General features: G+C 38.3%; 3 protein-coding genes and 1 long non-coding RNA gene across 5 annotated transcripts; 2 read left to right on the plus strand and 2 right to left on the minus strand.

The window, feature by feature from the left end:
- Positions 1-10,640: 10,640 nt before the first annotated feature.
- Positions 10,641-41,976, minus strand: jak1 (Janus kinase 1). The gene is given in 26 exon segments (XM_054602151.1): positions 10,641-12,786; positions 13,575-13,685; positions 14,243-14,301; positions 14,304-14,359; positions 15,816-15,988; positions 16,182-16,306; positions 18,179-18,371; positions 18,770-18,858; positions 19,699-19,849; positions 20,009-20,160; positions 22,036-22,174; positions 22,349-22,476; positions 22,566-22,653; positions 22,827-22,979; positions 23,137-23,246; positions 25,186-25,384; positions 26,220-26,334; positions 27,786-27,943; positions 29,182-29,364; positions 29,855-29,970; positions 30,787-31,055; positions 31,303-31,466; positions 32,145-32,298; positions 34,792-34,915; positions 35,463-35,674; positions 41,691-41,976. Coding segments are annotated over 25 exon segments (3,534 nt in total). The 5' UTR covers positions 35,668-35,674; positions 41,691-41,976; the 3' UTR covers positions 10,641-12,666.
- Positions 41,977-46,656: 4,680 nt separating this feature from the next.
- Positions 46,657-47,608, minus strand: LOC129094626 (uncharacterized). Its single transcript, XR_008531366.1, has 2 exons — positions 47,524-47,608; positions 46,657-46,918 (listed from the first exon to the last, which is right to left on the minus strand). It is a non-coding gene; the product is annotated as an uncharacterized LOC129094626 (long non-coding RNA).
- A 58-nt stretch (positions 47,609-47,666) lies between these two features.
- ak4 (adenylate kinase 4) lies at positions 47,667-58,195 on the plus strand. Of its 2 annotated transcripts, none has more exons than XM_054602877.1 (6): positions 47,667-47,728; positions 49,267-49,410; positions 50,167-50,286; positions 53,581-53,753; positions 55,012-55,130; positions 56,094-58,195. In XM_054602877.1, the coding sequence occupies exons 2-6, from the start codon at positions 49,269-49,271 to the stop codon at positions 56,218-56,220; spliced, it is 681 nt and encodes a 226-aa protein (XP_054458852.1). In that variant the 5' UTR covers positions 47,667-47,728; positions 49,267-49,268; the 3' UTR covers positions 56,221-58,195. The 2 variants fall into 2 exon arrangements, with proteins under 2 accessions (XP_054458852.1, XP_054458851.1); XM_054602876.1 differs by lacking the exon at positions 47,667-47,728 and adding an exon at positions 48,908-49,186.
- Positions 58,196-64,166: 5,971 nt separating this feature from the next.
- Positions 64,167-90,828, plus strand: dnajc6 (DnaJ (Hsp40) homolog, subfamily C, member 6). Its single transcript, XM_054603243.1, has 19 exons — positions 64,167-64,281; positions 64,317-64,412; positions 71,069-71,204; positions 77,122-77,171; positions 78,088-78,236; positions 79,688-79,810; positions 80,926-81,059; positions 81,790-81,984; positions 82,227-82,344; positions 83,201-83,280; positions 83,380-83,573; positions 85,322-85,693; positions 86,324-86,467; positions 87,347-87,448; positions 87,706-87,837; positions 87,923-88,258; positions 88,575-88,723; positions 89,138-89,314; positions 90,409-90,828. Exons 1-19 carry the CDS (start codon positions 64,167-64,169, stop codon positions 90,508-90,510), a joined length of 2,904 nt encoding a protein of 967 aa, XP_054459218.1. The 3' UTR covers positions 90,511-90,828.
- Positions 90,829-102,142: the final 11,314 nt, after the last annotated feature.

Below are 102,142 nucleotides of genomic sequence, written 5' to 3' on the forward strand. Positions count from 1 at the left end.
CCTATTCATACTTACAGCAGTCTTACAGCAGAAGCTTTCTTTTGGTTTCTAGTTTTGGTTGAACATGGTGAAGTTACTCTGTGGTGTTTTCAGTGCAGTTTGTTTCAAGTTCCTCTGCTCTGAACTATAGTGAGAATTTGTTGTTGTCCTCGGTCACTTTTCAACACAGTTCATTTGTTGCCTTACCAACCTAATTGTTGCTGAGTGTGTGATCATTTTGTTTGCATTTCTCCTAGTTGCCTTGATTTTATTCAAATCCAATAGTAAAGCCCATACAAACCCCTGCTGTCTGGTTTGTGTGCTGATGAACTGTACTGTAGGTGTGTGTTTCTGTGGGTGCAGCTCTTTAAAAATGTGCTCCTGGCAGGTAATGGGGGTAAGGAGAGACAGGTTGAAAAAAAAGGAATGGAAAAACAACTCCAGCTGCCTTTAGCCTGTAGGGACTGCTGCCTTCCCCTCAATGTGTTGGTTATGTCTGCCAGACTCCTGCATGTTGCAAGTACCTGTAGAGTTGTCACAGACATTCACCCAAACACACACTCCAACACACAGGACACGTCTCCTCTCTGCTCTGGTATTTGTATGAGCTGGACTCTCACGCAGCCTAGTGTGATCCAAATCTAAATTAATACATTATTGTCCTGATGTTTTTGTGCATATTATCGTCTTTTTTGTGGAGTAAATTGTAGAGTGTCTTCAGTATCAACAGACAATCAAGACAAATGACAACCATCTTTCCCCCTCTCTCTAGTGAACAGATATCTAATTATAGATGCTTATATAAGGGAAAAGTTGGCATCAAGCTTCCAAACCTGTCAATCACATTATTATGTGGCGGTTTTGTGCAGATTAATCCCATTAAATCTGCACAAATCACAGTTAAATGATAAGGCTAATGATGTTTAGTTTTTTGTGGCTGTCGACAAATCCCATAAAAATAGGGCCAAACCCAACAATGTGTTCTCAAAATCTCTTTCTGACTTCTGTTCCTGTTTTCAGCCCAAAGCCCATTTGCTCCTACTGAAGACATTTATCTTTAAAATCTGGTCATTAATATATAGTTGTTGTGTTTTTTTAACTTATATATATAAGAAATTGATCTAGTGATCAGTTTTTTGCACCACATGGACTGGATCAAAAAAAGAAGCCAGTGCAGGATGTAAATAATAAAGGTCAGGAATAAATTCCACTGTTTGTTTCTTGTTAGAAGCCTGGACATGTTCTCTACACAGAGAGTGACTCGTAGATAAAGGTTAGATATATTTGAGCTTCAGTGTTCACTGTTTCGGATTTAGAGTTCCTCCTCTGTCTTCCTCCAGCCGTCCACTGTCGATATTGTGAGCGGAATTTGTCTTTATTCTGCTGTTCCTTCAGCCTCTCATCTTTGCAGTTTCACCAGGCGCTACATGTGATGTTGTTCACCAGTGCAGGCATGCTCTCTCTAGGAGTGTATGTGCCAGCAGATATGTTAAGGAGTTCATACAGATATCTAATCTAGATATATTTTCATGAATCTTGCACATGCTTGGCATTGCATCAAAGTGAAGTTGAGACCTGGCTTTAACACCGGGATTCATTTTTTTAATTCTGAAGTTATTATGTTTGCATGAGCTGCCTAAAGCTAAACCACTATTCATTTTGGTCAGTTAGATTTCAGTCTTAAATACCTTCATAGGTTACCTCCCTCAAGATAGGCAGCCGTGAGTTGGGACACAGCTAATGCCGTGAGAAGAAAATATTGCAGCTTTTTCTGGTTTTATTACATAACGTACACTTTTAAATATTTCTCATTAATAATTTGCATTACATGCAATCAGTTTTAAAAAAAATACAAGCCTTTAGTTTGGTTTCACAGGCCATTCTGTTTCTGTGCTGCAAGTCCCAAATGATCAGCTTTTCTCGGTGCACATTTGCATGTCTGGCTTCAAGTCTTTGAATAGAGTCTCAAGTCTCCATTGTATGTTTTTCAACAACTTCTTTGTATATATCAAGTGATAGATATATCGTTTATTTAACTGATGTTGCAAAATTGCAAAAAAAACTGCCTCCAACATTTTCAGTGTGATAGTATAAAATAACTCGGGAAGCAATCGTGTTTTATATCTGTTACTTATGTATAGTATCAGCCCTTTTCTTTATTGCGGGAATGTTAAGTGTTGGGACTGATGGAGAAAGTGGTTGTATCTCTATTATTTTTCTGTGCCTCTCTGTACCACCAACTAAACGCAACGTTGTTGTGATGATTGTACTCAAAGGGGTCTGGTTCCCCGAAATTAACAAAGCACAAACAGAGGATGTTCTTAAATCTGTTGTAACGCTGGTAATCTAAACATTAACATCAGACAAGAAAATCTTCATTTTAGTCTTGTGTAGTTGTGATTTTTTAATTTCTTTTTTTATAGCTGAAGCATTTCAGATTAAAATCCATTTTTTTCTGTTCGTGTGTTAACAGAGCTGCTTATAAGCTTCAGTGCGTTGCCATTGTACCAGTATGTATTCTGCATATTACACAGGGTCAGTGGTGAGGCTGAACTTTGTAATTGTGTGTGTGTGTGTGTGTGTGTGTGTGTGTGTGTGTGTGTGTGTGTGTGTGTGTGTGTGTGTGTGTGTGTGTGTGTGTGTGTGTGTTAATCACAAAGCTTTGCAATAAGTATCTCTGATTTTCTGACACATTTAAATGGCTGTAGATAAATCTAGATTTGCCATGCTTCTTCCTTTTTAAACAGTTTTTTGCTTTTTAGATGTGTGTTTTTTTTCTGACCTGAAATATACTGTAGATTTTGCAATTTTTTTATACACAATGATATTGCTATTGTTTTACTGTGAATAAGGTATTTCTAGAACAATTTTAGCATGCATACTTACATCTGTAATATATATAACTGTTTTCAGTAGTTTATAATATAATATACATTTGGACTGACACAGACAAAACATTTTTTTTTTTTTTCATTGTGTATTTATGGATACTTTTACTTTCCATAAAATAAGTCTTATTTAAAAATATATATATAAATATTTAATTTTCTTGTTTTGAGCAGAAGGAATTGTCTTTTACATTCCTTAATAAAACGTGGACTGCAGTGCAACTTTGTCTTCTTTACAGTCCTTCTTTCTACTGCCTTTCCGCCAACATTCACAGTCAAAGCCATCCAGATATGTGAAGCACAATTGACCATTTCTTCAAATCATAATAATCTGATTGAGGGAAATTTTACAGATTTAAGCCAGAAAAAAAACAGTGCTCAAACCATTTCACACATTTTAAAGGATTATTAAAAAATCATTACAAATAAAATTCACACACATAATCATAAATGCTGCTACAGGAAAAAATATATTTGTAACTAAATGACTAATGAACATAAAATATCATGTGCATAATGAATTATTATTCTTCTTTACTTCAAACTCTTTGTACCATCTCTAATCCTTCCCAATACAATTAGCAACATGGCAATCGTCTCTCTTTTTGTACAATTCTGTAAAGTATATAGACATTTCATATCTAAATTTCCCCCTCCTCAACTAACAAGTGACCACAGGCTATACATTTGATGTAGAATACTAATCGGATGCATACAGTTCTCAGTTAAAGATTCTTTATATTCAAGGAACAAACTTGTTTTGATATTCAAAGTGACCTACCACAAACAATCAATTCAATTTTATTTGTAAAGCCTGATATCACAAATCAAAAATGTTATCGCAGAGTGTTTTACAATCTGTACAACAAATAACATTCTGAGGTGAATATAATTGGTCCAAGCACAGAACATTATGGAACTCCATGTCTAACTTTTGTGTGCCTGGATGATTCATCATTTGCATTTACAAACTGGGATCAATTTGATAAATAGGCCTTTAATCAGCTTAGTGCTGCTCCTTTAAAGCCAATCAGTCTCTGTAATAGGATGTACTGGTCAATGGTGTCAATTGCAGAACTAAGATCTTACAAGATAAATTGCAGACAAGTCGTTTGTCTGATGCACTTAGAGGTCACTAATCCTTTTTCACCAGCGCTGTCTCTGTGCTATGATGCACTCTAAATCCTGACTGAAAATCTTAAAATAAGATAAAGTTAGAAAAATGTTAGAAATAGGTCTTTAGTTAGCCAAAACCTCTGGATCAAAAATGGGCTTTTAAAGTGTAGGTTTAATTACAGCTCATTTGATAACTCTGTACTGGTTAAGGGCAGCACAAGCTTAATTTTGTCTCTAATAGTTCAAATCTTATTATTAAAGACATTCAAAATTGCTCCTATCGAGTGCTATAGGAGGACATTGCTCAATAGAGCTGTGACTCTCTGCTAGCCAAGCTACAATGCTGAAGAGAAACATGGGGTAGTTGTTCTTTTTCTTTATTAATGATGAGTACTAGGCTGCTCTGGCTTCACGGAGGGCCTTCGTATATGTTTAAAGACTATCATGCCAGACTAACTGAAATTTTTACAAATTGGTGGAACGCCATTTATTTGCAAGTTTATGTGATGTTTGCCCAGAGAATGTCTAATATGAGGAGAACTGGCACTCGCGGGTTAGTTCCGGGTTTCCGGACTGGTTGCAGTAATAATCTTTGACCATGCGGGGCGCTCGTAGGCGAGTCCAGAATGAATGGGAGCCAACGGGGTTTTATCCTCAGAATCCACTTTTCTCACGATGTAATTTTTTGTCAAGTAATTTGAAAGTTGCTATCAAAGGGTGGGGCTAAAATAATAAACTCAGCTGAATATTGCATTTTTTAAGGTCACGTATCTGTTCTAAAAAGGTGTTCAAAAAATGCGATGACGTCACACTGTCAGAGGTACTGCTTTACGGCAGTTTCTGAATCACTTCGGCACTTCCTTTTCCCCGCAACGTGGAGGTAAGGCTTTTTTTTTTTGCTTAATGCACTAGTTAAGAGTTTTAGTGAGTTAATGTCAAAACAAGAAATGGGCGAATGTTTCACATATGTATGTTACTTACAGAGTGTTTTTTTTTTTCTATCTAGTGCTAGCTGATATCAGCTGGCTGGATGCTGGCTGTCGGCTGATTATCTGCTATGTAGCCTAGCCAATTTATGGTGGCTATTGAAAAGTAAAAGAACGGTATATGTATTAACATCATTTGATTTACGGATTAATTAATATATTAATTAATATATCAATATAATGATGTTATCGTACTTTTGGTATTATATGTAACCCATTTTCTGAAGCCAGGCGTGATACTTAATAATACATTTTGATGACCCTGGTGTGTGCTACATAGCAGCCCAGGTGTGAAATAAAATGCATATTTTTTTCATTTAAACTTAATATAAAGTTATTTCGAGCCATTTTGTAAAATTAGGGGTTAGCTGAGCCAGCTAAATATCAGTACGCAAAAATAACTTCGACGGAAAGTCCTCCTTAAGATAATGTTTTCCGATGCGCTTCAGCTTCAGATGCCGTCAAGAGGGGTCTCTGGTCGTAATCAGTCGCAAGTCCGTCCCTGACCAATCAGCATTCATTAGCAGAATGCTAGCGTATACGGCCAACAACGGCCCAAACTGTAAGAAATCGAAAGGACATAAGTACTCACTCATTTGACTTTTGAACCATAATCTATATTGAACTTGCGGAATCTACAATAAAATTTGCGATATTTCAACGACAAGCAGGTGAAAGAGGCATAATTAGCCGTTTAGCCCCATAGACTCCCATTCAATCTGGACTCGCCCGCGATCACCCCCAGTGGATGTCTCATGGAACTACAACCAAAATCGGTACAATGGGGCGTATAGGGAGTGCCCAGGCTCTTCGTAGACGGGCTCTGGTTTGCCTAAGTTTGTGGGTTTGAGGAGTATACCATGGAGCTTACTTCCTTTTTTTTTTTTTTTTTTTGCAGTGAGCCTGTAGCACTTTCTTTTAATTGTGCTTGTGCTGCATGATTTATAATTACTGATATATTGTTTTCGGCTTCCTCAAAAACAGCATTAAGTTTTGTTGCCCATGGAAAATTGTGATTTATTTATTGTGCACTTCAAAGATTATCATTATTTTAAGACAGACTTGAAGACTTTTTCACACAGTATCTTTAGATGTCCCTACTGAAATCACTGATGGTGGTAATCGACATACTATTCTAGTATGTCGGAAAAAAGTCAAAGAATAGTATGTTGAAAAAACTCACAGTATAGTATGATGAGAAAAAAATCATAAAAAAGTGATAGTATAGCATGTCAAAAAGGTAATTAAAAGTTAAAGAAATGTATATTCAAAAAAGTATAGACCCTTTTACAGCCAACGTCATCAAATAGTTGCGTGCGCAGGCCGGCAACAGAAGTGGTGTTGTTTCCCAGTCGTTCTGACTCACACACGAGGTAGCAACTGGCTAGCAAGAGTTTAAAAGTGGATAAAAAACAGTTTCCAGCATTCAAAATGTCTGGTTGTTGCGTATATGGTTGTCAGAATCGATATTCCACCGGCGGACTAAAGTTTTATAGGATTCCGACAGGATCACAACCATTTAAGAGCAACCGGCGGCGTCTGTGGCTGCAGGCGATTAAACGTGTTGACTGGAATGAGGACATAATAAAAAATGCTCGGGTCTGTAGCGCCCACTTTATATCAGGTAAGGTTATCTATCTACTCTTTGATTTTACAGAAAAGCTTGGTTTACATTAGTGATTGTATTTACAATGTAGAATAATAATCAAATGCAGCTAAAGTTTGATAAGCTGGCGTTAGATTTGCTGTTTGCATGTCCCTTGCTGTAAACTCGTGGTCATTGTAAGTGAGGGAAACTACAATGCCCTACTAGTGTAAATAAAGTTTTGAAACTAGATTAAAAGGTGTTTTATTTGCAGGTGAGGCGTCATTGGACTCTAGTAGCCCCGATTTTGTGCCTTCTGTGTTTGTGTACACAAAACAAAGCCAGAACCCCGATGCAAAGATGGACAGGTACGATTTGAGTTGCCCTCCTCTTAGTCGTTTTTTAGTTTATTTTCCTCTTGCATAAGCTTTGGTGCATACAGCTGCTGTTTGGAGATATGGATCAGTCTAACTATAATTTTTATACTGTAGGTACCATAGGAAAAGGAGGAGAGAGAGACCTAACAGACCTAACACTGCAGCAAATCCTCCGGTTCCATCTGAAACTCCAGAACAAGAATCTATGTCATGGTATTTGACGTTCTGTACATGACCACAGACAACGTATTCATAAGCATCCAGTGACTTATAGGCTCGTAATTTCTCTCTGGTGTACACGCTCGGTTTCTCTATTAAGTACGTATATATATCTGGCCACTGTATATTCGGCCACTTGTTGACGTCTTCAACCCACTCAGTAATAGTACACGGATCTGGAAGTCGGACACCATTTGTCAAAGTCAACTTGTTAAAGTAAAATTCGCAATCTTTTGTTGATAATTCCCTTGCATAGCTTGACAAGCTGTTGATCTCTGCCATACTTCTGTTGCCAGACTGCGCGCGCATGCGTTCTACGTCATCATTGTATACAAACAGTAAAAGGGTCTATAGTAGTATGTCGTAAAAAGTAAAAAAAAAAGTAAATAAAGTACGTCGAAAAAAAGTTATAAAAAGTCAAAGAATAGTATGTTGAAAAAACTCAGTATATTATGATGAAAAAAAATCATTAAAGAGTTATAGTCTAGTATGTCAAAAAGGTCATTAAAAGTCAAAGAAAAATGTATATTCAAAAAACTTCATTGTACAGTTTGTTGAAAAAAAGTCAAAAAGTCATAGTATGGTAGGTCAAAAAACGTCATAGTACAGTATGCACAAAAAAGTCAGTAAAAATAGTATAATATGTTAGATTCTTCAAAGTAGTTGAATGAGAAGGTGCGTCCCAACTTTTGACTGGTACTGTATGTAAATAAAGTTAATTTAAAAGTCATGCAATAGTAAGTCGAAAAAAGGTCATAAAAATACCATGGTATATATATTATGTCGATAAAACATCATAGAACAGTATGTTGTAAAAAGTAAAAAAAAAAAGTCATAGTATACTATGTTGAAAAAAGTCATAGTTTAGTATGTTAATAAAGCTAATTTAAAAGTCATGCAATAGTATGTTGAAAAAAGTCCTAAAAAGTTAGTTTGGTATGTCAAAAAAGTCATAGTATATTATGTCGAAAAACCTCATGGAATAGTATGTTGTAAAAAGTTAAAAAAAAGTCATAATATAGTACGTCGAAAAAGTAACAGTAACAAAACAGTATGTTGAAAAATGTCATAATATAGTATGTTGAAAAAAGTCATCAAAAAGTAAAAGTATAATATGTTGAAAAACATCATAGTATAGTTTGTTGAAAAAAGTCATAAAAAAGTTAAAGAATAGTATGTTGAAAAAAGTCTTAGTACAGTATGATTAAAAAGTAATTAAAACGTTTAAGTATAGAATGCTGAAAAAAGTCTTGGTATAAGGTTAAAAAAAGTAATTCAGAAGTCATGGTATAGTATGTTAATAAAGGTCATGAAAAGACATACAATAGTATGTCAAAAAGGCATAAAAAGGTGTTGTAATGTATGTAAAAAAGTAATAGCAAACTATTGTGAAGAACGCCAAAAGAGCCATAGGCCATATGTCGAAAAAAAGTCATAAACATTTTTTCAAAAAAAATAACCTGATGAAGGTCTACATACCGAAACGTTGTTACTAAAATATATTTATATGCAAGTGAAGAAGACAGTGTGCGGGGGCTTTTTGTTCTATCGTATAGTATGTTGAAAAATATTCATATGTGGACTAAAACACATTCATATTTTTGTATACTGACAAATTGGTGAATCCAAATGAAAGTAACTCAGAATGTCTCTTAGCTCACCTGCTAGAGCTGATACATCACACAGCAGCCTCTATTTATGACTTCTTTAGACTGATTTTTAGGTTCAAATCCCTCCCTGTCTTTGCAGAATGTAACTGCCTCAATCTAAGTGTTTCCCGACATACACATTTACTATCTTATGAAGGTAAAACAGTAAGTGATTACTATATATAGTCTGTCGAAAAAAGTTAAAACAAAGGTCATGTTATAATATATAAAAAAAAACAAAGTCATGGTATAGTATGTCAAAAAAGTCATACAAAAGTCATAGTATAGTATGTCGAAAATGTCATAAAACAGTCCAAGAATACTATGTTAAAAAAAAGTAATAAAAAGTGATAGTATTCTATGTCAAAAACGGTCATAGTATAGTATGTTGCAAAAAGTCAATAAAAAGACATAATATGGTATGTCAGAACAAGTATTGTAAGTCATAAAAAGAAAAAAACTAATAGTAAAGGATGAAAGAAAAAGTAATAAAAAAGTCATAGTATAAATAATATATCTATACATATATGTTGAAAAATAACAAGAAAACTCAAAGTATGAAATGTCGAAATAAGCCATTTCTATAGTATGTCCAAAAAAGTAATGAAAAGTCATAGTATGGCATATTGAAATTAAAGTGAATAAAAATGAAAGGTTCCAGCTCACCGCAGAGCTCATGAATCATACAGCATATTCAAAGTAGAACTTCATTCTGCTGATGCTGAGATTCAAATCCGACCTATTTTCTTTGCGGAATGTAACGCCCTCTAACTCCCGCCATAAGTATACTATTTAGAAAAAAAGTTGTTGAAAAATTATACTGTAGTATGTCAAAAATGTCATAGTATGTCACAGTAGTATAGTAAGTCAAAAAAAAAGTCATAAGAATTTTTATAGTCATGAGTCATAAAAACAGTCATAGCAAAATGTGTTAAAAAGGTCACTGTATGTCAAAAGACAGTATATATTATTGGAGAACTACCTTGCTCTCCACTACGCCACAGCCGCCCCCTCATGGTATAGTATGTTAATAAAGATCATAAAAAAGTCATACAACAGTATGTCGAAAACACCTCATAAAAGGTCATAATATGGGGTGTCAAAATATGTGGCTGCGGCTGAGGCGCAGTGGAGAGCAGGGTAGTTCTCCAATCAGAGGATCGGTGGGTCGATACCCGGCTTCGGCAGTCCATGTCGATGTGTCCTCGGGCAAAACACTTAACCCCAAGTTGCTCCCGAAGGCTTTGCCATCGGTGTGGACTGAATGTTGTATGAATGTTGTGAATGGATGAATGATATGTAATATAAGCTTTGAACTACTGATTGTAAGTCGCTTTGGATAAAAGCGTCTGCTAAATGACTGTAATGTAATGTCGTGAAAAAGCCATAGAATATTATGTTAAAAAGTAATATAACAGTATGTCATAAAAAGTCATGGTATGGTATGGCAAAAAAAAGTCATAGCATAGTATGTCGCAAAAAGTAAACAAAAAATTCATAGCATAGTTTTTTGAAAAAAGTCATGAAAAACTCATAGCAAGAGTATTTAAAAAAAAAAAAGTCAAAGTATTGCATGTCAAATAAGTCATAGCAGAGTCGGCGTATAGTCGAAAAGAGGCATTAAATATTGACAGAACACAGTATGTGGAAAAGGTTCATAAAAAGCGATAGTATATTATGTTGAATAAAGTTAAAAAGAGTCAAATTAAATGATATATATTATGAAAAAAGTCAAAGTACAGTATTTCATAAACATGTTATAAAAAGGTCATAGTATAGTCAAGTTAAAAAAAAGGAGGAAGTCACTATATTGCATTTGGACTGACAGATGGAACACAACGTACATTGATTTTATTTATTTTTTCATTGTGTATTCATGGATACTTTAACTTCCCATGAGTCATAGTTTCAACAGATTTTTTGAAAAATATATATATTTCTTTTCTCTTATTTTGAGCAGAAGGAATTGTCGTTTACATCACCCTAGTAGAATGGGGACTGAAGCACAACTTCGTTTTTTTTGTTTCCTTCACAGTAAAAGCCATACAGGTAAATCAAGAACAACTGACCACTTCTTGAAATCATGATAATCTACGACTGAGTGGGATTTTGCGGCTCACATCTACTGATGGATTTTAAAACGGATAAAACCCTCTGCTCAAACCATTTCACAGACAAAATACACTTTGATAAATCTTCTGGCATATTGGAGGATTAAAAAGAAAACTTTACAAATAAAATGCACATACATAATCATGACCGTCACTGGAAGAATTGATATAGATGTAACTGAAATAACAAATGAAAATAAAATGCCATGTGCATAATCAATTATTCTTTCTCACTTCAAACCGTGTGCCATCTTTAGTTATCCATTCACAATCGGCAACAATAGCAATTGGCTCTTTTTTTGCACTACTCTGTATAGCATATAGACATTTCATAAAGCATTAGAGAGAAGAAAAGTGAAGGGATACTGCCCTCAAGTGTATCTCACAGGTACTTATCTTAATTTCTCCTTCCGCAACCAACAAGTTAATAAGTGCTGTATATTTGATTTAGTTGACTATTCAGATGCATAATAGATCTTAATTGAAGATTTGTTACATTTGAAAGAACCTAACTTGATTATAGATTATTAACTGAACCACCTCAAACAATCAGAGGACATTAACACAGTCCAAAGATGATTCCTGGTGATTTGAAAAGGATGAAAACACATGGATGATGATTAGAGAGGCAAAACTGTACCAGAAAATATTGTAGATTTTCTGTTCCTGTGCAGATGAAACTCAAACAGTTCCTTCACAGAGAAAGTATCCTCATTTGAGTCTGGTCACTTTGGAGGCTCCGGTTCAAAGTAATTAATCTCTGGAATATTTTCTCAGTTAATTGGTTTATAAAATGCCTGAAAATGGTGAAACGTGCCCGTCACAGCTACCAGAAATCTAAAACACGATGACTTAAACTAAGATTTTAGCTAGACCTACACAGCGAAAAGGAACATTGCTTTCTGGTTGCTGGCTGTAATTAAAAGCTGGTTCTCAGTGACTGCATCTGCACATCATGAACAGAAAATCTATCACAGACTTTGCCATGGCTAAAAGAAATAAAAATCAGGGGATATTCCCCCAAACAGGATTCCAGGAGACAAACAGCTGTGGCACAAAAGGTTGAAAAACCACATCTTCAGCATCTGTATTAATGCCTGGATCCATCCATCCAATAAATTCTCAACATGATTCATCAATAATCCACTCTGTCACACTGTCTTTGTGTCAGTCACACAACCATTTAACTGTTGGTAAGTAGGCTTTTAACAGTTCTTTCTCTGCTCTTCATCTTTCAAGCGTCCATCAGTGAGAGCATTATTACCCTCACACGATCATAAAGGCCTTCGGCACAAATTATAACAGTGACCAGTCCGCCCAAGTTTGACATTTCTGGCACTGCAGAGAGTAAAATCCTTTAGATACACTTGGAAGTCCTTTGTAGATTAAAAGGTCACATTTAGCATGGGCTAAGGCTACAAGATTTGACAGGATTTACTTGTTACAACAAAAAAAAAAAAAACTCTTGCTCACATGAAACATCAGAATAGTTTAACAAACATGAAAAATTAAAAAAGTTAAAATAATGGCAGACTAACATATCAGGCCTCAAAGTGTTTTCATAATTGTGGAAGGTGTAAATATGCAGGTATGAAGGAGCAATGCTTTGTGTGAAGCTCTGATCCTTCAGGACTTTCTCTCAGTACAATGATGCTCCACAAGCAGATACTGATCTGGAGTCAGTTTTGCCGTTCACATCTGGTCCCGAGTCTGCACGCAAAAGTCATTCCCAAAGCCCCGAACAGTTTGAGGAAGTTTAAAGGTTGTTTTGTTTTTGGAACTGTTGCTGCATTTTGGTCAGCTCCTCCACCAGCTGTTTAAATGTGATCCTCAGGTCGGGTGTGGTCTCCCAGCATCTGCGCATCAGCTCGTACACCTGTTAACCATAAATTGTGTTAGACAACAGTAGGAAGTATGTAAAAAAAAGAACACGTATTGCCTGCAGTGTACTCTTTTGACCCAAAATGTCCCTACTTTTCCTTAATTTAAAGTATACTTTAAGTCTTCATGACAAGTGTACTCATAGACTGAAAGAGAGATAGATGTTGTATCCAAGTTTTCTGACTATGAACTTTGTTAAATGTCAGTTATAGCAACCATCACCCACTTTACAAAAAAGATTGGTCAGGTAAACCAACCCGTTCACACCAAGTTTACTGCCATGGCAGAGTTTACTTCTTCTGCCAGAGAACAAGAGGCAGCTTAAGTTTAAGTTGGGACATCAGGCTTACTTTGGACAGTTTTCAACAGGACTAATTATTTTGTAGAAAACTCTTGCCTCTGAGGATTACCCAGAGTAACAAGGATACTGATTCTTGTAAGTGAGTTTCTAAAAGAAATACACATCAAAGCTTCTCCATGTTAAACCCAAGCTATTTTCATGTCTAGATATCACTAGAGGTAAATGAGAACATGTTTTTTTATTTAGGTTCTCTGACAGGAAGTTGATTTTAACATGGAGACCTGCTGAACAAAAGAAGCTGTTACTCTTTCTTTAATCTGTTGCTTCGAACCGACGGCAAAAATGTGAACTAATTTTGATATTCCTCCATATATTATTTTTTTTGCATTTGTTTTTATAAAGAAATACTTCCAAAAAAAAACCATCTAAAAAAGCCAGTGTCCATGTTATTACTGTGTTGTGTTGTTAATTAGAAGACTTACAGCCTCAGGACAGCCCTCAGGACGTGGCAGCCTTCTTCCTTCTGCCAACGCCTTTACCAATCTGATGATAGTCATTTGACCTTGAGTTTTACCAATGATACCAAGGAAGAGCTGTGTGGGGGAAGACAAAGAAGGGTTACAAAATAAACAACATACATGAAATGTCAATACTGGCTCTATTATTCAGGCAGTAAACATGAAAATAAAATCCAGAAAAAATGGACTAGAGACAGATACAAAGTCATTCAGTCCCTGTGGTCCAAATTGAGTAGCTTTTACTTTTAAGCTTCCGTCACATCAGGCCTTTTTAACATTAAATTGACCTGTGCTTGACTTTGTTACTAATAAGTCACATTAGTCAGGATAACCGTTTTCATTCTAAAACTAAGCTCTTAGCGTAGGCACAGGCAGCCCATAATGGAGTCTGTCAGCTGCCATTTTTGGCAAAGACCAACAGCATCTGCTTCATACAAATAACTGTTTGTGTGAGTGTCTAATGCTGTGATGAATTCATTTCTTTATCTCTGCAAGACCAGTACAATATATGTGTTATGTATTTAATGTGGAATAATCATCCAAGCTTCCAAAAATAGCTAAACAAGCCTTAGAAGCATTTCTTGAACGCCTGTGCTAGAGTGAATATAAAAACGAGGGCGCTGCATACTGACCGTCATTGGGCTCTTGGAGGAGTCGCAGTAGGTGATGAGTTCATACATCGTCACCCCAAGGACCAAACATCTGAGGCAAGGTAGAACTTGCAGTGAGTCAGACACTCTGGCGCATACCTTAAAAAATATATAAAAAAGGAAATTAAATATATATTATATAAGTATATCATACCTTCAAATTTAAGAGAAGCCTTACAAATTGAATTTTAAAAGGGAACCATATAGTAAAAAGAGGTCATAGTAATGTCTGTCATGATGTTATGAAAAGTCATAAAAAATGCAAACTATTAAATATCATAAAGAACATAGTATAAATTGTTAATACTATTGTATGTCATAAAAAGTGAGAGTATTATGTCTTAAAAAGTCATAGTATAGTATTTAAAAAATAAATAAATAGTATAGTATGGGATTAAAGACCAAGAGTATGTCATAAAAAAGGTATAGTATTTCATGAAAAGACATAGTAAAGTGTGTCATAAAACAGTGTAGTATAGTATATCTTAGAAAAACTCATAGAACAGTAAATCATAAAAACTGAAGTATAGTATGTCATTAAAGTTGTAGTTCAATAATGTGTTAGTAAGTATAGTGTCACAAAAAACTCCCAAGTCATAGTATAGTAACTCATGCAAAGATGAAGATCAGTATGCCTCATTCGTCCTAAAAGAGTCATAAAAGAGTAAGTCATAAAACGTCATAGTATATTAAGTCATGGTATATTAAGTCATGGTATATTAAGTCATAGTATAGCACAAAAATGTCATGATAAAGTCATAGTACAGTATTTTATACAAAAAATCATAAAGTATATTAAAGCATAAACAATCATAGTATAATATATGTAAAGTATTAAAGTGTGTCATGAAATGTCAGAGTAGGGTTTGTCATAAAAATTGTAAAGAATGTCTTAAAAAAGTCATACCACAGCATTTCATAAAAAAATATATAAAGATATTATAAAAATGTTAAGAAGTCACAGGATAGAATTTCATAAAAAGTCATAACTAGGTACGCCATAAAAATAACATGAAGTCATAGTAAAGCGTGTCAAAAAAGTCATAACATATTATGTATGCCATTACAAGTGTATATAGAATGGCATAAAAATGTCAAACCAAAGTCATAGTATAGTGTCTTGAAAAGTCAGAAAATAGGATGTCATAAATATGTTGTGAATGAGGTCAAAGTGCTACAGACCCAGTGCCTGGTAATTGAACCACCTGCTTCAAACTACTCCACTATTTTCCAGGCTAAGTTCTTTAGCTATACAGTGAAAACTCATCTGACAGCAGAGTCAACATGCTGGATGAAAAGGACTTTTGAATTAAATCCCTTCACCCTTAACCTGATGGTTTTTCCTCCATATTTCTCCTACACAGTATCTGCTTCCTCTATTCACATAATATACATTTGCTTCATCTGGTTCTTTCTATTTCATTTCATTTCGTCTTCCCTCCCCTTTCTATTCTCTCCTTCCTTAGTCAAAGTATCTCTTAACAATGACATCTAGCTAGTAAAGTCTGAGAGAGAAAGAAAGAGCGTTTCTAACTTCCATCCCCTATTGACTCACCAGAAAACCGGGCTGTCGTTTTCATCTTTGACCGTGTAATATCCCTCGTTGTCCTTGATACTCTTGGTGAGGCCAAAATCTCCGATCTTCACCGTCCTCTCGTTTTCCACCAGAACATTTCGGGCAGCCAGGTCTCGGTGAATGTAATGTCGAGATCCCAGATATTCCATTCCCTGAAAATAACAAGAAACATGATAAACAATAAACCACAGTTTTGAAAAGGCAGTCCACAATCATTATCTAAACAGGAAGGGTTGAAACATTTCAAAACATTCGGTGTGCTAGGTTAACCATCTTATTTAACTATATAGTGGTCAGGTGCCTGTTGGTCTGAGGAAACTGCTTTGTGGAAAGAAACTGTGGTACCTTGCATATCTGGACAGTGTAGCTGAGCAAGGTGCTGAGGCTGGTCTTGCTTTTGTTTCTGGGTAGATACTCCTTCAAACTGCCCAGTGGAAGGTACTCCATGATCAGCTTAATGGCCTGACCACCTACAAACAATGTATCAAATAAATGCAATCAGAGGCAGACAGAAATTCATCAGCAGAAATAGTGCTTTAATATATCAATTCAATTCAGTTTATTTTGTATAGCCCAAAATCACAAATTACAAATTTGCCTCAGAGGGCTGTACAATCTGTACACATGCGACATCCTCTCTCCCAGAACCCTCACATCAGGAAAAACTCCCCTAAAAAAAACCTTTAACAGGGAGAAAAAATGAAGAAACCTGTGGGAGAGCGACAAAGGAGGGATCCTTCTCCCAGGATGGACAGAAGGATCTATCTGGTGTAATGCATCCAAGCGCTGGACATTAAGAGTTTAAAATACCTTAAAAAGGTATAGACCGAACTAACTCCTATCAAGATGTATAAAAACGTATTTTGCCCACTACCGCAGCAGCAACAATCCATAAATTCTTTGGTTTATTTGACATAGTTTGGCATGCCAAGATGCCACCAAAACGTCTGAAAGTATGACTATACTACACGTCTGTGGTGCCTGCTAAAAATGCAAAGGTGTTGGCATTTTACGCAACTGAATTCTTCCATTCACATGATAGGTATTGAATAGACAAAACAGATTATCAAATGAAGCACTCTATTGGTATCTGTATCACTTTAAGGGTACTGGTATTGTAATTTGAGTAACGGTACCAAGCCCTAATTGCCATGACATTTAAGTTACAGAGCAAGTGTCTGCTTTTCTGAAAAATAATAATGGGATATATGTAAAATCCAGCCTTGTTTACCAACATTTACCACTGTAAGTGTACCAAGACAGGAAAAAGGGTAGCAACTTGAGAAACAGGTTGAATTACTTTTCATTTGTGCTGTGGATGAAAGATTTTATTGTCCAGATGTTTTGTGAGTCTTTAAGGATTAAGGAGAGACCTTCAGAGAAGCGGTATGTGTTTTACAGTTAGTGTTGAAGATTTAGATTTAATTATTTTTGGAGAAATTGGATGCTTAAGTCTGGGACTCTTATGTAATTAATGGTAGCACATGAGATGCACAAACTGGGGCAATATAGATGAAGTCTTATTTGGGTTTATGTGTAATGTTGGATCCCTGGATAAAAATACAATCCTATCACTGAAATGCCTGCGTAGAATTTGTGCATTCAACTTTATGACACTAAGCTACACATTAAGTGACACCTCCCCTTGACGGCAACACATCTGTGCGTAAGCTGCTCTAGAATGAACATTATGGTTTGGATGACCAATGAAGGGGGTACAGTATGAGAAGAGTTTCATATACAAGTGCTTTACTAGAACTGGCAACTAGAATTAAGAGGCACCAAAGATTCTTACTCTGCTTTTTAACATAATCCTGACATTAATTTATCATGCTTTTAGTTTGAAAGCTAAACCACCAACGCTTCATTTTCTGGTTTAATATACGAGTACAGGTGATTGGTCATGTGCCTTTTTATGCACAGAGCACATCGTTTCATCATTACAGTACCAGTCACAAGTTTGGACACACCTTCTCATTCAATGGTTTTTCTTTATTTTTATTTTTTTCTACATTTCAGATTAATATTGAAGACATCCAAACTATGAAAGAACACATATGGAATTATGTGGTAAACAAACAAATGCTCAACAAACCAGAATATGTTTTAGATTTTAGATTCTTCAAAGTAGTTGAATGAGAAGGTGTGTCTAAACTTTTGACTCGTACTGTACATGTCTTATACACCTTAAACATACTTAACCCTCCAGTAAACTACATCTAGATGAGTGACTGGAGCAAATGTCCAACAACACACACATGGGTTTCTATTTGTTTGCAACTGAATACACAAATGAATAATGTCAATGTTTACTTTTGTGCATGCACTCTTTTCCATCTTACCTTCCTCTTGGCAGATGCCCTTGTATTTGACAATGTTTTCATGGTAGAGTGCCTTCAGGATGTCGATCTCACGCGAGAGGTTGTTGCCCTGCTCCTCCCGGTTCTCAGGTTTTAGGGATTTAACTGCCACCAGCTCCCCTGTTTTATCACCCCGAGGATCATAACGACACAGCTCCACCTTTCCAAAGTGGCCCTGCATTAGAAACATGGGAGAAATGTCAGTTAACAACTAGTCTACCTTTCGTGGAACTAGTTGTTTCTCATCATTGCCTATAGTCCTTAAGTTCTGCATCTGGTGTTGCTCATCTTTGGTCTGTAGATAGCATAAATAGATAGATAGTATTTATTTTATTGTATTTACATCCCTACAGATTGTTTTAGGTTATGAAGGACCACAATAATTGTCATACTGAACTGTAAAAAAAGACCCATATTTACTACTGATAACTTCTACTAGGTTAATATAAATTAAATGCAAAATATTTACCAATGCATGTTAACTAAATGGCCAAGTCGTTTTAAATTCACATTTAGAAATTGATCATTCTTATAAACAGTAAAATCAGCAATAGAGGTAGACAAACAGGTTACCTCTCCCAGATCTCTGATCTTCTTAAGGAATCTCTTTTCAAACATGGTTGGGTCCACCTCCGGTGTAGGCTGGGGTTTTATAGATGGGTCTGGGAGATGCAAAAATAAACATTTACATTAAACACGTTTGGTAAAACATCTCCTTTTTTTCAACATAAGCACACCTGCGTCATAGGAAGTCTATTGTGGTTGACAGCGTCAAAGTTTTCACCAGAATTTTCTGTGGTTATGTAACTGTCTGCGTGTTCTGGTTTAAACACAAATGGCTACTCTTAGTAGTAAAAATGAATCACTCAAGCTAGACTCATTCTGCTTCACCATAAACAACAATTACAAATAGTTTATTTAATAAAAACAGTTGTTTTCACTGAATTGTTAAACTTTTTAAAGTGCCATTTATAGTAGATTGATATTATAGTTAAGGTGATTTTGTTGATGTCTTGGGATTTTAATATAAGGTCAATGAGGTAAAAAGATTTAAGCTTTTAGCTTTGGTAAGACTGACTGCATTTTCCAATTCTGTCCAGAAGGTGGAAGAACAGAGTCTCTAATGTTGCCATGGGGCCCAGCTGAGGGGCAGATCAGTGAAAATGCACCCAGTGAACTTCCTCATGAACATCTGAGTTGAGTAAACAACGCTCTCTCTCTCTCTCTCTCTCTCTCTCTCTACAGCTTACTGGGTTGCTGCTAGGTGAGATACAAAACATGCAAAACATTCAAAAACAGATCCTATTCTAACTGTCGATAACGGCTATGACTTTTTTAATCCTGTACCTGTTTTTAGTGAATTGTATATAGGTCTAACATGTTTTGGAAACAGATTATTGGCAAGAAAACTGCTTACATGCAGAAAAATAAATAAAGACCATATTTGCACCCTCCCCATTATATGAAAATACCTGACATACTGTATAATGTGAAATACATACTCTTTTCTATTAGCATGTCCATGTCTCTGACAATAGCCCTGAAGAAAGGTCTCTTCTTGGGGTCGTAGGTCATGCAGTGGGTCATCAGTTGAGCCAGCTCTCTGCAGTCTGGGGTGGCCAGTTGGCACTCAGTTTCATAAAACCTCTCCTTCTGCTCAGCACAAAGAAATAAATACATATGAATGAGGAGGTGCATAAAAAACGCAATGTGATCATTGATGTGTGATGGTGGACAGGGGAGGTGAAAAAGGGAAAAACTGGAATAACAAGATACAATGTGTCACACAATTGTTTTGTTTGTGCCCTCTACCTCTGTGAGTTTCTTGTCTTTAAGGGGGACCTCTCCATCATAGCAGATCTCCCACAGGGTGGTACCAAAGCCCCACTTGTCAGCTGCGACGCTTAGGGAAGACGCGCTCTTCACACACTCCGGAGCGATCCATGGGATACGATGCACACACTCTGCAGAGGCAGACAATGTCGGCCTTAGCAACAGTGGATCATTTACTGGTAGGTACACATTGTTTTGGTGTCTTTGTAAAAACAGAAGTGGTTTTAGTGCGAAATACAGAACACAAAAATTCTGGATTGCAATGATGTTTGACAAATCTTACGTGAAGATGAGTGATAACACCTTCAAAGGAAATATTTGCCCTTTAAGATGTGATAATGAGAATGTTTCCTCAGATATTAACATGTGTGATGTACAGACAGATGTACAGACTTGTACATCACACATGTGTTTTTAACAAGTGAGGAAAACATTTACTCGTTCATATCGAACATATTTCTCTAATTTTGTAATCTCTCTTTATATATGGCATTAGTTTGGCATTAGTTTAGTCAATTGGTAGTTTAGTTTAGTTTATCCATATCTCTGATTAATCCACATAATTTGTCTCAGGATAGAGAGTAATGCATGTTATTGATAGTATATTTGGTCAATATGATCACTTTGACCAAATGTTAACAAACTATCTCCTTTTAAACTTAAAACTATATTTGGAATGAATTGTTAGAGCAATAGATCTGAGCCAACATACTCGCACCATGCTCCAATACCAGGAACTAACAATGAAATTCAGTACAGCTCTGACAGGTTGACCTGGCAGGCATCTGGCTTAAAATGTTGACTGACTGCATCCACTGAATCTAAAAAGCCTTGTGCTCGGGTGGCTGAAATATAGTCTGACTGGAAGACAGGCTAACTGATTGGCTGACCTCCATGTTTGTTTTTTTGGCTCCACAAATCCATAATATCAGTTGAGCGGAGTATGTTAGTGAGTGCATGCAGCTTAGACTGGAACACAGGACTGACTGGAGGGAAAGAGGAGGAGGAGTAAAGAGGAGAACACGCACTGAAGGGGCTGAATGGAGTGAAGGGGGAAGATGGAGACAAAAATGGCAGCGGGGAAGGGGATAATTGAGAATACGAAAAAGAGAAAAAAGACAGAGAGTAATGAATGGATATGAGAGCAATTAGAGATTGCTGGGAACAAGAGAAAAGCACTCCCAGTGGGTTTCTCAGCACTTTACCCACTATGTGTTCAATCAAATCTATATACAAGGACATCGATGTGTAACTGGAAGACCTATTGTTCTGCAAATTGATGGAGGAGAAGAAGAAATGTAAAGAGTTCTGGGAACGAAAAAGGGAGGGGGGAGCATTCCCAGGGGCGTGCTCCGATGAACATTTGCAGAGAGACATTTCCAGTTTGTCCAGTGGTTTGCGGATCCATCTGTGCAGCCACACTGTGTTTATACCACACAACTTCCAGCTCTTATAGACAAAACAGAAATATGAGGCGGCCATTTGAGGGGAACTGTGCAATCTGAGAAACGTCCTTATTATTGTGCCATTTTCCCTGAACCCAGATTTAGCTTTTACAAAACATATTACAGTCTGAGAGGGAAATCTTTCCGATGCAATGTGTATTGATTATGCGACAAATTTGAGTCCTATTGCTGATAATCTCTGCTTGGTTGGAAGCTTGATCGGAAATCCAACTCAAGACAGGGCAGTGCAAAAGAGGAGCTACGTCATCATCAGACTTTCTACCTGGCAGAGAAGCTTCAAGTTGCATTAAGTTTAAATGCGTTTGTGGCATTTTGTGCGTTCTCATTTTGGTTTCACTGTCATTTACAGCTGACTGGGAAAGAAAGAGGAAGTAATTGTGAAATTTTCCATGGTAGCTGTTTTGTAACCATTTAGGTTTCACTTTTAGTAACCCAGATAGAGAGAGAGAGAGAGAGAGAGAGAGAGAGAGACAGAGAGAGAAAGAGAGAGAAAGAGAGAGAGAGAGAAAGAGAAAGATTATGAGTTTACTTTGTACTCACCCTCTCTGGATAGCACTGTGATTGGTATTCCTGGGTCACTGAGCTTGATGAAGGGCCATCCTTCATCAGTGTCCAGTCCATCCCTGGCAAGCAGGATGTTTTTGGCACACACATAGCCATGGACTAGCTTTTTGTCCTCCTACAAACACACACACAAAGCAAAACAAATCTATGAGTCCATAAACAAGAGGGAAGACCTAGAGACTTGGTTAATAAATATGTATCTAACATGCTACAGGTCATCTTAAGGATGCATACAACACTTATATGCTTACAGGCCTATAGTTTGTGTGTATGTGTTTTCCTGTCTCACCAGGTAGCTGAGAGCTGAGGCCAGCTGCTTGGCCACCTGGAACTTCCACGGTGTGGTGAGTGGGCTCTGCTGTCTCCTCATAAATAAGTCCAGTGGTCCTAGCTGGACATACTCTTCAACCATGATATCTGTTCCACACAAACACAAAGAGACAAAAGGTCTTTGAAACAGCCCCACACTCTTATAAACATGAACGCAGTTGTTAAAATGTACTTACTCTCCTGGTGGCGAACACACACTCCATACAGCAGCACTATGTGTTTATGAGACACTTGTCGCATCATGCTGGCTGTTTCGAAGAAGGCCTGTCCACAAAAGACAAAGACAACTCAATGCAAAGCAAATTACAGAAATGTGTTTGGTCTGGTAAGATTTAGAAACATCTTGCTGCTTATACATTTTAGTATGGTGAGATATTCCAGAATGGTTGTAGTCCTAATAAGAAAAGGATTGTGCAAGATATATCATTTTGTCTCACCAGGGAGATGTCCCTGTGTCCAGAGCCCAGCACCTTCAGGACCACCTTGACCTCCTGGAAGGATGCGTAACCTGCATCCTCCTCCTCCTCACTCTTCACCCTCAGTGTGCCTGTGTAGATGTTGGTTCTTGTGCCAAGTCCAAGGTGCTCCTCCTGGTTGAACAGCAGGAAAGAAATGGTTACATACAGTATCCAAACTACTGTATTTGGAGAGTTTTGCATCTTTCATCTTTACATCTACAGACATCCATTATAAGCACTGCATTTCCGTCACATCATTGGGGCCAGACATGAAGATGAGTGGGTGTACCTGTTCAATCTCTTCCTTGAGAATGCGGTGGAAGCTGAGCTGACTCTCCTGCATGGGTGTCTGATGGGCCGGTGCTCTATCTTTAGTGACCACCAGCAGGTTAGAAATCTCTGCAACACAAACAAACACACACACACACACACACACACACACACACACACATTTAAAAAGGGCCATACCAGTGTTTTTGTATGAAGTGCATACTACAAAGTATGACCATTTTCATGAAGACATTTTCAAAAGTATGATAGTGTTTTGGATTGTTCTTTGTTAAAATTAAGCTGTAGAGACTTGACAATTCCCTCAACAAGAATGTTATGTCTGCTTCTGTTGTTGTCAAGGTCATGTTATTGTAACACTGTAGAAAGTTTAGATTGATTTGAACATTCTGCACTGCATTCACACAACAACCACAAACAAAAACGTGTTTACATGTGGTTAAAAAAAGCTCTCAGTAACAACGTCAATGTGGCAATGATGTGGACACCTTTCCAGGTTGGGTTGCCAGACTGATTCAGTTTATTCTAGTATATACAGAGCTTTGTGTGGGAGGATAAAGACAAAATGTTTCTTTGTGCCTGTTACGGTACCATACGTGCTTGCGTGTTTACATGCGTGTGTCTGTGGGTGTCTAATGTTTTGTCTAAACCAGCGCACTGTGGTTTATAGGGGGTGAGAGAATCTTCACTCAATCAGCATCACCCTACATTCATCGTCTGTGACATGCAATGTGAGTTTTTTTTTGCTAAACCCACGTATTACACAGCACCCACTCCTTAAACCCTTCATAGTGTCTAACACTCAGCCAGCATGGTCCAATTTAAACTTGCTCATTTAAAAAAATCCAGCTGCACACAATGACCCAAACCATGTGGTACTTCTTACACCCATCTGCCATTAAATACTTACTGTATATTATTTTCACAACAGTTAAAAATCATGCATAGACCCACAACACTAGTAAAAGTAAATTGTTTGTATCATATTCTCAGGTTTGTGGGGATACCAGTGTTTTACTATGTAACAAAAAGGTTGTATAACTCATCATACATATCTTAACAGAGAAAAACAATACAGCACTTCAGTCTCATATGATAATAATAAAAACCACACTGCCTCGACGAACATAAACAGCTCAAAACATCCATGCACACATGGCTCCACCTTTTCCTGAGTGAAGTAAATACAAGAGTGCTAGTTTGGCTCCGGAAACCCACATTTACAACTTTCTTCCTCCCTGACACCATTTCACACAGACACACACACATTGTTTATGCTAGCTTCGGTTACCCTCAGTTAGCAAGGAACGCACGCATGCACGCACGCACGCACACACACACTGTTTATGCCAGCTTCAGTTACCCTCAGTTAGCAAGTCTCTCTCTCTCTCTGTCTCTCTCTGTCTGTCTCTCTCTCTCTGTCTCTCTGTCTCTCTGTCTCTGTGTGTGTGTAAAGGGCAACTCCACTCTAAATCTTGTATGGAGGGAACGCTTTGCTTCACGGACCTCTGTGGGTGGGAGTTTTATGTCTGTTAAACTTCTGACCCTGCCCAACAGGTGTGGTATGTTGTATGTGTTACCACACCCAGCTGTGATGTAGCATTACACAAAAAAGTGCATAGAGATACTGCACAGTGTGTGGACTCAGGATGCTGAGATTGCTAGATGCCAGAGGAAGCAGGAGTTTCAGTATGCTGTAGCATTTATGTGTGACACAGAAGACTGGGTAAAAAAGTGTTTTTCTTAAGCATTTGTTGTTGCGCCTTTCACGGAGGACCTTAAAGTCATAGTATCAATCAACCTTAGCCACGAGCAGGAACAATTATTTGGGGAATATGTTCTTTTCACAACCATCAAAATAGACAGATTTCTCATTTATAATAAATTAAGGGTGAACGTACTGCAGGCAGGATAGAAAAAATGTTGCAACAACCCTTTTACATTACATAATTTAAAGTTCCTAAAAAGCATAGTAACTTCAGAATGCAGGTCTGTGCTGAGCCTGTTCTTGCCACGTTTTTTTGTAGCACTGTAGTAGGATTAAGTTTACCTCTAGGCTGTGGAGGGCAGCAGCGCAGCAGCTGGAACTGGAGGTTGTCGGTGCGAAGGCTTTGGCCCTCCAAGTGCTCCAGCAGTTCAAGGAGAGTGGTTCGGAACGTCTCAGTGCCGTGCAGGCGGAACCCATTGGAGGTCACCTCAATCTGGAAGTTCTTATACTGACGCAAAGGACGAGACTCACTCAGGTCAATCTGGATGCAGAGAGAGAGAGAGAGAGAGAGAGAGAGAGAGTTTTTTAACCGGAACATGACAAACCTAAAAGGGACATGAGACTTAAGGAGAGATCGAATGAGCAAGCAAATTTTAGATAAGGAGAGGAAAAAAAAATGTAATAGGGAATATTACATTAAATTGGGAGGAGCAGGGAAGAACAGATAGTGGGAGTGTAAGGAAAAATGTTTAATGAACTAAAGCTGATGTCAATATCTTAGAAATAATATAAAACAGAGGTCATGTGTTTATGTTTTTAAAAATCATATCTATACTGTTTGCTTTTGTTTCCTTATCTAAAAAGGTTCTGTTAAAGCTCTGCAGACACATGCAAACACCACAGAAATGTGTCACTACCATATTAAACTAACTTGTATTCAGTCCTAATGTAAACCTTAACATGAACAGTGGCAAAGAATACCCAGTGGGTCAGCTTTCTGTGTGTGTGTGTGTGTGTGTGTGTGTGTGTGTGTGTGTGTGTGTGTGTGTGTGTGTGTGTGTGTGTGTGTGTGTGTGTGTGTGTGTGTGTGTGTGTGTGTGTGTGTGTGTGTGTGTGTGTGTGTGTTTCCTCCGATACTGACTCATAAAACTGAATTGCACTGTTAGAGACCTTAAATAATCTAAGCATCATGTAATCCAATACAAAACAAGCCGACAATATTTGGTTTGGTGCTTCTGTGGGTCTAAATATCTGTGTCATGCCCTCTGGTTGGTGAGTAACCTGCACCAAACCTTTTTCCAGTACATCACTGGCATGCTAGACATTATCTAGACAGATTGCAGATTCCTAAAACCTAATGAATAAGTCTACTGTACCTCATTGCAGACCACAGTGATGATAATGTACTCGTATTCAGTGCAGCTCCAGCGGAGGATGTACGCGCCCTCCGTATTGCCCTCCAGACGCAGCTTGTGGATTGCATACTCCGTGCTGGGGAGGGGAAAACGCAATGAATGGGGGCAGTAATAATGCCATCATTTGTGTGTGTGAATGCGTCTGTGAGTGAGTGTGTACCTCTGTGCATTTCCACGGCTTATCTCACATTAAAGTATAACACATTAAGTGTAAACTGCATAATAAGTCCATATGGCTGCATGCTCAAGGACCTCTGAAGGTTCACACTTTCTCCCAAAAACTTTCATTGCCTGTTTTATGCTGCCATTGACAGCCTGCTGACTCCTCGATCACTACTCTACTCTTTTGTTTTGGTAAGATTGTATGCAACGACGTCGCGCCAGTTGCTTGCATAGATCTCTATTTATTTTTGTATTCGAATGAAGTGTTTTTTACGATGCCTAACAACCCATTAGTGGTTAGCCAATTGTGAATTGTATCCACTTAATCACACAAAACAGCAGTGGTTGTTGCACACACCTTGAGATGATATGCACTCCACTGAGAGCACCTTTCTATTTTTTTGTTTTCCCTCATACATTCGTGACTAAAGCATTTTCCCTGATTTATATTGATTCATTTTGTGTAAAACTTTTTGAAATGAAAACTAAAGAAATAATAAACAACAAAACTCCACTGATTTGTCAGAAGCAGTAACAAAATCGACATTAAGACAATCTTTAAATTGCTTTAATGGAAAGGTTGCTTAACAAGATGTGTTAACTATTAGGAAGACAACAGTCTTAATTAAAAAAACATTAATTAAGGCTGACTTTAAAATGCAGAGTGAGATCTCTGTGCAGGTAGGAGGCTGACAAGGCATGGGCAGTTGAAAATGAAGGTCTGTAACCGATTTTTTATGATAAATATATGTAATAATATGACTGCCTGTGTCCATTACCGTATTGAAATCATTTGAGGTTGGCGGGCCAGAAAATCACTTCATCACTGTCACACATCCCCATGCTCCAACGATGCTTGGTCGTGCACCTCTGAATTTTTGTTACTAAGAGCCCACTGCACGCTTTTCAGGCATGACTGTCACAAATAGTTACTTATAAAAGCACTACTAACATGTCTATTTTACAAAGATGGACTATTAGTTTTTAAATACTTCAGAAACAGGAGTCTTAAAATCTACATTTGAGTAAATACTTTGACAGCCAAATTAAATTGCTTACTGGTTATCAAACTGTCATTTCGTTTAAAACATGAAATACTGGTCCTCTTTCTCTACAGGGATTGCATAAAGGCGATTAAGTATGTACATGAATATGACATACGAGTGCATTGAGGACGTTGGTTTATGGCGTTTTGTTTTTATGACCTATAGCATTTCGGATAATACTGCAACGAACAGTGCGTTGATCATAAACGCCTTTGTACTCGCAGCTTGCCCGCCATCTTATACTTGCACGAGTGTTGTATTGAGGAATCAGGAACATGCGTATATACACATTTACACCAATAAAACTGCCAGTACAAACCAGATGGGTCCATGGCAGCCGTTGTTTATGTTGTCCACCACTGAAGCAGGGGCCACCTCCTTGCACAGGAAGTGGTGGGCATCCACCGTCAGCCTGAAGTACCCATCCACGAGGGCTGCAAAGGACAGAGCCTTACCCTTAGAGGCCATTTGCAACTCCTGAAAAGAGAAGAGACAGGGACAGAGTGGAGGGAGGGAAGACGTGACAAAGAATCAGAATAGGAGCTTTTATAAAGCCACAATACTCCAGAGGGCTATCTAAAAGGGCGGTGATGTATTATAAAACAAAAAATCCATCTTAATGGTGATGCATGATATCACCATTAGTCAAGGCTAATAAGATGAAGCAAAAGACAGGCTCTGCCTCAACATGATGTGAATCAAAACAAATGTGGCGCAGAGGGTGCTTTCACACCTGAAGCTTGGTTTATTTGGTCAGGACCAAGGGAAGACATGATACATTGTTTCAATTTAGTTCTGGTTGGTTACTGTTCATATCTACTTTTTACAAATTAACCAGAGGAGTAAATAGGAAGCTATTCACACTGACAGGTAACTCGTTGATGGACAGCAATTGTCATTCTGCATCATCAATGCAATATCAGGACCATAGGACCCACAAGGGGGAATCAAATTCCCGTGACTGACAAGTTTACGCAGCACTTTAATGCTTCTGATGTATGTATGTATTTATTCTTTGATTATTAACTGATTATAAGCCTTATCAGTGTTATCGTACTGCAAATCTACCGCATTTTATATTGATTGTAGAGACAGGACTGTACAAAAGCCCCTTTGCGGGCTACCAGATGAAAGGTGCGAATGCATTTTGCGAACGTTGTGGAGCATCATTAGGGGTATCACTGTCAAAAACGTTTTAATGGAATAACCGAAGTGACAGAGTACCCAGATGTGAATACCATCACAGTAGTTTTAACAGCTTTTGATTCATGGAAAATACAATTGCTCACATGCTTATATACATGGCCTTATGTACAGATCAATAAGATTTCTTCCTGAACAGATTTCAAGATCAGCGGAAGGAGTTATTAGTAGTTTAGCTTTTAAAATGATGCTAAAATCACAAATCAACTAACACAAAGTCATGAGGTTGATTTGTTTGCTTTCGCACCACAAACGAACCGCACCAGAGTCCTCTTAGTGGGGGACCAAGACCAGGACCTCAGGCAGTTCTCGGTTCAGTTGTTTGGTCATACGAGCCCGAATGAACCGTACTAAGCAGTCAAACTGCCCCGAGTTCATTTAAACAGATCAGCTTCGGTGTTAAAGCACTCTCACAAAAGGTATTTACTTAACGTGTTGGTTTAAGGCCAACGCCAACAGTGTCACATGGATTTTGTACAATTAATTCTTGCTATTTGATGTGTTTGCCTCACCATCCTCTTGTTGTCCTGTCTATAGATGGTGACCGTTGCCTCTTTGATGACAGTGTGTGTGATCTCATGGAAGTCACAGAACACCACCAAGCCGTCATTCGTTTCTGTCTTTTTGTCATTTTTCTGTTTTCCATCCATCTTGTTCTTCTTTGACTTGCCCTTTTCTTTGATGATCCCAGTTGGCTATTTAAAAGATATTCAAACACATGTACACACAAAATTTATGAAAGAAAGCACAAGTATTTTTCAAATAATATTGTCATCTAAAAGTACTGCAATGACCATAACAAGGTTGATCATCACATTTTGTCAAGTTATCTCAAGCATTAATTATTAAATACTGTAACAAAATAAAGACAACTGTACTGCTCTTCTCAAGTAATTCTGGCGTCAGTAGCAACTATATATATAACACTATAGTGTTATATAGTTATATATATATAAAAACTATATATATATATATATATATATATATATATATATATATATATATATCAATTTTGTAAAAAATGAATGTAAAATAATAATAATAATAATAATAATAATAGTAAAATGTTTTTTTTTCCTTTACTACGTTTGTTTGTAACGGTCTATTTATCTGAAACTAGTGAAACTAGGGGTCATCACATAATTTCTTTAACACAATGTCTCGTTCACACACAGTTTTACTCACTGTAGCAAGCTTCTTCCTCCAGGAAATGCCAGTGGTGCCAGTTACCAAGACTTGCATGTCACGACATGTCATCATGTTCAGACTTTGGCTCTGGTCTTGGCTCTGGTTACAGTAGCCTAGAAAACAAGCAAACAAACATAGCAGCAGTTACAAATGCAGTCAAAATATTTAAATGCAGCAGCTTTGGGACACAAAGACTGTAGACAAGTTTATCATTGGAAAAAGAATCATACATTAGTTAATTTGTTTCTCAATACTGTTCTTGGAAAATCTTGCAGTGATTATGCAGAGACAAGTAAGCCAGGGAAATTTGTTATTTGCTTCTGTATGTTTACGCTGATCTTAAGCAGGTTGCTCAAACCATCAGTGCTGCATCTGGGCTTGAAAACGTCACACATTGGTTAGAATCATCCAGGGTGTGGCCTACTTTGTCATAAGTGGGTTAATGTGACATGAAAACATCTTGTTCCTTTCACTTTTGGTTTTCACCATTTGCACAAACCACCCACAATGTTTAAGGTGTCTTTTCATGTGAACAAGGTTCAAACTTTTTTGTTTTTTCAGAAACAACAAACTAGCCAGTCACATAACCACTATAATTCAATAAAGCTGATTCAACTATTGCAAAAAAGGGCGATAAAACAGACAGTTTTGTAGTAGAGTAGCCACTATATATTTTTTCATCATGCTTAACAATTTAATAATAACAATCATCAATTCAGCAATCTCACTCTCTCTTAACACAGTTTTCATCTACTGTTATAACATCAACTCCCACAAGGATTATCTTGGTAAAAAGAATTATCTTTCTTCATCATCAATAATCTCCTGTAATTCTAGTACATCTCAAACAAAAACAACAGTGAGCTGTTGCACGCCACAAATCTGGCACATTGCCTGAGAACCTAATCATAATCTTCCTGAATTCTCACCATAGTAACCTCCATTGCAGAGATCTCCTTCCTGCGTTACACTGAGGGAGATGGGCTCAAACAGCTCGCTGCCCATGCCGCTGGTCAGGCCCTCCAGAGTGGCCAGGTACTTGATCTTCAGGTCGTACGCCGTGATTTTGCTGTCCTTCATTGTGCGGCGGTTGAATTCATTGAGGAATTTCTTAAAGACGTTGTTGATGCGGATGCGTGTCAGGAAGTTTCGCTGCTTAATGTTGTGGTTCAGTGACTCTGGGATGAAACGTTTGTAGCTGGTAGGATTAAGATAGAAAGATAGATGGCAATTTATGAAGAATTCATCTTGGTATTGACTTCGTATGCTTTGTGCAAGTGTTTTGAAGGTAAGAAAAATAATGTACATTTCATATAAATTTGAAGAATGGCATTGGAAGGATGCGGCCACTATCGTTCTTAAATGTGGGTGTTATTTTAAGATCTTAATCAAAAGTCTGCTGAAGTAGCACCATGCCCATTTACTTAGGAAATCAAATGTTTTACCAGATTTCATGGGAAGCAGTTGGAAGAGTCGTATCCATGTTTGTGGTATAGTGAGCGATAGCAAGCACAGCCATGCCCAAACACTCATTTTCTATCTCGTGTTGCTCTGTCTCTGAGTGGGACACCCTCAGTGGAACCACGCCTGTCTGAAAGTCATGCTGGCCCTGCGTAACAAACATATATATTAATATATTTACTATATACTTTTTCAACATAGAGACACATCAAATGCATATAGACATCAACACTTAAAAAGAACCCCATTGGAAATAGGGGATATAATGTGTGATTTGGCTCTTTAAGTGGAACAAAAATCTTGTCAAGATAATGTAGAATGATAATGATAATGACAAAATGAAGGAGACTGACTCATTTATAGGAAATTCAAAGGGATGTCTTATATTTTGGACAACTGACATTTCAATAAAGTTGTATTTTAAGTTTGGAAACATTAACTCCTTCTGAGTATCAACCTCTTCCTTTCTTTTTATAATTTAATTGATTGAAAGAATTGTATTTACAGTGGTTCCAAATTAAACTGAAGGGGTGTGCAGTCTATTGCTGTTCTTAAAGCTGCACTTCCTGATATTGTTGCATTTTCTCACAGTTGTTGATGTTTTGAAACTCAACTGTGAACTGTGTTTACGTTTGTGCTTTTAACCAGAATGCACTTTGAAAAGAAGAAATAACAAATGCAAATCTTTAAAAATGGTTCTGGCGGAGTTCAGTCTTTTAAAGTGTTCAACCCAAAGATATATTTCACATTGGAAACAATTAGAAAGCAATGCCTTAAACACTCAAATGACAATATAGGTAATTAATAAAAAATAAAAAAATGTCACCTGGGCAAACAGGTAGTTAAGAGAGGCAGCATCCAGTAGGGGAGTTCCTTCTGGTGTTTTCTGTGGGCTAAGTCCTCCTCTGAGTTTACTGATGCAGTGTCTCCAAACTGGAGACTCTCCTTCAGTGGTGCCATGCCAGTTTCTGAAATAAAACCTGATGGGGAGAGAAAGAAAACCAGTTAACGAAAAAAAATACATGGTATGCAAGCAAGAAAGTATGCATGGCACAATGTCATTACAAGATACAAGGAACTCACTACTACTAGGTGAGTTTGCATTGATGGTATTTTGGCCTTTGGTGATGGAAATGCCTGCCAGCAGTGAAATTTCAAAATAAAAAGGATGAACTTTATACATGAACTTTGTCTGTGTGCACAGAGCAACAATTCAACATGATTACTGTATGTATGACTGTATTATATGTAGTGTTTAAAGTGTAAAAATGTCCATGACTAACATTTGCCCATTTTCCTCCTTTTGTCATATCCACTCTCACGTAATATATGTATGGTTTTTTTCGTTGTAGTTTAAGCCTTTTTTTTGTTTTTCTCTGCTAGCTCGTGCTTTTCAGTGGAAATATATCATCTCTGTCTTTTCTGAGTCATGGACGTCTGTCTATACCCTTAGAAGACCAACGGCAGACATAGGGCAGTGCACAGGGTATATCAGCATGCTCATTATTGCTGTGCCTAAGAACAGCCTCACAGACCTGTCTATACCGGCGGCACTTCCCTGTGTGTGTGTTTGTGTTGAACATTTGTTAATGCTCAGGATTGTGTGTATATCCAGACTTGAACACAATACCCTGCTTTGTTTGACAGACTGCACTGCAGAGGGAAAAGCAATCTGCAACAAAGAACATGTACACATAGCTCACTCCACAGTAAGGCTATATGCACACTAGCTTTTCTCTACACTAGCTACTGTCAAAGCAGAGCACAGAGAAAGAGGAAGTGTCATTGACGCCACAGTCATATTTCTCCCCCACCCCCTTGCATGAAATGCTACACAACTTGTCGAATTGAAACTCTGAGGAGGGACTTGACTCTCTTGAAGTTACTTGTAATTACTGTCATAATATTTTTTTCCTCAAAACCAGGGTATAATGAGCAAGTTTAGTCTCTTATCATTGGGCCAAGTATTGAGTCCGACTCTATCCTTGACAACACTTGTCAAGGCTCCAAGAATTCAGTAGCACTGCCTTCTATTCCTTTTCTATTTACATTAGTCTATGGCCAACGGTTTAAAACAGCCCTATCTAAAGAGCTGCATACCTTAAGCTTTTGCTGAATTCCAAACATTGTTTGAGATATTTTGGGCTGTTATCTCTTCTCTTCTACTTAATAAGCCAAAGTGAGAAGCAAAATCTAACAAACCTGTGGGTACTTGAAGAATGTGTCTCAACTTGCTAAGTTATAATCGTTATAATCGCTTTCCCAGAGCTTAAGTAGGGCTGATTTATGATACACATCCACGACTTATTTTATTTTATGTTATTCTGAAATTCTACATAGTTAAGTGAAATGCCTTCCAGATTCCTCTGATAGCACCGGCAAGCGTACAGCCGTCACATCATGTGATATACAACCTTTAAAAATGACAGCTAAGTAATAATGATAATCATTATCTATGTAGCACCTTTCCTTTACAAAGTTACAAGGTGCAGTTATGATTTTGTTTTACTCATTTCACATTCAAAACTATCCTGACAATCATTTTTGATTGTATTTTTTTATTTATTTTGCTCTATAAGAAAAACACAGGACTTGTGGAGTGGTGATGGTTGTGAGGGTATGTGCTGGAGGGAGAAGTTAGTCACTGGAATCTTACAAAAAACAAATATTGAGATTTTTAGGTATTATTTTACATGGTAAAATCATATAAAAAGGTAAATTGACAAAGTAACCAGCTACATACAAATGAAGGAGACCTATAGATAAATGGATAGCTTAAATTGTTAACAATATTTTGAAGGTGTTAAGGTGTAATTAATTCTGCTTTTAACACATTTAAATATCTTCTGAAATGGCTGATTTTTTTTCTAGCCTTAACACATACAGCACTCACTGTTTTCTATTAATGTTCCACCAATTGTTGTGGCACATGTCATGATGGCATCAGGATAAACAAAGTAGCCTTGGCATCCAACTTGCGATGTCTTTCAGCTCAGTGGGATATGGCATATGTAATACCTCTATATTGCATTCACATTCAGTCCCCTCAGTCTCCTCCAATTTGGACACGGCCCTTAATACGTCCAAAGGGCCTGCAGGAAGTATCCTGATCCAAATTGGATCCTTTCAACATTTACGGACAGCACTTCAAGCAAACACATTTCAACCACTAGAATCTCAGAATTCATACTTTGGTCATTACCTCAGAGCTCCTGGGACCAAAGATGAGGGTTGGAATATAGATCAATTAGTAAATAAAAAGTTTTACTTTCAGTCCCAGCTCCCTCATCACTAACAGTGGTACCTACTTGTCAAACTCGCATACCATGTTATACTTGAACTCTGTCACTTAGGGCAGTAACTTGTACCCACTGTGATGGGAGGACTCTAGATTCTTCTGATAGAATATCATGAGCTCTGACTTGTAGGTCTTGGCTCTCACCCCGTAATATCTAACTCGAATGTAGTCTTACCTCATGCGGTAGTGCAACTTGACACTGGTTTCATCCGTGATCTTGAACTCATAGTTTGGAGGGTACCACATGCTAGTTGTCTCATCATACAGGGCAAATAGGTTATGGCACAAGGGAGAGATTGCTGAGAGGAGGAAAAGAACAAAGATTAAATTTCACACCATTGATTGGATTGGGAGGAAGGCTGATTTGCAAGCCTCTCTCTGTGAACTTCAGTGTTATCTGTGTTTTTCAAAACATTCTTCCATATACAAATCCATGTAAAAACTGTAACATTATGTTATCACTATGCCATCCCGGCAGGAATTACAAAATACCCAGGGTTTAATTATCAGATATTCAGTATCACTTAATACCAAACAAATATGTTGTAATCAGGTTAATTTGCCAGGTTGACTTTTTTTGGCGAATGAATTACAAAAACTACGATGATAGGGAAGTGGAGAGTGGTCCGTAACCATAACTGTGCAAAATCATAATTAAAGAAGCACTGTATTATTTACATTATATTATCAAATGTTTTATTAACATGATAGGAATACTTCATTTTTAAAATATCATGGTTATTGTCAATATCTGTATGGTGCCACACTCTTGATTGGGCTGTATAAATAAAATTGACTTGACTTCACCACCAGTAACAATAACTAACCATCTGGTCAGTAACTCACAGCATTTCTTGGCAGCATCCACGCAGAGCTGCAAAGCGGTGTAGCAGCCCTTGAAGTACTCTAGCTGGTTCATCTCCGGTGAGTAAAAGTGGATCTCCAGGCCCCGAGTGGAAATAGGAGAAGAGGAGAGTTGGGCCCTCTTACCCGACCTCCTCATCTTCCCACAAAGTTGCCTGCTCAACTCCATCACCCACAGAGTTGGCATTCAGACACTGGATAAGTGAAGTAAGGGAGAGAGAAATTGGGGAGTCAGTTGGATTGGCTTTCATAATGTGTACACCAAAGTAAGCTTTGTCTTTAATTCAATACAAGTAGTTGCTACTAAGAAGCACCAACATCATTATCAACTTACATCTTCAATGACTTTAAACTTATTAAACCAAGTTCACGACCATGAGCGTCCCTACCTTATATAATTATCTTCTCTCTGAGGGAATGGCTGATCACTGTGTAGTGAACATACCAATCAAGGGTGTAAAGGTGAATGTGAATGTATAACTTATTGATTGTAATCTCAGCAAACAGCAGCAGAGGGTTCAGTGACTCATATCAATACAGTGCAGAGCCCCAAAACATAAAAAGGCACAGAACACAGGGATGATGTCTCACTCAAGTGTAAGAGAAATTACGTCAGCCTCTAAACTGAGCTGATGACATCAAAGATCGCTGTTGCGCTGGGGCTGTAAGCAGTCTGAGCTTCACTACAGGATGAGTCAGGATGAGTCAAACAGCATAAGCTGTGAGTGCATGTACAGCAGCACATCTAGGAAAGTCACATACATAAGAGTAAAAACAAAAATAAAAACAGGAGGAAAGGGGACAAAGAGAAAGAGACGTGGAAAGACAACACAGTGACTAACAGACAGAGAGTTGAGTGTTTGTTCGTCGGTTCTATCACTGTTATATATTGCTTGTCATAACTCTTGCTACCTTCATATTAAGCTGACAAATAAATATATTAAATAAATTCCATTAAATGACTCTCCTTTTACTGAGAATTAGTCTACTCTGCTTAACTCATCCTGTTCTGATCTGGTATACCAGCCAGTGCTCAAACAGTCGACCAGTCATCCTTTCTTTTTTTTCTCATTTATTACAGCTGAATTTCTTCAGAAGAGATTTTCAATGAGTCATCTGTGTGCCTCTTAGAGTGAGTTAATCAGTCCTTCCGTCAATTACCTTCAGTGTTTCTCTTAGTACCTAAATTCATCATTGTACTTATGAACACTTATCCATTAATATCTCTTAAAATTTGTTGTGTTGTACAGTACCAGTCAAAAGTTTGGACACACCTTCTCATTCAATGGTTTTTCTTTATTTTTATTTTTTTCTACATTGAAGATTAATATCGAAGACATCCAAACTATGAAGGAACACATATGGAATTATGTGGTAAACAAACAAATGCTCAACAACTTTCTTGAACTATTGTTTCTGCGAAACAGAAATGGACCCTGTACCAGCTTATAATGCAAAGTCTCGACAGTTGAGTAGATGATTCAGATGTGGGTAAAATAAAGTCCATACAAAGACTGAATATTGCCTTTATACGCATCTCAGCGTTTTCCCCAAAAAATATTAGTGGTTTCAGGGCTGCAATGATTACTTTCATTGTCAATCTGAAAATTATTTTTCTAGATTAATTAGTTAATTGTTTAGTCTATAATATGTAAAGAACTCACAAATGTACCTCACAAAATTGGAATCATAGAATTTCTCACCTAATTTATCTAGAAATTATTTTAAATTGATGTTCTATCGATAAATTAACTGATTAATAATCTACTCATTTCAACTCATTACTTTATATTTTAAAAAACAGAATCAAACTAAAATCTTCAGTTGAGGAATGTTTTAAGATTTTGGTAGCTAGGGTGAACTGGATTAATACATATAACTGATGATGTTTGTGCTTTTATACATATATACATTAAATTAATAGATATAATGTATCAACTTGGATGGTCAAAAAAGGAAAAAAAGTTAGTGCTTCACCAAAAAACAAAAACTCTTCTGCATCATTTGCATCAATTGAGAGTTTCCCCTGCCAATTTAGGTCTGAGGTAAGTAGCCCATCTGAAAAGTTGAGATAAAAAAAAAACTAACCAAAAGCATCATGAAGACAAAGTGCTACTGAGAAACAAAAAAGTGAAACTGAAATAACAATTGCCTTTCCCCCCCCATGAGAACCTTACTTTACTGATTTAGAACTCCCTGTAGATATTTTCACAACAAATCATTCCAGCAAAAACAATTGTATATGACTTTGACTGTGTCAATGGGAAACCCTGCCTGACAACTTATCAAAGGAAGGCAATGTTTTTTTGGTTGGATGCATGAAATGAGGTCTGTGTTTAATACAAGCTTTAGAGATTCTTACTCTTTGTTCTACAATATAAAGTAGATAACCCCCCCCAATAGTCCGCCTTCACAGCCTTGATCTGTTCAGACCAAGGTGTTATTTCTTTTTTAGCCTAACATTAGCTTATTTTTTTTTAATTTATTTTTTTACTCGTGCCGATGAAGTGTAGTTAATTTGTGAAGATTATCTTCACCGAAACGAGTAACGATCATAAGCTTCAGTTTGCCTCAGGGCTTATATTCTATTGCAAATTCGATGGAAAAATCCCATGGGCTTTTTTGTTGAGGAATCCAGCGCGATCCCTACAACACAATATAGGACACAGAGCTTTGCAATTACAATCACCTTGTCCAAAAGAATACCTTGCCAATTATTGTTGATTTTGAATTTAATTGAAGCACTGGATAAACAAGAGCACAGGGCAGTTGCAATGACAGCTGCTTGTAGGTAATATCTACAGTTTTTTGAAAATGTTGTCGAAAATTTGCCAATTCTTAAAATAAATCCTTTAAGCTTTATTCAACCAATTATGCTAAAACTGCTCTTGCCCCTGCTCTGCTGACCGTTATGCAACAAACAGCCAGATTTTGGTATGAACAAAAAAGGCAATAGCCAATCATGGCTGACAAAATGCTAAAATTGGAGAGAGTATCCTGGACAAAACATTCTGGAGACCTCCCACTACCCAACCCTCATGTCTGAGATGATGATTACAATAAGGAGTTTAGTTTACACACTGAATGAATAGTAGTTAACCAACATTTAGTTACATTGCATGATGGACTTAAGGTAAGGCGTTTATGTTTGTTTACTTTCAGAAACAAGAAGAATGCTTGGAGAAGACTTGCACTTGTCATTGTTGGATTCTTTGTACGACACTTACCATTTTTTTGTTATTTTAAGGACAACCAGTCTTTTGATTTTATACACCTTTTTAAATCAGCGTCTTTATATCTGTAATGGGATTACATTGATGTGCTTCAATAATGTAATAGTATTCTAAAATGGGCCAGTCTGCATAATGAGTACTTCAGATTTTAAAACTTTATTTATACTTTGATACTGATACTTTTGTACTTTTCCTTAAGTAAAATGTTGAATGTATGACTTCTGAATGAATTTAAATGAAAATACCCATACCTTCTGCATTATGGAGCCCATAGAGAACGTGTACTAGCTTTTTCTTTCACCCCGGCTCCCAGCCCTTGGTCCAGCTCTGTTTTAGGGCTAATTCACATGAACTGAGCAAGGAAAATTACTCTGGATCTGGCTACCAGTGAATTTTACAACTTTAAGGACCAAATGATTTAAATAAGGTCCATTCATGTGTTTGTACTGGGAAGTTGACCTAAAGAAAAAATTGCAGCTGAGTTACAGCATTTTAATGAAACAGGGAGACTGTGTCCGCATGCTTAAACAGTCCACCAATAATGTTAACTGTAGTATGCGAGGCTGCATGTAAACGGGAATATTAGTGTTATAGTGTTGTCTTTTTCAAATGAATGGGCAAAAAATTTAATATTTTGAGCATGTAAACCTAGTTGTGTGCATGCTGTACAAAGACATTCCCCTAAATGTCATTTAATAAGTGCACTATCCCACCAGGGGGTTTTTTGTACCCGTTTTTGATGATTCAGCACCCTATAAACTGTGTACATTTATTATCCCACAGCCATTCAAAAACTGAAATAATTGAGGTTTTTCATCAATTTGGCTAAATTGTAACTTTTTGGAGCAAAAAGATTAAACTAACAAAAGAATGAAAATGTGTGTTTGTTACAATTTTCATTACATTTCATCAAAATGTGCTCTCTTTTTGAAAGCCTTGAAACAGTGAAAATTGTGGGCAGACAATGGTGCTGGTAAAGCAATAATGTCAGAGAGGCCACTTGGTAATCCCAAGAAAAGGTCAAGTAAGTGATAAATCTGATGCTCTTTGATGTTAAATATCAAGTTTCATTGGAAATTTGAAGAGGTGGGCCTATCTATTTTCTTTAACTGAAATAAACCTTGAAGCTTTAAAACGGAGGTCAAACTACTACAAATGCTCAATTTTGATCACTATCCTATATCAAAATACATTAGAAATGTCAGATTTTTTAACTATAAAATCTCATTATCATTCAGTTTGAAGGTCAATTCCTTTGACTAATTTCAAAGTGGCCACAGCCTATATTTGAGTGAAAAAATTACCTTTCACAAGCACGTATATTGATCTCAAAGTTCATTGGGTATAAAAAATGCTCAAACCTTCTTTCATTGTTTAAGATTAAAAAAATTGTGAGTGGTGGTAAAGCCACAAACTCTGTGTTTGAGTGTGTGTCTGTGTACGTTTGTGTGTGCGCGTGTTGGGCCCAGGAAGAAGCAACTTCAGGTTTTTAATATCAATTCATCTATGACATCTATGAATCTTTTTTTAATTAATCAATTTGTTGTCTGGTTCAAAAAATGTCAAGAATATGTAGAAAATTCCTATCACAAATTCAAGGAAAGATCTTCAAATTGATCCCAATAATATAACTGAATATCAAAGACAAGAAAGAAAACCAGGAAATATTCACATTTGAGATGATGGAACCAGTCAGTCAATCTTTGCCAGGTTTGCCTTGAAATTCAAATCCCATATCAGAAAGATTTTCCCTAGATTTTCGGCCTATGGAATAAAATTAATCAACACAAATTACAGGAGTGGCACAGAAAGGTGACACCTTTGATTATCCTCTTCCCGTTCTGTTAATGGGTTATATATATATATATATATATATTATATATATTATCAGTTAAGAAAAAAAAAACCTAGGCCTAAGCATTTTAGGGAAATCCATTTTTGCAGCTTTGGAGCAGGGTCCCTGATGTCAAGATATTAACAACTAACAATAGGTTTCACTTTTGTTGCACACAAGGAAAGAATACAGACGGCTGGCTATTTCCTTAAGATACCACTTTAGAGTAGTTTGGTTTAAAGCGGACCTTATCAAATATACTTCAATCCAATAATATAATAGCCCTGATATAATCCTACAGATTATGCAATATTTCATCATAGCATTGACTGTCATAAACATGTTAATTTCTCTAAAATGTAAGTTTGTAAATTTCCTGAATAAGTGATGAGCTATAATATGCCATATAACTGGACATCTATCATTTGTGATACAGTTTCTTTTAATCTTTTTAAATTTTAACCAGATTTGCCAAATTTTGAATCTATTTTTTTTTTTTTTGTCTTGTGAAAGTGTCAAACTTTAGTAATAGTAGTAGGCCCTAGTTTGAAATGGCGTTGTTGTATTGGATTGTATTGCATCATATCATAGGCTATTCCTTATATATTTAGTTCTAACTCTGTTCACGTGATTAATGAGATTACTGTACACTGTACACTGTCACTGTACACTGTAACTGTACACTGTACACTGTACTGTACACTGTACACTATACACTGTACACTGTACACTGTACACTGTAACTGTACACTGTACACTGTACACTGTACACTGTACACTGTACACTGTCCATCGTCTAACTCATGTGCCCGGTCTGTCGCGCCGCTCTGCCAGGCGGACAGACGTCGGCTGCCATCATTACCGAGAGCCCTTTAGCCAGTTCCCGTAGTACACTCGGATGGTCAAAGCAAACAACGCTGGGTTTCCCCCCACACACACACACACACACCACACACACACACACACACACACACACACACACACACACACACACACACACACACACACACACACACACACACACACACACACACTTGACAACACGGCTGACAAAGCGGCCGTGTTGAGCGGACCAGAAGGCCGACATTTCTCCAGATGGGGACATTAAAAAAAAAAAGAAGAAAAAAAAAAAAAGCGACTGACATGAACTCACCTCGCGAGTTTAGCCACACAGCTGGCAAGTTACTTCCGTTTCGTTCAGCGCATTAGACGCCTCAACCAAGTTGTGGCTCCTCTTTAGACTTATTTTACGTTGTCGTTCGTCGGCTACTTTATTCCCAAACGTCCCAAGACAAATATCCAGTATCCACAGGGTGAGAAATATGAGGTTAATTCCACGGAATTTGTTGAATCGGTAGCTTAAGCGGACACGCAGTCCTCCTCCGTTCTCGCTTACCCTTCCTGACAACTAACAACCCCTTTCCCGAAAACAACGTAATGGCTCTCTGTAGATTTCGGCAGCTGATTGGCTGTTTAATCCGTCACTCAAGTTGAGAATTAACCCTTTGCTGGACTAGACAGTGTGTGTGCTTTTTTTTTTTTTACTCAAGGCGTGGTGGCTCACGTCCCTTTAAAAGACACAAAGGTGGTCCCATAAAATTAATCATAAAAAATAAACCTTTGATTAGTTGTTTTTTTGTCAAATGCTGTATCGAAGGTCAAGAATTAACCCACAATTTTTAATCCAACATGGTTAAGAATTATTTAAAGCACCCAGGGACATTTTTTTTAAAAAAATCTGAACAGCTATTGAACATCTATATGACATTATATGCCCCGGTGGAATGTAGTACATTACTGACATTTTAAGTTAATGGTAAATGGACATATATTTATATATATTGCAAATTTCACCGCTGCAGGACTAATAAAGGATTATCTGATATTATTATCTTAATTTATAGCAAGTGGTCTTCAGACCAAGGCTGCCATGCAAGGTTCATACAGCAGGGAAGCTGCCATTTAAGGTGTCACCTGCTCTAATTCTCTCACACACATACACAAACACAGACACACAGAGAAACACACAAAGACAAACACAGACACAAAACAAACACTCAAAGACACACACAGATGGAGCAGGCTCTGGGATCAGTATCTTCCCAAAGGAGATACAGATGGAGCAGGGGATCGAACCACGGGCCGTTAATGGATGATCCGCTCTCCTGAACCCCAGCCACCCCCATGTACAAACTAAGTACAAACTTGAGGTACTTGTACTTGAGTTTTTCTATTGTATGCAACGTTATCCTTTTAACTCCACTACATTTGTCTGGCAGCTTTACTCACTGGTAACTTTTCAGATTATTTTATACCCTCCCTTTCCAGTGAAAGCCACCTACCTCCAAATTTGCTGATACACTGAAAGATTAATTGGATCTTTATGGGTTGAGAAATTCTCCTTCTTCTTTCTTCTTCTGAACACTGTAGCATGGAGGTTTATCATTCATCTTTGCCATTCTGTATTATTTTTTGAGCTATGTGTTACCAATCTCTAACAACATATAGTCATAGCCTTTGTTTGCAATAACACTGCATGGGACCCATCTCTTTCACATTTGCATAACTGCCCTTTTGGATGTGGTTATTATACTGGAAACAGTGTGAGATCACTCCAGTGGTGTATATGCCAATATCCTAAATGTGTTACAAGTATACCACATTTTGTGTCTTGCATCATTAAATTTTGTGGCATGTCATGTAACATAGCAGTTTCTGCTTTTAAAGGGACATTTTAACAAAGAGGAAATAAAGAACCCTTGGACAAGTAAGTCAAGGAAGTGTGTAAATATTTGACTGATCCTCTCCTTAAAACTAAACAGCAGGCTCTCTGTGTGACGACAAATAATGGAGTTCCCCCTGACTGCATACTAAAGATCAAACACAGAGACAAAATGTATATTGACAGATTCTTTTTTTGTCATAATCAGTTCTAGAACAAATGCCTCTGTGAATGTGGAGAGAAAACTAAATTTAGTTACCTAAGTTTACGGTAACACTTTAACACACTTTAACTCCCCTTATTTAGTATTAAAAAGCAGTAGACAAACATTTGATGAACGGTTTAGAACACACCATGATATATATTTTATGCAGCTATAATTTTATGGGTTTATTAATATACAGTATTTGTCAGCAATTATAACTTCTACAATTTAGACATTTTCACTGTTTTACTAGTGTCATTCATTATCTGTGTATACAACAGCCTCTACCTATGCGTTTGCAGCATTTGTAAGTCCTATTGGGCAATTGCTCCAGCAGGTTGAGGGATCTGTGTGGAGAAAAGAGAAAACTACTTTCTTCCTGCAATAATACGAGGATGTTAAGGTTTCTTTAAGACAGAAAACTGGGCGGTTCATTTTAAGATAGGGGCTTCCCATGCCACATCCCAATAAACATGTATTGCCTTGCTTTACAGGAAGTATGACAAAAATTCCCAATAGTTCACTGCCGACAGTGTACAGTAGTTGGGTATATTATCAGGAAATTTAGAGGGTTTGAATGCCCGATGACATTTAGAAAATAGTTATTTCAGGAAATATAGACCTCACTTACTTGCCATGTTTTATTATAAAAAATATCCTTTACCACAAAGTATCTACACGGTGAGTCAGAAAAACACGTGAATCAAGACGAGTTTTGCAGATTGAGGTTAGAGTGAGACAAAAACAAAATATGTATCATGACTGGGGATTTCCACAGTAGCTACAGTATGTACCCTTTCAGTTAAACAATCTAAGGACAGGTGCATTGACCTGTGGTTTATCAGACATGACTCAAACAGTGCATGTATTATTCAAAACAGGGTTCCGAAAATACATTTCATTTCAGCACGTTCACACCAGACGTCACAGTACAAGTGTGTTTTTAACTCCGATATATTAATATCACATATTGAACATTACCTATAAGGTTGTCTAAAGCAACAATGACAATTAATACAAAAATGGAGACTGTAGCTGTAATTGATTTGAATAATACATGAGTGTCTCAGATCATGTTCAACTGTTCTGCTTGATTTGGAAAAAATCTTAGTCACATAATAATGGAACAACAAATTAGAGCTTCTTTTTTGCTATCAAAACTGGATTCAGACAAGTATGTACACACTATCTAACATGAATTGTGACAAAAGAGCACTTCATTTATTTTCACAACTTTGTCATCATCATTATGCATTATTAAGGTTTCAGGAACAGTGGGGGCTTGTTATTTAGACCCCAAAGCACATTATGCATAGATCTTTAGCTCCCTCTATGGACAAATATGTGGAACAACCATTAAGGACTGCCTTCCGTTTCAGCCTGCAGACCAGTGTTCCCATTGAGGAACAGTTCAGGTCAGTCCTAATAGTTTAATCAGAAAAAAACTTGAAGAACACACTTTCATGTTGAACTTTATATTCATAAGGTGTTAGGACTTCTGTTGCAAAGCAAGTTTTATCAGCATAAGAGTCACGGGCTTGATAATAAAGAGGACATACTAAATGCAGGAAATTAGCGCAGACAGTTTACTTTGTAAAGTTAGCATGATGTACATTTGTTTTAATGCTAAATGAACTTTGCTGGCAATGCTATTAGGATGGCTGTTAGAAAGGGTTCAATGTTATCTGAAAACTGATCAGATGGAGACTTCAGTCACTCAATAGTTTTGTTGCTGTAACCTTCTGAATTTAAGATCCCCTGAAGTTTTTAAAAGTAAAGATGAATAAGAGACCACACGTTTGAATAAAATAAATTTCACTTTATTTCTTATAGTGAAGCAGAAGTTATATAAATTGTAACGATAATGCAAATTTACAGGTTTGAGTTTAATGTTTCTGATACTTATATAAACAATAGAGCTTAATAGATTTTAACTGAGCATGCCACAATCTACTGACAGATTCAATGAGGCAAAACCATTTTGTAAATAAAAACATATGGACTTTAGGATATCCCTTTAAACAAAACAATTATTCATCGTGTAAACATACTCACACTTGTCCACCTTCTCTTTCGTCCTCTTTTTTGTTAGGCGAACGTGCTTTGATTCACTTCACTTGTGTCAAGTTGGCAGCCATCCTTCAGTTATCACAGTACTGTACCTTTGATGAGGACAGCATCAGCACTGTGATAACTGAACCAGGGCAGCCTGACAAATCTAGCAGGTTGGGGCTTGGCTCCATTCATCATGCATTTTTGCAGCATATTTGTTGGTATCACACACAAAACATATGCAATTTGAGTCTCCAGGATTTATTTTGTTTCAATATAAATAATTTTCAAGTAAAATACAGTAGCTAACAATGACAGAGTAATCAAAAGACTAACATACACATGTAACCAAACAATCGTTCATTGAATACATAGTTGTTGTTTTTTTAAATATCCCTCCCATCAATGATCATTAGAACAATGTATTTTTAAAAAACATTTTGGGGAAATCTAATAAGACCATTAGAAAATAACTTAACCATGTCAAAGTTATTTTTTATAAAACATAAATCATTTTTCATAGTTTGATTAGGGTAACAGAAATAAACTAGTCCTTACACAGGCTCATAGAATCCTGATTTCCCAGGTTTCCTTTATACTAATTTATACAGTTTGAGTCAGAAAAGTTGTCAGAAAAGATTATGTGAAATTGGCTCAGCAGTGAGTCTAGGATGTTCAAGGAAAAATCTCACATGTGCACATAAACTAGCACTATGCTGTTGTATAGCATTACTGTCTTTAGGCCTTGAGTATGACTTTTGCTATTTGCAAAACCGTTTATTCTGTACTGTAAAATGTCAGACTCTGTAGTCCATTAGCCGACATGTTGAAACGTCATCCTATGACTGTAGAGCGGACAGTTAATAATGAACAACCATCCACGTGCAATTTGAACACTGTGACCTACTGGGTGTAAATATAAGGTTAAAACAACACTGTGCAGTTCTTGGAAATTGGAGGAGGACGCTTGCTGTATAGTGTTGTGTATCCCATCACCTTTAGTTAGTTGGCTATCTCTTTCTATATGAAAGTGTTTGGTATTTCATTATTTTCCATTAGTTTCCATTTCCGCTGGTGCACAGAGGGCTCGTTAATGTTTCATGTCATAAAACAACTATGGGTGCATAGACTTGTTTTTTTTTTTTTTTTTTCCAAACCGCTTTCCTGCTAGGACTTGGTAGAGACAAGCTGCTGTATATTATTCATACCAACCACAAGGCCGAGTGACGTCAGACTTGTTTTGATTCTCCTCGCTGGCCCCGCCCCCCTCGGTGCGACCAGCCTCTGGAGCAGTCCGGTGGCGTCTCTGGCCGACGTCGCGGCTCCTCCTCCTCCACAGTCCGCCCTCCGCACTTCATGAAAACAACCCCATTAGCCCCGCTGCTCAGGGCACTGGACAAAAAAAAAAAAAAAAACCTAAATGTCAAAAAAGCAGAGCCACATGTGCAAAAAAAAACAAACAAACAAACATGGCAGCAGATACACACATAGTCATGGCTGAATCACGGTCCGTTGTCATCAAAGACTGTAACGAGACACCCTGTGAAGAAAACGCGTCCATATTACATAAACCCTTGATGTAAATAACTGGGGTATGCCTTATAACCTCCTAACCGTGAAGGTAAAAGGCACTAAATGTCTCCGATACTGCTAGAGAATAAGCAAAACATCAATAACTGAGACAAACGCTTGTTGCTGTATTCTACACGTAAACAAAAGTTGGCCAAATCTAAACAACGCCGTTATTGATGCCATTATATAATAATACTCATACCTGCTTTAATTGGGCTAAATATGCTCCTTAAAAAGCGACTAGTCGAAATATAAGTGCAATGTTCTATGATTATTGTGCAGCCAAACGTTAACGCCCAGCATTGCATACACACCCCTTTTTCTGGGCAAAAACAAACACCATGCTGTAAGATTAAAATATAACCATCTATTCTTAATTACACTCAGTCCGGGTGAAATGTATTGCACATATTTCGCTCACTTACCTGCAATCTTCCCGTTTAATTCCCCGTGTTTACATGAATATGTTTAATGACGCAGCAAGACCACACAGAGCAACATGATTGTCGCCATTTTTTGTTGTTATTGAATTCTCCCAAAGCCATGTGACAAAAAAAATAAAATGATCGTGAAATTAAAAACAGGCTTCCGGGTGTGGAGACGAAAACTACTTTCACGAGGCTAAATAAGGTAAATCTTCCGAGTTGTTTGTCTGGTGGATTAGTCTGGCTGCTCCACTGACTGGAGACTGAAGGCTGTGCGCATTATATCTGACAGCTCCGGGACGCTGCCGCTGCCGTATGGCTCGCAACAAGTAGACTTCACCAGATTCCGCCCGTCCGCAAACGTTGCGCGGAATGACTGCGACTCGTGCATTTCTGCGACGGCTGCCAGCAGTACAAAACCATGAAAAACAACAACCACATGAAGCATAATGAATAATACATGCTCTGGTTTGAGGAAACAACAACAACTACTACTACAACAAAAACAACAACAAGTGGTGGAATCAAAGACTTTACTTTACTTATTAATGGGATATTATGCAGGACATTAGAGACTCTAGTAATTCATTTATTGCCGATTTGAGTCTGGAAAATGTCAACTAATACTTTAAATAACTCGGAAAAGCAGGGGGATCATTTATTTGTAACCATTTCCATAGCTTATATCAATATATTCATGGGATCAGGTGACATTATTTATGTTGCTGATACGCACACGCCCCATTCTGGCATGTTGTACATTAGTAGCAAATGGTTGCTTCTCTGCATTACAATTTCTAACAAGCTTCAACATGTATTGAAGGTGTGATTATCTGATTTCCCATTTGCAGTAACAGATGAGTTTTCCCAAACAAGCTGCAAAACGGGAACGGGTTGGTCATATTTACAGAAAGGCACTCCCTTTGTTTACTAAACTTTAAATATGTTGCAGTGAACTGTATTGGTCTAGCAATCTTATTTGGTGTGTTTGCTTGTTAGTAGTCCATGTATGTTGTAGTATAAAGGAAAACATCCTATTATTTTATACTTATGAGTTAGAACTATGATACATTCTCAAACACGCCTTCCCCTAATTCCCCCTCCTCCTCGTTTTGTTAGATAAATATATATAATTAAATAGATCGGAGGATTTTTTTTTTTTTTTTTCGTTTGACATCCATTTGCTTATAAAAAATGTAATCAGTCACAGTTCCCCTCTCTTAGTGGGAACTATGCCTTAAAGTGACAGTTGTTGTTGTTGTACATCACTTGCATATAAAAAAAACTACAGTAACCAGTTTACCCCACAAAGTTCGTGCGAGTCAGTCCTCCGCATTTTTTCTGGATGATGTGTGCAGAAAAAATAGGGCGTTGTGGAGACTCTCTCATTCATTCGCAGAGAAAAGTATCTGTCCGTAAAGACGTAGTCGGGTGTTATATGTCCTTAAGAGAACTGATAGAAAAAAGGAAAACGTCGCATCGACTTGATCTGAGTCATAGAGCAGAATAGTCCCAATATGCGTAGAGAGCGGGCTCTCCCTTAAGAACTGCAGATCCACAGATAAACTGACATTTTACATTGGCAAGACACATTTAGAAGTCTGGAGCTTTGGACCAGTCGGCTCGCTCATCCGCGCATTTGAACAGGGGGTTTAATTAGGAGGTAATTCACTTCCTTCTAAGGAAAAACTAACATTTGTCCATTCCAGAGGTTTTAACTTTCCCCCTCTGTGTTCGAGGAAGCCATGGCCAAGTTATTCCGAGCTGCTATCATGGGTCCACCAGGATCAGGGAAAGGAACGATATCCAAGAGGATTGCGCAAAGCTTTGGCCTACAATATCTGTCCAGTGGCCATTACCTACGAGAGAGCATAGCGGCAAATACAGGTAGGATACATCTGCCCGTGCACTGGAGCCCACACCTCAATACTGGTGTCGACATGAAGAACCAGTCTGCAGAAAAGTCAGCGGTTTTATATGCTGCACGTGAACATTTATCTCTTATATGTCGTAGTAATACGATGATGAAGTATAATATGCGCATGTTCCACTGTTGTTTCCACACTTTTATTAGACAGTTAACTTTCACATTTCAATCCAAGCCATAAAAAAACGAGACATTTGATTGCAAACGTAATGTTTCTTTATCTGATTTCAATTGCAGATTTTACTACATATTTGCCCAAACTTACACTTTAAACCACTGATTGCATCTTTTTTTAACTTCCTCATTACAGCTACCCAACTGGGGTTAACTTAGGCCTACTGATAAGGGTTCAGTTCAGGACAGGACAGAGCACTTAAGTAAAAAAAATATGTGTGTTTGGTTGCCATTACTGAAACGTTTCTATAAAGTTGTGCCTTGCTGGATCCGGTAAATAAGCCTTTTGCTTTTAAACAGGTAACATGATTTATAAAACCAGTGAGTTCAATATGTGTTTTTGCTTAATGAATCAACAGCGGACCCCATATTTTCAGTGTAATTTTAAATAATTCAAATGATAGGCTAGTTTACATGCAGGAGTTTGCAGTGAGAGTTTTAACTATTTACTTTCTCTAGTCCGATAGTAACATTAAATAGATGCTCTTCAGTCTCTTAAAGTGCATTGACTACTGTATCTATACCTGTCTGTTTTGTATCAGAGGCAGGTGTGCTGGTGAGGAGCTACGTAGAAAGAAGTATGCTGGTGCCTGACCATGTGATGACCAGACTGATGCTGCCCAGACTGGAACAGCTGATCGGCCACAGCTGGCTGCTGGATGGTATTTTTGTTTTTATACAATCAGAGTGCATGGTCTGTACTATATTCTATTGGCATGACACACTGACGTTATCTTACAGCCACCCTCATCATTTGTCTTGATCATTTGTAGTGAGGGAATATGTTCTTCATAATGCAGCATCATGGCCAGTAATGGGAACTGCCAGCCACCCCTTAAATCTGATTGGCCACTCAAGGTGCCACCCCCAAAATCCCCAGACTGATAGATTTTGAGGCCACCAGGCAAGCTTTTGTTTAACAGCCCTGCATGCTCAGAAACATGGCCCTCAAAGTGCCATATACATTGTGTTTTTGTGTAAGTAAGTGGAAAAATACACTCTACATTATCCTACATCTGTGGGTACATTCAGTACCTCCAGTACTAATAGTACTGGAGGTACTGAATACAGTACCAGCAGGTCTTTAAAATACATGCTCTCTACTGTTATTCAACTTACAGTTTAATCAGGAGAGACTTCACTCTGAGTGAACAAACATGTTGATGGACATGTGCACCAAAGGATGAGAAATGTGAATAGTCTTTGGCGATTAGACCATTGTGAGGTCATATCATTTTAGGGGTGGTGAAGCTGTAGGAAGAATAGTAAACCTCCGAAAAGATATTGCCTAAAATGACTGCAGACAGCAGCAGAGAGGAGAACAGATTTAAAGTTTGACTGCAGCGACATAATTGACTGATGGATATCGGGCCAAAATCGAGTTGGTTAACTAAAAAGTGAACGCCCATAATCAGCTGTTTAAGAAGACGCGGGAGGAGTGGGAGAGAAAGGAAGAGAATTGCGTATTAATGAAGCATGAAGATAGTTTTCCTGATTGAACTTACACTGAGCTTCATGTATCATAGAGGATTAGCACCAGATTCAAATCAAAGATTAAGGATATATGATTTTTTCCATTAATATCAGGAGGGACAAAGTTCCCTGGGCTTTCCTGGTCTCTATTGCAAGTCTCACAATTAAAAGTTTTCAGTGCCAAGTGACCTTTGTACAACAGTGAATCAGTGAAAAAACTGGTTTATATGTCTTTCCCTATGTTGGACATCAAGTCACTATGAAGTGATAACACATGTAGTGATATTATTACAATCAACATGTACATTTCTGTGTATGTGATACATGATAATACACATTTTTACCATGCATATACAAATCTAACAGTGCTAGATGAAAATGTGTTAAAGTAAGGTTTTATAAAACAGTAGCATATGAGATATCCTGAGATGACAAACTCAGCACATCACTATGTTTTTCTTGGAAGTTAAATATTATCCACATCGCTAAGAGAGATGCCAAACATTGATGAAACAGACTAGTTGGTGTTACACAACCTTGAAACATGATCAGTAAACATATACTTTTTTTGGCATGCGAAAAGGACAACCAAATCAAGGTCACACACACACGTCTCATTTATCTCAGCTCCAAGAGTTGAGATGACCCCCGATTCTTAAAATCTGTCTCTTTCCCTCTTGTAACCTTTTGATTGGTGTCTTTCCGTCACTCATTAGTGGGCAGCATGATGCTCTGGTGGTTGGAGAGATTTAACAGCTCTTTATTGACCAAACAATGGAACATACAGAGGGATTGTCGGTTTCTGATCTAAAACATAAGGAGGCAATAAATCGAAGGAGACACGCCTAAATGCACAAAAACAAGAGAAAGTGGCCTTAAAAGTAATGGACCTACATCTTAGTAAGCTTGCCATGTAAATGCCCACCATGCTATAATATCCTTGAGGAAGTAACTGAATACCTGCCAACCCCACTGGTGCTGAGTTTCCCCGTAGAGATCACATCAATGTGTTCCAATTCATTCAAATGTAATCTAAGTCTCGCATAACAAAAGTGGATAGAAGACTAAAGTATTTAGCCACGCTAGCAACATTAATCTAGGGATGAAAATGATGGTCTGTCAGTCCAGACTGAAATATTTCAACAACTATTGGATGGATTGCCATCAGATTTTGTACATACATTCATGGTCCCCAGATGATGAATGGCACTGATGTCACTGATCCCCTGACTTTTCCTCCATCACCATGAGGTTTAGATATGAAATTGCTCATCTACTCAAATAATAGATAGATTGCCAAGATCGAAATTTCTCAACAACTATTGGATGGATTTCCATGTGATTTGCTGCAGATATTCATGTCCCTCTTAGGTTGAATTGTAATAACTTTGGTGACCATCTGATTTTTTGTCTCCAGCACCATCATTAGGTAAAACTTCCAAACTGTCCAATACTTTGGTTTATGACAAAATACCTTTAAACAGGCCCTATTATGCTATTTTCCAGGTGCATATTTTTATCTCAAGTTACAGTTACAACATGTTTATATGCGTTAATGCACATAATCCGCCTTGTTTTTCTCATCCTAGCTGTCCTGCAGCACCTCTGCTCACCCTCTCTCTGAAATGCTCCGTTGTAGTGCTTGCTTCTCCCTCCAGAAAGCAAAGTCTGCCCTGATTGGTCAGCTAGCCCGCTCTGTTGTGATTGGTCAACTGTTTCACATTTAAAAAAACTCTTCCTCCGGAGATCAGCTCCATCTCTCTCTTTTGTTGTTTGAGGGCAGGCCAAACTAGCTGGAGAGTTTTACGCGACTTCCGTAACATTATGACTTCATAAAGTTACGGAAGTGAAGAGATAATTCAATCGAGCCGTTTCAGGCAGCTCAGGAGCTTCTGAGCGGGAGGGTAACTCCTTTTAGGAGTAGACTTCAAGTTTTACAGTCTACGGACCTTTTACATTTACAAAAATATATATAACACACTAAAGAAGAGGGAAAAAGTGAAAAAGCATAATAGGGCCACTTTAAGAATAATAACATTCAGCCTAAGCTATACTTTGTGCTAAGTGCTATTTAACAACTGTTAGCATGCTGTTGAGCTCAAATAAGAGGTTGACCATAGTTGACTGCTGGTGGTTTATCCTGGTCATTTAACTGAAAGCTTTTTTTTGGTAAGATTATTCACATGTATATAATCTTGTTATTATGCACCTTCTACAGATTATCTCAAAGGAAAACTGGAAACAGCTTGAGTCTAAGTTTAGTTGCTATCAGCTTCTGATATCTGTATGAAACTGTGAAATGGCTCAGTATTCATGTACAGTCTCTTTTATGTTATTGACTTAGATTGTTAATTATAACAACAACAAAAAATACATTTGAGCCATAGTTTTAAATAAAGTTAATTGAAAAATAAATGTATTTCTGAAGTATTCCTGGTGGACAATGCCTCTCACATTCCTCCATCTTTCTGCTCTCCTTGTAGGTTTTCCCCGCACTTTGTCGCAGGCCCGAGCCCTGGACAATTTGTGCCAGCTGGACCTGGTCATCAGCCTCAACATCCCCTACGAGACTCTGAGGGAGAGACTGAGCGACCGCTGGGTCCATCCAGGCAGTGGCCGGGTCTACAACATGGGCTTCAACCCGCCACGAGTGCAGGTCTGAAAAGTCTTAAAATGCCAGTAGAGTAACAGCGCTTAAAATATTCTGCACTGCTTTTTTGTGGCACTATTAGATTTTCTGGAGGTCAGTTTCTTCCTCACAAGATTTGTTACAGTGTGTTTTGAAGCTGGTAGGGATTGAATATCTGGCTTCAGCAGGGTGGAGGCTTGTCAAAAGGAGAGATTGGAACCAGATGAAGGACAATCCCCTTATTCATTACCCCAAACCAACAACAGCAACAACAACACTTCTGCTGCATTTTATTTCACTTCAAAAGAACCTTGTCGTAAAATGTATTAAATTACCATTCTGTTTTGTTATGTTTTTTTAATTAAATCTGTAGTAGTCAAAAAACTGTTAACAAGTTGCTTCACAGACATAAGAGTTGATAAAACAATGAACATACTTACAAGAGCATGTAAAACTACACAATACATATATACATTTACATTTCCAATATGTCTTGTGGCCAGTAGTTTAACTATGATTAAAAAAATCATCTTCATGGAATCAAAATTTTTCAAATAATGTGAAGAAGTGATTTTAACTTTAAGAATTTGATCCCATTACTCAGTGTTGTAATAAATCTTGTCCGAGGGGATCTTTAAATAAATTAAAATAAATGCTAAACATGAATTAATTACAGTTAAAGTGGAATTCAGTCTTAGGTAGAGTTTTAAAAGAGGACCCCTGATATTTTTCTCACCTCTTATTTAATGAAGGGCTATTCCAGAGCCTTTGATGCCCTCTGTCTGCTTGGATGGCGTCACTACAGGAAATTTGTCAGATAATACATTTGTTTCACAGCATTTTCTTTTTCTTTATTTTTTCTTTATCAAACAGAAAACAGAAAATAAAAAGAGAACAAATGAAAGACGTTTTATGTAACATAAGAGTGATTTGAAAGTAAGATCAACTGCATCATAGTACCTTCTTAAATTTGAAATTCAGAGCATCTATATAGCAGCAAACAATTTTTTGCTACTTAAAGATACAGTGGAGATATGTCCACCTGAGTAGAGAATGAAGCTCCTTTGTGCTTTGTTTACGTTGCCGATCCGACTGCACTTGATGTTGTGTTATTGATAACGTTGTAATGTATGAGTTTAAAAAGATACTGATACAGTAATTGGCTGTACATATGAGTCTACAGGCACTTTGCTTTTTATTTAAATGATCTGTGTTATATTTCTATGAGATTTTACTGGATTTCTTGAGTTTGCCTTGTTGCATGTGTAACCTTGTCTTGGGACAGGGAAAGGATGACATCACTCGGGAGCCACTGATTCAGCATGATGATGACAAACCAGAAGCTCTGATGGCCAGACTGAGACACTACAAAGATGTGGCCAAGCCTGTCATAAACTTGTACAAGTCAGTAAATATTTCACTTTCATGGGACAGTCTTCACTTAATATTTTTCCTACAGTCAGACAGTAGCGTAAGTTTTTGCTTTGAACATATGCAAATCAGAGTGAAACTTCATTTAGATAGATAATCCAGCAGTTAAGTGGTCTTTCGTTTGAAAAGAAGTGCAGTCTTCAGCGATGTTGCACTTAGAAAATCAAACCCAGATGTCAAACAATAACAAAACATGGAATTCATGAAAGGGATCATATTTATTTCTTAGTTTCATTCAGTGCTTTCCTTCAGCAGTCTCAAGCCTTAGTTTTCTTTTGTGATCAATAGATTATGATTTTTTAACTAAGAAAACTAAACAATGTACAGCAGAACCCTCCCTTTTCATGGATGTGTTAGATGGTTGTCTGAGGTAAATTTGTTTATAATGATTTAAATGTTCAATTCAATAGCCTTACTAAAAGGGGAACTCCATCAATTTTACACATCATAGTGTGTTTACAGGTTTTGGGTAGTACTGCTTCATATGTGGTAAACAGATTGTATAAAGCATTTTGTGGCTCCAGAAGAGCTGCAAGAAGTCTGATTAATTGCCTCATGTAATGTCACTAAAGTCAGTGTCAGTTGAGGTTGACAACTTCAAGTTTTAAAAAATTAAAGAATCTGGGGATGTTGAGTTAGAAAGAAGTGATCTTACCAGACCTCTGTAGGCCGCTCCTCATCTGATAGAGGCTGGAGGCTTGATGCCACTTAAGCTTCAACTATAGGATGTAACACCTGTATCTCTGACCCAGATGTTGGCAGTTGAGTTGCATTGTGGGTAATGAACTGTAAGTCCCAGTTTTTGATGAGGAAGAACAATACTTGAAACTGTCTGGCAATGCCACATTCTGCCATTCAATCAATCAATATTTCAGTTTTATCTAGTTATCCTTCAAAATGTTTTCTTATTTATTTGTTTCTTATTTCTTTGCTCAGGTCACAGGGAATCCTGCACTCATTTTCGGGTACAGAGACGGACCGGATTTGGCCTTATATCAACTCCCTCCTCAGCACCAAGATGCACACACAGCCGTCAGATGCCGTCCAAACCCAGACACCCTGACACTTCTCTGATTGAAAAGACCACAAGGAATCATCAAGACGCAGCCAGAAGAGGTTGGGTGATGTTTTCACATGCTGGTCTCAGTTTTTAGTTCCATTCTTAGTGAGGTTTAAGGGCACTGATGAAAACTGTAGTCATCAAACATGTTTGTGGTTCAATAGCCAGGTGTTTTTTCAAAAGAACAGTTGTATGCAAATATTTCTAGAGCTTTATTGATTGTGTTGGTTTCTGCACTATTATAGTGAAATGTTCAGATTGCAAAACTATTCTTTGTAAATCCTAATTTTTTACAAGCACTCACCAGGCAACACTTTTGTCTTTATTTTTATCTGCAATCGTTACAATTCCACCTCATAAAATTAAAAGAATGGCTGGTCTAAGAGCAAAAGAAAATTGCTTAGTGAAAGAGAATACCGTTCATTGCAGCTCTCCAGTATCAATATTTAATCACTACGATACAGGGGTAAGATTGAATATTAAACCAAAAACATATTTAGTGTCTCACTCTCACTTTAAAAGTTTGAAACCAACTCAGTTAAGTTATTTTCAAAATAAAACTTTGATGAAGTCAAACACACAGATTGTATTAATTACACTTTAAATGACATTTTCATAATCAAGTTAACTATTACGTTGTTGCCTCTATGAATATGCTCTACACAGTTTTGGAGGGAAACCCCCAATTACCCAATATGCAATTAAAAGTGAATTGCATATTACACTTAACAAAATCATCATCACAGCTTTTACTTACAGATTCACTGAATGCAAAACTGACCCTTGCAATGTGTCTTATGAAAAGTAAAAATCAATCTCTGACAGACATTATTTGGGTCAAATTTTTGCTAAAAAGTTGTGCAGGCCTGAGTGTTGTGTATTATGCTGTATATAAAGCCTTCTAGTCTGCTGTTACAAATGCAACGATCCTGCAGACCAGTTTTTAATTGTTTGGCCTTTATCGGCTCAGTGCTTCTATAACATTTCCATCAATAGCATAAACAATGTGCACTGTATAAACAGCTATTCTTTACTTTTGTACTGAAATGCTGAAGAATATTATGCAATCTGCAACTGATAACGTGCAGGACAATCTTCTTGGTTCGCTGGTGCTGGACTTGCACTAGATTTAAAAAGCCCACACAGTGACTGAACAGCCCACTCTGTGGCTGGGATGAAGACCGATGCACAGAATATAGAGTGCCTTCAATGCTGTTACATATCTTTTATATATATATGGTTACTTAGAGATTTGAATCATCAAAATGTCACTGATAAATGTTAACAAATAGAAATGTTAACATTTAGAAATGTGAATCATATACTGCTCCTCCGGGATGGGTCAAATGCGGAGAACCGAATTTCCCCATTGTGGGCTAATAAAGGCTTAATTATTATTATGTCTTGGTCTTGTATATGTCTTGGTCTTGTAGGTATGTATGTATAAATGCATTTTTTTAAGTGATTGGTTAAGGTTTGTAATAATAAAAAACGCAAAATAAGCAACATACACGCAACCCATCACATGCAAAAATATATTTTTAATCATTTCTGTTATGAGGTCAAAACTGCCTTGTGTCAGCGTTTTTGTTTTTGTTATGGTCTAAAAATAGTGGGTTTTGTATGTTGTACAGATTTAAGATCTGGGGGAGGGAAGACCAAAGATACAAATGAAGGTACAACATTTCTGCCTGAGTAACAAGAGGTTAAGCTGTCTGTGGATGAGTGGATGGAATGAGTCTGTAGGAGGAGGAGTCTCTCACAGCATCTGATTTACACTTTGGTTTCATGTTGGGGAACTCAATATGCCAGTCTGTGTTGTTGAATAAAAGGGTGTGGAGTAAAAGTGTTATGTTGTATGGGACCACACCCCACTGCTGTTGTGTAACACCAGCTTTGTGGGATTTTTCTTCCTTATTTTCGATCCCCGCTGTCCAAACTTGTTACATTCTCAGAACAATAAAACTATTTTTCTCAAGGCTTTTTTTATATCTTTGTATTTACTTAATCTTGTACTTGTACGTCAGTAACTGAATCTTATTTCATGGGAGACTACTAGTTTATTAATTCTTTGTTTGGGTGCAGACACTTATTGCAATAGAAGCTTTCCAGGTCTATTCCTCAGTCTGAACATACTGTAAGCAAGAAGGCAGTGTTGGCAAAAACATGAACTTTAGACAATATAAAGCTCTTTGTAAACAATCAAAATGGCAGTGTTTTTTTTAGACTTCTTTCTTTCTTTCCAGAACACACACAAATAAAAGAAAAGCTTTGCTCCTCCTCCTTTGCTCCTTGATCTTTTATATCATGTGAGAAAAACAGGAAGCACCAGGAGGAGGGTGTTTGAACTTGGACCTAACACAAAACCTATGGTTAATATGTATAACACGTATAGGCTACTGAAACACATACACACATACATGCAAGTACTTAGGAATACTGTTTATATCTCCTCCTCTGTTTCTTAATCCTCTCAGACCTGTAAATAAACCCCATGTGCATTAGAGCTTGGTGGCAACTTGTGCTCCACTGTCACGGATTGCAGTCTCAATTGCTGTGTTGACTGTTAACAGAGGGTGTAGTATGTGCATGCATTGACCACGATGCAGATTTAGATCATGAATTCGTGTGGCCAAACCCAGAAATGCAGCACAGTTGTTGTTGCATTTCAATATTTTTCACGATCACAGCTGTTATGGGGACCTCTACTGTTTGACACTGGTGCTCAGTTGTCTTGTGACCTGTTAAGAAACATTTCATTCTACAATCTCCACAACAATTGTGTCATTATTGGTGCTCATCACCAGTTTAAGTTTTTTGATAAGTTCTTTTTTTTAAGCCTTAAAATATCGCCTGAGTTTCTGAGGTCCATCCCAGGTTTTTTAACACGCTGTATCGCCACACTGACAGCTCAAGCGGCGCAGTTACTACTGTGCAGATTCACAAAGCTTCGCTCTTCATTGCGCGTCCTGGTTTACGCGCATCCGCATCATCTACAGATCTACCGACCGCCATCGCTGGACTGTCTGTCGCTCTTTATGCCAAAATGTGATGATGATGCTGTAACCCAGCTGGTGCTGCCGCTGTCAATTTACCGACAGGTTCACTGGGGGAATCCTTGCAGGACGTATTTTACGCTTTGACCTTTGACTGGCAGCGAATGACAAATCAAAGGTCGGTGCCTGTGAGCGGATCTGCACCACTGCACTAGACGATGCTCCCGGGAAATAATGCAATGAATGAAAGCTCTCTGAAAGGTAAAGTCATATATATATATTTATTTATTTTTTTCATTTAATGTGATTAAAAAAAGACGTGTCTCGTAGCACATCTGTAAGCCTACATCTGTAACCAGGCAAAAGGAGAGAAAGAGCATCATGCTCTGTGTGTGTATGGATGTTACGTAATATCCACATTACTCCCCCTCCACCCCAGAGGTTTGAGCACCAACATGCACTTCATGTATAATGATCGAAAATCACAAGCTCGGGGCCTCTCAGTGGCTTGATGCGCACACGAGCATCATGCATGACATCTGTTCGGTTATTTTTGTTCGACAGGTGTCGATCTTTTTTCACACAGGCTATTTGTAATGAGAACACGATTGATTTAACATGGACGGTTTTTGCCGCTTTGATATCAGCTGGATTTTTCTGTCAGCTGATGATGTCGGTAGGATAACGACATTTCAGGACACCATGTTAAAGACACACAGCACCCTGTCCCAAAAAATGATTTAATAAGGGGACAAGTGATATATTTATTTATTATTATATATATATATATATAAAAAAGCCTCTTCGGTATTATGGGAATTTGGAAGTGATCGATATCTTGATTATCTGTATTATCGGAATCACCATCTTCATCATTTTTGGGTGGCTCTCTATTTGGAGGACAGCTCCTCTCTTGTTTTGTCCCTCATGTCACAGCGTCACCCAAGTCACGTGAGCAGCTTAACACAGCCTGGTGGGGTTTTCATGCTCTGATCATCGGTCATTGAGTCACCCTATTCGCCAATTTAAAACTAACAAATCAGAAGGAATGCCATTCTTTTTTTGTTTTCTTTTTTTACATTTTATTGCAAAAAGTTGAATAATAAAGTGCTTCTTTAGGAATGAGACCTAAAACCTGGAAATGAAGTGTAATTGTGAACAGCATTTGATTCATAATAACAAATTTCCCTCATCTCAAAGTCAATAGGTTCCTGGGTTTTTGCTTTGATGCCTGAAATAAGTTTGGTTAACACACGTTCTTTGGTTAACATAACATTTTGTTTTACGATACATGTCAGAAGATGTCCCTCTCGTGAATTTTTAAGCTTTTAAGTTTCTTTAAAGAGGCTAAAAATCATCCCGCCAACCAGTCGGCCTTCAAAGCCTCGTTGTGTATCATATCAAACAGAAAACAGAAAATAAAAAGAGAACAAATGAAAGACTGGATGAATTATGTATCATACTCATGTGACCATGTTGTAGTTCATTTATATATGCTATACTTCTGCTGATTGCATTCATGCTTTAAAAATCATCAAAGTGGTCTTCATTTGAAGGATTATATTGCAGAACAAAACATATAATCGATATCTTGAGTTTGGCAGAGAGCTTATTTTCAGCAATAATCCAAAATCGGATTTGACACAGAGTTAAATGACTGATCAGGAAGTTATATTTTTTAATTCATTGTGTGTTTAAAGCCTACAATTTCACCACTCAATTTATTGATTATTCTATCTGTAATGCCTCTGTATATAGTGGATTTAAAAGAGCAAGTGTATGAGGGGTTTAAGCCTTTTCATGGTTTAAGGCAGCTAACAAGAGAATGTAAATAAGTAACCAGTAAGAGAATCTGTGTCGTGCTCAGCAACATTTCAACAGGATAGATACTGCAGAGGAAAACTGTTATCCTTCAGTTTTCTGTCCTTAAAGTAGGCCTCCTGCCAGCTAAGTGTTAGAGGCAAAGCAGGGCAGTATTGTTCTTCTATGAAGACACGTAGCAGCCAATGCCTCTTTTATCATCTTTTGTGTTTTAGTTTTTACTACCCAGAACAAGAATCCAAGATGCAAAGTCTCACAGATTCAAGTCCATTGTCTGTCTTGTCAATTGAGTCCTACAGCTGATCCAGCAGATTCCTGAACTCTACTTTAACTGTTAAGGGGATAATCATTAATCCTCAATGTATCCTTGAGAGTGAAGGTAAAAACCAATGACGAGATACGAGGCCACAGTCAGTATCACAGCAATGTCATAAAACAGCTGCAATGGCACTGAGCATTGCATCAGAAGGCTTTTTAAGAATTCTTATAACAGGGATGTAAATGAACGCCTCAACCGGCATCATTACTCAAATCCAAGAAGCATGAGAAGCAGATTTGTAACAGGTCATTAAAAAACATTATCTTACAGCGTCTCTGATATCCTTACAGGTCACCGATGCAAGCGCCGTTTTTTTCTTTATTTTGGGCATTTGTATTATTGTTGTGAGCCAGTTAAGCACGCCACATGAAGGTTGAACTGGATTCCTAATACAATGCCTCTAAATGTTATTAATACATTTGCAATAAGAGACATAAAAGTCTACAATGCTCAATTTGGAAGATACATGTTTTTAATTTTCTTCTGTCAGGGCTTTATTATTTTTTATTAATCATTTCTGCTGATTATTTTCTCTATAAATTAATGTTTTTGTCAATAAAATATCATAATATAATTTCCCAGAATCCATGATGACATATTCACATGGCTTGTTTTGTCTGACCAACAATTCCCAAAGATATTCAGTTCACTATGATATATGACAAAGATAAGCAATAAAAATTCACAATCAAGAAGCTGGAACTATTTAGCAATTTTGTTAGAAGAATTACTGAAATGATTTAGCAAATAACAAAATTGTAAATTTCTGTCCATGGACCAACAAAGAATAGCTTCTGCTCTATTTAGGTTTTTGATTGGGTTTGTACTGGTCTTTGTGCGTAAAGCTTTGATTGTGGCGGAAGTTTGTGACGTCCTTACCACACCTGCTTGCTGTATCCTGAACACACTTATAAGGACATCAAGGGGTAAAAATTGGTTGGCACCGTTAGGACAGGAAGCTCCATGGCAACAATGGCGCAGCAACACTTCGTGTCCGGTGATGGCGGGGGTATCTTTCCTCCCTTTTGGACATTCCGTTCCTGCTGTGCTTTGAGCTCCCGTCTGCTCTCCTAAAAGAGTTTCCCAGGCTCATGTCCTCTTTTCAGAACCATGCAGGGTTTCCGTTGCCAGGGGACAAGGCCAAGTAAGGAAGCATGCCATCAGTGGTCAATGTTGTGTCCTTCATGGATCTAAGGTCATTACACAAAAAAAATGGGGCTTGAAAGACAAATTTGGAGCTAGAATTACTAATATGTTGGCTATTAATTACATTACAAAGAGCCTATTAATATTCAGCATCTATTAGTCGATTAATGAGAAAATTCCCTTTAATGCAGAATGAGTTTCCTTTTTCTGACAAAGCATGGTGCTGTTGTCATGCAATGCTGACTACAAGACTCCTCTCACTTGATCTTTTATTATGACAAGGCCAGGGTTACCTGTCCCTTTTTATTGGCCCAGACTCATAATTTAGACCGAATGCTCCCTATTTATATCAAAGAAAACAGGTCATATATATAAATCATGATTTGTTTTATTTCTCTACACTTTCCTCACTGATGAATTTTGTTACTTTAGAAGATGACACTGATATTTTTACTTTTTAGCACATAACTTAAACCCTGTGCCTCTCCACCATGGAGGACACAGTCATGGTTACAGCAGACAAAATACATCTAAACTGCATCTATCTTGCATTTAAGTAGAGCCGTTACATGGGAAACTATTTTCATATCCGATAAATCATTTGAGTCACAAGCTAAAACGTCAACTAATTGCTGGTACAAGTGAGTCCTTTATGCTTGTCTCTGTGATATATCACTGTCAATTGAATATCATTTTTGATAGATGGATAAAATTATAAATTGAAGGACCCAAACTCTGGGACATTGTGATGGCCATGCTTTTCTAACATTTTATAGACAGAAACAATTATCATGAAAATAGCTTAATTGGCAGCTTAATTGATAATGAAAATATTTGTCAAAGTCTACCTAATATTTCAAATGTTTTAATTAATGCAGGCGATATTGTGTGAAACAAGGGTGCAGGGTGGATTACCATCTACCATCCCATATAGGAGTTATAATTGATCTAGAAGCCTTTAAAGCCATTCAGATATTCACATCTTGGCTTCACGTCCAAAGACAATAATATTATTATAAAGATTGAATGTGTGAATCCATTTTAAGGCGTGTTTATATTGCTATCATTGATTCACTGAGAGGGAATTAAAGTGTGTCAATGGTGCTCAATAGGTGATATTTTTAACTTTATGATGTATATTTATAGGACCCTATATTTTTGTATTTTCTCGACTTGAAAATGTCCTGTGTGGAAAAAGAAGCATATAGACGTACTAACATTACTGATTTTAGTATGTGAATAATAGCTGCAGCAGAGGATTGTGAGTTGGGGTGGGTTTCCCTTTAACTCAGCCGTGGACTACAGCGACAGCAAGCAGCAGCAAAAGCGCCGTAGTAAAATGCGGTGCTGCTGAGAAGAGAGGAGGAGGAGAGAGAGAGGAGAGAGAGAGAGAGAGAGAGGGAGAGAGCTAGCGACACAGAGAGAGAGAGAGTGGGAGAAAGAGAGAAACCACCCGGCAAAATATTTCTCTCCCCCGGAAAACAGAGGAGAAAGGAGGGTCGTCCTCTCCTGCTTGGACATGTGGTGCACCCAGCAGCACCAGTAGCAGCAGCAGCGGCAGCAGCAGCAGCGGCAGCGGCGGCGGTGGCGGTGACGGCGCGGCGTATAGCCTACGTCTTTGGAGCTTCTTTTGTCTTATTATTTTTACCTTCTTGTGTGCTTCGGTAATGAGCTTGCTGGGGGCCTACAAAAAAAAGACTAGTTACGATGGCTATGAATCTTTGCAGTTGGTCGATAGCGGCGGAGATAGCTTCAGTGTCGGCAGAGGGAGCGGCAGCAGCGGCAGCGGCGCGGCGGCGGCGGCGGCAGCAGCGGCAGCGGTAGCGGCACAATCGCAGGCTCCATAGCGGCCACCCTCGGACCGAAGGCAGGCCCGCTGAGAGAGGAGGACTGCAGCACCATGGACAGCTCAGGTAGGAGCCCTCACCGCCTCCGGGAACAATGGACGGGGATTGGACGCTGACGTGGGGAGTGCTTGGGTAACATGTGATGTCTTTACGCAGCGTTAACGTGGCCTGTGCCTGTCCTGGTGTAATGGGGTTAGCAGTGGATAACGCAGTGGCTAACAATAGTGAAAGTATATATATATATATATATATATATAAATATATTATATATTATATATATATATATATATATAAAGACTTTATATATATATATATATATATATATATATATATATATATATATATATATATATATATATATATATAAAGACTTTTATATATATATATATATATATATATATATATTATTTTATATATTTATATATACTATATATTATATAGTCTTTATATGAATGCTAATACTTTAAAAAAAAAAATATGAACATGTTTATTAACACATTCTTCTCTATTCTAGTATCCATAATGTATTAAATTACATAAAATATAAAAGCGTATACAAACTAATTTACCAGCCAATGGTCAGTGATATATAGCACTATTACCACATTTCACTGCGTTTTTTACTTTTTCATATGGGCTTTAAATGTGAAATTGTATATCAATAACTGCACTAGTGATATATGTTAGCAGTTAAAACAATAAGAGAGAATAAATCCTGTTTAAGTTTTAGTCAGCGGAAGCACAAAATACTCTCAATTCAGAAGTTCAGTCAACTGGTCGCATATTATATATTATAAGCCTAATGTATCCAATTAAAACTAAAATCATTTATCATTTATCTCATGGTAAATCACCTACACGGCTTATTGAATCCAGTTATAATAGCTCATTTGTTTTGACACCTCATTACTCAATGAGATCAATTCTTTCATGGGTAAAAGAGCCTCTTGAGAAGAATAAAGTCACGACTGCTTTTTAGACCATTGCCGCTGCCAACAACTACTATAATAACTGTAGCTACTATTTACTACTTAGTTAGTTTGTATTTGTGTGTCATGCTAAACACTTGGCCCATCCAAAAGGGGATTACAAGACTGCACTATCTATCAAACATAAATAAATGAAGAAATCATCGTCAACACAATATGAACTTTGATAAAGTTGAATTAATGTATTTTAATGTAATTGTACAATGAATAAGTGGGAGGAAGAAAATAAATACTACAGGCCTTTTTTTGTAATCTCTCAGCTACAACTCCGTAACTTATTCAAGTGTTTCACATGTAAACAGCCAAGTCAGTGTTTGTGGATCCTCCATGTTTTTGAAATATTTTTCAGTTTTTATCTTTGACTGTGCAGTTTCAAAGAAAAAAAGACAAAAGTCCAGTAAAATTAGCATTACTACATCTGTTACTGCTAATATAACATCATAATAATGACAATAATTATAGTAATTGCAATAAATATAGACAGATAGGAAAGTCTGTTACTTTGGATGTTTGAAGTAAAAGTCTGTAGAGCCTCACCGCAGTGCTCTGTTGAGTCATCCAGCCTCCAAGGAGGGAAATTAGTGTGAAACAAGAGAAGCTGGATGAGGAGGGTCAATGAGGAAAGGGGATTGGGGCTGGTGGTGATAGGGAGGGTGGAGGTGTGGGGGCTCCAGTGTCAGATGTCTGTCTGGTCTGCCAGGCCTTACGAATGCTCTCTTTCATGTACGTGTGTGCCTGTCTCTGTCTGTGTGTGTCTATGTATCCATCTGTCCCATTCACAAACAGCCTGATACTGAGGGGTAAGGGGTTGGCACTCTAGAAGAAGGGAGACACGTCCATTGATCTTTCTGGCAATGCTGAGAGCTCTCTATTCGGTTGATGTCCCGCTCTCTCTTACTGTGAGTGGCTTGGCTCTGTGCTGCTGCTGTGTTAGCTAATGGAGCCTGTATCAGAGCCTCCCCCTGGTGTCTGTATTTTTGCAAGGTTTGTCACTGTAACTGGCTCACCAGTTTGCACACTCCCACATCCATCTGGCCACAGACGGAGAGGCACATAGACCAGCTAATAGATATGCAGAAAAATAGATACAACATAAAATAGAGATAAAGCACATAATATGCAGGAGAGCAGAAATTGAACTAGCAAAGGTATTCATTCACGCCGTTATTGATTTACGCAGTATCATACTCAGGATTGGAAACAAATATGTAAGACATAAGAGCAGATGACACTGCATAGTGGACCCAGTTGGATAATAAAAAGGAAATAAACAAACCTAATTGGAGCTAAAATAGCCATTGATATTGTTTAGAGATTATCAAATAGAGGCCACTTATTAAAAAAGGGTTAATAGCCATCGATTTGGCAACAGGACTTAAGGAAACAGTATTTATGTCTGTATCTTACAGATATTCTTATAAAACAATCTCACAACTCATGGATCTATGTAACCTTTGAGGAGGGATCACAAGCAAGGGGTCGCCAAAAAACAAGCCACTAGCTCAGACTATATGTCAACTTTCTAAATGTCATTTCATAAACTAGTAAACACTGCTAACATCTACAAATTTTGCTGGTCCAAAGAGGAGTACCACTCAGGATTTATAGCCTATTACTGTGTTATAAAATACTCTAATTTAAAGACTGAGGTTGAATATAACTGACAAAAATAGTTAGATATAGTATTAGGCGACATCAAACATTGTGATCCTCATTGCATTAGTATTTGTTGCCTATTAACCCAAGCTTATATCCTAACTAGGGTACTGACAGCAACATCAACCTTCAACATGCTCATTTCTCAACCCTAAGGCTAATAAACTCCTCTGTTTTGCAAATTCTAATGCTTAGGTTGCACAATCTGTTTTGAAGAATGCTCATAGTAAGGAATGTAGTCTTGCTTATGGATCCAAGTTCATCCAGGCACGTTTGCCTCTCCATAGTTTAAAACTAGGCCAAGCATTTCAAAACCAATGTAAAGGTAAAAAGGTTGTTAAGAATTCCAGACATTTATACAAAATCAGCTTGCACCTGCAGTTTGACACATCTTTTAACCAACCTGTCATGCATTTAGCAGCCTGCAGGAGCTTGCGTGCCAATTAAAAGCATTGGGATTCTCCTCTGGTTAAGCTGTTTAGTAGATAGTTAATCATACACATCTATAATTAAGCAGATTAGAGTCCAGGGTTGACACCCCAGTCGTTTAGGTCCAGGACACAACACGGCCCGGCACAGTGTAGTAGCCCTTATATTAAGGCGCAGGGCAGTGCACTTGCATGTCAAGCTTTATTGTTGCGTGCATGCGGCCATCTGTGTCATTCACACCAGGTCGGATATTAGGGTAGAAATGTTTGGGGCTGTAGGAGGAGGGAGACAAATCAGACAGCCCACTGATCCCTCTGGACATTACGAGAACAATCTTTCTCTTCTCCTCTCCTCCAGTCATCTCTCTCTCTCTCTCTCTCTCTCTCTCTCTCTCTCCCTCTCCCTCTCTCTCTCTCTGTTCCTATTGGTTGACTGTGAAAGCGATAGGAGGCGGTCGAGTAGGGAGGAGGTTTGAGCTATTGGCCTGGTCCTGTTTTTTGCTCTCACAATAGCGAGATTTATTTGAAGCATGTTTTTTTTCTTAATCATAACAGATACTTCTTTACCTGTACAGGTATCTGAACATCATTGGCAGATCCAGGTCAAGCTCACATAGCTCTTGAGTTCAAGGCAGAGCACGATCCAGGTTTTCCTAATACATTCTGTCATGCTCACTGGGAAATTTGCATAGTAAGCAGGTTAAAAATAGACCAAAACTTATAGCCCACATGCAAGGGAAGCATTTCACTTTGTAATCCTCAAGCTAGACAAGCTCAATATGGCTGCCATGATAAAGGAAAAGTTCAACATTTTGAGAAATATGCTCACTCCCTTCCTTCAGAGAGTTAAGGAGAAGAATCAGACTTAGCTGATGGTTAGTTTAGCTTAGCATTAAGACTGGAACCAGGGGAAACAGCTGGCCCGCCTGTGTCCAAAGACAATGAAACAAACCTTCTGACTATCCCTACATTTTTGTATGGATCAAACAAACGTGTTAAGCAGCTAAGCAAACAGCTGCGGGCTGTAGTTTCATATTAGTGTACAGACATGAGAGTGATATTGATCTACTAATCTAACCCTTGGCAAATTAAGGTTCAATTGTGAATGCATGGCATTAGCCCAGGATGCAATCAACAAATTAAATGATTAAGAAGTTAAATTCAGTCAGCAGTAGAGTTAACAGGGTTAGGCATTAGAAAACAAGGAACATGAGTTTTATTGGGGATCTCAGCTATTTCTATTGTTATCTTCTCTTTCTTTCTTTCTTACCAAGTTTTGACACACTCCTCAGATAGATAAATATGAAATGACGCACACACAAAAATGCAGAGGACAAAAAACAAGGCCTGCTTTCACCTAAAGGTTTCAAGGTTTAAAGCACAGATGTGATAATGTCAGGGGTGCAGTACTAGGCCTAAATTATTTTTTGTTACTTTTATATTGTGCTTCCCTTTTGTCTTCAAGTGAAAACCCCAGTTTTAGTGGAAATGTTTATCTCCTTGGGCTAAAGACAGGGACACACTGTTGAGCAGATAATGAAAAGTCTGTCTGAGACCCTGATGCCTTTTGTATTATTTTTGAGGTACTGTATTAAACCTTTTTTAATGCGACCATTACTACACTACAGCCACGTTGTGAGTGCCCATTCAGTGGTCATTTTAATTACCATAGGATAAGTTTCATTTGAGTTCTGGATCTTTCTGTTGATCATACAGAAAGTTGATCATACAGAATGAGTTCAAGCAGGATTTTTTTTTTTCAGAAAAAATAGATCCCTGTCATATATTTCAGGCTTGTTCAGTCAGAGATGAAAACTCTAAATTAAGTGTGAGAAGAATCAGGAGAAAGAGAGCGAACCAGACGGGGAAAGAGGGACAAAAGGAGGGATCACACGTAGATGTAAGTAGTAAAAGCAGTGAAAAGCTGTTACTAATTATAATAAACCTGGAAACTTTGTCTCATCTGCCAGTACATTTCATCAGAGTAAGTATTTGTAATGTCTTTGTGAGTAAGTGTGAAAGGCTGCTATTAAAATCAATCCAATGACATATGATTGCTTTGGTTACACAGAGTGGCTTTCTCACTATAACGAACAGCTAATCTTAAAGTGGCACATATAATAACTAATAGGTCCGTACATAATAAGGCACAGTGGCCCAGCAGCATAAAGCAAATGTGGCCTGTAATAGCCAATTAGTTATTCCTCTTAAGTTGTTTTTTAGTGGCAATAACATCCCACAAATTGCAGCCAACTACCAGCTGATGAAACCATACTGTCTAATCATTATGAACCATCAGCCTCACCATGATAGCATCCTCAACTTTACCTCTTCCAGTTATGGTTGGATGAGCATGTCTGGCTGAACTTGGACATTTCAAAGAGTAATACAGGCAGAACAGATGTCACTGATACAAGGTCACAATGTTATCACGATGAAGAAGCCTTCTTCTGGATAATTGGGGATTCTGAGAAGCTACCTTTTAACAAGATTTAGCTCCCATTACCGACGGTTAAGTGTATTTACAGTTGTGTTTAATGGTTTAGGGGGATAAATGAAGCCTACAAACATAGCCAATGTAGCTAAAAGGTACGCTAAAGAGACACTATGGTGAGCATTGGATTGCACGCATTCTCTTCTAAAAGTTTCTGATGCAAATATAGATTTTTGATATTGTTGAACAAATGGAACAGTTGCATATGAAGGAGAGGTCAAAAGTCCACCAACACTAGTATATAGAACAACTTTAAGGAAAGACTAAAACCAGATCAGCCGGCTTGTGGCCTTTATCAGGGTCGTTTCATATTTAGTTATAACACAAGGCAGACCTTCCCACTGTCAGTCAAAACATAAAGCTAATGATAGAAAGTAAACACAGTTACTGTGTGGAATAGAGAACGCTACAGCCGATCACAAATTCATTGATCATAAAGCAGGGTTTGGCTTTCTAAGCTAATGCAACACACAGACTTCTCTCTCGCTATCTCTTTATTTTTGCCTGTTTGGCACTAAATACCCTGCTTTTACACAAATGGACAATGATAATGATAATATTAGAAAAAAACAAAAAAACATCTTAACATCTCATTACAACTAAACAATTCCAAGTCCAACCCAAACCTGTTAAATGTCTGTAGATTTATCAGCACTGACAAGTAACACCTCACTGATGCAACTGTGGTTGCTATGTGTAAAGTATACGACAGGGAGAGACACAGAAAGAGACAGAGAGAGAAAAAATCTCAAATCACCAGAGGGGTAGCGACTAATATATGACACTCGGGTCTGTTCCAACACTTGGGTCTACTTTTTACAGTGCAATCAAACACGTACGAATGCACAGCTCCAGATGGTCTGATTTATGTGTGTCTTGTCTGCTGTGTCCTTGTCCATCATTTCTTTACACTTACACATGTGTTTACTTGGTGTGTTGTGCAGTGACTCATATGTTCATCATTTGAGTCAAATGAAAACCTCTAAACTCCAGTTTGTGATTGAAGAATCATGTTTATTTAATTAGTAATGTATAGATGCTTGAAAGACATCTGTATGTTAACATTAAAGTGTGCCTTTCTGTTAGCATCCTGAGTGTACGTATATATTTAGTTTCCCTCCGGATTCTGACTGGTTTATGGTCCTCTGTCCCCAGATATGGATGCCAACTATGGCGGAGGACTGTTGGACATGGTGAAGGGAGGAGCTGGGAAGTTCTTCAGCAACTTCAAGGACAACTTGAAGGACACGCTGAAAGACACCTCCACCAAGGTCATGCATCAGGTTGCCACGTAAGTTAGCGCTGCATTCATTCACATGATGTACTGTACTATTGTGTTCTTTTCTTTCAGCCTCTACATCACTATTCCCTCTCTTTCTGGTCAAGATCTCCATCCTTTCGCCCCCACCTTTTGAAGATCTTAAATCCTAAAGCAGATCACAAAGTGCCAATGCCACAGCTTTGCAAGTAGACGATAGAGGTTGGGCCTGGTTCATATCTTAGATATTGTGTATTGATGAGCAAAAATCCTTGAGCGTTTTAAGGCCTCTTTACACGGTGCAATTGTGGGCTTAGCCATTGAAAATTGCGAGAGAAATACAAATAAGGTGCTTCTGTGACCCCAATCCCATAATGTGACAGCTGCTACAACCCACATCTACGAACCAAACAATCACAAAATGACACGAAATTTGACCAGAAAACGCTGGTGAGCTATAATGCTACTGCTGAAAAACATGTCTAAACCAAAGTCACACATTCCTCCTCTTCTCTGTTTTTTTTTTTGTAATAGTGCTATGGCCAGCTATGGCTACCTTTTTTAAAACATTGATGACGTAAGTAGATGACGTGTGTTATGTTTTTATCTATTTATATTGTTGAATCATGCATTCATTGCATCAGAAATGCCTCATACTGATATCGTATAGTCTTACATAAAGACTTGATTGGGCCCACAGTGTGACCTGAAACTGTGGAATTGTTTGTTGTGAGAACTCTCATGTGCCAAGTGTTATTAGAGCGCTTGGAGCAGTTTATAGAGCAAAGCAGAACAGTTTCACGGCAGCCCGAATCACACTGCACAGACCTGGTCACACAGTTGGATTTTGCACATAATTATCAAATGTAGGGATTACTTTGATCAATTGAATGTGGTTTCAGTGGCTGAGTACAGTGTAACGTAAGTCTCTAATAGCTTTAGAGGAGCAACAGAGCAGTGTGGACGGAGGGAGGAAAGAGGGAGGTAGCCGAGTCTGGCACGGCTCGGTCGTCCCAGTGTGTTTGTGCACAGGCATCTGCACAGGGCCGCACAAAGGGGCCTCTGTATTGTCAGGAACACACACAGCTCTTCTCTCTGTATTGACTCAGCAAGTTTGATCGTTGTGTCTCTGCTGCTCTGCTGCTCACATCTGAGCAAACTCCCACTCTCCTGTCCATGTCGCTCCCCTGCTGTTTTTTTCGGCTGCCTCTCACCCCTCATCTCAGCTCCACCTTTCCTTCATCTCCTCTCCTCTCTTTGCCGTCTTTCCTCTCCTGGCTGAATTATTCATGGCAGTTCATTGTGCCAAATGGCCAGTGCACTGCTGATACAGAAGGATTAATTTCATTAAGGCCCTGTGTGTGGCGGTGTGCGTTTGTGTGTTGACTGTATATGTATGTGTGAGTGGGTGGTTGCGATAATGGGGGGGGAGGCAGGAGGCAGGCTACCGTGGCAACTGGCTAAAAGCCTTTGGAAAGGAAAGGTAGATGGGGAGAGGTACAATAATGTGCCACAGTTTAGTGCAGTACACTTTGAAACTGTCAACATAAACTACCCCGCTGTGATCTGACACACTTGAGAGTTAACTGTGCTGGTGTATGCATAACATTTAATAGATTTATTTAGAGATGGAAGGACAAAAAAGATGACTGTGACAATACAAGTAATTTTCTTAGTTTGAGGGTGCACTCTATGGTTTATTGCCCTCATAAATAAATTAATAAACATCTTGTGAGCTGAGCTGTGCAACAGACAATAAAGTAGATCTACAGAGCAGTTCCAAGCATACAGACAGGATTATATAGATAGAGTAGCATGCTTTTCTGGGTCCTGCCCATTGACTGTCAATAGCGGTTTCCCAGTTTTCGCTCCACAAAACTTGGAAACAAAGTCAGCAGTTAATTAGAGAGATGTGATAACGAGCCGCAGGATTTAATGATGTATTCCTGAGAGGTCGGCTGATCTCTATCACACTGCAAAGGAGGCTGCTCTCTCTCTCTCTCTCTCTCTCTCTCTTTTCCCCTCTCACTTATATTCATTTTTGGCCCCAAATCATTTACTAAACTTGGCTGACATATTTCTTTGTCCCTCTGTAAATCTTCTCCACTCAAGAGCAATTTCCCTCTCTTGTCCATCGTCCAAATACATTAATCATAACATCAATTCAAGGAAGTGATCATGTCTTAATTTAGTCTAGCTTATCTAAAATAAATAATTGTTTTAAGCAACAAACTTTTTGGTTTTATTTTACAGTCCACAACCTTACTGTTTTGATTCACCTCAGTGCTCTCATCAACCTTGTTTCAAACCCCTTACCAACCCTTCTCAGTGCTAAACAGCAGAGGAAGTGAACATCTAACAGCTAAAGAGACAGATATTTTCCTTAGAGGTCTAAACGAAGGGTGAACATTGGACTTCATTAGGTGGACTCTAAATGTATAGTAATGTTGCTCTACTGTATGCTGCTGAATGTGTAAAGAGGCAACTGTTAGCTTACAAGCTCACCATATAACCTTCAAAAGTAATATTTTGTCAATGTTTTGTTTTTAACTTTTTGCGCTGCTTCAAAGTAGGCTAAAAACATTAATGAATGCAGGTTTTAGTCAGCCTTAAGGAAAAAGGAGAGAATTATTGCCTAAACATATTGTTCAATTTTTCATACTATTTTTAAAGTAATTTTTAAAGGCCTGATTTCGATTCTAGTTTCAAGAAATCTTTGGTAATCTTTGTTTACCCCATCGGTAGAATGTGTTTGCAAAATGATCTGCTTTTATATAGAAAGGATTTTTTTTTTTTTACTTCTCTATACTTTCTGCCAGAGTCCACCTCTGGCAGAAGCAGTCCACTGGGATAAAACTTTCAGATAAACATGCCCAAACCATGTGTATCTTAAACAGAATGTTCCATCTCAGTTTATTGACTGTTGGAAGACTTCAGTAGAAATTCCACAGAGCTTGCTTGATACAAGGCAAAAACCCTGCGAGCTTAGTTGTTAACAAGGCCCTCTTTTAACACCCCAACTAGACTTTATTGGTTCCTCTCCGCCGTTCATCTTTATTCCAGGCAAAAGGCTGTTCCTGAATTATTAAACGCAGCCTGCTTGTTTGTTTACCTGGCTGAAGAGAGTTTTTGCAGGGAAACCAAGCTCTCAGTAACGCTCAGCTGTGTGTTCCTCCGTCTGTGACAAACTCAACGGCATTGGTCCAGCTCAGTCTGGATGGCTGATCCGGTTTTGTGAAAGGCACAGTGTCCTCACTCGGCACCCAGACACCCTCCACCCTCTCCCGCCAGACACACATTTATCTGTCCCTCTCTTATTTTTATTTCTCATCTGTCCCCTTTTCATTAACACAAACACTATGTTGGCATCTCTCTTTGTCTCTCTGTAATTATTTCTCCACCCCACTCCTTTTCCCCCTCTCTTTTTCCAGTGGCCAAAGTAAATTAATCATAACATCAAACGAGGGAAATGTGTTGAAATGAAAAAACAGGTGTTGTGTCCTGTGTAGTGTCAGACCCTGGGGTCAGTGGGTTGCACTGCAAACATTTTATGATTATGATGAGCATGAAGGGAATGTAGAAAACCCAACTCTACTATCCATCAGGATCCAGCCTGTGTGTGTGTGTGTGTGTGTGTGTGTGTGTGTGTGTGTGTGTGTGTGTGTGTGTGTGTGTGTGTGTGTGTGTGTGTGTGTGTGTGTGTGTGAGAGTGTATTTAGTCACTGGGGACTCAGAAAGGCAACTCTCCACTGCTGTAATCAAGCCTAAAATGGCTTTCGTGCTCCTAATGTTTACTTTCCAGTAGGAAATATTACCAATAGGCACTGTGGTGTTGGCGCTTGTGAGTATCATATGTGTGTGTGTTTGTTGTCACTCCTTTGCCCTCACTGTGTGTGCAATTACACTGCTATGCTGCGAGCTAAACCCACTTTTAATAAAGGTTAAAGACAGTAGTTGGACTGAAAACAATAGCGGAACTGTGAAAACATTACCGGAAAACAAATTGAATCATAGTGATTAAAAATGAGAACAAAGATGAGATACCATAAAGAAGAGAGTTTGACCAAAAGTAGGCTATTGTAAAAAATAAATTAGTGCAGTAACAAAATTCATAGAGGAATAGTCATTTAATTTGCATCTTTCCTCATGCCAGTACATTTAAACATATGCAACAGTAAAAGTGATTTATTTGAATTATTATTCAAACACATAACAGTAAGCCCAACAATAATTTAACATTAACTGCTGCTGTTAGAAACACATTAGCCCCAGACAGCTAGTATATTGGCTAGCTTGATTAGCTGAAAGAAGAAAAGTCCCCAGTGTCAACTTTGCCCTTCTTTCCAGGCGTGTCCTTCTCCGTCTATTCATTCTCTGTACCACACCTTGCAGTAGATTTTAATTGGCTGTAGCTCGCGCCTCAAGAGGTCAGGGAGACCTCTCATTTGCATATTCTATGGCTATTGGCCACGGCCATTTAATCCTGACACCTGACCGGCTTCCCTCCTTTAATAATCAACAAGCTATTTCAGGAGACAAGCAGGGATGACATCATATTTATGGAATATATTTCCTGGACCAAAACAAAGGATAAGATAAAATGGTGGAAATCAATGCATTTTTTAATTTTTTTTGTCACTTAAAATGTATTTTCTAACATTCTTCAAACATTCCTCTATTTTCACCCCAAGGTAATAAACAACATGGTCTCTTGCAACCTAAATAAGAATTGGATGAAAATAGAAACCCGAGCTGTGGTCCAATTACTTCATTATGGAGGGTTTACCGACGCAACAGCTTGGATGGATTTAACTTGGGTTGTTTGTTTTATTAGCAGTTGTCTGTATCGCACACCAAATACATGTCTTTTGGGGGGGAATTGACATATATGATGATGTAAGATGAATCATAATATCAAGAAAATGTCTTTATGTTGAACACTAAAAAAACCAAGGACACGCTCTTGCTCTGGCTCCTAAGCAGACTGTAGTAGCACTGCATTACGTAACCAGGTCGAGGATTGAATCAGGGCCATATGGCATCCTCCATGACCACACAGAGGTGATGAACCCAGATCAGCCCTGCTTGGGGGATTTTCACTATAGGCAACACGTCAACTCAATCTGATGCACATTAGCCTACTAATGTGTTTTGCATAATAACTGCAGTGCAGTGAGTAGTCGAACCACCTGCTGCTGTTGGCTAAAAACATTTTTCAAATGATTTTTCAAATATAAGAAATTAGAAGTTCAGTTAGTCCGTTAAAAATAATTACACTCCACTCTGCACCTGCCTCATGGTGTTTCATATGCACTATTTTCCTTCACTTCTGTGGTGCATAGAGATTACTTGTATGTGTGTGCACCCCAGCTGCTCTCACAGTTTTGAAAAAACCTCCATATGGGATAGCTAAATTTAGCAATGAAAGGCAATGATGCTCATTTGAAGAATTCACATATGGTATTCCTTTGATCCCGTGCTGATCAGCCTAGTGTGGTGAGCTTGAAAAAGACAACTTCCCCAAAGCCAGACACGCAGAAGCTTCTGCTCTAAAGCCTGTTGAGTCTAATTACTTGGATATGCATGACATGCAGCCTGATGCATCGGCAGCTGGAGGCAGATGGAACAACCTTGGTCATGCATTGATCTCCTCTTTTTAATGATTTGATATTTTTCATGAACAGGGCATCTTTTGACTCTCTTGACTAATGCTTACTTTGTTTGAAACAGTCAACACAAGGGCCTTCTGTATAACACCGGTAATACAACACAGAGCAATGGTGAAAAAAATACTGTGCAAATATCAAGGATTTGTTAAGTGGACAATCTCTGTGGTAGAAATATTGCCAAAGTTCGTCATAACTTTTAATTGTAATCCTCTTTTACTTTTCTCTGTGTCATGAGAATTGCATGGAAAAATATTCTATTAAAAAATCTGTCTTTGTTACAGGTACACTAAAGGGGAGCTGGATATTGCCTACATCACATCTCGGATCATAGGTAAACACGTTTGGTTGTAGCTCATGTGTGCATTAGTGAGTTGTGTGTGTAGATGCAAAACACTGTCTGTAGAAATAATGAATGTGTCCAAAACTCACAATTAAAAAAGCTGCATTTAAACACCCTGAAAGTTCAAATCATAAGTGATTCTTTATAACATCACCCATGACTAAATAAGCAACAATCAAAGTACAAAAAGGTGTTAATTATTATCTATTATAAATTTCACACACAAATGCATAGCATAATCAGATTGATTCAGGACTGTTTTGGTTTGGTCTGATTTAATTGACAAAGACCAAACAACCCAACATCTATCATAAGATCGATATCAAAACGTTTCTAAATCACGATTGGTGCATGGAAATACATGGCTGAATTGTGTGTTTAATTGCATGATTCTCAGAGTAAGATGCTGATTAAGGAAAATAAAACAATGTAGAAAACCTAACAGATGAGCAGGTAAAAATGCGTTTTATCTGCATAATACAAGAGAATCAGGATTCATGTATGATCCCTACACTGTATTAGCATGCACAAGCATAAACACATTCAGATAAATAGACAGCTGCACCCTCAGCTTTCCCTCTGTTCTCATCTCTAATTCTCACATTGCTCCAAGCTTCAAATGCTCATGAGTTTGGAGCAGCAGTGTGTCCTTTAGAGAACATAGTCAGCTGGACATTTGACACCGGAGGGCTTCTATCCCATAATGCTTTGTGTGCAGCGGCTGACGTTCATGCTTGAATGTAGACCTACTCTTCACATTTCAAATTTCGATTCCCTTATTGAAGAAAAATTGTAAAGACAGATAAAAGATGGAGGATCTTATATATTGTGTATGTAAACATCTGCACCAACAGTGCATGAAACTCTTCAAAACATCCAGCAGCTGAATGATGTATTTTATTTTCAGTGATGACCTACCCAGCAGAGTCAGTGCAGATTGGCTACCAGAACCATGTAGAGGATATTCGCTCCTTCCTGGACAGTCGCCATGCCGACCACTACACTGTCTTCAATCTATCACAGCGTAACTACCGCGGCGCCAAATTCTCCAACAGGGTGAGTGTGATACTGTCTGCACCATTTTTACTTTATTACAACACAACAGTGAGATATGAGGACATATTTACAGTTTGATGGCTATTTTTGGTCTGCCAGTGTTTTTAAGTGGGGACTGTCGCTACGTCTACTCATAAACTATGGGAGCACCCAGAGGGAAACCTCTAATTTCTCCAATTGGGCCTATCATTTCTCACCACTACTCTGTCATTTAAGTTACAGTTAGTCATAATTTTCCACTGGGGGCCATGTCTTCAAGTAATCTAGTGACAACCCCACAGAGAAGTATCACCCAACTGTGCAATACCCAACACCTCTCCAGAGCATTTTAGCCTCTTTCATATTGTTTTGGTTTTACAGCCTGCAACATTAGTTTTGGTTCACCCTCACTGCTTTCATCGATGTTGCAGCTTTTTCTCAGATGCCCTGATGAAGCTCAGATAAACCCACCGTACGCTACCTGTCCAACACCAAACAGCAGATGGACAAAGTTAGGGACTATCCATTTATCATAGTTGACTGGATATTTCCCTAAGGAGTTGAGACCACAATCAACTCTAAAAGGAAAGTAAATATCTGACTTATATTCATCAGGTGGCCGGATACACAACTTAAAATGAATAATAATGTTGCTTTGTGTCTGCTTAATGTGTAATTTGGCAACCGTTTCCCACAACATCCCAATTAAGAAACGTTCTTCCAGTTAACTGATTTTTGATATAAACAGTCAGCTAAATGGACTTTTGGGGATCCTCTTGACTGATATAGTTACATCAGGGTGTATATTTTAGTATACATAAAAAATCTTTAATTTTCAAGAGATGTAACAGAGCAGTGATTCAAAATGCTTTTTACATGCTTCACCACAGCAATAATCATTACCAAATTGTCTCTAAATGAAAGATCTAACTGATGGTTAAACATCCAAAGTGTCCCAGCTAAATGATCATTTAAAAAGCAGGATTTGAATTTGTATGCTCCATCTATTCTATTTTATTCCATCTTTATGGTTATGACTATCTCAGCATGTAGTCTTTGTTATGCAGCACTTTTGAACAGCTGGATTTGGTTTCAAGTGGGATGCATACTTGGGATCTCTATAGATAAAACACTGCCACCCTCCGGCAGAAACATCCAAGAAAGCTGAAGAGTCAAGCTGTTGAGTTAACATGGCCAAGATGGCCCCCTGTCTGCTTGTGGAAGTTGCTGTATCTCTAGCAGATGACTCATTCTGGCAACTGGCGTGTTCTGTTGCTCTGCTACTGCTTACCTCCCCCTTTCTTTTCTCCTCCCCTCCTGAGTATTTTTTTTGCTTTCCTCTATTTCTGCTTATTTCCCCTTTCCCCTACCTTCTTTTGCTTTTTTGATTTGCCTCTGCCTCTATGTCTGGATCTGTCTGTTTCTGTGTCAATCCCTGTGTTCCTCATTCCTTCTTTGTCTCTTTTTTCCAGGTTTCAGAGTGTAACTGGCCTTCTCGCCAGGCTCCCAGCCTCCACAACCTGTTTGCGGTGTGTAAGAACATGCACAACTGGCTCAAACAGAATCCCAAAAATGTGTGTGTCATCACCTGCTCGGTAAGAAGACACTCATCATATTCATCCCTGTCCTCCATTTCTTTTAAATGATTGTCTCAAATGAATCTTCCTTTCTTTTGCTTCTAAACACATACATTGCCATGATTCATTTAGTTTACAATGAAGTGAAGACACTTTAAATATTTAGGGAGCAGTTTTGATTATTATCCCACACCACCGGTTTTGAGTCTATGCACAGCACTTAAGAGCAGACAGACCAAACACTGGCTCTAGATAGGGCCATTTGCTTTTCAGCGTTCCCCATTGTATTTGTCCTACACGCTTGACACGTGCAAGGAATATAAAAGGTACACAGGAGAAGTTTCTGTTGGTTGCAAACTGCAACCTCACCCCTAGATAGGCTACCTCTTGATCCTATACAGTGGCCCTTTAAAGGTTTGATAATTTCAGGCATATTTGAGCACAGCTAAAACCCTAAATACAAATGTTTTGCAATAAGTCACTACTACTGAAGAATTCAATGAAACAGGCCTTTCTGTCTTTTCTCATTCATTGACAGCCACACTGTACACTGTGGAGCATGTTGTTGTTTCAAGTTACTGTGGTTTGGCTGTGGCTTGGCAAATTGCTCCATCTTGCATAACCTCCACCAAACGGTTCCTTTCCAAATAAAATGTTTTTCTCTGCTTGGGATCACAAGAATGCTTTTGTCTCCTTGTAACCTGAAATGAACCAAGTCAATTTATGACAGTGAGTTCTTTCAGTGTGCAAAGATCTTGACTACCGTTACATAAAATGTTGGCCTGTTTGGGCAAATGTTTTCATCATCAGACATTTCCTTAAACTCACATATTAAATGAACTTCTTTGATCTATGACTTAGTAGAAAGCTAGGTACAGTAGCTTCTGGGCTACTTTAACAGTTCACCTTAGAGCTGGATGACAGTGCAGATCTACAACAAGCTATGTTTTGTGAATTGAGCTATACATGTTCACACTGTCATTGCTGCAATGCTAAGATGTAAATAAAAGTAGTGCAGGGGTTAACGTGTATGACAGACAAGACCAAAAAGTTAATAAGCAAAGCTATATAATATACTAATTACACAGCATTATTTGAAGTGTCTCAGTATCTCCTTTACTGTCTGTTTTTAGGACGGTCGTGCTCCCTCGGGTGTTTTGGTTTGTGCCATGTTCTGCTTCTGCCACCTCTTCAACAACCCAGTTCCTGCAATGCAGCTGCTCAGCGCCAAGAGACCAGGTTCCGGCCTCTGGCCGTCACACCGCAGGTTTGTAACCTTGAACATGTGTGTGTGTGTGTGTGTGTGTGTGTGTGTGTGTGTGTGTGTGTGTGTGTGTGTGTGTGTGTGTGTGTGTGTGTGTGTGTGTGTGTGTGTGTGTGTGTGTGTGTGTGTTGACCAAGTGTGGAAGTAAGAGTGTAAGAAAATGACAGGAAAAATAAACATCTGCAGAAGTTATACACTAGATATTTAGACTTTGAGGCCTCTTTTAATAACACTTTCTCTTTCCTGTGTTTTCTCTACCACTGAATCCAATTGTTTCCTATCAAATAAAGCTGTCGAAGTAAAAACATTCAGATAATTAAGCGGGTTCCACCATTATATGTGTTTATTCTCAATGCATTTCTTTTTTAGATTCTAGCATAATTTCAGACCATTGGCTGTTGTAGGGCAAAGGCTGATCAAAACATAAATAATACAGCCATCAGTCCTCAGTTTCCTCAGCCTAAGCATAAATCCTAGGCCCCAGAGCTGACAGACCCTCATGGTTTTGCCTTTTTATTACCCTGCCAGCCAGTAGCTGCATTATTTATCATTCCATGTAAGAGCATCTAACAACATCCTTCATGAGTTTAAGTGCACGTGAACTCAGAGTTTTATCGAAATGGCAGCATTAGCATCACCCTTATCATATACACATAACATAACACAAAGGGAGGAATTGACAGTTAAAATGAACACAGGATAGGAGTGATTATCTTTCCTTTTCTCCATGCAGGTACATAGGCTATGTGTGCAGCATGGTATCAGAGAAGCCCAGTCTACCACACTCCAAGCCCGTGATGATCAAGGGTCTCACCATAACTCCGGTCCCCTGTTTCAACAAGCAGCGCAGTGGCTGTCGGCCCTTCTGCGACGTCCTCATCGGGGAGACAAAGATCTTCACCACTGCACAGGAGTATGAGAGGATGAGGTAGGGGCATCTTACTTAAAGTGTGTAAGCCTTCAAAAAAATCAAGACTTCATGAAGCGTGTGATGTATATGAAGGTATGATCAAAGAGCCTGAAACACATTGTGATCTTTTTCTTCTCATTCTCTACTCTCTTTCTCTGTGTCATCTTAATTATTATTCTCCCTATTGCCGCCCCATTTATTCTTTTCTCCTCTACCCTCATTTGTTTTGTTTCTCCCTCCAACACACACTGCATTCCCAGAGAGCACAGGGTTCAAGAGGGTAAGGTGGTTTTCCCTCTGGGTGTGAGTGTGCAAGGAGACGTCATTGTTTCAGTCTACCACATGAGGTCGACCATCGGGGGACGTCTGCAGGCCAAGGTAAACTCCATCAGCTCTATGCTGTATACTAAAAAGTCTTTATACTGAAAGTATTAAACAACAAACTATGTCTGTCTACTGAAGAAATCAACATCTCAATCAGAACAAAAATCTTGTTTGCACGAGATCACATTGAACTATCAGCCATAAAACAGTCAGGTGTGGCTGCTACTTATATGAATATTTGTACATTATGAGTCTGAACACAAACCTGACGTGCCTAGTTTATATAAATTTGTGGCTTTCGCAGCAGCCCTGGGGGAATGAGACTTTTTTATACATAGTTAACGCTGAAATAAAAACTCTATTTTTAGCCATTTGTTGCCATTCTTCTAGTTATCTAATCATTTTATTTCCAACAGTATATTTGCTGATGTTAATTTCAAATTGTATGCCCCGCCTCGTACGTATTATTTGAATTGTAAAAGTGTGTGTGCATGCGACTAAGGCTTTAACAGTAGTCTTAGGTCCAAGGAATAACCTACTAAAATCTAACTGACTTCTAGGTAATAACTTGGCAGTTCACCTTATTTTTCAATTACTGTATAAATCCATTTGGGAAAATGGTTTTAAGCGGACATGTTTACAACCAGTCTCTTTACAGCTGGACAAAAAACTTTATTGAGCAAAGTCTATATTCCAGAAATCAGGTGATACATAAAATGCTGTCATAGAAATTTAGACGAAACCTACGAAAGCAGATTCTAAGCAAAGCAACATGCGATTCCTCAGTGAGTGAACATGACATAACCTAACAAAACATTGTGCATACAGGTAGGATAATTGTACAGTGAAAGTCTGCAGTACATTTGACTATTGATGCAATTTGGTATGCTATTTATTCTGCTTTTGTTAGGTGTCCAACACCCAGATCTTCCAGATCCAGTTCCACACAGGCTTCATTGCTCCTGGTACCACAATGTTAAAGTTTAACAAGTGAGTACACACGTTCTATTTAATCACACACCTTTACAATAACTATATCTTAATACTGTCACCAACATCTCACTATAACACATTCATTTTATCTCTCAGACCAGAGCTGGATGCATGCGACTCTCCTGAGAAGTATCCCCAGCTTTTCCATGTGATACTGGACATGGAGGTGGAGGGGGTGGATAAGCAAAAAGACCTGACGCCACCGTGGGAGCAGTTCCCCTGTAAAGACCTCAACCCCAATGTGCTCTTCTCCTGCCATCAGGAGCATCAGGACGCACTGGCTATTGCTGGTAGAGTGGGGGCGGGTACACTGGGGACAAATATGACACACAAACAATAATGTGGACTGCACACGTGTTTAATCAATAACATAGGCCTATTGTACGTCCCACTTTAGATCGGAAGCTCTATGTTATAATGTGTGATCCTTTATCTTTCTGTCTAATCAGTAATCAGCCTTTCTGAAATACTCCCGGGTTTCTCTCTCAATTACCAAATAGGTATTCACTGCCATATTCAATTAAAGCAACATCTGTCATGACTCTGACACAGAAGTGCTGTCAAAGCCCTGTTGGAGCTGTTGTATGATCTTTATTTAAGGGACAAAGATGTCAAATTGTACAACTGGAATACATTAGCAGCAGTATGTTATAAAGTTAAGCCAGAAATATGGACCTGTATCACGATTCAGCTCACAACCTCAATGAGAAAATCCAACAGAAGCTTGCAGGACACCAGCTAGCTAGCTAGCATACAAGCTAGCAAAGTACCTCGGCTTGATTCAATAGCATAACGTGTAGCTACATGAATGCCTCTGGACTGACAGTCAGTGTAAATTCTAAATAGCTAACGTTAATTGTTAACTGTTGTTTGTAAGCTGTAGGAAAATTCTTAAACAGTGAACTGCTTTACTAACCCTTAACCTAAAATAACCCTAACGAGAAGGCCTTACGTACAAAAACAGATGCTAGCAAAAAAATTGTGTCAACAAGGATAGAAATGATACAAATAATACACATCTACAAATGCACAATACACTCATACACAAATTTGCACAAATGTGCAAGATGGTGCACAACTGCAATACATAACTTTAGATAGAATGATGTAGTGTATGAAAAAACACACATTAACATGCATTTACATGCAGACACAATAACATACTAATGAACTAACTCTCATTTTTGTCCCGACAAGATGAAATGGAGGGATTGGATCTGGAGGGTAAGACAATAGAGGACAGACCTGTCAGAGAAGTTAACCAGGGATTGGTTCAATTCAATCATACTCTCCCCAAAATGTAGAGAGAGCATTGAACCCATTGACGAATAAATCTTCTGTTAATCGTAAATTACTTGGCTGTATCTATTTACGATCTGTATTGATTGAATTGAAATTAACCCCATCCTTGTTATGCAGTGATATCTCATTTTGGTAGATGATTTTAAACTGGCTCTTGAATGAATACCAAACATCTGGGGACATGAATACATTGCTCTTGTATGTAATTCCCCCGATGGCCAAAGCAAAGGGGAAAACTGTGCAGCTATAAATGGTACAGATTAAAGATGTTCTACCAAAGTGAAATATTGCTCTAGATTAATGCTAGCTGAGGTTAATAGCCACACGTACATCCCATACCTTCTTTAAAAGCATACTGTATATTTAATGGACCCAAAGAATTTGGATTTTTTGTGTTGTTATAGAAATTACCTCCCCTAATTGTTGTAGCTAAGAGCAGCTACCAGTGGAAAACTGCAAAGTGTGCAGCCTAGTATTGTAGCACACAGTACATAGATTCAGTAGGAAAGCTGGTGCTTGTAGCAGAAATGACCTACATAGTTGCCCATTATGCCCAACTTTTCCCTCTTAACCTACTCTGTATTTCTGTCTGCTTTGTCCCAATTAATTTCCCTTGTCTGCGTTGTTATTTCTCTCTACCTTCTTCACTTTGCATGCCTGTCTCATTTGGTAATTCATTAAACGTCTCCTGTCTCTTTCTTTCTCTACCTCTTTCCTCTATCTCATACACCTGCAGAGCCAAGTCGGCCTCACGGAGGTCCAGACAGTCGAGGCCACGGTGAGGAGAGCGAGCCCTCGGATGATGAGATGCTCTCTCTCTCCAGCCAGCGAAGCAACGCCAGCACCGCGCCCCAGAGACCTGAACCCCCTGCTTCGATGTCTGCCACACCTGCACCCGCAGAGGAAGTGGATCTTCTTGGCCTTGATGGGGAGGAGATCAACCGGCCTTCCTCCCATCCCCCGTCTGCTGCAGCCGCAACCACTGACCTCCTAGGGGACTTGTTTGGGGGCCCACCCCAGCCAACCAGTGGGGGGTCATCTGCCCAGTCAACACCACATAAAGTAGCCCCAAACACTGCCTCGCCATGTCCCTCCCCTGCGCCAACAGGTAAGATCCCAAGTTTAAAAGTACATTTGATTTGAAACACAACCCTAAAACAAATAATCAAATTTGATATTGCTCAAAGTAAGTTTAGATTGCTCGATTCACATTTAGGGCTTCAGTGATTTTCCGATGACTGATATGGTTAATTAAGTAGGAAAGTTCTTACTTAAAAATAGAAATAGTAGTCTGACAAAACAATCTGAACACAAGGTCCCTTTAATAGCTCTCTCTGGTGCTTTCAAGTGTTTCTCAAAGATGACATCGGATGATATGCACACTAAATCTCCTCTTCCCATGCTTTTCATGAGCTAATAAAGTTAATAATTATTAATATATAAATGCATAAAAATATTCTCAAATTCTCATACCTGTGTCATGATATGTATGTTATTTGTTTTAATATTTTAGAGAAATCAGGCAAATAGTATTCTAAGAAGAGTCAGTAAGAAGAATATCATTTTGGATATTTCACAAAATGTAATTCAGTTACGCAAACAATAGAAATCAGAATGTTAGACAATAACATCTAAAGTTAAAGTTGTTTTCATTTTGGCACATGGAAAACCAGTTATGATTATCTTATTAAAAAAAGAGTAAGACAATAACAATGGTGGGTATGTTTGTATCCCTCAGCATTTGATCCCTTTGGAACCGGTCCCATGCCTAAGCCTCAGGACATGATGGGTTCATTCCTTGGACCAGGTAATGTAGGACAGCCAGACCCCTTCCTGCATGCTGCTCGCTCTCCATCACCCACCCTGCAACCTACAAGCTTGGGTAAGGCATGCTTCTGCTGCACAATCTCACAGCATTTTGGATGCAATAAAAGAGCCCATATCAGGGTAAGGCACGTTATGCAATATCTGCAAGTCTACTGCCACACCTTAACACATTAACATGCATCGTCATTGTCTCTGTGCATCCACTCTGGCTAAAACTTCTAAAACTTATTTTTTCCACCAAGATTCATTAGACTACCCTGTTTTTTTTAAATAACTTGTTCCTTTCTCATTTTTTTGTGCTCTATTATTGCTCACTCACACACTGGTTTTGCCTTTTTTTCTCTATTGCTGCTGTGTGGAAATGTATGGGCTTGCATGATGTCTGCTGAGTATTTGCAGCCTGTCTGATTAGTACACGTAGATAATGCATTGGCTTGATATTTCACCCCCAGCACGAATACTTACCCATCAGCTACATTTTCAAGACATTTTTTTAGACTTCTAACCATTACAGAGCAGTGTGTGCATGTTGAAGCAAGACAACAATAACATTACTGTATAAGTAGGCCTATTAATCAATGTATCATGCTCAATTTAAAATTGACAGTTTTATATTCCTGGGCTGAGCCCAACCTGAGCATGCAGTAATGCTTAGAAAACAGGTCTAAACAGGCCTGGTACATTTGTAGGAGAGGTTGCAGACCTCTCTTTCAACTATAAAAACGATATACTTTATCTGTTCCTTTCCAGCAAGGAGATTTCAACAGTATATTCAGTTTTCCAAAAATTAACAACTAAATTCATTTAGACATCAAACTGCCCTCTAATGACACCTCTCATGAGACTCAACCCTGTTATTATTTTCTCAGGCTGTGTGGGGTGAGTCACTGTGTTTTCAGCTCAGTGTGTGACAAACCTTTATGTGCTTGAATAGGCCGGAGTTCTCCCGTCCCGCCCACCAACCCATCCGTCAATGTTCAACAGCAAAATGCAAAGGGAGGATGGGACTGGAACAGACCTGCCACTACAAGCACAGGTAGAAACCAGTAACGCAAACACACACACACACACGCACGCACGCACGCACGCACGCACGCACGCACACACGCACACACGCACACACACACTTACATAAACCACAACAGCACTAAATGTTCATCTTGTACCTAAATTGGGGAAACCACCTAAGCCATTTGTATCTATTCATCCATGGAAGCTGGTGGGACTTAATGCTGAAGACAAAATGAAGGGAATACAAATATATGAATTGTTTATTGATTTATTCAGGAGCAGGCTTTGGTATGGGAAGTCGGTCAGCCACTACTAGCCCAACAGGCTCGGTCCACAGCACCCCCACCCACCAAACAAAGCCAAACACCCTGGACCCGTTTGCTGACATAGGAAACCTCGGAGGAAGCCTTGGAGGTCAGTCACTAGAAATATATTGTAGCAAATTAGCCCTTGCTTTTTCAACCTTAATATATGTCATAATACATGTCCTTTGCATTAGCAGGACCTGGCTTCTCCAGCAAACCCACCACTCCTACTGGAACTGCCCCTTCCCTCCCTCCCATGGGCTCCCCATCGCGACCTCCTCCGTCTCCCCAGCATGCAGAAGGGTGGCAGCCCCAGACAGGAGCCGGCTTCCCCTCGTGGCAGCCAGGTGCTGCAGCCGGTGGAGGATGGCAACACCAAGGACAGGGCCCTGCCCCGCAGCCAAAGCCCAGCCCCAGTCACACCCCCATGACTCACACGTCGCCCCTGAACCGACCCAACTACAATGTCAGCTTCTCTGCAATGGGGGGAGGCTCGCCCAGCGCTGGGGCCAAAGTACAGGCTGGCATGGGTGAGCAAGAGATGTGGATTAGATGTTGTTTCTTATGATGAAAACAGTGTGGCTCAGTTGTGAATTTGTTAAGTTCTTGTATGCACAAAATAATTTACATGAACTGCCATATTTCTGACCTGTTATATCTGTTGCATTACTCCTCTCTACATAGTTATCGGTTACATAAAGTACTAAGCCCATTTATACTTTTGTGGGAGTTAATCTCGTAGTCAGTAGTTCACGTTGTAGCATATAGTGCAGGACAGTAAGTAGCTTAAAATGGCATTAAAAAAGTCTGTTTTCTGTCTTTGCTGTTTGCGTTCCTCTTTCCCAGGTTCTAAGCCCAAAGTCGCAAATGCCAACTTTGATGACCTGCTGTCTGGTCAGGGCTTTGCAGGGGCCAAAGAGAAGAAAGGGCCCAGGACTATAGCAGAGATGAGGAAGGAGGAGATGGCCAAAGAGATGGACCCTGAGAAAATAAAGGCAGGAGCTTTTTTCTGATGTGATGTTGAGCAACATCTGTGTTCTAATCATTCAAGGAGTGGTTTGTTGTTCTTATTTGCTGTGAAAGTTTCTTTGAGAAAAACCATGAAGTCCCATGACTTTTGCATCACTACATCTGAGTAGAATTGCAGTTCAGGTCACTGGGATTGTGTGACCTGTTAATCCATTCAACATCCACTCAAACATCTTTGGCTATTAAAGCATTTCTGTGTATTCCAGAGTTTATGAGGCAACCAATGTAGGTCTCCCATGACAGAACTTTGGTTCTTCTAATTACTACTTTCAAAACATTTTACCAGAAATCAGTGAAAGCATTTCTGCTTATTATTGTTCCATATCTGGTCATCACTAGTTAATGGCTCCCTCTCTTTCCCTATCTTGTTTGTGACTCAGATTCTGGAATGGATCGAGGGGAAGGAGCGTAACATCCGTGCTCTGCTGTCCACCATGCACACTGTGCTGTGGGAGGGGGAGACACGCTGGAAGTCTGTGGGCATGGCTGACCTGGTTACTCCAGAACAGGTCAAAAAGGTCTACCGCAAAGCAGTCCTGGTCGTCCATCCAGATAAGGTGAGACACATAATGACTGGAGGACTTAATAAATTAGTAATGTTGGCAAAGTCAAAAGGAAAAAATACAAGTGCCATATGATTGAGAGACATTTATATTTAACATCTACTAAAGATTAGCTTTTTCACACATGATATAAAGAAAGAGAGTAATGCAATGAAAACAACCAAAATGATTAGCACATCAAGAGCACGATGACCCATTGAACCAAAAGCAGTTTTCAACCAATTAAGTAAAGAACTACTATCCTGGTGAACAGCTTTAGCAGTATAATGAAAGTGGTTAATTATACCACCAATCGTAGCATTAAAGTCTTGCACAAAGGTACAACATTCAGAACCAATGACAGCACACATTTCTCCTTGGGCTGCTTAAAGACAATCCAAAGCTGCTCTGTTTGTAAAGCTAAAAGTCTAACAGAGGTGAGTTCACTCGACAGAAGCACGAGAGCCTCACCGGTTTCCTTAGCTATAACTTCTATTGCATGAGACAGATCGGCGATTTGATCTAAAGAAGACACAACTCTGTAAAAAGGAACAAGGGCACATTGATTTAGTAGGACAAAAGGTAATGTGTACAAGGAAACATAAAACTGAACTAACTTCATTGATGAACACAATAAAATGTGTCCAGAACGGAGTTGCAAGAGGATAAGTAATTAATTTGAATGAATTGTGTATTTGGGATTTGTAGTTTACATTTTTTGTGTGTTTGAGAATTTTTTGGGGGGTTGTATATGTTTGCGTTAGAGTCAGTTTTTTAGACCGGTTTGTTGTTTATTTGTCACCTACATATTTCTCCCAAAGGTTCATCACCCCTGTGTGAGTGCATTGATTTTATGTCAGTTCCCGTTTTTTGACTGCAGCCACAGAGTCACATATGACTTGATATTGAAGCTCATGAATTCTAAGAGCCTGTGTCAGCTTTAAAATGTCTGGCCACAGCTCAACCTGTTGGATCAAAGCGTTTTATATCCAGGTGTCTGCCAAAAGGAAAACTTCACTCATTTGCATCACTCCTTTAGATATGGCCAAAATGTTGTCAGATGATTTTTCTATGGGTTAAACTTTTTTTTCTTCTGTCATCCCTCACAGGCGACAGGACAGCCCTATGAACAATATGCCAAGATGATTTTCATGGAACTAAATGATGCCTGGTCAGAATTTGAAAGCCAAGGACAAAAACCCCTCTACTGAATAAATAGAGGAAGTGAGCGAGGAGAGGACATCCCTCCTGATTCTGTCATCCAATCCTAAAAAATGTGTCACCATTTCTGGTCAACATACTACAGCCGCACCCTACGACATTTGCCTTTATACCTGTGCTTTGACCCGTACTTCTCTTCTCCCCACACACAAACAGTTAACATCCAGTTGATCTGCTGAGACGGCAAAATACTTCAGAACTCCAGCGTCAATATGAACAGTGTGACTGAACAAATGACTCCCCTGTAGCTCAATTGTACCTACTTACCTACTTGTATGTATGTGGTGCAACTTTGCCCTTTCTCTGTTTGAGTGTCCTTAGCCCTGAAACACACCTGGGAATCAAAGCAGAGACGCCGGGACGTCTAGAAAAACAAAAGAAACGCTTGATTGAGGGAAAACAGATGAAAAGAGAGCGAGAGATGACGGACACACACGATAAGAGAAAAACACATCAGGGACAAAAATTGGACAAGCATTTCACAGATGGCTCTCAATAAGGGATTCAGAGCGCCAGCGTAGTCTGTAATGCACAAATAAGCATTTAACAGCAATCAAGACATTTACCCACAAAACATTCTGTTGTACTTTGTGGGAAAATTGGATCCATGATCACATCTGCCATATCAAATTTAGAGCTTTTCATGCAATTGATTGTTCTTAGGAGGACGAAAAAGACAAGTTACAATAGGTGTTTTACTGTCGTACCTGCTTTCCAACCCAAACAGGCTGTTTGGAAGTATGAATCAATAATCTATCTAATTTTGAAGAGTGCAATGAAAGTGCAAAGAGAATGAAAGCAAACTGCTTGCAGCACTTTTGACTGTAGCTGAATACTGGTTGGCTTCCATCTTCATGAGACTTACTGATTTAATAGCCTGCTGAGGATAATTGAAAACAAAATAATGGGGCTCTACAATAAAAACACTGGTCAGAGGGCTGCTACAGTTTCAGTTGCTGACTTAATATTCAGATGTCAGATTAACAAAAAGGTGCTCGTACTGTAGGAGAGTGATTCATTATTGGTGTGTCTGAAGTAATCAAGCCTTTTGTGTTTCCATGTTTGAGGAAACTGAGGATTGTATACTGTATTTTAGGGTAAGCACATGTACAGTTCCATGCATGGAGCACCTCGGGGCATCATGTATTTTTTGCAAGGGAGCTCTGCGAAAGCACAAACTTCACTCGGTGCAGCTTTGAAGGAAAGCCATTGTTATTTATTTATTTGTTCACTTATTGTTTGTTTTCATTTGATTGTTTTGTGTATCAGGCCTGCCTCATTTTGCGGTTTAAAAGAACTGAACGTCATCGGCTAATGTATGTAAAGGATGTGTTTTGGATTTTAGGGCCATTATATTTAACTCATCAATTGACTGACAAGCTAACAAAACATGGGAATAACTTATAAGACTCTTAACACATTTTTGTTGTGTATAACCTTTTATAGTCCATTATGCAGGGATGGAAAATATCCTCATAATGTGAGATGATAATGTAAACTGTTAAGAGAGAGAATGAATGAAGTTAAGTGTTTTGCACTTCATCACATCTTAAATGACTAATTTCACTCAGATCCTACATATATCTGATGTCATGTCAACACTTTATCGAAACACTGATTTGTAGTGATTGTACATTGGGTTTTATAAATGACTTTATGTAATTTGTTTATTTTTGTTAGACATTTCCATCACAGCACTGACACTTTTATTTATAATTATTTCACAGCTTTTTGTCTGGATGAGTAACACTTTAATGCATCTCATATCAACATTAAGGTACAACACACATGGCTTTACATGGTGCAGGTTTCTAACTGTTTAAATCCAGAACAGATTTAAATTCTCTCCATATAATTTCAATATTCTGATGTTATTGTTCCTGTTAAAAAAATTACTCTTGAAACTGTCTTTTATTGTAAAAAATATTTCACAGTCCTGGGATGAAGCCCAAGGGCCAATGACAACATATGCAAAAACAGAATATATGTAATTACCTATTGGAAAGCAGAAACTGACACAATTCTCTATATATATGCTCTATATTATATTTAGGGGTTTGAGGTTTCCAAAATACTCCATGATCCTATAACATCTTTGCTGTCCAGCTTTGCGATACTGACAGAGCTCTTCTGTGAAAGCCTGCAGAGATACTTTGTTCTGATGTTCGACATCTATTATCAAAAATGTGTTTACAGAATATTTGCCTTCACATGTTCATGAACGGTTCTTCATATCGATTTCATGCTCTCTCTTTCTCTCTGTTTTGGAGATGTAGATTGTTTACCCTCATAATGTTTTTTTCCCCTTTGTTTGACTTCGCTATTACCCAGGATTCACATTGACTCTGTTGAGGATTTTGACTGAATATTGACAAGTAGAAAAGAGTATGGCTGCTTTAAAATGCTGTTTCTTCAACTGGACAGAGCAACTTGGCTGACGTGGGTCCCTGAACAAGTCTCTGGGTCTTAGTCAGAAAAGGCTGAACTCTGATCTAGAGGCTACTGCTTTCTTTGGTGACTTACCAGACACAGGAAGTGTGTAGTATGTGCTCCTGTTCTCTATTTAGACTGAGGACTTACATGTGAATTAACCCTCATAAGCTCCCCTGCTGACTGAATTCTCATTCTGCAACCTTACGGCTATGTTAAAAAGCTAACCTCTATATTGTAGTCAATGGATGTGTGTTGGTTGAAGTTGTGGTATGTACGGAAGTGATCAGATTTGGAAACAGACTACTGTACGTCATGTGTTTGCCTGTCTGCTGTTCAAGTATTACTAAACTGTGTAAAAAATTATGTTCATGTGTTCCTTTTCAGGTCTGTTTACCGTTACAGGATGTACATAATGATCAAGTGCAGTGCACAACAATAAATAGTAAACAGAAGCAGCATTCATCAGGTTTTACAGAATGTGTTTCCTGGTGTTTCTCCTTTTGATCACTAGAGGGCAGCAGCGTTCAACACATGAACTACACTACTGTCGTCTAGATGTACGTACAGTGTGCTCATTGGTGGAATAAGCATCCAGATCATTTGCTTAAGTGAAATAACCAATACTACAATCTTAGACTACCCCATTATAAGTAATAGTAATAGCAAAATACTACTTAGTTTTTGCTAAATATTAGGTCTGCCCTCTTTTTGTCAATTAGTCGACTAATCGTCGTTTTGGTTTTAGTCAACTAAGATGTCTTAAGTTGATTAGTCGTTTTTTATGCTTTTTCATGATAAATGACTTATTTCGAAGACAATTATGAATACGTCTTTGTTGAACACCATATTTCAAGCGGTGTTTTTGTGTGATTTGTTGTGGAGAAACTCAAAATCTATCTGATTCGTAATCACAGCTGTCAAAAACATGAAGTGGAGTAGAAATAGAACAAGATGTTAATATAATCTCAAAATTTTACTCAAGTACAGTACTTCAATAAATGTACTTAGTGTGTTTACAGGAATAGTAGACAAAAACTCTGTGTTTTAGCAGCTTTTCCTTTTAATCAACAGTTAGTAACAGCATCGATGAGTTCAAAACACAGTTGTTTTCTATCAGTGATACCATATAAATAGTGATTTAATCTCAGAAATTATCCCTCTCAGTAGAGGTGCAGCATTTCAACACTGATGGTACGAAAACAGATTGACAATATGCTGCATTACAATGCTGCAGTTCGCAACTTCATTTCCTCTCATATGTGACCAGTTAGGGGTTGATTAGTTTTCCCTTTGGGGCTCAGATGCGGGAAAAACAGGACTGCAGTGCCAGTGTTCAACTATCCCGGAGGAAAGTTAGGCTAATTGAAAAAACTCCCTCAAATCAGTGATTCATTGTAAATAAAAAGGCTACTGCTGCACTAACTCCCTCTGCTGACGCACTTCCTGACACAGATTAAGCTCTGATGGAAGACCATTTATATTTTTCGTGATGCCCTACATCATTAGGCACAAGTCTCAGATGTCCAACTGTTACACACAAACAGAGTTTTGAATAAACATCGTGATACCAATGGGGACATGGAAGTCCTTTGGGGTAAGCCGAATAGACAAGCAGGAAGACATCTTCATGGATGTAAAAAGAAAGAGGTACTGCACCTACTAACTGCTAGATTACCAAAAAAGAGCATTCAAAACAGTAGACAACTTGCTTTCATCATTGCATCCCTCCTAAAGTAAATAGTATGGGCTTATAAACCCTTAGAGATCTATTTTATTTGAAAAATGTATGATTTTATTGATTTATTGTGTTTTTTCTGTGGCTTATGTTTACATCTCAAAACGTATGCTCTAAAATTGGACAGACTAAAATAAACAATATAAGAAACAAGAACTTTGGCACCATACTTCACAAAATTAGATTTAATAACCTGAATTTTAAGCCAAAACTTAAGACTGTAAAACTGTTCTTGAAGAGGCTGTGTTTTGAATAATTTCAAAGCTGACTTGGAGTGAGTGTACCTCTTTTTCACACAATAACAGGCGGCATTTACCCTAGAGAACATTGTTTTTTATTTAAGACTCTTGCCTTGGAGAAGCTGTGAAGTTGTGAAGGTTGAAACTGAATAAATGATGCCTCTCACTCTGTCAAGCACTACCATCAACTTATCCATGAAGGCACTTGACCCCTCAGTGCTTCACTGGTCACACGATTAAAAGCCTGTTGTTGTGAAACCAGATATGTCTTGAAAACAAGGCATGTACTGCTCTGCTTAGGGCCATTAAAATGAATAATGCTTAAATAATGGAAAACCTAAGGGTCTTTGTACAACTAGGCTATGGACTGTTGTTGTCTTATTGGCAGCTGGGAAATTCTCATGCCTCCAGAGATGCTCAACTCCAGCCTTATAAGGAACATACAAACATGTTTTCACATGGTCTCTCTAGTGAATGGTCATTAATAGAAATACTGTGCACTTAGATTTGTGGATGGTTGATTTGTTTGGAAAGTCTTTGTTTTAGCTTTTGAGTGAAGCTGCTATTTTGTGTTGTATGCTTTGAATTGTGTAACAGTGTGTAGCAGGAAACACATTCTTGTTTCAAAACTGAATACGGTCATCAGTGAAGTCAGACCTGCAAAGTCCAAAATATCAATAATAGATATACACAACATAGTCCTACAGTATATTTAATGCGAACAAACTGTGTCGAATAGATGTTATTTATAGAGGATTCATCTTCAGGGCATCATGGATGTATGTACAAAAAACTAATGGCAATCCGTCTGATAGTTGTTGAAATATTACCATGTGGACCAAACTAAATTTACCAACAGGTTGACATTGCCATCCAATTAGAGCTACATTGGAAGCATGGCACAAACACTGTTGCAAAACAGGAAAGCAGCCTGATTTAAAATCCATTGCTTCGAGTTATAATTGTTATTATGTTTATCAGGAAACAGGCTTGTTAAGTCCATAACATATATTTTTCTAAGTGCTCTCTGGCCTCCACATCCTGTAACAACCTGCACTCGCGGCTATGCTCATAATCTCTCAAATAGCAACGTTGTCTATTGATTAAAATGCAGAATTGCAGACTGAAATGTCAATGCAGATGCACTCATGCTATTATCAAGGATCTTGGGTTTATAACATTATAACATGTGGAGTGATGTTGAGATGCTGGGGGTTGTTGACCATCAAAACAAATCATGATTCAGGGACCTAATTGTATTTTATGAAATATTATGAAATATTATGAAATATTATGAAATATATTATGTTTTATGTCTCTGTAAGACACTGAATCTGTTTTATGAGAGAACTGTTGTATTACTGGTGCTCTCTTTGTGCTGATCACCCACTTTCAATACACAGAATATATTTTCACACAATTGAACAGATTCTCCCTGTTACATGTAGAGACTAGCGAGACAGGCATGTTTTGCTTCTGTGTGATGTAACAAGGGTTAAGGAAATTGTATTTGTGTGTGTGTGTGTGTGTGTGTGTGTGTGTGTGTGTGTGTGTGTGTGTGTGTGTGTGTGTGTGTGTGTGTGTGTGTGTGTATATTAACAGGAATTTCTTCTTAAATAGGGCGACCTGGGTGCGCATATTTCACACAGAAACAGATTTAGTTTGGCATTTCCTTTTTTATTGCTTCTGGTAACATGCAACAGAAAATGAGCTGATTTACTGAAATATATAAAAAGTTTAAACCCTCGGTGATTAGTGATATTGTCCAGTTTGTGACTGCTGGACGATCAGTGCAGAATTGCCAGTAAGGATAATCAGTCTTGGCACCAGAAAACGACGGGTAAATGTCAGGAGACCTTAACAAACAAATGAGATTCCCGATTTAAAGCCATGCTGGGACTTGACATTGACCTGTGAAAGGACCATAGTTGGGGTAACTGAGAAGCTACGTTGTGGAACCAACTGATGATCCAAATCCAGCTGCAATATTATTGAAGGATGTATGCCAGCTATAGACCCTGCAGCTTGTACAGCAGAAATGCCTCAAAGATTTCAACATCAACCTGTCACCAAACTAACCAGTGAAATCATTATGGTACCACAGTAGTCAATATTTTATAACAATCAGTATTTTGTGGACCCATATGCAAACACATGGACAGGGTGTAAACAGAGTTAATGAAGAATGTATTGTAGGCAGAGGGAGAGGGTAGCAGAGCAATGACAGATGGCAGGACTGAGCTGAACTAATCACGGAAGGCTGATGAGGGTGAGAGAGTGGCTGGTGCAATAGCTCAAGGTTATGGTAGCAAGCAAGTTAAGCAAGCAGACAGGGGAGTCAGAATGATCCTGGAGACACAGGACAAAGGGTCAATTTGAGTAAAAGCAAACAGCACTAAGTGCAGATTAAACAGAACAGAGCAGCCAAGAAAGACAAACTACCAACTATTTGGTGATCAATGGATGGAGAACCGGAGTAGATATATCGTGGAGTTGAGGAGTTGATGGCAGGCAGCAGTTCAGACTGGACAGGTGAGGTGAATAAATCTGTAATCAGGTGGAAGCCGGGAGATTGCCAGGAAGGGAGCCACGGCCACATCACATACAAACAGAGACTGGGGAAGAGATACACACAGGCCAGTTAAAACAGGCACAAATAATGGAAATATAAAATGGATTAATGTACCGATCAACAGTACAACATAAAAAAAAAATGAAAATACATTCAAAAAATTACTAGTAACTGGTGAATATAGACTGAAACAGTACTGGGCCTATAGATATATATAAGATATATAAGAATATTTATAAAGATAAACTTTAAATTTGTGATATTATCTAGCAGGCATATCTTAGTGAAAGGTCACTGTGTTTCTACACCCAGGTTTTTGGCTCCAGGTTTGACATTTATTGATTAAAGAACATGGTTTCCTATTTTGCTTTTCTTTTTTATTTAATTTTAATGTGAAAAATATCAATGAGTTTTCTGGCATCTGTAAATCACTGGTGATCATGTTTTTCTTAATTTTTAGCTCAATCTGGGTTGAGCTAACGTGAAGGGGGTTACTTGACATATACGCAGACTCCTAATGTATGTTTATCAGAACACTGATACATATAAGGATGAAAGCTTTATGATGTTTTCAAACCACGTCAGGTGTCATGCAGGTCAACTTTCTAACTGTGCTGTTGTCAGCAGAGTTTTGGTATCTTACTGGCAGTTTAAAAATAGTGGCATTCCCCTTTGGCTCTTCCACTTTATAAGCCTGGATTAAATGACTACAGCTGTGGTGGAAGCTAACAACGGCACTATGATAATAACTTTAACAGGAATTTAAAATAGAATGGTTGTTGTTGGGGTTTGTTGCTATTTGCTTGTGAAGTTATACTTTTCTACTTCTGTTTGGGTTGATCTGATCGTCATTTGTTGTGATTGGTGCTTTATCAGTTGTTGATTTTCTGGATTGCATGATGTAAATTTAATCTTGAGTTGTGACTCTCCTCTTCCTTTGTACATCCAAACCTAGCACAAAAACCTGTAAACACAGCACTAATGTTCTATAAAGTTGTTATGGTGACAACATTTTAGCAAACAGTTATCTATTTACCCATCCAGCAGTTACAGAGCAATACTAGCATTCCATTGAGTCTCTGGTCACATGATGAATGTCAAATGTTTTTGATCTCCACACACTCCTGAGGGTAATATCTGGCTCTTTGGCTGCTAAATGCTCCACTATCTTCTCCAGCTTATCGCTAACTCAGACTGAGTGTGCAGTTGGCTTTCTGCTGAAAACAGATGTTTGAAAAAAGACATTATGAGCGTGGTGAAAGTGAACCAAAACTGAGATGAATGAGCTGAAAGAAGCAAAATGAGCTGAAATAAGATAAAATAATCTGTAGAGCTCAGGGAACAAGAACATTCTTTCAATTCAAACATGAAGCTTTGATCAATTATTTATATAAAAGATAATGATAATAGCAGCTTTAAGGTTTGCATCTTTTGAAACATGTGGACATTCAGTCCTCTGTCACCCTGTAACAGCATGCTATTCAGTTATAGACGTTTTTCTTCTAACTTATTAAGCAGCATAAAGAAAATTTGATTTGACTGGTTAGGATCAGGAGCTGCTTTAAATGTGCGTGGTATTGCAATGGCAGCTCTTGGCTAGAGTGCGTCAGAGGATTTAAGGGATCCAATGTCACATACACTGCAAACACACAAACACACACACACACACACACACACACACACACACACACACACACACACACACACACACACACACACACACACACACACACACACACACACACACACACACAGAGGCACACAGAAAACCCCTTTAGTGTACCTCAAACAGAGGGGAAGATGTGATAGGGCCGCTGACAGTGAGGCTTGTCGCTACGCTCATGTTTATCTAAGGCTCTCCGAAAATCCCTTTCTACCAACAGCTACAAATACACACATCCAGTCTGGGTAGATGTGCACAAAAATAACGATGGCTGGTATCCAGTAAACTCTAATCCCCATCCACATATATAGGCCATACACACCTGCAGACACACCGATCAGTGCAAACACATGCACATCCTGGCCTGTGAGAGTGTTGTGAGCGATTGGTGTGTATTCTGACACCTCGGATCAGAAATAGCCCCTCATGCCCAGAGACACACTGATCCACATAAAGCTCTCGGTTCGCTAGCAGAAATGTTCAGGATATCAGCTAGAAGGAAAACTCTTTTTTTCCATGGTACACTTCTAGAGGACTGCTGTTGTGGGGCAGTTGGTGAGTATTTTTTCCTAAATATTTACAACATTTCATAATTTGTGAAGTGAAATACACTCTTAAGTGTGCTGCCAACAATGAAACACGCCTGATTTGACAATTAGAACATTGTGAACCTGCTTATTGTTTTAATATAGTCACTGGAGCTGTTGTCTTGTTGCCATTTGTTTGTGATGAGAAGAGGTGGGGCAGTGTGCTGAACTATTTTTGGCCAGGAGCAGTAACTTCCTGGAGGCTTGTTGACAGATATAAGTAAAATGTTTTTTAGCAAAATGTTGATCTATTTATTTAAAATCTCACATGGCGTTTCAATTGAAGCTCTAGCCATATCTAATCTAGCCCACATTTAGCTTTTTGTCTTCTGCCTTACTTTGATATCAGAAATATTCTGTCGTCTAAAAACAGCTGTGGACTCTTCTTACTATTAAAAACATTTATTCTTTCAGTGGGTAATTTCTCTGAAATCTGTGCAATAGTTCAAATTAGGCCCTACAGTGAAAGCAGCGATCATGTTCAGAGCAGGTGCTTTGGCCACAGACACATGTCAGATGAGCCTCGGGCAAAAGCTGACCAGTCTGGCTTCGATCGACAGTCCAGTGCTCGATTCTCAGAAGACTCTGGTTTTTCTATCTGTGTCTGAGCTAACAGCCACGGTCATTTAGTGGGGGGACATTTTGCTGCCAATTTGACCATTTGATTTATTTAAACTAGGAGTGCAAAAGGTGACACTATGACACAGACATCTCCATGGTGACGAGGGGCTTCTGTACTGTTTGCTTAGTTGGACCTTTAGGGCTGCATTTACACAGGAGCTAAAAGTGTAAATGATTATTTAACCCATGCCCACGCTACAGTTGATCTTCATTTTAGGGCTGAAGCTCCCATTGAGGACAGTCAGGTCTTGTTTAAGTATTTGCGTCTGGGGATTTGTGGTGTTTAGTTTAAATTATTCAGTTAAAAAAATACATTTTACATGTTCGGAAATACAGTTATTTGCTTTCTTTCCGAGAATTAGATGAGAAGATTGCTACCACTCAATTTCATTTAAATGTCTGTCTGTACGTTAATTATGAAGCTACTGCTAGCATCCAGCTAACTTAGCTTGGCACAAAGACTGTAAATTGAGGGAAACAGCAAGCCTGGCTCCGTCTAAACTTGACAAAATCTGTTTTTTTTTAATATTGAGAATTACAACAGACACACCTCATTTCATGGTTGGGTTTCCTTCTAAATTCCTGTAAATAACTGTAATCACATATTGTTTACAGGGGACATAGATACATATCTAATAGTTATAACTTAAAGTCTAAATAATTATACATATTTAGAAACTTTATTTTTGGTTTCAGGAGAGTTGGGTGTTTTGGCGGACTTTGACAGTAAAACAGTCGGTCTAAAATCCTTTCTGGGTCCGATGCTGAGTTGGAAAGCCTGTCAAATCTTACATTGGATAAGCTGGTTGTTAAATTGAAGAAAAAAAGCTTATATCAAAAACTAGGTCCTTCCATTCATTCTGCATACATACTTATTGATAATCAAGGTCACAGAGGGAAAGGCTAATATGCCGCTGAATAGAACTACACTCAAAGTCAAACATTTAAAGCTTTTAGGCTAAATGTCCTTGGAATGACAGCACTTTACCTGACTACCCGTGGAGGCCAACAGATATCTGAGTGTTTTTTGTGTTGTTGTGCTGTATGCTAATGGCCCTTTCTCTCAGTCTGTCCGGTCTCTTGTTTATCTCCATGCATAAGTTTACAGCAATTAGCACATCATGACCAAATGCTCTGGAGCTGTGAGTCTGGAAACAAACTACCTCACTTGTTGTTTTCTGGTAATAATGCTTTTATAGGTACAGCAGTGCAATGGAAAATATTTTAGGGAGACTTGATCTGATGGGCACTTAATGGAAAGTATTTTATGAAATGAAATTTTCCACTTTCATTGTATTGCTTCCTCTCCCCTTTACCCATTTTCTGTCACTATGGCTTCACTTCAGTGTTTACCTCTTTATTTATCATTTCAATTTCATTACATTTATTTATGTTATCTCCATATACAAGCAATGTCATCACTCCCGTTTCACTCATATAATTTCACCCTCATGTCCTATTTAGATCAGATTTTATTCTTCTGTGTTTTGTTTTTCTGAGGTAACCTCGGACATGAACATGTGTAGAAATGCGTGCATGGATTTGCACACACAAACACTGGCCTGGATTTGTTTAACTCAATGAAAGGGCCCAGCTACATTAATGTGGCAGGAATGGAAAGCTGGAAAAAGAAAAACAAGGCTGGACAAACAATACAACATAAGATGAACTAGTATAATGGCATTTGTATGAATGTACACATGTTAAACTCTCTGTTTGCAGTCTATTGCTTTTTAAACCCCACATTAGTTTACTAACAAACATTTAGAAAT

This window comes from Anoplopoma fimbria, chromosome 8 (genome assembly GCF_027596085.1).
Source record: "Anoplopoma fimbria isolate UVic2021 breed Golden Eagle Sablefish chromosome 8, Afim_UVic_2022, whole genome shotgun sequence".
Lineage (NCBI taxonomy): Eukaryota > Metazoa > Chordata > Actinopteri > Perciformes > Anoplopomatidae > Anoplopoma > Anoplopoma fimbria.

Bases quoted from the DNA above. Each gene is read 5' to 3' on its own strand.
- ak4 (XM_054602877.1), top strand. From the start codon at position 49,269: ATGGCCAAGTTATTCCGAGCTGCTATCATGGGTCCACCAGGATCAGGG. The intron at 49,411-50,166 runs GTAGGATACATC...GTTTTGTATCAG, and splicing joins GAGCATAGCGGCAAATACAG to AGGCAGGTGTGCTGGTGAGG. The intron at 55,131-56,093 runs GTCAGTAAATAT...TTCTTTGCTCAG, and splicing joins CCTGTCATAAACTTGTACAA to GTCACAGGGAATCCTGCACT.
- dnajc6 (XM_054603243.1), top strand. From the start codon at position 64,167: ATGAGCTTGCTGGGGGCCTACAAAAAAAAGACTAGTTACGATGGCTAT. The intron at 79,811-80,925 runs GTAAGAAGACAC...GTCTGTTTTTAG, and splicing joins TGTGTGTCATCACCTGCTCG to GACGGTCGTGCTCCCTCGGG. The intron at 88,259-88,574 runs GTGAGCAAGAGA...CCTCTTTCCCAG, and splicing joins CAAAGTACAGGCTGGCATGG to GTTCTAAGCCCAAAGTCGCA.